At 40.6% G+C, this 116786-nt stretch overlaps 1 long non-coding RNA gene across 1 annotated transcript; it reads left to right on the top strand.

Moving 5' to 3' along the window:
- The first annotated feature begins 24776 nt into the window (after positions 1-24776).
- On the top strand, positions 24777-94002 carry LOC145503884 (uncharacterized). Its single transcript, XR_014051867.1, has 3 exons — positions 24777-24880; positions 89837-89965; positions 92541-94002. It is a non-coding gene; the product is annotated as an uncharacterized LOC145503884 (long non-coding RNA).
- Positions 94003-116786: the final 22784 nt, after the last annotated feature.

Here is a 116786-nt window from a genome sequence, read left to right on the forward strand (position 1 = left end):
GTTTGGGACTGTGGGAGATGGAACATTCTAGAACCAAAATTTTCTGAAGTCTGATATGGCAAATGCAGAGCCCAATTAGGAAACAAAAGACCCAGCCCCTTCCCTGAAGCTTGTAGCAGCTTCTCTTGGGCAAATCATCTATTCTCTGGGTCTCAGCTTCACTAATTATAAGATAGAGATGTTAATTTCTACTTTTCCTATCTCGTTTATGAAGATTATGATAATGGACATGAAAGTACTTCGAAAAGTCCAAATCTGATGCTAATGTAGAGAATTATTGTTATAACTTTTCTAAGTGATAAAATTATTATGTGTGTAATTTTAAGGTTGAAAAGATTTTTTTGAAGAGTAGAAGAATTGCAGTATGTAGTACTTCCTCCTCTTTATATAGTATCTTGTAATTTTGAAAGTCTACGGTCTATACTCACTTACTGGATTCAGCTAGTAATTCATCAAGACAGGCAACTCTTTGGCAGATGGAGAAAATCCAAGTTAACTGCACCAGGTCTCTGAGCTCTTGAATATGGAGCCAGCACTAGAACCCATGTGATTCCACAGCTGATCCAAACAGCCACCATGCTGATGTTGCTGCCATTCTTCACAGCTGTGTGTGTGTAAATAATGTTTTCTAATTAATAAAAGCATTTTTAAAAAGTAGAGTTTTTGCTCCATGCTTTCATCTTCAATTCTTTCTCTTATGGATATAGTGTGTCCTTTTTTGGACAATTGGTGGCATTTAGTCAATAATAGGTAATATACTAGTCGCCATGCTGTATGTTGAGGAGACCTGGCAAAGTGGTCATTGCTTTGGTCTTCAGGAAACTTCTGGTCCAGAGAGGAAGACAGACACATTGACATGCAAGTACCTCATGTGACAAATGTTATGACTGAGGTAAGACAAGTTCTGTGGGAGCACCCATGAGATCAGAGGAGGCCTCCAGAAAGAAGTGATGTCTTGGGTGAGACCTGAGGAACTGGGAGTTAGGCAGGTCAATGAGGAAGAGGCTCAGGCAGAGGCAATGGCTGTTTCAAAAGCCTACAAGAAAAAGCAACATTTTGGGGAAGATCAAGTATTTCAGAAAGCCTGAAACACAGAGTATGTGGAATTAAGGAGTGGTGAGGAACAAGAGGTGGGGAGCTACTGTAGAGGGTGAAGCTGAGACAGGGGTTTTGATTTTAGGATCTTGATCAGTTTCATCAGGAGAGTGACAGATTATTCTGAAAGTGTGTAGAGAATGGTAAAGACAAGATTTGGTGAGCAAACAAGACCAGCCCTCCAGGGAAGAAAGGGTGATGACTTCGAGACCAGGGTCTAGGCTGCCTGCAGAGTACTTCAGGGAGCAGAGTTGGTGTTCAAGGATGTGGAAGATTCTGGTCCTATACCTAGAGGATCAAGGACGGTTTGTCCTAACATGGACAACTGTAAAGTGGATATGCATGAAATGCAGGCAGGCAGGTGGGTGAGTGGGGTTAGGCTGTGGATCTCAGGGTGACTGGCTCTGGACTGGACTTAAGAGGGTGTTTTGGTCTTTGGGGATGGGCACTGAGGAGGACAAGGCACAGCCCTGGCCCCAGGGTTTCTTTAAATAGAAACCAGACCAGGAGGGGAAGAAGAGGGACCAAGGCAGGAACCTAACTGTAAGAACTGGAGCCTCAGGGGAGGCCTGGACTCAGCTGGGTCATCAGAGCGAGTGTTCAGAGTCAGAGCATTTGAAGATCCTCATCAGTCATGAGCTCATGGTGGAGGGGTGTGGTCTGGGCATAGGAAGACAGCAGGCACAAATGAACAGAACTGGGACACAAGAATGGAGGTGGACAGAGGTGACCACACTCAGGGTGATCAGGTCTGGAACACATTAGGAATTCTAGATGCTCACCTCTCCCACATCTACATTCAAAATGCAACAATATTAAGCATTATAATGGGACTTCCCAGGTGGCACTAGTGGTAAAGAATCCACCTGCCCATGCAGGAGACATAAGAGACACAGGGTCGATCCCTGGATTAGGAAGATCCTCTGGAGGAGGGCTTGGCAACCCACTCCAGTATTCTTGCCCGGAGAATCCCATGAACAGATCAGCCTGGTGGGCTACAGTCCATGGAGTCACAGAGAGTCAGACACGATTGAAGCGACTTAGCAAGCACACACACGAGGCTATTTGACTATCTCTGGACCCACTCTTTCCATTTTAGACAATCAGGAAAAAAATAGAAGACATATGGAGAAACGCAGTGGCTCTGCTAGGGTCTTTTAGGGAAAAAGGAATGTCTGATTCAGTGGAAGTCTCAGGATAATTTTGTCAGGCTTAGCTGAGGGCTGGCTTCTGTTACATATGTAGTGACTTCTACCTCAGATTGTCTTTATCCAGTTTTCATAACATTCCTCAAATTTCAGACATTCTTATAACTCTCCAAAGTATAACAGTGATTGATTCCTATTTTTCTTTTTGTTGAACTAAAAACATGAGTGACTTTGTACCATGGTAGGAAAGATTCATTCATTGTTGAAAGAGGATGCATTTTGAATCTCGTTGGGCTCCAGGGATTAAATCACGTGTTTTCAACATACAGATACTTTGATGTTTCTAATGACTTGCAAACATCCCCAGTCCAGAAATAATTGTTTAATCTTTCCCAAAGGTCTAGATAGCACTTCTATTGAAACTTTTTATTGAAGTACAGCATGTGTCCAGAAATGAGCACCAGTGCTAAGCACATAGCTTGATAAATTTTCATGAAGTGAACATATTTGTATTCAGATCAACAAAAAAAATGAGGACTTCTCTGGTGGTCCAGGGGTTAAGACTCTGCACCTCCAATGTAGGAGGCACAGTTTCGATCCCTGGAACTAAGATCCCACCTGCCGTGTGGTATGGCCAGAAAAAAAAAGGAAACAAAATAAGCGGCTCACCAGAATTCCCTTGGAACCCCTTCCAGTCACTCCCTGCCCCCTCCCTCCCATCACCACCATGATGGTAGCAGCTTTGCCAGGTTTTTGAACTTCACGTGAGTGGAGGCACACAGTATGTACTCTTTGGGTGTCTGGACTCTTGTTCAGCAATGTATTTGCTAAGATAAAGATGTAGACCTGACAGCAGGAGGTGGAGAAAAAACAGGCAAAGATATTCTGTTCTGAAGGCTGGTAGACCAGGGAGCCAGGGACCCAGGGAGCCAGGGACCCAGTGTCCTCCAGGGCAGAAAGAAAGACTAAAAGGAGAACTCCTAGATTTGCGTCTAGGTGAAGTTCCATGTGCTTTTCTTCCTGAACTAGATTTCCCACCCCACTGCCTCCCTGAGTGCCATTTTGATTATATTTGGAGGTCCACCAGACAGGACTTTTTAAAAAAATTATTAATTAATTTTACATTTTGTTGTGTTGGATCTTTGTTGCTTCCCAAGGGCTTTCTCTAGTTATAGTGAGCAGGACAGGACTTTTATTTATTTATTTTATATTTGGTTGCGCTGGGTTTTTGTTGCTGCCTGTGGGCTATCTCTAGTTGCAGTGAGAGGGGGCTACTCTTCCTTGCCGTGCACAAGCTTCACAGTGCAGTGGCTTCTCTTGTAGCAGAGCACGGGCTCAGATGTTGTGGTGATCAGGCTTAGTTGCTTCCTGGCATGTGGAATCTTCCCAGACCAGGGATCGAACCCACGCCCCCTGCATTGGCAGGCAGAGTCTTGTCCATTGTACCACCAAGGAAGTCCCCTGACAGGACTTCTTGAAGGAATGGTTGCAGATGTGGAGAGAAACAGAAGGTTGATCCTTTAGGTCTTCACTTGCAAACTGGGTTGCTGCTATGTCTTGAGATGCAAGAAAATGGAGAGAAACAAGCATGGAGGCAATATGAATCAGCTGTTTGGTTTTGGATAAGTTTTGAGATGCTTCTTAAAACAAAACCCAAATGAATCTGGAGCTCTGGGGAGCAGTCAGAGCTTGTGTAACAGATTGAGGAATCATTCGTGTGTAGATGATTTAACTCTTGGGGGGGGTGGCACACAGTAAGATACTGAAGATGAAGTGAAGAGCTACATGGGGGCTCAGATAAAATCCCTTTCTTGTTCTTCCCCACCCACCTCCTCAGCCTGCACTTGCCTTGTGCTGTGCAGCCACTCAGCTCTTGGCCCCAATCCTCCTCTTTTCTCCTGCATCTACAGTCCCCCTTCTTCCCACTCCTTCCCTTGTTTGGTATCCCCAAAAGCCCAAATAATTGGAGAAGGGGCCATTACCCTAGGAAAGGGGGAAGGTGGAGAGTAGAAAGGAGAGAGGCAGGGCTGGCTGTTGGAAAGAAAGACTTAGTAACATACCAATTAGCACTAGCACTAGGACACATCCTCGTAATTTTTGGACTATCAAATTTTTGTTTTGGTTCTTCATATACATGAGTTGTTCCTGGGGTTTTCTGGAAAACAAGAAATTTCTGTGTTCCAAGAGAGTTTCACTATAGTGTAACCCAAATGGTTTAAAAAAGTCTATTTATTGGACAAATTTCCTCCTCACCAAAAGGAATAAATTGCTTATCTATATATTTATTCCAATAATTAACAATTGAGCTGTGGTAGGGCAAATGTTTACTGTGTGTGTGTGTGTGTGTGTGTTTAACTCAAAGAGTCAGAAGTAGACTCCTACATTGTGTGAGCAATGGTATTTAGGAGCAGAAAAAGAGTCATTTCAGATTAAACTCCCTCTTCATTGTTCAAGAGTTGGCAGCCTGGCTGGTGAGTACTTGTTTTTCAACCAGGGCTAACATGCTGGAATGAGGCCCTGGCAATTCTTCGTGACTAAACTGAAGGACAAACATGTGCCTTCCCCCTCAGATATTTTTGGCAATTAATCCACTTATATCCACCCTAACAGATGTAGCTCTTGGGGGGAAAAAAACAACTCTTTCTTCATGCCTAGATTCCTCCTCTTCTCTTAGTTAAACCATAAAGAAAATAAAGGATGAAAGGAAATATGTATCATTGCCTTAAGAAGAAACAGAAATGCAAACGAAGTGGCACAGTCTTCAGATTGACAGGCTCCCTGGGAGCCGCATCTTGGCCGGCTTCCAGTTTACTGGTCTGCTTCCTCCCACACCCCCTCCTCTCTTCTTTTTCAATCTCTTTGTGTTGCCCTGACTTGAGTCCCTGGGCTCTTTCCCATCTCTGCCTGGTTGATTGTTTCTCATTCTCTTGTAAAACTGGGATTTTCACATTTCCTCTGTACAGTACTGCAAAACAAGATCACATTAAAAAAGAAGAAGAAATTACATATTCTACTAGCAAAATAGCTGATTGGCAAGTTGAAGAGAGCCTAAACAAGTTGATTCCTGAAAAATAAGACATGGATAATATGGTTGCCTTTCTTTTAGGAAAATGCACACATGTGGTTTTTAACCTTTGGGACTCTTTGGAGACACAAAGACATAGGATAGGTTTAAAGAGGATAAATTACCGGTGGGGACCAAGTGCTACTCCCTAGAATGACTGATCTAATGTGCTTCTAGAAAAGTCGAATTCCCTAAAATATGTCTCCTATTTGTTCTGCTGCAGTCACTGTTTCTACTTGAGAACAATATTAGTAATGTCTTATATTTTATTGTTGTTGTGGATCCTACTGTTGTAAATATATTATTCAGCTACATCTGCCTGTGTGTGCTAAGACCCTGAGCTGTGCCCAATTCTTTGCAACCCTTTGGATTGTAGCCCACCAAGCTCCTCTGTCCATGGCAAGAACACTGGAGTGGGTTGCCATGCCCTCCTCCAGGGAATCTTTCCAACCCTGGGATTGAGTTTAGGCCCCTTATGTCTCCTGCATGTGGGTCCTTTTCCACCAGTGCCACCTGGGAAGCCCACATCTGCCTGGCTCATTGCTGTTTATGAAGTATCTGGCTTCTGTGCCAGGCACTGAGCTACAAGGAGGTGTGCACTCTCTCTCCTGGTTCTCACAACAACTCTGTGAGGGAGCATTATTATGCCCATTTAATTGATGAGGCCACTGAGCTTCAGAGGAAAGTTGTATAAGTCAGATCTCTTACTTGTGGTGGGACTAGGAGTTCTGACTCCTTATTCAGACCCTCCTCTCATTCCAACCTAGTCAGGAGTTGACTGTTTTAGAGGTGTTAACAGCATTTGCTAAAACACAGATATATGATTGCCAGGAGAGCCCTCACTTTATCCTGAGAATTTAAGACATTTTATGGTGGGATTTTTCTGGCATGATTTTCTACAATCATTACATATATCACTTTTCCAAGTGGAAAAGTGAAGAAATCTGATATATGTGATATTATAATCCTGTATAGGGGCAGGAGTGAGGCAGGTGCTCTGGAAAGCTTCTCTCCAGGGTATTTGCATTTTAAGAAGGGATCTCCTTCTTACCAGGATTTTTCAGACTAGAACCAGCAGGTGGGGTTGTATTTCTTCTGGTAGCAGCGCCACTAAAATTGTGTATTCCACCTGTGTGTGAAGCTGAAGCTAGTCAGGAGACCTAAGTTTGAACCACTGGCCTACCTCTGTCAGTGAGGCTTTGGGGATGTCAGTTAATCTCATAGCTCTTCTGGGGCTAGACACAGTGTGCTTGTCTTATGAGACTGCTGGGAAGGTAACAGGAACTATTATAAGAAAAGAGGGGGAAATCTATAGAGCTAAACTTTGCAAGGGTGAGTGTACAAATTGGGTGCTTTTTATAATGCTCACCATATCTTATTTAGCACTATTATCTGATGCACATTCTGGCTGGTGAGATTTACGGAGAAATGTAGCTAGGCATGGCTGGAGATGGAAAATAGGATGGAGAGGCTAGTGTACAGTGGCCCTTAACTGGATAATTTTGTAGTATATTTGGTGACTTCTTAGGACAACATTGGACTTCCCAGGTGTTGGTAGTGGTAAAGAACACACTTGCAAATGCAGGAGACCCAGGTTTGATCTGGGTCTGGAAGATCCCCTGGAGAAAGAGGGAATTCTCCAGCATTCTTGCCTGGAGAAGGGGGAATTCCATGGACAGAAGAGCCTGGTGGGCTATAGTCCATAGGGTCGAAAAGAGTCAGACATGATTGAGTGACTAACACTTAATACACTTAAGACAACATTAACCCAACATTAAGAGCCTCTGTACAAATGTCTGTCTCATGGGTTCCAAGTGGATTTACAGGAGCTGGGAAAGGGACTGGGCAGGTGGGCAGGGAGTGGGGCCGATGGTTGGATGGGAAATGGTCTCACAAAGGTCCAGGAAGGCTTTTCTGGTCTTCTTCCTTGAGAACATGAGCACCATACTAGGTGGTCCACAGGCTGCCTGTAAAAACTTGGGCATCAATGGGACAAAGAGCCCTTTTGAGGAGTCAGTAACACCCTGTGTTAGTATGCTATTGTGCTCTAACAAATTACAGCCAATTTAGTAGCTTAAAACAACACACATTTATTCTCTTACAATTCTGGCAGGCGGAAGTCCTAATATGGTTTCACTGGGCTAAAGTCAAGGTGAAGGAACTGGAGGCTGGCTCTTTCTGGAGACTGATTCCTTCCTTGGCTTCCTTCCTTCCTTCTGGTTCCTTCCTTGGCTTGTGGCTTCTTCTCCATCTTTGGAGTGCATCCCTCCAATCTGTGCTCCTGTCATTACATCAGCTTCTCCTTTGACTCTGACTCTGACTCTCCTGTTTCCTCCTTATAAAGATAATTGTGATGACATTGCCCATTCAGATAATCCAGGGCAATCTCCCCTTCTCAAGGTTCTTAATTAAATCCTCTCTGTAAAGTTGTTTTTGTCATTCAAGGAAACAGTCAGAGGTTCTGGGGAATAGGACTTGGACATACTGGGAATTACGTTTCACTCTTCAGCCTACCATATACTTACCATTTAATCGCTACCAGAGAAAGAGCCGATTGTGCGTTAAGAAGAGAATGGAGTATCCGAGACATTTATACTAAGTTGGCTTGAGATCAATTCACTGCATTTCAATTTCCTAATGACCATTTTGTCTAACTTTTGAATTTTACTAATATTTTAAAAGTTGACGCTTCTAATGATTTGCTTGTCATCTGTCTACTTTTCAGTGCTTAGTATTCTTTGTCAATTCTTCAAACGGTATGTCAGCCTTAATTTTGAGCTTCCAGCAACTAAAACTTAATTATAGTACATTAAGACAAATTAGATTAAAATGGTAAAGGCTTAAGATAAAGGGATGAAGTGTTAACTGGGGATTTTTAGGAAGAAACAGTTGAGCTTGTATTTAAAGATTCAAATATAAAAGCACATGAGAAAAAAATTAGGAGCAGTCCAAATTATCCCATAAGAAATGATGACATTTTATATTTTTAACAAGAACCAATTGAGATAAAATAAACCAAGGCAGCAGAAGGAAAGTGAGGATGTCCAGAAGATTGTGTCATAACGGTTCCTGTGACCAGTGCCTCAACTTTGATATTCACTGACGGTAAATACAAAATTATTGTGAAAGTATTTTTTTCAATGGCTTCAAAAAATTCTAAAATGCTAAAAAGATTGATAAATCAAGAAATATACTGGAAGCGATAGAAATAATCATATCATACAGTAACTTTACATTATTGTTAGAAAAGTTGGATTGGCAAAGTACTTGAGAAATTGGTAGAACAATCACATACTTAAATACTTAAATATTGGTAAAACCAAAACAGCGTGAAATAACTAAAAAATGTTGGGAGAAGGCAAGCACTGATATGCTGGTTATGGAATGATTTCTGAATTTTTAATGGTTTAAGAACATTAAAGGATTCCTTTAACTGCTTCTAGGAAGATAAAGTGAAATGTTGTTAGTGAAAACTGCAGAAATCCTCCCAAACTACTATACTAAGATGGTTTAATTGGAGGCAAATTACTATAAGTTTATAAATAATTAAGAGAAACAAGTTTGAGACTTCCCTGGTGGTCCAGTGGTTAAGACCTTCCCTTCTAATGCAGAGGGCGGCTGGTTTGATCCCTGATCAGGGAAATAAGATCCCACATGTGGGGAGGCCAAAAATAAATAAATAAATAAATTTTAAAAAGAGAAGCAAGTTTTTAGTAAAATGGTAAATTTGGTGAACCGTTGATTTGACAAATTGATTTTTGGCAAACTAACCTTTTGTGTTATTATTTTTTTTATTTATTTTGGTTGTACTGGGTCTTTGTCGGCTGCACATGAACTTTCTCTAGTGGTGGCTAGCAGGGGCTACTCTCTACTTGTGGTACATGAGCTTCTCATTGTGTAGCTTCTCTTGTTGCTGAGCACGGGCAGTGGGCAAGCAGGTTTCAGTTGCAACACGCGGGCTCTATAGTTCTGGCGCATAGATTTGGTTGCCCTGTGGTATGTGGAGTCTTAGTAGACCAGGGATCAAACCTGTGCCCCCTGCATTGGCAGGTAGATTCTTAACCACTGGACCACCAAGGGAGTCCAAACTGAGCTTTTGGTTCTTTAAGCTTCAGTAAGCTGCCCTGCAAAAAGTATCTTGGAGAGGGAGCTGTCTAGTGGGTGTGCCAGGTTGCTCAGTGGAACTGTGGGTAAGGCCAGGACCACTCCGTTTCCACCACACTCCCTGGGTCCTGCTGCTGGTGAGTGTGAGTGGTCTAGGAGCTTTCTCACTGTGAAGGTTTGGTCCTGTCCTACCAGGAAACCTCTCACTTCATGGAACCCAGTCCCTCCCAGCCATGCTTCTAGAACATTCCTAACATTTCATTGCACTTGTGGTTTACACGTTTGTACCTTCAACTAAACCTTAAAGATCTTGGACAATGGTGATACCTTTTCCAACATTTTCTCTCCAGCCCTGAACCTGTTGTCTGGCATATTACTCTTAAAAGTGATATTGAATGCATGGATAGATGTGGGAAAGATTCTTTCTTTTAATAAATGTGTTATTTCTCAGATGCCTTTCTGCTGGACTCCCTGTCCCTGTGATTTCCTCTCTTGTGGTGAGTGTCACCCCTGAGTCCTTGTCCACCTCCTCCTCATGAAAGCAGGGCAGCTTTCTCCTCATCTGTGCATCCCCAGCCCAGCAGTAGTGGGCCCTTAGTACATACTAATCTAATTATTTAATGATCTGAAGTGAGCCCCCAAGTTTAGAAGGAAATTCTCTGTGTGTGGTATTTCCAGCATGACATTCCAGACTCCTATGTAATGTCAAGATCTACAACTGAGTTCATTCGATTCATCTTAGCTTATTTTTTCACTAGTTTTTGGTTGAAAAGTGAAAGTGTTGGTCGTTCAGTGGTGTCTGAGTCTTTGCGACCCCATGGACTGCAGCCCTCGCCAGGCTCCTCTGTCCATGAGTGCATTGCCATTCCCTTCTCCAGAGGAACCTTCTCAATCCAGGGACTGAGTCTCCTGAATTTCAGATTCTTTACCGTCTGAACCACCAGGGAAGCCCCTTTTGGCTGAGAAGCGAGCAATTTATTCAACAGCTACTTCAGAACGTACTTTGTGCTGTAATTCTAATCAATAGGCTACAGTTGTGGACAAAGGAGATGAACTATTTCATAAGTGTTATATATCAGTAATTCCTTTTCTGTTTTCGTTCTAAGAGTAACATTATTGGAAACAATTTTTCCTACATTTTTCACTCCTACCATCTTTGTAATTTGAGTAAGATTTCCCAGACTAGCTTTCATATTTATCACTGAAGTAAACACATTTTTAATTGCTTGGATCATCCATGACTATCTGGAAATAATTCATCATTGCTTCGCATGTTTTCTCATTTCCCTTTTCACAGAAACAAATTATTCATAATAAAAGTGTTGGTCTCATTCTTCCCTTTTGCATTTTTCATTTAATACTTGAAAACCCTGTATCTGTTTTTGTAGTGATGAAAGGGGCATGATTTTGTCATGAAAGAGTCTAAAAAAAGCTGATGATGTAAAACCCGAGTTGCACTTGGATGAATCAAGATGATGACTTCAGGTTTCTATAAATATTTTCTGAATATTTTCCCAAAGGTCTTTTCTATAAATCCTTCGTGTTCCTGTAGAGGGTTATAAATAGTTTGATTACGGCACTTCATGCACAGCTGTTTTTATTGACTTGTTTTCCTTCTTCACGAGACTGCAAGGATCTTACCTATCTGTGCATCCCTAGTGCCCAGTATTCTGAAAGTGCTCAGTGTCACGGTAGTGCAGGAATGATTTCGTGGTTGCATTTTCATCTCTTTTTAAAATAATGATACTAACAGCTATTGTGTACTGGCTGCGTTCTATGAACCAGACATTAAGCTAGCCTCACTTCATGCATTATTTCACTGAATCCTCACTGCAGCTCTATCTAAAGTGCAGATCTTATTATCCCCCATCCCATTCTACCAGAAAGGAAACTATCAGAGTTAGAGAGGTTAATTAGCTTTCCCAAGATTACATAACAATAAGGACAGAGTGTGGCATGTACCCACGTCTGATGAGCCAAGAAGCTCATATTTCGCCCTTCCACTATACCTCTACGGTGTGTTAGTTAACCATAACTTGAAACTTTTTAAAAAGACTGCCTCTAGTACTACTCTTTGTACATAAGACACAGCTGGCTGCATATATCATGGGTATAATATGTGGCAAGCGGCCTCAAAACAAAAGCCAGTCCAAAGGGAGGAAACATGTATAGGAAACCTGAGACAGAGGAAAGTGAGAGGCAAAATAAAGAGTCTGTCTATTTGGTACTAGATGGGGCATGAAAGTGGAATTTTTATCTAATCATTGTGATGTTTCTGGGTATTCATCCCTAAAAGCCTAATGATAATATTCTGATGATAAATGAGAATTCTCATCTTTTTTTCTGGGTGAATGCTGTTCCAATGGTTCAACTAAATCAAGGACAGGAAGACAGAAAGAAAGAAGACAAGTTAAGCAACCATTCACACTAGGGTGTTTCAACCTTAGCATTAATGACATTTTGGAGAGTGTCAAGAGTGGTGTCTCTCCCAAATTCATATGTTGAGGTCCTAACCCTTAGGATGTGATCTTGTGTGGTGATAGGGTCTTTACAGAGGTTCAGTTCAGTCACTCAGTCGTGTCAGACTCTTTACTACCCCATGGACTGCAGCACACCAGGCTTCCCCGTCCATCACCAATTCCTGGAGCTTACTCAAACTCATGTCCATTGAGGCAGTAATGCAGAGGTAATCAAGTTAAGTGAGGTCATTAGGGTGCCTTAATCCAAAAGGACTGGTGACTTCAAAAACTGAGAAATCTGAACACGGAGATACATATAAAGGGAAGATGATTGAAAAAACTGAAAGCTTGCCATCTGCAAGCCAAGGACAGATGCTTCCTTCAGCCTCAGATGGAAGGAATGTTGCCTTATTTTCAGACTTCAAGCCTCCAGAACTAGAGATGATAACTTTCTTCTGTTTAAGGCCCTAATCTATGGTTTTCTTTTTTAAAATGTAAATTGAATTTTTTATATTGAAATATAGTTGATTTGTAATATTATGTGAGTTTCAAGTGTACAATGAAGTGAGTCAGTTATACATATACATGTGTCCATTCTTTTTCATATTCTTTTCCCATACAGGTTATTACAGAACATTGAGTAGAGTTCCTTGTGCTATACTGTAGGTCCTTGTTGATGATCTATTTAGAGTTAATCCCAAACTACTACTTTATCTCTCCCTCCACCTTTCCCTTTCATAATCCTAATATACGGAATCTTAAAGAAAAATGATACAAATGAACTTATTTACAAAACAGAAACAGACTCACAGATTTGGGAAAAAAAATCTTTGGTACTTTGTTACTGCAGAGCTAGCAAACCAATACAGGTCTGATAAACCTTCATTGTGAGTGGTTGACCTGTGAGACTCGAGTTTGACCCCTGGGTCAGGAAAATCCCCTGGAAGAAGGAATGGCAACCCACTCCAGTATTCTTGCCTGGAAAAATACTATGGACAGGGAAGCCTGATGGGCTGCAGTCACAAAGAGATAGACATGATTGAGCTACTGAGCATGGCACAGCCTGTGTATTGCAGGATGTTTAGCAACACCCCTGGCCTCTACCCTCTAGATGCCACTAGCACCTCTTTCTATCAGTTGTGATAACCCACAATGTCTCCCACCATGGCCAAATATCCCCTTGGGGCAACCAGACTAGACCCTCTGTGGCCTTGAGGCGGTTGTTGGTCTCATGTCATGGGTACATCCACTGCCGATTTCCAAGCTCTCTGTAGGCTCTGGTGATTTCCCAAGCAGAGGAACATTCTTCATGTGGAAAATTTCCCTTCTTCTGAACAGGGACTGCTCACAAAGTATGCTATATAATGGGGAAGAAATTCTAATCAGTTGGAGATCTAGAAAAGATTCTTTAAATCCCTCAGTCATCCTCAGGGAAAATATGGGATTTTCTGTTTCTTAAATGTGGATAGTGCCTCATCTGAAGACAAGGAATTTGTCAACGTCCACCTTTCGTAAAAGTGCAAGCCTTGCCATTCTACAGGAGCAATCACAGAAGGAAAAGGATGCTTCCGTGCTATTAAAAGGACAAACATGTTTGTGCCTCAGTATGAAAGCTGTAGGAGAGGGGGTCTAAGGAGATAGTGGAGAGCGATGTAAGGATTTTAATAAACTAACACAAAGGCTCTGATTACATCACTATTTATCCACATGTGAGTAGTTAGTTGTAATGAGTTGAGGAGAACAGAAACAGCAGCAGGCACATTAGTGATGTGGCTAAATCCTTTTTACAGCCTTTCCTGCCAGAGGGATTCTAAAAGGGCACCCTCAGAGCTGCTGTAATTGTATTTTTCTCACCCCATCATCTCTTCCTAATGGCAATGCTGCCAGCGATATTCAGGTGATAAATTTGTTCCAACAGGTCAATGCATCATTTTAACAACAGAAAACTCTTTCTCTTTTGCTGATAGTTTAAGCATGTTGACAAAGTCTTGATTATAAATCTTTCAGAGATCCTTTCAAGTAGGGCCACCTACAAACTTAATTAACTGCAAGATTTAGCTGACAGTACTAGTTAATAATTGATCGTGCATTATTTGGTGTTTCCTTTTTTAAATTTTAAATGTCTTTGTTTCTTTCTCTGTTTGTGCACAGATGTGCATACACTGTATTTCTCTTTGTGTCATTGTTTTATTATGACTTAAAACTGGAAGTAAATATTAATATCAATACTTCTTTACCTCTGAAGCAGATACACCCATCCTTGTCTGCCCACCACATAGGATTGTGAGAATCAGACAGGGTAAAAGATAGGGAAATGGTTTATAAGCCATCAAGTGCTTCAGCATGAAAGATACGATTGTCATTACTCTGTCCCAGTGAATAGAGAGGTCAAAGGCCTAAGAAGGTTTAGAGCTGGGGGGATTAGTAACCAAGTTTTCTAGGAGTCAGTGAGCTCTGGAAGGAACCCTAGAGACATCTCTCTTTGGCCCACCAGGATTAGAGTTAGCTTCTTTAAGTAGGATTTTATAGCTCTATATTTCTGAGAGTTGTTTTCCAAAAATTTGTAATTTATAGCAAAAGAACTGTTAAACATTGACATAATCTGATATTTGTTATTTTACTTCACTTGATGGTGTGAAACAAAACATGGGAATTCTTATATAGGTGTTTTGTAGGCAGGACACTTGCTTTTTAGGGGGTCTTGAAAAGTGATAGACATTTTCCAGGCAGAGGAAGGGAGAAAGAGCTTCACAGGGAAACCAGACCAGCAAACCACAGACAAGGAGGAAACCTACAACGAGGCTGTAGAATGTGTTAGAATGGGCACTTTGGTTGCTTAACATAAAGTATAATGGAAAGTTCTGGAGACTAGGTTATACAACCATGTGAATATATATACTTAACACTACTGAACTGTACTCTTAGAAATGGTGAAGAGTAAATTTTCTATTATGTATACTTTACTGCAATTAAACATTTGTATTATGTATACTTTACCACAATTAAAATTAAACATTTAAAAAAAAGAGAGAGAAGTTAAGACACCAGTGCATAGTGGCCACAGTTAAAAATATTTGCACTCCACTTCTGACTCAAAGTCCGTAAAGCTCTGCTGCACTGTAAGGAAGTGAAAAAGAAACAATCAAAAACCCAACAAGAGCAAAAGGGGAGTGCAGAGATCCTGCCCCCTCCTTTTTCTCTTCATTTTCAAAATAGTGAAATTCAGCATCTGGAGACTTCTAGAATAAAATTCCTTTTTAAGGGGTGGGATTATAGGATATTTTCCCTCATCTCTGTGTTATTCTATATTTTATTGCATTTTGCAGTGATTGTGGATTACCTTTATAAGTAGACGGGAAACTGCTGATTCAGTATTAAAGGAGCCACAATACACAAACCTTTGAGATGCTTCACAATGATCCATGAGGGCGAAGTAACCCAGTTGTTTCCAGTGTACCACCAGCCAGCCCCAGGAAGGATCTGGCCCTGACACATGGCTGCTCTAGATGTAGGAAAAAACAAAGACCAGAGAAAGCAAATGCACTTTCCCCAAGCTTCAAGCCAGTCATCATCAGGCCAGGGCCAGAAAACAGATCTTAACCACCTTCACTACAAGACCGTTTGCCCAACTTCACTGTTTCTCTAAATGGGAGGTGCTTGGTGTACGATTGAGGCCATGTTCATATGCAGCTCTGGTGGGCTACAGTCCATGGGGTCACAAAAGAGCTGGACACGATTTAGCAACTAAACCACCACCAACTGCCTCATTTATACCAGGGTTCCTCAGCCTCGGCTGGATATTTGAGGCCAGATAATTCTTTGTGGAATGGAGCTGTCCTGTGTATTGCAGGATACTTAGCAGCATCCCTGGTCTCTCTCCACTATTTGCCAGTAGCACCCCAGCACCCCATCTCACCCATGTGACACCCAGCAATATCTCCAGACACTGCCAAACGTCCCCTGGGGAGCACAGTCATACCGGTGGAGAACCACCGACCTGCTCTTGGTGAAAATTCATATAATCAGTGGACTTTTCCTCTGGATCTTTGTCTGACCTGTTCATAGTTCACCAGACTCTAGGGGGTTTATGTTAAGAAAAAAAAAAAATCCTACTGGGGGTGGGGGCAGGCTGGATTGGGAATTTGGGATTAGCAGATACAAACTATTATATATAGAATGGATAAACAACAAGGTTCTATATAGCACAGGGAACTATAGTCAATATACTGTGAAAAGCCATAACAGAAAAGATATAAAAAAGAATATATACGTATAACTGAATCACTGTACCGTGCAGCAGAAATTAATACAACATTGTAAATCAACTATAATTCAATTAAAAAAAAAATCCTGCTAAAAATTTTTGGCCCGTTTCTTGACCCTTGTGCAATTCAACCTTACTCTTTCTTTATGAAAATTTAATTAACAATCAAGTTGAGAAGAAAAAAAGGGAATCGTATTTTAGCCAAATTGAGGATTATAACTTGGGAGAGCGAAATCTCTGAGAATTGTTCTGCTTGTTAGAAGTCCAGGGCACAGTCACGTACATTTTTGAGACAAAGGATCATACACCAGTATGAGATCCTGACATTTTACATAAAGTTCACGAAGAATACATAGTTCAGGTAAGCACGGACAAAGCCAGCAACAAGTCACCATGACCTCCTACAGAACTGGGTGGTGGTTTCATTGCTGTCTCTCTGATTCTTGGACCCCATAGACTGTAGCCCGCCAGGCTCCTCTTTCCGTGGGATTTTCCAGACAAGAATACTGGAGTGGGTTGCCATTTCCTTCTCCAGGGGATCTTCCTGACCCAGGGATTGAACCTGTTGTCTTCTGCACTGCAGGTGGATTCTTCATCACTGAAATAACTCTATTCTTTTAAGAAGTTATGTCTGGTTAATGTGTAATGCAAATGTACACTGCACATTAGGGAGGAAGGGAGGAGCCCCAAACAGACACACAGAGAGACACACAAAAATTATGTTTAATTTTTATGAGAATTTTCTTGTCCTGCCTTAAAATATAAATTTTATTTAGTCACTGCTAAGCAGACTCCTGGGTGGTTAGAGTGAGTGGCTGTAGTGGTGGTTTTGTTCTGTTTTACTGGTACCCACCTCCCAAGTCTCATCCTTAGCCAAGCTTCCCTGAGACTCACTGCTTTCCCAGTGCGGTGCCAGATTCCTTCCTGCCAAGGCAGCAGGCCTGCCTCTTTCTCCCTCCCAGCTCAGAGCAGTCCTGCATCTGAATGCCCTGATGTCAGGGGTGGAGAGGGCCCCCCTGGTGTGAGTGAGCTGTGGAGCAGAGCTTGCGCTGCACTTGCATCAGGAAGCCTGGGTTTGACTCCTGCACTCTGTCCCCTCCTCTGGTGTCTTGTAAGATGTTGTGAGAACAAGATGAGAAGTTGTGTAAGTGCTTAGTGCTATAGCAGGTCAAGTCACCCTTGTCGTCACTGTCACTGTGATTTTGAAGAAGCCACTTAACCTTTCAGGGCCTCAACATCCTCATCTGAAAAAGGAAGGGGTGGGGTTAGGTTAACTTCTGAGGTGGAACTTCTAAGGTGAGAACTTCTAAGGTAGGGTTCAGTTAACTTCAGGGTCAGCTTTCAAAGACTATTTGTTTTTTACAACTGTGTGTGTGTGTGTGCATGCGCATGCACGTGCTAAATCATGTCTGACTCTTTGCAACCCCATGAACTGTAGCCCACCAGGCTCCTCTGTCCATGGAATTTTCCGGGCAAGAATACTGGAGTGGGTTGCCATTTCTAACTCCAGGGGATCGTCCCCACCCAAGGATTGAACACATATCTCTTGAATCTTCTGCATTGGCAGCTCAATTCTTTACCATTGTGCCACCCAGGAAACTGCAAAATGGATTAGTTACAATTCCTTACAAGATTATGGTGAAAATGACATATTTTGGGAAATCTTTGCAAACTATAAATCAGATTAAACTCGTGGTGGGTTTGGCCAGTTGGTTGGAAGAATGGTGGGCAGGTGGGACAGACATGAAGCTACGGAGACTGCTGTGTCTGAGGGCTTTCACCACACTAGGACTGCTCAGGCCATCTGTGAGTGAGACCTCTGTTTCCCATTTCTCTGTAGGGACATGCAGAAGGCAGCAGCTGCCCGGAACCCTCTCTGGCAGTGGGGAATCAAGATCAACTACCAGAATGAGAGGAACTGATGAAGCTTGTCATTCCTCCAAAAACATACTAGTTTTCCCTTCTCAGAGGGCTCAAGGGGCCAAAGTGGAGGTGATAACTAGTGTAGGTTATAGATAAGTTGCCCTCAAAACTCTAAGAGGCCAAATTCTCAGCATGAGAATTAAAAGGTCTGAGACAAGCAGAGATAAATTCTAATGGCTCTCTGATGAATTCTTAAGAGAGTGCTGTTCTGATTGGTCAACTTCTGGCTATAATGCCCATCAACCAGGTGGCATGCAACAAACTCTTTACCTTCAAAGAAAGTAGTGGCAATGAGATTACTTTAACAGTATTACTAGCGATGATGATGACAATGGTAGACTCTTACAGCTATTGTTCTAAGGGCTTTACATATATTACAGTTTAAATCCTAACAACAATATTTAATATTTAGGTATTATCACTCTCAGTTCCTAGTACACAGTGCCAAAGCCCAAAGAGGTTATAGAAAGTGCCTCAATTTTCTGGGAAAGACCAGCAGAGCTTATCTTGAAGTCTTAAGTGGGAGTCGGACAAGAAATGGTGCTGCTGTCTCCCAAATGACAGACTTTGTACAGGAGCTGTCATCTGGGTTCCCTTCCCTGTTGGTGACCATAAGTTTGTTTTCTATGTCTGTGATTCTATTTCTGTTTTGTAAATAAGCTCATTTGTACCACTTTTTTTTTTTTTTAGATTCTCCATATTTGTCTTTCTCTGACTTATTTTACTCAGTATGACAATCTCTAGATCCATTTGTGTCATTGCAAATGGTATTATTTCATTCTTTATGACTGAGTAATATTCCATAGTAATATTCCATTCCCTTCTCCAGGGCATCTTCCTAACCCAGGGATTGAACCCTGGTCTCCTGAATTACAGGCAGATTCTTTACCATCTGAGCCACTAGAGAAGATACCAATATTCTATTGTATATATGTACCACATCTTTATCCATTTATCTATTGATGGACATTTAGGTTGCTTTCATGTCCTGGCTGTTGTAAATAGTGCTGCAATGAACATTGGGGTGCATATATCTCTTTGAATTATTGCTTTCTCTGGATATATGCCCAGGAGTGGGATTGCAGGATCATATGGTAGCTCTGTTTTTAGTTTCTTAAGAAACTTCCATACTGTTCTCCACAAGGTTGTACCAATTTACATTCACACCAACAGTGTAGGAGGGTTCCCTTTTCTAAACACCCTCTCTAGCATTTATTGTTTGTAGATTTTTTTTGATGATGGCTATTTTGACTGATGTGAGGTGATAGATACCTCATTGTAGTTTTGACTTGCATTTATCTAATAATTAGTGTTGTTGAGCATCTTTTAATGTGCTTTATGGCCATCTGTATGTCTTCTTTGGAGAAATGTCTCTTTAAATTTTCTATGTATTTTTTGATTGGGTTGTTTGTTTTTTGATATTGAGCTGCATGAGTTGTTGGTATGTTTTGGAGATTAATCCCTTGTCAGTTGTTTTGTTTGCAAATATTTTTCCCATTCTGCGAGTTGTCTTTTCATTTTATTTATGATTTCCTTTCCTGTGCAAAAGCTTTTTAAGTTTAATTAGGTCCCATTTGCTATTTTTGCTTTTATTTTCACTCATTACCCTATTTTATTTTCATTACTCTAGTTGGATCAAAAAAGATCTTGTTATGGTTTATGTCAATGAGTGTTCTGCTTATGTTTTCCTCTAAGAGTTTTATAGTATTTGGCCTTACATTAATATATTTGTCCATCTTGAGTTTGTTTTTGTGTATGATGTTAGGAAGTGTTCTGATTGCACTCTTTTACACAGAGCTGTTCAATTTTCCCAGCAACACTTATTTTTGCCATTGTATATTCTTGCCTCTTTTGTCATAGATTAGGTGACCGTAAGTGCTTGGATTTATCTCTGGATTTTCTATCCTAAACAGCCTCTATTTCTTACCGGCTTTGTCATCTGAAGCCAAATTCTTCCCTTCTCTCCACTGTGGTTTCTCATCCATAAGAGGGAAAAAATTATTTCTTCACAGGGTGATGATAAAATGTCATCGAAACAATAGACCTAAAAGTTCTTTGTAAAGAGTAAATTCTCATAAAAAGACAAGGTATTCTTAGTTCTTGGGGGAAAAACTGTTTACTTTTCTATCACCAAATAAATACTAGTTCACATCATGATCATTCACACCCATGATAATAAGGGAAAAAAAGATGTAATCTCTTCATGCAGAGACAGCAGTTAACACTTTAATATAGATCCTTTGAGACCTTTCATTGCTTCCTTGGTAGCTCAGCTGGTAAAGAATCCGCCTGCAATGCCAGAGACCCTGGTTTGATTCCTGGGTTGGAAAGATCCACTGGAGAAGGGAACGGCTACCCACTCCAGTATTCTGGCCTGGAGAATTCCATGGACTGTATAGTTCATGGGGTTGCAAAGAGTCGACAGACTGTGCGATTTTCACTTTCACTTTTCATTAAAATGAAAGGTACTCACTCCTGTTATAATTTTGTAAAAATAGGTGCTAATGAGGTAGAGAAAGGGAGAAGTTTGAGGGCCGCAGGTTGACCATGTGGGAGAGGGCATTGGGGGGAGGCCCAGTGGACACATCCTTTCAGGAGCTCCACTCTGGCAGTGAATTGAATAGTCAGATGAACCACTTAGTCAATTAAAGTGGGGTAACAGTGAACATGGAAAACACTGATTTTATTAAAGTAGGACTTTTTTAAAAAAAGAAGAAAACATAAACTATAACTTAATTTAACAATATTTTGAAGGGATGAGCCTTCTTCAAGTACGTAACAGCTGATGGGAGTTCTATGTGGAATTTTTAAAAAGTAGAAGTTGACACAAGGTCACTGGTTTCCAGTCCCAACATCTTTAAAGAAGGGAGAGAACACAGAAAGAGTTGGGAAGCAACCTGAGTTCAGAATTCTTCTAGATTAAACACAATTTCCCCAATTTTTTACATTTGTCTTGCACATGCCAACTCTCAGCTTTTGCTTTTGTTTTGTTTTTTAAGCTACTTTCCTGTTACTGTTTATTAGAAGCATTCAGTTTAGATTTTGCACAATAGCAATTCTTTTCCTCACTCATATTTCTTTGTTTTACATAGTTATAAAAACAAGCACAACTGGCCAAACTAGTTTGTGGACAAACACATCTACCTCTTGGTGAACCTGAACCATGGGGGCAGAAAAGGCCTTCCTTGAGTCCTGCCTCCTGGACATAAGCATTTGCTCTGCCATTACACAGAATGTTTAACTGGGAGTAATCAATCAGTTAATCCAGCTATGAAGGTTTCTAATACACTGTAAATACAGAAAAACAATTGTGTCCAGGAGAATGCTTTTGCTACAAGTAACAGAAATCCAGACTCAAGCTGTTTTTGTTTTTGTTTAATAAGGAGATTCATTATCTCAAATAACAGGAAAGTTAGAAATAAGATGGGTTTCAAGGCTGGTGGATTCAGAGATTTCGTGGTGTCAAGGGGGCCCCACATTATCTCCGCCTCCCTGGACTGCTATTCACAGGATTGGCTTCAACTTGCAACTCTGTCCAGGAGCTGGGGCTTCAAGTGTCCTGCTGCTGCTGCTGCTAAGTCGCTTCAGTTGTGTCCGACTCTGTCCGACCCCATAGACGGCAGCCCACCAGGCTCCCCCATCCCTGGGATTTTCCAGGCAAGAGTACTGGAGTGGGTCACCATTTCCTTCTCCAATGCATGAAAGTAAAAAGTGAAAGTGAAGTCACTCAGTTGTGTCTGACTCTTAGCGACCCCATGGACTGCAGCCTACCAGGCTCCTCCGTCCATGGGATTTTCCAGGCAAGAGTACTGGAGTGGGTTGCCATTGCCTTCTTCGTCAAGTGTCCTGTCTCTTGCTAAATGGGAGTGAGAAAGAATGGGCATCCATCCAGGAATCAGGTCCTTCCCCTCCATCTTATTGGCCCAACTTGGGCCCCATGCCCATCCTGAGACTTCTTAATAACCACCATCAGCGGACTGGCCTGTGCTGGTTGGCCTGAATGTCAGCATCCACTGCTGGAGCAGCTGGTGTGTTCAGTTTCCCATTCCTGTGAATTCTAGCAGCTGGGTGAGCACCCGAACAAAACTGGATTCTAGGAGGGAAGAGAAAAGTGAAATAGATGCTGGGAGAGGTGTAGTCGCTCCTACAGGAGGCTTAGCTACTTCACAGTGTGGCCTCGGGCTGGCTCTGTTTCCTGAGATGCCACAAATGTACATCCCTGAGGCATCTTTGCCCCTGGTCAAAAGTCCTCCCATGGTATCGTCCACAGTTAGTGATTCTGAGCAGCTAAAAGTGACAAGATGAAAGCACAGAAACTGGTCTCACTGGAACTCATGACCGAACACCTGGATGGCTCTCCCATGCTGGCCACCTGCCCACATGCCCCTTGGTGGTTCACCGTCCCCTCAATAGGAAACTGTTCGAGGCTTCTCACCCCTTGAACACCAACACCTGCTTCCTCCTCTCCTCATATCCTGCTGACACCATTTTCTCAGACTTCACTGTGCAAACAGCAGCTGCCAGACTGCTCCTTGGTCAACTGTACAATCTGCCTCTGCCCAGGGCGCTGCCTGCCCTGTGGTCACAGTAGGTGACCCAGCCCCTCTGCCTCGAGCTGTGTCCCAGTTCCCTTCCCATCCCCCCATTGCAGGCCACTAGCCCCTCTCTCCAGCTCCAGGGGCCCACAAATGTGCCGCAAGCTCATCTGTTAAAAATAAAACAGAAAACCTCTTCCCCGACCTTCTTCCTGCTCATGCCTAGCTCTTTTTTCCCCACAAAGAAAACTCTATTTTAAAATGTGGTCTAGAGCCCCTATCTGGGCCCCGTCAGTCCTCATCCCCTCAGCTCACCAAACTTGAACTTTTCACGCCCTTGTCAGGCCCCAGAAGCAGCTGTAATCCAAGTGATCAAAGGCCTTGGCTTTTGCCAGATCCAGGCGCCTGCTGCTTCTGTCTGACTTGACCCCTCAGCACTTTCTCCTGCCACATTCCTCTCTCGGCTTCCAGAGCACGCTCTCTCCGGGGTGGGTTTTCTGGGTGGATTTCCATGGGCTTCCCTGCTGGCTCAGCCAGTAAAGAATCTACCTGGTACCTGGGTGGGGAAGATCTCCTGGAGAAAGGAATGGCTACCCACTCCAGTATTCTTGCCTGGAGAATCCCATGGACAGAAGAGCCTGTCCATGGGAGACATGACAGAGCCAGTGTTCTCCTCCCTTCCTCCCTCTCCCTCTTCCCTGCCTTCCCGTCTGTCCTCCTTCCACACTCTTGGGCCCCCAAGTATCTGTTCACCCGCCGTTTAAATGGTGATCGGGAGGCCCGGATCTCCCTCTGGCCCTGTGGTGCCCACTGGCTGCTTGCCTGCTCCTACTGTGATGTCTCATAGCATCTTCAATATGCCCCAATCAGAACGTTTGATTGCTCCCCACCCTCTGTCCCACAAACCTGTTTCTCCTCGGATCCTCAACCCCTAGGTTGACCATCTACACAGCTGCTCCAGTCTTAACTTGGGTGTCATTCTTGGTTCCTCTTGCCCCACGCCGCTCCTTTCACAAACTCCATCAGAAAGTCCTGTCATCTCTTCCCCAAGACAGCATCAGTCCTTCTGCTTTTCTCCATCTCTAGTGGCAGTCATCTCACAGAACCACAGTGATCATCCGACCCTGATTCTCTTCTTGCCTACTGTACAGGGGCCAGAGCAAGCTTCTAAAAATATTAAATCAGGTCATCTCGCTCCCCTGTATAAAACCCTTCAGTGGCTTCCTGTTGTGGGCAGAATAAAGTCTAGAAACCTTATTATGGCCAAAGTAGCCTTAACCGATCTCATCCTGACCTCTCTCTGCCTTATCTCTTCTGGTGAAACTCGGCTCTAACCACCCAGGCCTTTTCTTGTGGTGAAAACACAGACTTGCTCCCACCCAGGGCCCTTCAACTTGCTTTGCTGTCTGACTTTTGCAAGCTTGATGCCACTCAAGTCTCTGCTTAAAGGTCGCCTTCACAGAGGCTTTCCCTGACCAGACAGCAGAAGTTAGTCCCTGTCGCCCATCACTCTCCACCCTTAACCCATTCTATTTCTGTTCTAGAATGTATCACTATTGAAATTATCTTTTCACTTGTTTGTTTTCTCTTTCTCATTCATACTAGACTGTCACCATCAGAAAGCAGAACATTTTATCTTGTTTACTGTGGTGGCTGCTGCACCTAAAACAATAGTAGGAGCAAAAATGAAGTTGCTCAGTCATCTCTGATTCTTTGTAACCCCATGGACTGTAGCCTACCAGGCTCCTCCGTCCATGGGATTTTCCAGGCAAGAGTACTGGAGTAGGTTGCCATTTCCTTCTCCATGGGATCTTCCCAACTCAGGGATCAAACACAGGTCTCCCACATTGTAGGCAGATACTTTACTGTCTGAGCCACCAGGGAAGCCCAGGAAAGTAGGAGCAAATAGTAATAATAATTTAATGAATGAATAACTCTGCTTGTCTGAATTAAAACTTACTTTACAAAAGGAATAACCACCTTGGAATGATCAATAGAGGTTATGGGACAAATAACCCATTCTTTTTTCAGTTACAACTTAATTTATTTAGCATATATTTTTTGCCAGATTGTGTGCTAAGCACTGGAGGAAACCAGATGAAGAAAAACTAAAACCTGATTTCAAGAGTTCAGAGGTTAGGGAGTGGTGGCAGATTAAATTTAGAAAGTTGCAGTTTGACAAATACATTGAGAGAGGGAAGCAAAAGATGGTTTTGGAACTCAATGGGGAGCGTCTAACCCAGAAAGCTGAGATCAAGGAAAGCTTCCAGGGAGAAGTGATTCCTCAGGTGAGTCTTAAGGATAAGAGTCAGCCAGGTGAAAAAGTGGTGGAAGGTGGGACTGAACAATCTAGCAAAGGGGACAAGAGAAGCACAGGAGCCTTGGGAAGGCGTGAGGGAAGGGCAACGAGCTTAGAAGAAATGGAGATTGAGTTCAAGGAGGGGCGGAGGAGGGCCTGCAAAGATACCAGACTGGACAGATGAGGGTCCATTCATAAAAGGTCTTGCCACAACAGCCACAATGGTGGATATTTATGGAGAGCTTGCTCTGGTGCCAGGCATTGAGTGAAGCATATCACACCATGTTATTGAATCCCCATGACAACCCCATGAGATAGATGCTGTCACTTTCCTCATTTGACCGATGGGGAATGATAAGTCACCTTTCTGGACACACACACACACAGAGAGCAGAGTCTGCACGGAAGCCCATGGACGCATACTACAAATGCTTTCAAATGCAAGCCCTGGATTTCCTGTGAAATCTCTTGATTTCTCTCTGGTTCTTAGTTTCCTCATCAGTAGAATGGAGCTGATGGCAGTGTCCCTACCACGTGGAGTCTGTGAGGATTCAATGAGATAATTCATGTACTGAATTAAAACTTACTCACTGCTTAATAAATATGAGCTACTACTATTATTTTTTATTTTCTTTTTGGAAAGACTACTATTTAAACCTGGAGATTTTTCCCTGGGAGCAGAAACAGGACTTGACAATTCATGAACATTGAGGCTCTCTTCTTTCTTTAGGATTGGTGATTAGTTTACTCTTCTGTTACATGCTATGAATATCTAACTTTGGTCTTTTCTTTTTTTTTTCCTAATATCTTTTTAGATCCAGATTGACAGGTGAAAATATAAAATTTGTATTTGTAAGAAAGAATTGATGGTTAAAATTTTTTTTCTCATAAAGTAATGCATGCACAAGTTGAAAAAATTCTAACAATAGGGTAAAACATAAAATGTAAAATCCTACCTCTTTGCCTACACCCTCATATATAATGTAATTATAGCTAAACATAATTATAGCTATTATTTCTCTTTTCTCAGAAATTTGTATGTATATATGTACATGTATGAAAGTATATGTATAAAAATTTAGTCCTTGGAATTTTCACTTTTAATAATATTGTATTCTACCTTATTTTTTCACTTAAAATAATTTAGTTTTGATGTTCTTTATTGTACCAATTCAGATAAATGTATTGATCTTTTTTTTTTTTTAACAATTTTATTGATTTATTTAGGCTGTGTGGTGTCATCATTGCTGCGGGGGCTTTTCTCTAGTTGCAGAGTATGGGGGTAGTCTCTCGTTGTTGTATGTGGGCTTCTCATTGCAGTGACTTCTCTTGTGGAGCATGGGCTCTAGGCTGAGTGGGCTTCAGTAGTTGCAGTTCCTGGGCTCTAGAGCACAGGTTCAGTAGTTGTGGTGCGCAGGTTTAGTTGCTCCGTGGCATGTGGGATCTTGTCAGACCAGGGATCAAATCTGTGTCTCCTCCGTTGGCAGGAGATTCTTTACCGCTGAGCCAACAAAGGGAGCCCAGATAATTGTATTGATTCTACTGAACAGCCATGTAGTGTTCCATTTTATAGGGCCACTGTAGCATATTAAATCTTTTCCTGATGGGCATTTAAATTTCATCTAGTTTTCTTACTATTACAAGCAATATTATTAGGCTGTCTCTGTACTGTATATATTTGTGTGTGCAAGTGTTTTTGTGGGAAAAATTCCTAGAAGGGAAATTGCTAAGTTAAAGAAAATGCACTTTTAAAATTGTAATATTTACTGCCAAATTGCTTTCTAAAGAATTTATAGCAATTTACATTCCATTAGCAACATGTGAGAGTTCATGTTTCCCATACCCTTGAGTATGAGCAGTTTTATTTTTGCAAGTAAATACGTAAAAATGTATCTTGTTTCAACGTACATTTCCTTGATTATTTAAAAAGCTGGAAAAATGTTTTTATATGTTTGTTATCTATTTGTTTTATTTTGCTGCACACTGTCTGCTTTTTGACTATTTTTCCAGTGAATCGTTCGGTTTTTTTTCTTGCTAATTCTTAGATCTCTTTGTTATAGAAAGAAATTAACCCCCTTCCTTAGTTTCAGAAATTGAAAATTTTTTTTCTATCTTGTGGTTTATCACTTGATTTTGTGTATGGTATTCTTTGTCTTGCAAATTTGTGTAAATTTGTTGATCTTATCTTATATGACTATTGACCTTCCCCAGTTCAAAATTAGGAAAAAATTTTTTGAAAAAAAAATTACCAGTGATTTTTCTAGTATTGTTATTGTTTGTCTTACTTGATAATTATTGATCTACAGAGATATTATTTGGGTGTAAGAAGTAGAGTACTTCAGCACTTTTTTCCTAATGGCTTGTTTGTCACAACATTTCTGAATTATTCATATTCTCCCATTGACCTAAAATACCAATATATTTATTTTCTAAATTCTCAAAAGTATATGGGTCTCTCTGTGGGATCTCTCTTCTCCACTAACACCTTTGTTATTTCCTGTACTTTCTCTGTAATGTCCTTCTGTTTTCCCATAATTCGTCTATGTATAAAATGTCTTAATGTTGGGTAAAATTTGTTCTCTTTCATTTTTCTGTTTATGGTTGTACTGGCTATTCTCACTCTTTTATTATTCCACATTAGCTTTGTATCATTTTGTCAGATTATCCAAAAAAATCCTACTAGTAGTTGAATTAGAATTACAGTTGCTTCAGGGAAAGTAAGCTATGTTGTTTCATTTACCCCATTTTTTTATGTTCCTGTATTAATCAGGATAAGATAGACCATGTTGCAAGAATAGTTAAATCTCTAAATCTCAGTGGATTAATTCTACAAAATTTTGTTTCTCACTCATACAAATTTCAGTGCAGATCAGCTGCTCTCCAGAATAGGTCCTCCCTGTAGTACTGTCCAAGCTATTTTGATCTTACAGCTTTGCTCTCTCAAGAGGGGCCTCCATGGACTATGGAAGAGACATTTAATGTCAACAGTTATCCATGTTCTCATTCAAATTTCCAGCCCCCTTGTAGTCAGGTGGGGCCATATGATTCTGGCCAATGGGAAAAGCTGAATTTTCTCTGTGATCTCTTCCCTTGTTGGCCATGGCCAAAGGTCATGAGCTGAGGTGACAGAGTGCAAACAGACACCTTCTCAATAACAGTCACCTCATGGGAGGCAGCCGCCCTGGAGATTCATCTGGCTCAAGTCAGAGCCGGGGTGCATATGAAATAACTTTTATTGTATTAAGGTCACTGAGACTCTTAGGGTAAACTGCTACTACAATAAAACAGTTAAGATGGCACTAGTGATAAAGAACCCAACTGCCAATGCAAGAGACAAGAGACACTGGTTCGATCCCTGGATCGGGAAGATCCCCCAGAGGAGGGCATGGCAAGCTACACCAGTATTCTTGTCTGGAAAATCTCATGGACAGAGGAATCTGGTGGGCTACAGTCCATGGGGTCCAAAGAGTAGGACACGGCTGTGACTGAGCAACACCACCACCACAATAAAACAAACAACTCTATCCTGACCAATATAAAAATTAGTACCAAAAGTGATATGCTGCTGAAAAAAAAAAAATAAAACCCTTAAAATATCGGTTTAGCAATCTGTAGTAACAGCGAGGAATCTGATGTCAGAGGCTGCGGAGAAGGCAAAACATCTGGTAAAGGTGTTATTTGTGATTACCTTGAAGGCAGGTTGTTTCACTATTGAGCTTATAGTTCAGGGAGGAGATGATGGAAAACAGAACCCTAGTTCCATATGTGGTTGCTACTGGTTGTGTTTGGCTAAGTATTGAAAGAGAGAGAGAGACAGAAGAGTTGGAGAGGATTGGTGACAAAAAATCAAAGGCATAAAGCTCATATCATAAGTCCCTCAAAGAGAATATTGAATGTTTCCCTGCTCCTAGAAATGTCTGAAAGCAGAGGGACTGGACCTACTGTATGTTTGAGAGAGTTATGAAGTTGTGACAAAGAAGAATGAACCTGGTCTAAAAGGCCAGAGGCACCAACCTCCATCCTGGGCAGGAAGTGGCTATTTACAACTGTGGGGAGAGGCAACACCCACAATACCCATTTCTGGTGTGACCGAGAATGTAATAGAACAGGAAAAGACTTCTCAGAGGAAGTCCCATTGCCAAGAAGCTCTGGGACTGCCCCACACCCTGGAAATGAGCTCCTGAAGTCAAGTCTGTACCGATGGCCTTGTCACCTGTTAGAGATGCTTAAACCAGCGTAAGGCAGTTGTCTTAAATTTCACTAATCAGATTCAGTTGGATGTTTGAGGCTGGTACTGACATGTTCCTGTTAATCTGAGATGTTTTCTTGTTCTGAAGTAATGAGAACTAAGGGTATTATGGAAGTGGCCACCTCTCATGCATCAAGTTGCTGAGAATTCTGTAGAGAAAGCTGATCTTTTTTTTAAAAAAAAAAAAAGAAAGAAAATGCTTCTTGTGCAGTAGTAGTGATAAGAAGCCATACGTATAGGGGAGAAGGGAAAGAGAGAGAGAAATAAGCTTCTGTCTGAGTCCCTTGGAGCTTTCTAGTCCTCTTGGCTACCTGTGGTTCACATCCCTTTGAGGACCAACTGCATTCCTGTGAATTCCAGAGGACACTAGTTATCTCTTTTTCTTGTCTAAGCTTGATTGAATTGGTTTCTATTTCTTAAAATCAACAGAACCTTGACTGAGGAAGTTCCCATACCTTATCATAGCAAAACATCTCCAGGAAGGGACCTCCCCTTCCTTCCTGCTGTATAGGTAGTTTATGGTTGTGGTCACAGCCACGGCAATGAGATTTCTCATCATGGTCAGATTTCAAAGCCATGATGAGGGAAGAAGAGTAGCTGGAAAATTGGCTCATGCTTCCATGCCCGACTACACTGGCCAATTTTAGAATCACTTTTTAGTAGCAACACTGAAGAATAGTAATATTAAAATGAAATAGAATGATTCCAATTTTTCTTGGAAGAAGCTACTTTTTATTTCTGTTGTCCGTTTATTCTCCTGCTCTCTGGAAAGGTTGTTTGCTTTCTTGGTTCCATCTGCTTTCTTCTCACACCTGCAACATCCCCTCTCCTTTCATACTCTCAGTTGATGACCTCATTTCCTTTTCCATCGAGAAAAAAAGAAATAACCAGAAGACAACTGTCTTATCTGTCCAACACCAAATCTACCAAATAGCCAACAACTATACCCATTCTCTCTGCACTCCCTGCCTCCCTCCAGTGCTGTCCTACAGAGATTTCTGCAGTGACAGAGATAACCTGACTCTTTGTTCAATGCAGTAGCCACAATTCACATGTGGTTATTAAGCACTTGAAATGCAGCAAGAGCACCTAGGAACTGATTTGTACATTTTACTGAATTTTAATTAATTGAAGTTTAAATAGCCACATGTGGCTAGTGACTGCTGTATAGGACAGTGCAGGTATGGAGAAATCCTTTGAAGGGTTTTTCTATGAAAGGAACAAAGAAATGGGGTGGATAGCCATAGAGGGATGGGGGTCAAAGCAGCATTTTTTAAAAAGGTGGATAAATGATATTTCAGCCTGGCTGGTGGAAATGATCTGGTTGCTGTTGTTGTTCAGTTGCTCTGTCATGTTCCACTCTGCCACTCCATGGACTGCAGCACACCAGGCTTCCCTGTCCTTCACCATCTCCCAGAGCTTGCTCAAACTCATGTCCATTGAATCAATGATGCCATCCAACCATTTCATCCTCTGTCACCCCCTTCTCCTCCTGCCCTCAGTCTTTCTCAGCATCGGGGTCTTTTCCAATGAGTCGGCTCTTCGTATCGAGTAGCCAAAGTATTGTAGCTTCAACTTCAACTTCAGTCCTTCCGATGAATATTCAGGGTTGATTTCTTTTAGGATTGACTGGTTGGATCTCCTTGAAGTCCAAGGGATTCTCAAAAAATGATGAAGCAGGAGAAAGATGGGTCAGTGAAAAAAGCTGGTCTTAGTTAAAAGCAGGCCATTGTGTGCAGTGTCTCATATGGCAGCCACCAGCTACGCATGGCTGTTTAAATGCACATTAATTAGAACTTAATAAAATGATAAAATTTGTTCTCAGTCACACTAGTCACATTTCAAGTAGCTTCCATATTGGATGTACTTTCCATCATTGAAGAAAACTCTATTAGACAGGGCTACTTTATACTTTGTCTTCACTTCATGCTATCATTCTCTTTTTCTAATTAAAGATTATTAAAATCAAATATGAGCTTCCCCCATAGCTCAGTTGGTAAAGAATCTGCCTGCAATGCAGGAGACCCAGGTTTGATTCCCATGTCAAGAAGATCCCCTGGAGAAGGAAATGGCAACCCACTCCAGTATTCTTGACTGGAGAAGCCCATGGACAGAGGAGCTTGGCAGGCTAGAGTCCATGGGATCACAAGAGTCAGACGACTTAGTGACTAAACCACCACCACCAAAATCAAATATATATATGTGTGTGCATAGTTTTAGACAGCCCAAAAGCTCTGAAACCAGCTTCTCATTCCTTTCCACATTTTCTACTCTCCAAGCAATCATGTTCAGTTCTTTCCATGTTTTAAGGAATATTTGTATCTGCAATTCTAAATTTTCTAATATGGTTTCTTTTTTTTCCAAGTTTTGGGCACGATCATGATTTGTTTATGGAATATGTGGATTTAGTGTTTCTCAATACTACTGGGTGGGCTTCCCTGATAGCTCAGTTGGTAAAGAATCCCAGGAGTCCCTGGTTTGATTCCTAGGTCGGGAAGATCTGCTGGAGAAGGAATAGGCTACTCACTCCAGTATTCTTGGGCTTCCCTTGTGACTCAGCTGGTAAAGAATCCACCTGCAATGTGGGAGTCCTGGGATCGATCCCTGGGTTGGGAAGATCCCCTGGAGAAGGGAAAGGCTACCCACTCCAGTATTCTGGCCTGGAGAATTCTATGGACTGTATTGTCCATGGGGTCCCAAAGAGTCAGACATGACTGAGCGACTTTCACTTTTGCTTTCACTTCAATACTACTAGGTGGTGCTAGTGGTAAGGAATCTGCCTGCCAATGCAGGAGATGCAGACTTGGGTTTGATCCCTGGGTTGGGAAGGTCCCTTGGAGGAGGACACGGCACCCCACTCCAGTGTTCTTGCTTGGAAAATTCCATGGGCAAAGGAGCCTGGTGGGCTACAGTCCATGGGGTCACAAAGAGTCAGACACAACTGAGTGACTGAGCACAGTATTCCTCCCCCATCACACTGTACACATATGTACACTTCCTGTTTCCTTGTCTCCCAATAGAGTCAAATACTTTTATGGTTATATAAATATTCAGCATTTTCATTATTAAGAAATACCACTGTTCACCAGTGGTCCATATGATATGTCACGATTATTTTTTCTTTCAGATCTTTTTGTTTTTCCTAGAGTTAATACACTTAAAAATTGGCTTAGTTGTATCAGAATTTATCATCAGTTTGGTGCCAGTCTCTTCCCTAGAAGTGTATGTGTTCTTTCCATATGGTCAGATACATCAGTTTCCTCTTCTTGGAGCCCTTTCTCCCTGCGTCTTCTGACCTGCTCCATCTGTTCAGGTCACTCTCTGAGCCTGCTGCTCAGTTTGCATCCTGGGATCTCCCATTACCATCCTGGAGGTACCCTTCTCCTCTTTCTGCACTTGGCTCCGCCGTTTCCTGGGTATGCTGTCTCCTATCTTCCCATGCTCCCTCCTCTTGCTATTGCTCTAACAGTAACCACGAAAAGGAAATGTTTGAGGATTTGCGTGTCTGAAAATGTCCTTAGCCCATCTTCCCACTTAAAAGCTTTACTGTATATGGAACTCTGAGTCAGAAATAATTTTCTCTCAAATTATGAAAATGTTTCATTAACTTCCAGTCTCCACTGTTGTTGAAAAGTCCAAAGTTATTCTTACTCTTGTTCTTTGTATATAACCTGTTTGTCTATCTCTTTGTGACTGACATGCAATTTCTTCATGAAATTCCTTATTATGGGTCTGTTTTTCATCCATTATGCTTGACTTTTAGTGGGCCTTTTTAATGTAGAAATTCGTGTGGCTCAGCTTTTGGCAGTCTTCTTGAACTGTTTGATTTCTTCACTTCTGTTTGTTCTGTTCCATCTTTCTGGAGCTCTTATAATTCAGATATTAGACCTCTTGGACTTATCCTCTGATTTTTCTTTCTGTTTTCCTTCTCTTAGTTTTTTGCTCTGCTTTTCTCAATTTATCTTCCAACCCTTGTATAGAGCTTTCATATTTTTAATTTCCAAGAACTCTTTTGTTTTTTATTGTTTTCTTCTTCTTCTTTTTTTTTGCAGCAACCTGTTTTTGTCTTGTAGATCCAATATCACTTCTTATCTGTGATGGTTTGTTTTCAAGTTTTTTGTTGTTGTTGCTGTAGAATCTGAACCTCCAAGTAACTTCTGTTTGATGATTTATTTCTATCTTTCATGTTAATAGTTTCCTTCAAATGTTTCGTAGGCCTTGGCTATCTACTCATATTTAAGAGTAGGATACTAAAAGGATGGCTGGAATCTTGGTGTGTGTACAGGACTGGGTAATGGGAGGGACTTACTTACTGAGGTCATTAAGGTAAGTTTAGATCTTATCTCTTGGCCTAATCAGAGTCCCCTGAAAACATCATCCTGTCTCAAGTCTGGCTTTCAGCATTTGGGAGGGAAATGTTGGTGACAGAGGAAGAAGCAGTAGGTATCTTACCATTCACTATGTTGATGTTCATGTAAGCCCAGTATCTCTCTCCAGGGTCTTTTCTCTCACTATAAATCCAGTATATATCTAGTTTATCCTCCTACAGGGGTTGGGAAGGTCTGTTTCCCAGCTGTGGGAGATGGTGGGGGAATTAGCTGTGGAACTCCTTTTCAAACAGCTCTCAGACCCACATTTAGTCTTCACACCCAGTTGAACCTGTAAGAGAAATTTCTGAGCCTTTTAGGTGTTCTATCATGGCATTCAGAGTTAGCTAGGCATTCAGATTTCACAGATCTGAGTCACCCTATTTACATCTATATCCATGTTTTCCAGCTTCTAAATTGTATTTGGGGACAGTACATGATTTAAAATTTCCCTTATTGTCATTTAGTGAGATTTTTGTAGGTAAACGCACGTATTAAGTCAGCTATCTGTAACCAGAAGACTCCTTATTCCATGCCCTGAAGAGAATTCACCAACCCCCATAACCTAAACTAGCCATTCCTCTTACCTTCCTTTCTTCTGTCAACGGCTCCACCATCTACAGTGTTGCCCAAACCAGAAACCTGAGAATCGTGGTCTGTTTGTTCTTCTCTCTGACTCTCCACATCCCATCAATCAAAAAATCCTTTTCCTTTGACTGACACCATATTACCCACAGATTTTCCTTTCTTTCCTGAATTATTGCCTGACTACTTGCCCCACCACCAATCTTTCCTCCCACCAATTCATGCTCCACTCACCACCAGTGAAATCTTCCTACAATCATATTTAATATTCGTCAGTGGCTCCTCTTTGCTGTAGGATAACACTCAAACTTTTGGGCATGGCGTACAAAGCCATTTAAAATTAAATTCCTATCAAATTCCTAAAATTTACATCTTGCCATTTCTCTTTCATCTCCACCTTGCTCTGATGCCACCATTCACACTAGCAACATCACACTTGCACAATGATATGCAAAACATAAGTTGAATAAATATTTCTGAGTCACATTCTCAAAGAAGTATGTTTTTTGTGGTTATGCAGGGTCCTCATGTTTCTAGATAAAGGGAGGGTCCTTGGAGTCAGCGTATCTGACGATGACCTCACTTCGGCTAAGACCTCCTCTGAAAGGGGTAGAGCTGTGCCTTTGAAGGAACCTGTACAGACACGGAAAGGAAAACCTATTTGTTTTCAGGTTCATTGTTTTCAGAGAAGAGCTAAACCTTCATTTTTTAGTCATAGGGTCCTCCTGGCACTGAGAACTTCCTCAGGTCACTGGGCCTGCCACTGCGAAGCTGACAGTGTTTCCATAAAGAGATGTCATATCTATTTTTCACATTGGTGTAAAGAGGTTTTCAAAAAGAATAGGGAATCTAGTTATTCTTTATAAACCTCAATGGAATAATTAGCACCCATGAGTAGAAGCTACCTTCATGCCTGCTAATTCCTTGGGCTCAATGAAAGGGACATATTTCTGGAACTACAGGTTCTCCAACAAATGAATGGATTAACTGGAAAGGTAATGACTTACCCATCATTGAGAGTAGTCAAACATAGCATAAATATCCACTCTATGGTTACTAGACATTTCAAAGGAATCATATATTGGATGAGGTATTAAATCAAAGGAGCACAGATGTCCCTTCCCTACTTTGATATTCTTATTTGTCTCTGAGTCAAAGGATAATTACACAATCTTCCATTTCGCTTTGGCTGTGTAGACCTAGACTTTGGATAACAGATGGGAAAACAGACTTTGAAACTAAACGCCCAGGAATTGTAGTGCCTATTTTTATCAGGTGGTTTTGTATAATCCAAAGATTAAAAAAAAAAATGCTCTGAAGAAAGTTGTTTGTAGAATAAATTTCATCACAGTCAGTATTGTCATGATGAAATATTTTCATAACCAGTACAGTGTCAAACAACAGATGATGAGCAGCTATTATGAACATTTTTCAATACATTAACTAATTTAGATCTTTTCTTGAAGTTTATTGGAGTTTGAGAAGAACAATTTTTGTCCCCCTTACATTCTGTTGGTTTGATTCTATGAAATGAGCAGCTGGGTGTATCCAGATTTTTAAAGCTCTGGGTTTCAAAATAAAGATCATAGAGTAGCTTTAAATTAGCTTAAGGATTCAAACTCTGAAAAAGTGTATATAGTATTGGTCAAGGTCCATTTAGGAAAAGAAAAATCATTTAGGTATTTCAAAAAGAGGGAACTTAATACAAAAATTGGTTATGAGGATATTGGAAAGGCTGAAGGAGCAAGAAAGAAGAATTAGGTTACTGAAAGATTAGAAACTGCAGGAAACAAATTTCTCTCTGAAACAGTGCCACTGTGACTTGGGAGTCAGGAGCAGAAACTCCAGGGCTGGCCTGCTGGGCCCTGTGACACTGCTGCCAGCTGGGGTCACCACCCCATCACTGTGCTGGTGACACGGCTGCTGTACCTGCTGCCACTTACATCCCAAACTGACACCCAATAAGGGAAAGTCACTTCTCCCTTCTTACCTGCCAGTTCTCCCCAGTAGCCCCCATTGCTTGAATCCAATGGGAAGCCACGGGACAAGAAGGCCTGGAAAGCATGGTTGGCAGAACCACAATCTTTACAATCCAGACCAGTGCTCAGTGGAGAGCACATAAGCAAATGACCAGAGACTGGTCAACATGGCCCTAGTTTTCAAAGAGGAGAGAAAAGTGATTTCTGTAAAGAGCGAACCAATCAGACTGACACCAACCTCTAGCAAGATTCTAGAATGGGTGACTGAGTGGTTGTTTATGAGTCCTTACATAGAGAGGAGATAAGCAGTACAAGCCAGCGGGAGACTACTAATGCATTGTGTTCAATACCTCTGAAAACCAGGTAATTGCAGCGGCCCAATTTTAGCTACTCAGAAACTAGCAAATGTGGGATTCATTAGAAATAAATGCCTGAGAAACTTGTCCGAAATCAGAGAGAGCAAATATTTTAGGTTTGCATAGAGCCAGTCACCTGTTCCATCAAAGTCCTTGTATATACTACATTGCACAGATGGAGAAGACTTTATTGACCTGAAAGGACCACACAGATCTCTTTTATCTCTGAAAAGGCCACTGGGATTCAGAATCACTGAGCGCCTTGGCTGAAGTCACACAGCTGGTTAATTGCAAAAGTGGATCTGCAGTTCAGATCTCTGAACTTGCAGTTCATGCTTTACTGGCACCACACCCCACAAAGGACTGACTGTATTACACAGCCTTGTATCATCTTCACAAGGATGGCTATTGTCTTTCCTGTCTGGATGGAAGATTTGCAAGGAATCACCCAAACGATCATTCTCTGGATGCTGTGCTTCCAATGGCAAGCATCTGTGAGCACTGCAGGAGCGAGGCAAGGGGCTGAGGAATGTCCTTGACATCAGGCTTATGCCTGGGCACCCTTGAAACTGCTGGTTTCCCTTGTCTCCATATCCTCTTTGTAGTTAAAGTTAGAAACTGTGTTTTGAAACTATTGTTTACAGGAAAGGTATAGCTTCCTAAATTTATTGAAGTTTACCTGAATCACTGCTTTTAAGAATCTTGTTTACCTCTAGGAAAATCTGATTAAATCACAAAGAAATTTGAAAAGAAAAATGAATATGTCCACTGTCTTAGTTCATTTGAGATGCTAAATCAAAATACCACCGACTGGGAGGCTTATAAACAATAGTAATTTATTTCTCGCAGTTCTGGAGGCCGGAAGTCCGAGATTAGGTGCCAGCACAGCCTCTTCTGGGTAGCTGACACCTTCCTGACATGGGGGAGGAGGCCACAGAGCCCCATGGGGTCTCTTGTAAGTACATTAACTCCGTTCAAGAGAGGTCAACCCTCATCACCTAAGCACCTTCCAAAGGTCCCACCTCCCAAATACCAACACATAGGACATTAGGATTTCAACATATGAATTTGGGAAGTGAGGGGAGACAAACATTCAGACAACAGTACCCATTTAACTCCCAGGTAAAGAGTCTGCCTGCAATGCAGGAAACCCAGGTTCAAATCCTGGGTCCAGAGGATCTCCTGGAGAAGGGAATGGCAACCCACTCCAGCATTCTTGCCCCAAGAATTCCATGGACAGAGGAACCTGGTAGGCTACAGTCCATGGAGTCACAAAGAGTCAGACACGACTCAGTGACTAACACTTTCACTTTCAACTCCCATTCACTAAATTACCACTTGGAAATCTACTGTGTGTCTGGCTCTGATTGTGCATTTTAAATGCATTATTTAAAATCCTTACTATAATCCTATGTACGTATGTAGTAGGGATTATTTCAATATTAAGGATAGGAAACTGAGGTTCAGAGGGTTGTCACACACTAGTAGGAGGAAAATCTGAGACTTGAACCCAGTCCCTATGACCCCAAAGGACATGCTCTTCCCACTCTGATATGTACTCTTTGTTTATTCAACACTCCTGCCACTGTGTGTCAATTTTTTTTTTCTGGAAAAATCACAGAATTGTACCTCAAGTACTTGTAAAGACATTGGTTAAAGAAATAAAAATCCATTTTTATTTATTTACTTATTTTTTTAAAATTTTTTGTTTGCACTGGGTTTTCACTGCTGGGCATGGGCTTTCTATAATTGCAGCTAGTGGAAGCTACTCTTTTGTTGTAGTACACAGTCTTCTCATTGCTGTGGCTTCTGTTGCAGAGCAAGGCTCTAGGCACAGAGGCTTCAGTAGTTGTGGCTCATGAGCCTAGTTGCTTTGTGGTATTTAGAATCCTCCTAGATCACAGATCGAATCCATGTCCCCTACATTGGCAAGCAGGCCTGGGAAGTTTTAGAAATCTATTTTTTTTGTCTCTCTCTCTTTTTTTTTTAATTAATTTATTCATTTTAGTTGGAGGCTAATTACTTTACAATATTGTAGTGGTTTTTGCCATACATTGATATGAATCAGCCATGGGTTTACATGTGTTCCCCATCTTGAAACGCCCTCCCACCTCCCTCCCCATCCCATCCCTCTGGGTCATCCCATTGCCCCAGCCCTGAGCACTTGTCTCATGCATCGAACCTGGACTGGCGTTCTGTTTCACAAATGATAATATACATGTTTCAATGCTATTCTCTCAGATCATCCCACCCTTACCTTCTCCCTCAGAGTCCAAAAGACTGTTCTACGCATTTGTGTCTCTTTTTCTGTCTCGCATATAGGGTTATCATTACCATCTTTCAAATTCCATACATATGCATTAGTATACTGTATTGGTGTTTTTCTTTCTGGCTTACTTCACTCTGTATAATGGGCTCCAGTTTCATCCACCTCATTAGAACCGATTTGAATGTATTCCTTTTAATGGCTGAGTAATATTCCATTGTGTACATGTACCACAGCTTCCTTATCCATTCGTCTGCTGATGGATGTCTAGGCTGCTTCCATGTCCTGGCTATTATAAACAGTGCTGCGATGAACATTGGGGTACACATGTCTCTTTCCATTGTGGTTTCCTCAGTGTGTATGCCCAGCAGTGGGATTGCTGGGTCATATCGCAGTTCTATTTCCAGTTTTTTGAGGAATCTCCACACTGTTCTCCATAGTGGCTGTACTAGTTTGCATTCCCACCAAGAGTGTAAGAGGGTTCCCTTTTCTCCATACCCTCTCCAGCATTTATTGCTTGTAGACTTTTGGATAGCAGCCATTCTGACTGGTGTGAGGTGGTACCTCATTGTGGTTTTGATTTGCATTTCTCTAATAATTAGTGATGTTGAGCATCTTTTCATGTGTTTGTTAGAGGAAAATATAGGCAAAACACTCTCCGACATAAATCACAGCAGGATCCTCTATGACCCACTTCCCAGAATATTGGAAATAAAAGCAAAAATAAACAAATGGGACCTAATTAAACTTAAAACCTTTTGCACAACAAAGGAAACTATAAGCAAGGTGAAAAGACAGCCTTCAGAATGGGAGAAAATAGCAGCAAATGCAGCAACAGACAAAGAATTAATCTCAAAAATATACAAGCAACTCCTGCAGCTCAATTCCAGAAGAAAAAAAAAAACGACCCAATCAAAAAATGGGCCAAAGAACTAAACAGACATTTCTCCATAGAAATTCATTTTAAAACACAGACCAACGCCATGTTCCAATAAAAGAAATGCCATGTTCACTTATAGATCTGTTACATGAACTACTACTTCTAAAATAACCATGTGGTTCCCAGAGAGAGGTTGTTCCTCTAACCATTGATGATGTCCTGGGACTTCCTTAGCTTTAATAAAATTAGGTCTGGCTCTTTAAATGAAGCAAGAATAATGCAGAACTGAAGTCAGCCTCTGGCCCAGAGTAGGATGTTGCCCGTGGCTGGTGAATGTGTCACTGTGATGACACTAAGTATTTGAAGAACTAGTGAACAGCCTAAGGTTAAGGGGAAACCAATTGTAAGGCTAATAAATGGTTACTGTACTAGGAAACTATCTTATTGAAGACAAATGATTTCTTTGGGTAGATATTTTAAGGATGGAGATTATATATATTTTTCTTGCTGCATTTTTTCTTTGCTTATTCTCCAAAGTATCCCAACTAACTGCCTGCAGCAGAGGTGGACAACCTTTTGGTAAAGGACTAACTAAAGAGTAACAGTGTTTGATGTTGCAGTTCTCATGGTCTCTGTTGCAGCCATTGGAGCCTGAGGGCAGCCTTAGACAATAGGTAAGAGAATGTGTTTGGCTGTGTTCCAATAAAGCTTTATTTGTTCACCCCTGGGCTACAGTGTCAAAAGCACCAAATAATAAATATTGCTTCTACTTATATGCCCCCAAAACTTTCAAATCAAAGAAGCCAAGTTACATTTATTAATTTTTTACAGCACTTCGAATGTTGCATCATTCACAGCCAACACTGAATGTGACATTTCTTTAATGTGAATGTTTACCAGACTTGTTACAAATGATTTGGATGAAATCTTTGGTGTTTGCTTATCTGCTGTATTTCTTAGTGGCTCTGCATTCAAATAGAGAAGGATCTGGATGTGGATGATGGGAAGGGCCCAGGATGAGTCTCCAAGCATCCAGAATCACACACCAAGTGGCAGTGCTAGGGTGGTATTTGATGAATAGGTGATGAGTATCTTTCTCAACCTGCTATTTCTGGGACTCTAAAATAGTTCAGACTAGTAGCAGGGTAATTTCACTTGAATAAGTTACTGGAGTTTTCCATGGTCTAAGTACATGCAAAATCTTCTAAAGTATGGGGCTTTCCTGGTGGCTCAGGTGGTAAAGAATCTGCCTGAAATGCAGGAGACCCGAGTTTGATCCCTGGGTTAGGAAGATCCCCTGGAGAAGGAAATGGCAATCCACTCCAGTATTCTTGTCTGGGAAATCCCAAAGAGTCGGACATGACTGAGTGACTAACACTTTCACACTTCTAAAGCATTACTTATGATTAAGCAATTGGTCATGAGTGAGTGATGAGTGATAGTTGTTCAGTCGAGTCCGACTCTTTGCGACCCCATGAACTGTAGCCTGCCAGGCTCCTCTGTCCATGGAATTCTCCAGGCAAGAATACTGGAGTGGGTTGCCATTTCCTTCCCCAGGGCATCTTCCCGACCCAGGGATTGAACCTGGTCTCCTGCATTGCAGGCAGATTCTTTACCATCTGAGTCACCAGGGAAGCCAATTTGACATGCAGATTCCTGATTTTGTTTGTTTGGGTTTTTGTGTGTTTGATCACTAAATGAAGTATCATTTTTTAGATAGCCAATAATAGCATATTCAATACAGTTTATGAAGTTAATAAATTAACTCAGTTGCAGCTCTTTTCCCTAGAGATTTTTTTCAGGGTTATGTTTCTTATAAAAGAAGACACTCAGTTACATATTTTTCTTAGTTATGATGATAATATGCTAATATGAAAAATTAATCTCTAATGATATAGTGTGTGTGTGCGTGTGTGCTCAGTTGTGTTCGACTCTTTGAGACCCCATGGATTGTAGCCTGCCAGGCTCCTCTGTCCATGGAATTTTCCAGGCAAGAATAGTGGAATGGGTTGCCATTTCCTACTCCAGTGATATAGTGATATAGTACCTCTATGATAATATGAAAATCCAATAATGTATCATTCCTTACAAACTCAGTTATCAATCACATTGGATGTCATAGCACATTAGATTCTGGAGCTCAACTTCTTTTTAGGGAAGAGATAGCATTAACAATTTAAAAATTATTTTAAAGGAAGTCCTTGGTGATCCAGTGGTTAGAACTGCACTTCCACTGCAGGGTGCCTGTTTTCAATACCTGGTTGGAGAATTAAGATCTCACATGCCTTTCAGTGCAGCCATAAAAAAAAATAAAGAAGGAAACATCAAACTGCGAATCAACATTAGATTAGTTGCTCAATTGGTTAAATGCAATAACAGGAGAGAACTACCCAGAACAATGGGGGGCTCACAATAAACATTAGTTTCTAAGAGCTTATTTCTATTATATAAATATCAGCCATACTGTATATTGTGAGGTTAATTGTTAGAAACTGTGCCTGAACTGCCATCAGAGTTAGGAATTCTGTTTTCTACATGGAGGAACATAATCTATTTAGAAAGGAAAACAGAGGCAAATATGAATAAAATTTACTTACAGTCAACCAAGGCCTTCAAAGATTGAGGTTTTTAAAAAAATTTTTTATTTGATTTGTTTATTTTTGGCTACACTGGGTCTTTGTTGCTGCATGTGGGTTTTCTCTAGTTGCAGGGAGCAGGGACTACTCTTTAGTCGTGGTGTGTGAGCTTCTTATTGAGGTGACTCTTCGTATTGCAGAGCACAGGCTCTAGTTGTGCAGGCTCAATAGTTGTGAAAGTGAAAGTATTAGTCATTCAGTTGTGTCCGATTCTTTGTGACCTCATGGACTGTAGCCCACAGGCTTCTCTGTCCATGGAATTCTCCAGGCAAGAAGACTGGAGAGCGTTGCCATTTCCTTCCCCAAGGCATCTTCCTGACCCAGGGATTGAACCCAGGTCTCCCGTGATGCAGGCAGACTCTACCTACTGAGCCACCAGGGAAGACCTCAATAGCTGTAGTGCATGGGTTTACTACATGTACTTGTCCAGAGGCATGTGGGTCTTCCTGAACAAAGGATCAAACCTGTGCATGCTGCATTGGCAGACAGATTCTTTTTTTTTTAGTTCTACCAGTTTATTGCTACCAACCCATTTCCCTCCACCCTCATGCACGCGTGCTCAGTCATATAACCCCATGGACTGCAGCCCACCAGGCTCCTCTGTCCATGGACTTTTCCATGCAAGAATACTGGAGTGGGTTGCCATTTCCTTCTCTGGCAGGCAGATTCTTAACCACTGGATCATCAGGGAAGTCCCAAAGGTTGTTTTAAGCTAAAAACAAACCCCTTATTCTGTATATCGACATGCCCATTGCTTTACAGAATAATCAGAAATACACACATTTGACAACATCCCTTTGAGCAAAACTAAAAAATAGTACTAGCAGTTGTAATCTGAGTGGTGAAGGTGATGGTGAGCAATGAGATTCAATAACAAATGGATAATAATGGATCCTATCAATGACATGTTTGTTGGGAGATTTTAATGAATGCTACAATTGCACTCATCTCACACGCTAGTAAAGTAATGCTCAAAATTCTCCAAGACAGGCTTCAGCAATACATGAACCCGTGAACTTCCAAATGTTCAAGCTGGTTTTAGAAAAGGCAGAAGAACCAGAGATCAAATTGCCAACATCCATCGGATCATCGAAAAAGCAAGAGAGTTCCAGAAAAACATCTCTTTCTGCTTTATTGACTATGCCAAAGCTTTTGACTGTGTAGATCACAATTTCAGTTCAGTTCAGTTGATCAGTCGTGTCCGACTCTTTGTGATCCCATGAACTGCAGCACGCCAGGCCTCCCTGTCCATCACCAACTCCCGGAGTCCACTCAAACCCATGTCCATTGAGCCGGTGATGCCATCCAACCATCTCATCCTCTGTCGTCCCTTCTTCTCCTGCCCTCAATCTTTCCCAGCATCAGGGTGTTTTCCAATGAGTCAATTCTTCGCATCAGGTGGTCAAAGTATTGGAGTTTCAGCTTCAACATCAGTCCTTCCAATGAACACCCAGGACTGATCTCCTTTAGGATGGACTGGTTAGATCTCCTTGCAGGCCAAGAGACTCGAAAGAATCTTCTCCAACACCACAGTTCAAAAGCATCAATTCTTCAGCGCTCAGCTTCCTTTACAGTCCAACTCTCACATCCATACATGACCACTGGAAAAGCCATAGCCTGGACTAGACTGATCTTTGTTGGCAAAGTAATGTCTCTGTTTTTTAATATGCTGTCTAGGTTGGTCATAACTTTCCTTCCAAGGAGTAAGCATCTTTTAATTTCATGGCTTCAATCACCACCTGCAGTGATTTTGGAGCCCAGAAAAATAAAGTCAGCCACTGTTTCCACTGTTTCCCCATCTATCTGCCATGAAGTGATGGGACCAGATGCCATGATCTTAGTTTTCTGAATGTTGAGATTTAAGCCAACTTTTTCACTCTCCTCTTTCACTTTCATCAAGAGGCTCTTTAGTTCTTCTTCACTTTCTGTCATAAGGGTGGTGTCATCTGCATATCTGAGGTTGTTGATATTTCTCCTGGCAATCTTGATTCCAGCTTGTGCTTCCTCCAGCCCAGCATTTCTCATGATGTACTCTGCATAGAAGTTAAATAAGCAGGGTGACAATATACAGCCTTGACGTACTCCTTTTCCTATTTGGAACCAGTCTGTAGTTCTATGTCCAGTTCTAACTGTTGCTTCCTGACCTGCATACAGGTTTCTCAAGAGGCAGGTCAGGTGGTCTTGTATTCCCATCTCTTTCAGAATTTTCCAGTTTATTGTGATCCACACAGTCAAAGGCTTTGGCATAGTCAATAAAGCAGAAAGAGATGTTTTTCTAGAATTCTCTTGCTTTTTCGATGATCCAATGGATGTTGGCAATTTGATCTCTGGTTCCTCTGCCTTTTCCAAAACCAGCTTGAACATCTGGAATTTCACGGTTCACATATTGCTGAAGCCTGACTTGGAGAATTTTGAGCATTACTTTACTAGCATGTGAGATGAGTGCAATTGTGCAGTGGTTTGAGCATTCTTTGGATCACAATAAACTGTGAAAAATTCTGAGAGAGATGGGAATACCACATCCACCTGATCTGCCTCTTGAGAAACCTGTATGCAGGTCAGGAAGCAACATGCTCATGCTCCCCTGGGACAAAGGGAGAACATTTCCTGCAGTTTTACTAACTCTACCCACAGGCCCCTCACCTACCCTGCTGGCTGGTGGCGATGGGGAAGGTAGAGGTGTGGTCAGCAGGGAAAGAAGTCACAGTATGGGAATGTAGTAAAAAAGAAAACAGAGTTGGAAGACAAGTTGTTCTCCCTTTATCCTATAAAATTCCACTCTGGAAACTTGATATGATCCCCAAATAGATTATTGCTCACATTCTCTGGTATTCTCTGGATGAGATTTGCCTTTGTGGTTGTCATCAGTGGAGCACAGTTATTACTTTTGAGAGAGTCCTTGGAAATCTCACAGGCTACATGACCGATGAGCCAATATCATACATAAATGATACAAACAGCATGAAATACATGCAGAGATGAGGAGATCTGTATGGTGTCAATACAAACTTGTTCCAGAGAGTGATGACACTGTGAGTAATAATACCATGCTACATTATTTTGTTGTTGTTCACTTGCTAAGTCGTGTCCTACTCTTTGAGATCCCATAGACTGCAACACGCCAGGCTTCCCTGTCCTTCACTATCTCCCGGCGTTTGCTCAAACTCATGTCCATTTAGTTGGTGATACCATCCAATCATCTCATCCTCTGTCATCCCCTTCTCCTCCTGCCTTCAGCCTTTCCCAGCATCAGGGTCTTTTCCAATGAGTTCCCTCTTTGCATCAAGTGGCCAAAGTATTGGAGTTTCAGCTTCAGCATCAGTCCTTCCAATGAATATTCAGAGTTGATTTCCTTAAGGATTGACTGATTTGATCTCCTTTTTGTCCAAGGATTCTCAAGAGTCTTCTCCAGCACCACAATTCAAAAAAATCAATTATTCAGCAGTCAGCCTTCTTTATGGTCCAACTCTCACATCCATACATGACTACTGGAAAAGCCATAGCTTTGACTATATGGACCATTGTTGGCAATGTGATGTCTCTGCCTTTTTTTTTTTTTTTCCTGTTTTTTATATACTGTCAAGGTCTGTCATAGCTTTTCTTCCAAGTAGCAAGTGTCTTTCAATTTCCTGGCTGCAATCACCATCCACAGTGATTTTGGAATCCAAGAAAATAAAATCTGCCACTGTTTCTATTTTTTCCCCATCTATTTGTGATGAAGTGATGGGACTGGATACCATGATCTTCGTTTTTTGAATGTTGAGTTTTAAGCCAGCTTTTTCCACCCTCTTCTTTCACTATCATCAAGAGGCTCTTCAGTTCCTCTTCACTTTCTGCCATTAGAGTGGTATCATCTGCATATCTGAGCTTGTTGATATTTCTCCTGGCAATCTTGATTCCAGCTTGTGAGTCATCCAACTCAACATTTCAAATGATGTACTCTGCATTTAAGTTTTTTTGGGTGGGAGGAAAATATGAAATTATCCAAGAATAGCACGATTGATGATAAAGAACATGAAGAGAAGATCTCTGGATCTAGACAGAAAAAGAAGGTCCTTGGACATTTGCCACAACTGGATGATAAATACATATCAAAGTATCTCTTCTACCTCTTTCTATCCATTATTCTGAATCTTCATCAATGAATCACTATACTTTCCAGGGACCCACATGTTTTGTAAAACATATTTTAATCACAGTATTTAGTTAGACAGAGCCTTTCAAAAAATAAAGAAGACTGGGACCCCATATACCCCATATAGGGGCAGCTCTGCTTGGCTGTGACCTTTTCTTTCAAAGTTTGTATAAATTGACTCACTACAGAGTACCACGTTCTGTATCAAACGCCTTGAGGTCATACCACAAAACCCGTGTGATGTAGCCACTGCCCTGGAGAACCACACTCTTGGTTACACAAAATTCCGACATGTGAAACACATCAGGAAAAATGTAACAGTAGACATTGAATGGTGCTTAATTAGACACATCTGAAAATAAAGGGCAGAAATGGTTATGGCTCAGGGTTTTGGAAAGGGCGAGTTCAGTTTGAGCTGGTGTCCCCAGAACCGCTTGGTAGCTCTTAATGCAGGCACTGAAGTTCCAGCTGGATTTGGACTGGCTCAGAAGTATACAGACAGTGGGCTGGGTCGGGGACAGTGGGAATCCTTGAGTAGGGAGACCTGAGGACACTCTGAACTGAAGAAGGCACAGCCTCTGTTTTCTTGGAACTAGGCTCTCCCTGAAGAGCGTTTGACTGCCGTGGAATGGGCATGGTGAGCCATTAGGGAACCTTGCCCTGCCTTGCCAACAGGTGATGTTGATGGAATACCCTCTGGGGTAGAAGTCTCTCATTGGAAATAATCTTGGTGGTTTCTTCAACACCAATTTCTTGACATAGACCTAGCCCAACAATCACACTCTTTCCTGTCTCTCTTGCCATCCTGTTCCCATCCTCTCGCTACCCTGCCAGCCCCGGTATGGTTTCTGAATTTGCTATTTGCCCTGGTGTCCAAGCACAAATGTTGGTCTTCTCCTTGTATTCCTAACCCAGAGTCAACTCAGTGTTACGTGTCGGCAGGAGCCTTGGACTTGATGTCAGAAGACCTAGGGCTGAGGCTGGCTCTGTGACCTTGGGAGGGTCACTGCATGCCTCGGAACTTCTGTTTCTTTATTTAAAATGGAGATAACGATGCTTCACTACTTACATTATGGGGTGTTTTGAGGAGAAAAAATAAAGCACTTTAGCTTAAAAGAGTAATGTGCTGTGCTTAGTCACGTCAGACTCTTTGCGACCCCATGGATGGTAGCCCACCAGGCTCCTCTGTCCATGGAATTCTCCAGGCAAGAATACTAGAGTGGGTAGCCTATCCCTTCTCCAGGGGATCTTCCCAACTCAGGAATTTAACTGGAGTCTCTTGCATTGCAGGCAGATTCTTTACCAGCTGAGCTACCAGGGAAGCCCTAAAAGAGTATTATCTAATACTTAAATAAAACTTATTTTGTGTTGGGCAATTGTCTAAGTGTTTTAGATATATTGACTATTTTAATTCTCACAACAATCCTATGAAGAAGCTGTTAATATGGCCATTTATGGTGGGGAAATTTAGGCACAGAGAGATTAAGTAATTTCCCAAAGAGTAACACATTTATTAAATGTAAGACCTGGGGTTTTAACCTAGCACCCTGATACCAGAATCCGTCCTTTGAACAGCCACATTATATTGTTTATCTAATTGTTGCTGTAAGAGCTAAGACTTACATAAGGCTTAATGTATTCCAGTGTGTGGGCTCAGTCACTCAGTCGTGTCCAACTCTTTGTGACCCCAGGGACTTTAGCCCGCCATGCCAGAGATGATTCCAAATGTCCGGTTAGCTCACTTAAATCTTACAGAAGTGCTTGGAGGGATGTGGAGGCAGGTATCGTTGTCATCTGTATTTAAATGATTTGTAAAAACTTCCACAAATGGAAAAGTGGAATAAGTAGATGTAGCTTTCCCTGTCCCTCTCACTAAGTGCAATTGAAAGCCCTGTACATTATGTAAAACAAACACAGGAAGGCTCAGAGGGGTGGAGAGAAGGCAAACTGACAAGGGACTCAGAATCCAAGGAACCGTATGATCATGAGTTTCCTGTATTTTCCTTTTTGCCTCATGTATCCCAGACTTGGAGCTGAAGAATCTGGCAACTTGGAAATGCCAGTGAGCATGGACAAAAGAAGCCCCAGCAGATGCCTGCTCTCTCCAGCCAAAAGAGCAGTCTAGCAAGACAGAAACCTCTTAGATGGTAACTGCTCTTCTCCAGCCAACCACTACAGCAGATCTGTGGCCCCATTTCCATCCCTGCCAGTGGGGAGACTAGATCCCAGCCCTTGTGAGGCTTATACCAGGAGCCCCATTCTCTCTGCCAGGATGGTGTCAGGAAAGGCAGAATAGAGAGCCAGGATATTCATCCGTAGCCCTGGGAGATAATGAGGCCTCCTCCCGTGTTGTCAGTGGAGATCAGCAGACAGCCATCGGTCACGAATGGGGTACCCTCCCCCCATCCCTACCCCCGGGAAAATGTCAAAGGAGGTCTAATGGGGTGTCAGGATTTCCCCCACTGCCTGGCAGTAGTGAGGTCCTCTTATGTCTCCAACAACATGTCAATGAGGCTGAGAGAGGGGAAGTCATGAAGACCTCCAAGCACTGGCCTAGCGCAGAGTCAAACTCCCACCCACACCCAGCAGTAAAGAGGAGTCCCACCTCAGGGGTCCATGAAGGCCAAGACGAAACCTGTGCTTCTACCCCCACCTGACAGTGAAGAGGTGGTCCCTGCTTCCCCACTGCCCCCTGCCCCGACAAAGTGATGTCACAGGAAGCCAGAGACAAGGAAGGCTTAAATAAGATCAGAGTCTCTTAACAGAGGCTTCCCTGGTCACTCAGTGGTAAAGAACCCCCTGCCAATGCAGGAGACGTGGGTTCCATCCCTGGATTGGGAAGATCCCCTGGAGAAGGAAATGGCAACTCACTCCAGTATTCTTACTTGAAGAATTCCATGGACAGAGGAGCCTGGTGGGTTATGGTCCATAGGGATGCAAAAGATTTGGACATGACATAGAGACGAAACAACGACAGCAACAGTTCCTCACAGAATGCCCCATTTGTCCTGGATCCAATTTTAAAAATCGCTCATCACACCAAGGACAAGGAAGAACTCAAACTAAATGAAAAAAGACAAATCGATAGATACCAACACCAAGATGACAGAGATGTCGAATTATCTGACAAAGATTTAAAGCAGTCGTCATAAAGAAGCTTCTGTGGCTTATTTCACCTAACAAAATGCCCTCCAGGGAGGCCTTTCTCAGGAAGGAGAGTAAAAATAAGAAAATTAGGTCCATGTGTGCTCATTTTTTCTTATTTTTCCTTCTAATATCCTAAAGAACTCTTTCTTAGACAACTTTCTGAAATACTGCATCCTAAGTGTTCCCTAACGAAATGATCAGAATTTCTCTAAACCTACTAACTCTTTTAACAACTTAGAATGTGTGTTATAGAGACAGTGGTTGAAAGATATTTCACCGTTTCTCATATACTGGCTTTTATTTTATCAACAACTCATTTCACACAGTTTCCCTTGCTTATTTCCCCAAATCTCTTTTTCTGACCTTTTTAGATCAAAAAGCAGAATTTAACTATAACATTGTACCCCTGAGATTTCTGATCGTAGTGTCAACAAATTTTCATCCTTTTGTTGTTGTTGTTACCTCTGTTTATATAGATGAATTGGTATGTTTTACCTTTAAGAATCTTTGTTATCACTAACAAGCTCCTATTTTTCTTTCTGGTTTTGTATCTTTTTTCCACATCTTTCTCAAACTATAATCTTGCTTTGTGTTCTCTTTTCTTCTTTATTTCCACCATGACATTTTACCAATACTTTGTCCCCACGCTGGAAACCTAATATTATTTATTATTATTTTTCTTTCTTGCCCTTGTGAATTGAAAAAGATAGATTTCAACACTGCAGTAAACTTCTTTCTTTTTATAAATTACCTTAGAACTAGAGGTTTCACATCAAGTGCTTTACACAACAGATATCTCAAAATCAATTTTCTTTTTTCACTAAAATGAAGGATGACAGAGTGATTATACAAAATCTTTTTTCCTATCCTCATGTACTTAGAGCGAAGATCCTTCTGAAAAGGAATGAAATTCAGAAATATCTGGGACTAACATGGGGTCTCTACAGAGTCATGTATCATGGAGTCAGCTGGTCCAGAGACTCTTGTAATAGATGATTTCAGTTCCCCAATCGGTGCCCGTCATCAGCACTAAAGCGTGTTGGGCAGTGCTTGTCCCAACATAAGTGCTCTTGTCCTTCATTTTCCTGATTGAAGCAGCCTCAGCCATAAGGTGTCTTGGGTAACCACCATATCTCAGGCTGGGAGGGCTCTGAGATATTTATTCGTGAGAGCTGAGTTTATTCCCCCAAATCCAAGTCAGATCAGCCTAAGTATAAACAACTCATTGATCTAGGGAGCTTCTGGAACCCAAGGGAAGGATTAGTGTTCCTCCAGGATCTTGGCTTCTTATTCACCCATGGCTGGGACAGTGAGAAAGATAAGATTAGCTAAAAAAAGATGGAGCAATTCTTTTAAAATACTAGCATACTCTCTGAGGATATTTATTTGTTTAGTATAGTCTGGCAATACTTTTCAATAAAGCTTAACATTTGCTCTGGAGGAAAATGTTGCTCCTTCATAATTCAGTCTGATCCAGATGGGGACACTTTATTCCCCCTGGCAATAGAGTCTGTGGAAGCTGCTATGAAATTATGAGAATTGTGGTATTGGGGGGTGGGATACTTGAAAGGACAGTGGGTTGATGGGTGGGAACCCAACACGATCCCAATTCACTCTGTGACACTGAGCAAGTCCAGCTTCTGGACATTTTTTTGTTTTAATTTGTAAATGGAATTAATCAGTAGTTTTCAGATTTTTACAGTATGAAAACTCTTTTTAATTTCAAAAAGTTATGGATAGCATATATAAAGGTGTCAATTTTGTTGCCCAGTGGGGGGAAGAAAAAAACCTATAAGCGGATATTTGTTTTAAGACTTGCAGCAACTCCAGTCTCTGTAAGTTCAAATGCCGCAGACTGGAACCAGTGGTCTGGTTGACTTTGCGATCCCTTCTGGCTCTGATAGTCTAGGATTCAAGTCAGAAGAATCTGGACTCCTTAGAAAACATTCATTTATTCAAGGAGAAAGCTGACATTAAATATTACCAGACTCAAGAGCAGCATTAGAAATTTTGAGAGAGATGAATTAAGGCAGATTTCAGGGTCAAAAAGTCTGAGCTGAGAGAGAAGCTGAAAGGAGGGACCAGTACTAAAAGCAGTGGCAGGCACTGAGAGACAGAATGGGAAGCCTGTTACATAATGTGGTTCTATTTTGTACCCATCTAAGCTTACTAAAAAACACTGTTGTGGTTGGACCAGCCCTGTGGTTTTATGATTGCAACACGCCCTTCAGAAGCAATTATCAGGAAACTTTGAAAGAATAAAGGTTTATTACTTACAAGGCCTGGAATTTGCATAGCACACACCTGGACTCTTACAATGAGGTCCTAGGTAGGAAGAGAAAGCTTTTGGGCCTGGGCTTCTGCTTTTATTGGGGTCCAGGGTGGGGGCCTAGGGTTTTGTAGTTCACTTGTTGAAATCAACCAAGATCTGTAAAACAAAGGAACTGCCTTGGAGGGGGAGGCCTGGGTTTAGTCCCTGGGTTGGGAAGAGCCCCTGGAGAAGGGAATGGATACCCATTCCAGTATTCTTGCCTGGAAAATCTCATGGACAGTGGAGCCTGGTGGGCTGCCATCCAGAGAAGTCACAAAGAGTTGGACATGACTGAGTGACTAACACTTTCACTTTCAGGAACAGGGTCAGATATCATGATGGCTAACCAAAGCAGGGGAGAAGGCAGTCTTGACTCTCTGACAAGGTGGACCAACTCTTCTGATCTTAAGCAAATATATTCTGTAATAATATTTAAATATAAAATAATATAATTAATTATATGTGATAGCATTTGTTCTATTAAATAGTGTTTGCATATAAAGGCATCAGGACAGTGGGTAGTATAAAGTAGGCTACTTTCCCTTCTTCTCCTTACCTTAATCGAAATAACAGTTGATGCGTTACTTTTAGCCTTCTAGTTGTTGTTCAGTCACTGTCATGTCCAACTCTTTGCGACCGCATGGACTACAGCATGCCAAACTTCCCTGTCCTTTGTCATCTCCCAGAGTTTGCTCAGATTCAAGGTTAGTACCAACTGAGCTGACATCAAGAAGTTACTGGCAATGTTTGGGGATAATTTCTACAATGTATGTACAAAAGATATGCTCACAGAGAAATACATCTTTGTAGCTTGTCTCTTTTTTATGTTTTCAGTATTTTGTATGCTTCAAATAAAAAGAGATTGATTCTCAAAGACATTCTGCATTACAGCACTCTTCCTGAAATTTTAAGGACATCTGAACTTGACCGTTTTTATTTCCCAGAGTTAAACATAGATTGGGTATTATGTTGAGGATATCAAGTCACATTTCTACCCAAATATTCATCTAGCTGATGAGAAACAAGACAAGCAAATAGGGACAATCGTCAAGAATTTTTTTTTAATATTCTGTATTGCAGTTCATAATTCACTGCTTTTTAAAAAAATATTTGTTTATTTATTTTTACATTTTTGGCTGTGCTGGGTCTTTGTTGTTGCGTGTGGGCTTTCTCTAGTTGCTGCAAGCAGGGGCTATCCTTTGCTGAAATACACAAGCTTCTCATTTGTTCTATCTCTGCTCTCCCCAATTTCCCTGTATTTCTCACTTGACAGTTGCACAATACTACACCCCCAGGGACCTATTGGCCTCCACATATCTATATCTTCGATTATGTGTGTTAGTCGCTCAGTCGTGTCCAACTTTTTGCTATCCCAAGGACTGTAGCCCACCAGGCTACTCTGTTCATGGAATTCTCCAGACAAGAGTCTGGAGTGGGTTGCCATTCCCCTCCCCAGGGGATCTTCCCCACCCAGGGACTGAACCTGGGTGTCCCACATTGCAGGCGAATCCTTTGCTATCTGAGCCATCAGCTTGTTCCTGACTTCCATTACCATTTCATTATTCCACACATTTTTAGGTGTTCCTGTGTCCTTATAGCCTGCAGATGTCCTTATAGCTTCCTTGTATCATTTGGATTTTGATGAATAGCAAATTACCACAAAATTTAGTTACTCAAAATAACTGTTTTTTAGCTCATGACTCTGCAGTTTGGCAATTTGGACTGGGTTCATAAAGGTAGCTCTGATCAGGTTGGCTGGGGGTTGGCTGGTTGGGGGACCTCAGTTGAGATGACTCTTCTTTACTTCAAGTGGTTTCTCATTTTCTAGCAGGTTCTTTTGGGCATGATTACCTAGTGACTGCATGGTTCCAATAACAAAATATAGGAAGCTGCAAGGCATCTCCCCTCATTCAATTTTATTGAGAATAATTGACACATGTCACTGCATAAGTTTAAGTTGTACAGCATGATGGATTGATTTATACATGTTGTAAAATGATTATAACAATACATTTGGTTAACATCTCTCATCTTCTATAGGTACAATAAAAATATTTGATAAAAATCTTCTATAGGTACAATTCTTTACAGCAGTGTTAACCACTATACAGCCATCATGCTGTTCATTACATTCCTAGCACTTATTTAAACTATAACTAGAAGTTTGTAACTTTTGACCAGTTTACTCCAACTCCCCTCCACTTCCTACCTCTGGTGTCTTATCTGATGTCTTTTTCTGAGTTTGACTTTTTATTATTATTATTAGATTCTACACATATATACAGTATTTGTCTTTCTTTGTCTGACTTATTTCACTCAACATAATGCTGTCAGGGTCCATCCATGTTGTTGCAAATGGTAGCATTTCCTTGTTATTTTATGGCTGAGTAATACTTCATGTATATATATATCTTCAATACATCCTTACTTTACCCATTCATCCATTGATAGACACTTAGGGTTTAGGGTGTTTCCATGTCTTGGCTATTGTAACTAGTACTGCTATAATGCTGCTATGAACTTGGTGGTGCACATATCTTTTTGAGTTAAGGTTGTGGATGTAGTCCCAGAAGAGAAATTGCCAGATCTCTTAACTTTATTTTTAAATTTTTAAGAAAACTCCATACTGTTTTCCAAGGTGTCTGTACCAATCTATAATCCCATCAGTAGTGTACAAGAATTCCCTTTTCTCACATTCACACCAGCATTTTTCCTCTCTCATTTTGTGGATCATGACCATTCTAACAGGTGTGATGTGATGTCTCACTGTGGTTTTAATCGCTTTTCCCTAATAACTGGTAATATTGAGCATTTTTTCATGTACCTGTTGGCCTTTAGTATTTCTTCCTTGGCAACATGTCTACTCAGGTTCTTTGCCAATTTTTAAACTGGACCGTTTGTCTTTTTGCTACTGAGTTGCATAAATTTTTTATAATTTTGGATATTAACCCCTTATTGGATATGTGATTTGCAAATTTTTTCCCCATTCTGGAGGTTATATTTTTGTTTTGTGACTGGCTTCTTTTGCTGTGCAGAGGCTTTTTAGGTTGATGTGGTTCTATTTGTTTATTTTCTATTTTGTAACTGGTACTTTAAGTGTGATTTCAAAAATATCACATCAAGGAATTTTTTTCCCTGCATTTTCTTTTAGAAGTTTCATGGTTTCAGATCTTACATTTAAATCTTTATTTCATTCTGAGTTTTAATTTTTTTGAGTGGTGTAAGGAGTCAAGTTTCATTTTCTTATATGTGAATATCCAGTTTTCCCAACACCATTTATTGAAGAGACTGTCTTTTCTCTATTGAGTATTCTTTAAAATGAAGTCGCTCAGTCATGTCTGACTCTTTGTGACCACATGGGCTGTAGCCTACCAGGTTCCTCTGTCTATGGGATTTTTCAGGCAAGAATACTGGAGTGGGTTGTCATTTCCTTCTCCAGGAGATCTTCTCAACCCAGCGATAGAATCTGCATTGTAGGCAGGTTGCAATGCAGATGCAATGTCTCCTGCATTGTAGGCAGATGCTTTACCGTCTGGGCCACCAGGGAAGTCTACTCCTTTGTCAAATATTAGTTGACTGTATATACTTGGTTTTATTTCTAGTCTCTCAGTTCTGTTTCATTGGTCTATTTGTCTATTTTGATGCTGATAATATACTTTTTAAATTACTATAGACTTATAGTATAGCTTGAAATCAGGAAGTGTGATACTTCCTGATTTGTTCTTCTTTCTCAGGATTTCTTTGGCTATTCAGGGTCTTTAGTGTTTCCACGTAAATTTTAGGAGTGTTTTTTCTATTTCTGTAAAAAATACCTTTGGAATTCTTGATAGAGATTATGTTGCATCTATAGATTATTTTTGGTACTATTGACATTTTAATTATATTAATTATTCCAATTCATGAACATGGGATACCTTTCCTTTTATTTGTGTATTCTTTGATTTCTTTCATGAATGTCTTACAGCTTACAGAGTAGAGAGCTCCAAGTCCTCTTGGAACCTAGGTTTGGAACTCAAACGTTACTGCTCCAAAATGTTCTATTACAGTAAATTTCAAGGTCATCCCAGATTCAAGAGAACCCTATCTCTTGGCAGGAGGAACTACATAGTATTATAGTCACTTTTATAGCACACTGTATTTCAGTGGGAAAAAAAAATGGGAGTAAAGGAGGAAAGGGATAGACAACTTTTACTTTTCATTTATACCATCTGTTTTGTTTGAATTCTTAGAATCATGTATACATACACATTATTTCCATAATAATACTTAAATATAATTTCAAATATTTATTTTATTGATTAAAGTTACATGCCAGGGTAATAATCCAGACATTTAGAAAGACTCATGATTTTGAGTCACAACAGCTAATTCAGGATATGTCTTCAGATTTCCTCTGATTGTAAGGTCAAGATTTCCTGAAATCCGCAGCATGGAGCTCAGTACATGATACATTATAAATGCTTAATAAATGTTTGTTGAATCCTGAATCTGAATGAGAAGATGGGAGCAAAAAAGATGTACGTATCAGGCAAAAATACCCTTAAAGTAAGTCCTAATAATTTAGTTTATAATCAGCTTTTATCTTGCAACTTAGAATTTAATGGGGAAGAAAAGAGATTTGATTTAACTTCCATACAGTTGCAAGCATGGGCTGCTGGATGAAACAGCAGCGTGCCCATTGCTGAAAGTCGCAGTAGTTGGGAATTATAACCTACGGCAGAATCAAGGGAGCCCTTAAACTCTAGTCCTAAAAGTCACCCGTCTGATTAAAGAAATAATATACCTTTGCAAATGCCAAGGATGCTCTCAACTATTTCAAGAAGGACCTTGGAGAAGCACCCAGAACTGCTATGCTATTAAAAACAACAAAACACCTTTCTTTAGCATCTACAATACATGTTACTAAGCAGCAGAAAATGACCTGTTAATTTTAACAGACCCTGTATTCAGTTTGATTTGGTGCTGTTACTAATTCTTCTGTTTCCACAAATTAAAAATTGATAAATAAAAACAATAAGAACACATTTGAGAAATTCTTAAAGATTCCTTCTTGGCTGATTTTCAATGTAGAATATATTTCCCTAAATCCTACTTATTAAGCAATTGTAAGAGTAGGTTCGTTGGTTATTCATTTAATTACCATTTTGAAACCATCCTTACCCTTCCCAGGAAGGTCAAAGAGTAGCCTGTTAGTTGAATGCCTAATTTAACTGGGAAAAGGAAATTGCTTTCATCATTTTTACTCTGCCTTTTCTAATTGGATCGAATGTCAGCTTTCCACGCAGTGTTCCCTGACACACACTCATGTTTCTAGTGCAAACAGATAAGGTCCATCTGCATCTGTCTCCATGTACCCTGGGATTGCATACGCTTTGGATACATATTTATTTTGTGGATTTCATTTCCATGTTAATTAAAATGTAGGTTCCTGGAATTTCCATTCTGAGTATGATAATCTTCTTACAGTCAGCAGGATGGAAACAGCTGCATGCTGTTTACTTTGTGAAAGACGGTGTTCCTTGCTCAGATGATCACTAGATATCTACTTTCTAAATCAAAGATTGTGCCTCCATTTCTTCTTACAGATTTATCAGAATATGTCACTTTATTGAGAACTTTTAAACTCAATTATATTAGGTCATTGTGGTTTTTTGGAAGGCATAATGAACTAAAATTATTGGGAAATCAAATTTACTAATATGCATCTCATTCCTTGTTCTTCTACTCTAAACTCTGCCATTTCTTGAAATAGATTTTTTAAGATTAATTATTTTTCTAATTACCAAGGTTATATATGTCAAGTGAAGAAAATCTGGAAAATAGACAGTCTCACTACTATTAAAATTTGATGGCTTTCTTTTTGCATAAATACAGCAGATTTTTGTAAGATATTATTACTGTGTAGATAACTATGATATTGGTCCCAAAATGCTTTTTTTTTTTTACTATCCATTCTTCTAACTGAATCAAGAATTTGTTAGATAATAAAATAAAGCAAATTATTCAATCCAATATTAAACATGTATTAAAGATTTATTATGTGCCATCCACTTTCCTCTCTCTGGGATTGGTGGGAAGGGCACAAAAATAAATAAGACATATCTTTGCTTTGAAAAAGCTTATAAACTAGAGGGATAAAAACACAGTTAAAAGTAATTATTATATAAGGTAGACTGTGATAATATTAACGTTACCAAGAACTAATTATGTACTTTTATTCCTCATACATCTCTATGATGGGGGTGCTCTTATTTATCCCATTTTATAGAAGAGGACACTCAAGCTGAGAGATATGAAATATTGTGCCCAAATCACATAGCTAGTAAATGGTAGAACTGGGATTTGAATTCAGCAATATGGTTTCAGCCAGGTTCTCCATCACTGTAGGAGAACACTTTAATTATAACATTTCTTTGATTTATACAAATATATAAAACACTCTCAGAGTTTTCTTGATATAAACTATAGTATTCCACAGGGTCTCTCCAGTGTTCCTCATTCTAACCTTCTTAAATGGAAAGACCAACAGTGGAAATTTTATTTTTGAGCTTGTAGGTCTATGAAAGCAGTTTTGTCATGACAGCAATGGAAAGGATAAGAAAATCAAATAGTTTGATACTTGGCCATACTCATGTTCTGGGATTATTTTCTCTGAGATTACAAAGTGAGTGCAGCTCATGAGATAACTCCTTGACAAAATCCAAAAAGTAGCAGGTGCTTTTCAATGAGGGATTAAATTTGGCTGTATATAAGAGAAAATCCAGATAACCGTGGCTTTTAAAATATAAATGCTTATTTATTTATTTTTGTTGCATAATAAGACTAAGGTAGGCCTCCTGGAGTGGTCTGATGGCTCTATGATATTTTCAGGGTCCTTGTTTCTGCTATCCTTTCTCCTAGTCATCATGTGCTTGTAGTGACAGGTGAGCTGCTGGAGCTCCAGCCATCACATTCAGGTTCCAGGCAGATAGAAGAGGAAGGGCAAAGGAGAATAAAGGGTTTATGACAAGTGAGTCACTTCCCTCTAAAGATCTTTTCCGGAGGCTTAATTTTAAATATGGATGTTTATTTGTATGAATGAATATTCTACTTTTAAGAAGGTTAAAGTGGGGTACTGAGGACAGACCTTGTGAAGTACCTGAATCTGTAGTAGAACTCTTTATTTTTCAAAAGAATGAGTATATTCATACTACTGTTCCTAAAACTAAGAACTATGGAAATTTTGGAAAAGAATGATGCTAAATCGTGTGAATTCTATTTATAAGGGACATAGTTCCAAATGTTCCATGAGGCCAAGATAGATATTTCCTTGTAAAGGAAATCTGAAGTTGTCACAACAGACCTTTTTTTGTTTTTTGAATGGTTATAATAATAAAACATGATGTCTCCTGTATAAAAGAGCCTTGGCTAATGCCAGCCATGAAGCATGTAAGAATTAAAGACACATAAATTTATGCTGAAGTCTCTGATTTTAAAAATAAGCCTATTATTTAGCTTTGTTGTAGTCAGTCATTCAGTCATATCTGACTCTTTGCAAACCCATGGACTGCAGCACACCAGGCTTCCTTGTCCTTCACTGACTCCCAGAGTTTGCTCAAATTCATGCCCATTGAGTTGTTGATGCCATCCAATCATCTCATCCTCTGTCGCCCCCTTTGCCTCATGCCTTCAATCCTTCCCAGCATCAGGGTCTTTTCCAATGAGTTAGCTCTATGCATCAGGTGGCCAAAGTATTGGAGCTTCAGATTCAGCATCAGTCCTTCGAATGAATATTCAGGGTTGATTTAGCCCAAATAATATACTATGAAAGTCTAAAATGCTTTGGAGATGTCCATTGATTTAGGGGCTTTGGGCAACCTGTGAGTAATGATTCCATAACTTGCCGATCTGTATTTAACCTGAATATCCAGTAATAAATGGCAAAGCCACCAAGTACTTGCTACAACCTCATCCTCCCCACACACTTTTCCCCAACACACATACAAAGTTGATCAAACTCAGGCAAGGTCTGTGTTATCACTAATGTATACCTCTGATTTTCTCTCCTTTGACCAACATCACAGAACATTTCTCTTTCAGGACTCATAAAACTTTAGTCCTTCTCTCTTGCTATAATCAGATTCCTAACCCATGACGCCAACTAGAGTTTTGTGGGATGGTTACTTATTTATTTGTATTAGTTCAGTTCAGTTCAGCTGCTCAGTTGTGTCCGACTCTTTGTGACCCCCTGGACTGCAGCACACCAGGCTTTGCTGTCCATCATCAACTCCTGGAGCTTGCTCAAACTGATGTCCACTGACTCAGTGATGTCATCCAACCATCTCATCCTCTGTGTTCCCCTTCACCACCTGCCTTCAATCTTTCCCAGCATCTGGGTCTTTTCCAATGAGTCAGTTCTTTGCATCAGGTGGCCAAAGTATTGGAGCTTCAACTTCAGCATCAGTCCTTCCAATGAATATTCAGGACTGATTTCCTTTAGGATTGACTGGTTTGATCTCCTCTAGTCCAAGAGACTCTCAAGAGTCTTCTCCAACACCACAGTTCAAAAGCATCAATTCTTTGGCACTCATCCTTCTTTATGGTCCAACATTCACATCCATACATGACTACTGGAAAAACAATAGCCTTGATTAGAAGGACCTTTGTTGGCAAAGTAATGTCTCTGTTTTTTAATATGCTGTCGAGATTGGTCATAGCTTTTCTTCCAAGGAGCAAGCGTTATTTAATTTCTTGGGTGCAGTCACCATCTCCAGTGATTTTGAAGCCCAAGAAAATAAAGATTGTTATTATTTCCATTGTTTCCCCATCTGTTTGCCATGAAGTGATGGGACTGGATGCCATGATCTTAGTTTTTTGAATGTTGAGTTTTAAGCTAGCTTTTTCACTCTCCTCCTTTCACTTTCATCAAGAGGCTCTTTAATTCCTCTTTGCTTTCTGCCATAAGGGTACTGTCATCTGCATATCTGAGGTTATTGATATTTCTCCTGGCAATCTTGATTCCAGCTTGTGCTTCATCTAGCCCAGCATTTTTCATTCTGTACTCTGCGTGTAAGTTAAATAAGCAGGGTGACAATATACAGCCTTGATGTATTCCTTTCCCAATTTGGAACCAGTCCATTGTTCCATGTCCAGTTCTAACTCTTGCCTCTTGACCTGCATACAGGTTTCACAGGAGGCAGGTAAGATGGTCTGGTATTCCCATATCTTTAAGAATTTCCCACAGTTTGTTGAGATACACACAGTCAAAGGCTTTAGCATAGTTAATGAAGCAAATGTAGCTGTTTTTCTGGAATTCTCTTACTTTTTATATGATCCAACAAATGTAGGCAATTTGATATCTGGTTCCTCTGCCTTTTCTAAATCCAGCTTGAGTATCTGGAAGTTCTCGGTTCATGTTCTGTTGAAGCTTAGCTTGGAGAATTTTGAGTGTGTGAGATGAGTGCAACTGTGTGATAATTTGAACATTCTTTGGCATTGCCTTTCTTTGGGATTGGAATGAAAACTGACCTTTTCCAGTCCTGTGGCCACTGCTGAGTTTTCCCAATTTGCTGGCATATTGAGTGCAGCACTTTCACAGCATCGTCTTTCAGGATTTGAAATAGCTCAACTGGAATTCCATCACCTCCACTAGCTTTGTTCATAGTGATGCTTCCTGAGGCCCACTTGACTTCGCACTCCAAGATGTCTGATTCTAGGTGAGTGATCACACCATCGTGATTATCTGGGTCGTGAAGATCATTTTTGTATAGTTCTTCTGTGTATTCTGGCCATCTCTTCCTAGTATCTCTGCTTCTGTTAGGTTCATGCTGTTTCTGTCCTTTATTGAGCCCATCTTTGCATGAAATATTCCCTTGGTATCTCTAATTTTCTTGAAGAGACCTCTAGTCTTTCCCATTCTATTATTTTCCTCTATTTCTTTGCACTGACCACTTAGGAAGGCTTTCTGATCTCTCCTTGGTATTCTTTGGAACTCAGCATTCAAATGGGTATATCTTTCCTTTTCTCCTTTGCCTTTCACTTCTCTTCTTTTCTCAGCTATTTGTAAGCCCTTCTCAGACAACCATTTTGCCTTTTTGTATTTCTTTTTCTTGGGCATGGTTTTGATCACCACTTCCTGTACAATGTTACGAACCTCTGACCATACTTCTTCTGGCATTCTGTCTATCACATCTAATCCCTTGAATCTATTTGTCAGTTTCACTGTATAATCATAAGGGATTTGATTTTGGTCATACCTGAATGGTCTAGTGGTTTTCCCTACTTTCTTCAATTTAAGTCTGAATTTGGCAATAAAGAGTTCATGATCTGAGCCACAGTCAGCTCCCGGTCTTGTTTTTGCTGACTGTATAGAGCTTCTCCATCTTTGGCTGCAAAGAGTATAATCAGTCTGATTTCGGTATTGACCACTTGGTGATGTTCATGTGTAGAGTTGTCTCCTGTGTTGTTGGAAGAGGGTGTTTGCTGTGACCAGTTGCATTCTCTTGGCAAAACTCTGTTAGCCTTTGCCCTTCTTCATTTTGTACTCTAAGTCCAAACTTGCCTGTTACTCCAGGTATCTCTTGACTTCCTACTTATGCATTCCAGTCCCCTATGACGAAAAGGACATCTTTTTTTAGTATTAGTTCTAGTAGGTCTTATAGGTCTTCATAGAACAGTTCAAATTCAGTTTATTTGGCATTAGTGGTTGGGGTATAGGCTCGTATTACTGTGATATTGAGTAGTTTGCCTTGGAAATGAACAGAGATCATTCTGTCATTTTTGAGATTGCACCTTTGCACCCAAGTAATGCATTTCGGACTCTTTTTTTTCGGTAACCAATAGAATAAGGCAAAGGTGATGGAATGGGATTACCTTACATAATCCTGCTCCCATTTCTCTCACTTGTTGGCTTTGAGGGTCACATTGGGAAGGCCCAGGCGGCAAAAAATTGAGGGCAGCCACTGGCTTGGTCAACATCCGTGAAGAGACTGAAATCCTCTATCCAACAGCCCGTGAGGATTGAACCTTGCCAATAACCACGTGAGCATAGGTCCTTCTCTAGCCTAACCTCAGCCGAGTACAGTGGTGGAGGACCCCAAATTGAAGAACCCAGCCTAGTCATGCCCTCATCCTGACCCAAAGACATGATGAGACAATGTGCGTTCCTAAAGGCTGCTAAGTTTGTGGTAATATTGTTATATGGCGATAGATAACTAGTATAAAACACATGATAATAATGGCCAGAAAAGAAGAGCAGACAGTGAAATTTTTGCTTTGTCAAACTTCATATTTATAGTCACATCAATAAAATAAATAATAGTAATAAAAAGTAAAATAAAGAGGATAAGATGGTGGGATGGCATCACCAATTCAATGGATATGGACTTGGGCACTCTGGAAGATGGTGAGGGACAGGGTAGCCTGGTGTGCTGCAGTCCACGGGGTCATGAAGAGTCAGACACAACTTGGTGACTGAACAGCAACAAAAAACTAAAGATAACTAAAAGGTAAAACAGGAAAATGGACTAAAAATTCAGAAATATATTAATATTTATGAAAAAGAGGAGATATTGTCCTGTGACAGAAATGAATAAATTTGTGGTTTCTGTTTTTAAGCCTTAATATCTGCAAATTTGTCAATGACTTCCTCAAAATAGGTCTCTTTTGCATATTCATGTTCAACAGAGTATAGGTAGATTTGTTAACTTATTATTTCCCATGATTGATCCTTACATAGGAATTTGTTTATACCACACAAGGATTGGGATGACAAGCAGCACCCAAAGCAAGCTCAGTGACTCTGAACTATATTACAAATTTACTTGCAAACAATATGTATCATCCTGTCTACTTGTGTCAGGCTGACTGCATAGCTCAGATTTCTCTGAAATAACTTCCAAGTAGAATACCATGCCCAAGCACTTTCAGGTAGAACAGCATGTTTCTGGAAACAACCTAAATATCCATCAATAGAAGAATGGATAAAGAAGTGTGGTACATAACATACAGTGGAATACTACTCAGCCATAAAAAATGAAGTAATGCCATTTGCAGCAACATGGATGGACCTAGAGATTATCATACTAAATTAAGTCAGAAAGAGAAAGATGAACACCATATGATACCACTTATATGTGGAATCTAAAATATAACACAAAGGAGCTTACCTACAAAACAGGAACAGACTCATAGACATGGAGAACAGATTTGTAGTTGCCAAGGGGGAGACACGATGAGGGGACGATGGATTAGGATTTGGGGATTACCAGATGCAAACTAGTATATATAGCTTGCATGAACAACAAGGTCCTACTGTATAGCACAGGGAACTGTATTCAATATCCTGTGATAAACCATAATGAAAAAGAATATATATATGTGTGTGTGTGTGTATATAAATATATATATATGTGTGTGTGTGTGTGTGTGTGTGTGTGTATATATATGTTTGAGGAGGACATGGCAACCCACTCCAATATTCTTGCCTGGAGAATGCCCATGCACAGAGGAGCCTGGTGGGCTACAGTCCATGAGGTTGCAAAGAGTTAGACACGACTGAGTGACTAAGCACAGCACAGTACAGCATGTTCAGTTCAGTTCAGTTCAGTCGCTCAGTCGTGTCCGACTCTTTGTGACCCCAGTAATCACAGCATGTCAGGCCTTCCTGTCCATCACCAACTCCCGGAGTCTACCCAAACCCATTCCCATCGAGTCGGTGAGCATGTATGTATAACTGAATCACTTTGCTGTATAGCTGAAATTAACCCAACATTGTAAATCAACTATATCTTAATTTAAAAAATAGTAAAACACCATGTTTGTTAAAGAACAAATGATTAAAATGTGCTAATTTCAAGTGTGAAAAGTAATCGTGGCAATTGTCTAGAATTTAGACTAAGGAAAGGTTTGTTTTTGTTTTTTTTTTGGAAGAGGATTCCATCATTGATGTTTAGAATTCCTGGTGCACAGTGATAATAAAAAGCAGACTGAGTTTGAGTCAGTTTTATTATTGACGGTCTGTGCCTGGGGCGTACTTCGTCCCAACCTCAGGGCATGGGGTAAAGGGTAATGAGGGCTCTATTATGTGTGGGGTTTCCAGGAAAAGGCTCTCTGATGACATCATATTTGGGCAGTGCTCTAGGGAAGTGAGAGAATGAGCTGTGCTACTATCTAGAGGAGGATTCTAGCAACCACAACAGTTCTGAGGCCAGGGTGCAGCTGATATGTTCCAGGATCAGCAAGAAACCAGAGGACTGAAGCAGGAGTGAAGTGGGTGTAAGAGCTGAAGAAGTTAGAGAAGCAGCCAGTCAGGGGGCGGGGAAGGAAGGCACGACTGCCTGAAGGATGTAGTACTTGTTTCCATCACAATCCTTTACCTTGGGTAGAGGGCACTTGGGTCTGGATTTCCAAATGGAAAACCCCAGTTGAACCAAATTTTTCCACTTAATAGAACTGTTTCCCAGTGTAGAAAATGAGGATAATAAAACCTATCTTGATAGGGCTATTGGGCTCATTAAATGAATTAAGATGATGGTTGTGCAAGTGTAAATCTCTGTGATAAAAACCACTCTTTGATGGTTAAATGCTGAAGATCCAGGGAGGAGGAGGCATTCCAAGCTGAGTCCCTGGACCCTGTCATCGTCTTCCTTAACTGACCCCATCCATTGATTTCCAGCACCCTCTCCACACCTCCCCTCTTCAAGCAGGAGGCCTTGGTGAACACAGCCAGGCAGGCACGATTCTCATCAGCATGACAGGAGGAGTATAACCACCCACTGTGATAACGTTTAAACCAAGCTAAACAGTATATGATAACCCTCATTTGCAAATCTGATGAGCAAAATTACAGGGTTCAGCTCTAATAGTGGGGGGAAATGAAGCTCGAGATCATTATTTCCACATCTAAGATTAGCAGCTGGAAAATACAGTACATCTGTAAAATGACAGTGTCAAAGATACCCTAGTTTTGCATGACAACAGCCTCCACACAGAAGAATTGCTTCAGAGAGTAGAAATGGAGACATAGTTCTCCCAGAGGTCTTGTCAGATGGACATTTCTGAGTGCCTGCCACATACCAGACCAGGCTATCATGACATCATTTCCTGAAACGACTGATAAAGGTCTTTGAAAAATAGCTGCTTACCCAAAGGAAAACATGAGCTGTCTTTCCATTCTTTTTCTCTTTCATGGGTCAGAAGAAAGTGTTCTTTGCTTGGAGAAATACTCCTTTATATAAATCAAGTAGGGAAGATGCAGATGGAAGGATTAAATGCAGGAGTAAGAGGCTGTCCTAGGAGAAATTGAACATCTCCCTTACATTTCCACAGGGTATTTATTTCTGCATCACAGTCAGTAATTTACTGCGGTTCTTGGCCCCCAATAGACCTGGGTTTAAAACCTTGTATTCCATTGACTTATGGAACCTGGAGCAACTACTTAACATTTCTAAGTTTCTGTTTTCTTAGTCAGTAAGAGGAGATAATAAGCGTAGTAGGTAGGTCTGTGATGAGGATTAAATGAGAATAATATCTGTAAAGCACAGTACAATGTTCAATAAATTCTTGCTATATCAGTGCTGGAGGGAAATTATATAAAAGTCTTATCAGAGAAAAAAAGCATAAGAATGGGGGGAAATAATCAACTTAAAAAATCACTGTAGTTTCCTACAGTTTGCTTAACATCCATCCACTGTAACATTTAATATATGTGAATTGTTTTTTTAAGTCCATATTCTACTTGCTGCTGGTATTAGAAATACAGTTTTCTCACACATTTGCTTATTTAGTTTTAAAAATTTCTTTCTTTTGGCTGCACTGTGCAGCATGCACAATATTAGCTCCCCAACCAGGGATCGAACCCATGCCCCCTGCAGTGGAAGTGTGGAGTCCTAACCACTGGACCATGAAGGATTCCCTGTTGTTTTTTAAAAAGGAGATTTTTCAATATACATTATTTCAGAATACACTTGGTTTAAATGTCAATGTGTGAAGATTCAGCATAATGTGAATTTAAATTTAATGATAGAATTAATATTTTTAAAGAAAACACTTAAAAACTACCAGTAGAAATACTTATTTTCAGTACAGTACATCTTCTTTATCTGGAGCCATGAGTAAATGAAATATTCATGACACATAAGTAAAATTTCCTAATTACTAAAACCAAGTCCTTAAACATCAAACCTTTGAAAATATTTCCTAAATGTATTTTATGTAATTATATCTATTATTTATTAAATGTAAGTATACACATGCATAAAAATAATATTTTAGGTGGCCATATTGAACAATTTTTCTTATTCTTGGTATTTTCTTATTGGCTTTGCTTCATTGATCTGAACATCATTACTGCACAATGCTGAAACATGAATTGCCCTCAGGAGCTCATAAAATAGAAACTCACCAATCTAAATGGCTTTGCACTGAAGAATTCTTCAAAAATTACAATTAGAGTTCCTTTTTAATATTTTAGGGGAAGGAAAATTTTCCCTCGACCCCTGGCTGGGTCTGAAAATTAAACTGACAAAAACAGATTGACAGGAGAAAAGCACACGAATTAATTTAATATGAGTTTTAAGGGACATATGTCCTTTCGTAAGAAAATGAAGACCTGGAAAAAAGGTTAAGCCTGAGCGTTTTTATAGCAGGTTTAATGAAGAGTAGAAAGTGAGGGGGAAAGCATGATAGAACAAAAGGTTTAAGCCAGGCTAGTAAACTGGGGGGAAATCATCAAGGCCTGTTTGTTTGGATTTCCTCTCCGTTTGGAGATGAAGGCACTTCTGTGTACTGGGTGTCGGGAGGGTATCTCTCTCAAGAGGGTCCTACAACCTGCATCGGGGAGAAGAGGGAAAATCAGTGTGACCTCCCTATACCTGTTGTTTATTTAGATTCCCTTAGCTTAAAATATTCAACTTGCCAAGGTGCCATGTATTGGGAGAACATGTTCTTAACCCCACTAGCATCCTTATCTTCTGGCCAAAAGGGGAGAAAAATAGACATTTTTAAAAAACAAAAGGGAAAATGAGTCACACAGCAGCCCTCTCTGTGTTACTCAAGGACAGTCACATCTCCATTCCAGTTTCTATGATCCAGAATTAGAGGATGGTATGTGACTTCCAGGTCACCCTCAGTTCTCATTTCTGAGCTTCCTCCTACACAGCTATTTAGAGAGGACTTCTTCTATGCTGAGGACTCATTCACAGGGAATGCAGCTGGACCTGAGAGAGGATTTTGACTTTCTTTCCAAGGATTCTGACTTTTCTTTGCCTATTAGAATTCTGCCGAGGTAAAAAATTTGAACTAATAATCATAGACCAGCAAATCATTGTTTCCATGGCCACACACCACTACCACCATCAATAAAGTGTCTCTGACTTTTAAATGACAGCAACATAGCAGGTTCTCTATACATCTTAGTTGAATTGAGTTAGAGAGTGATCTTTCTTTTTAATAAAAAGAGAACATACATAACAGCATGTCCACTTATATAGAACTTATTATGTATTAAGCATTATTGAGTGCCTTACAGATATTAATTAAAGTGACCCACACAATCTGTGAAGTAGACAGATGATGTCACTCCTATTTTACAGATGTTTATTTATGATTATCTTATACTGAAAGATTTTATACTTTGATCAAGATCACACAAGTTATTTTTTGTTTATTTTATTTTTTTCTCTTCCTTCTTCTTTTTTTTTTTTATTAAACTTTTTATTTTGTATTGGAGTAGAGCCAATTAACCCATGCTGTGATAGTTTCAGGTGAACAACAAAGGGACTCAGCCATACATATATATGCATCCTTTCTTCCCCAAACTCCCCTTCCATCTGGGCTATCACATAACATCAAGTAGAGTTCCCTTTGTTATACAGTTGGTCCTGTTGGTTATCCATTTTAAATATAAAAAGATTACATAAATTATTCACTGTAGAGAAGAAATTTAAATTAGGTAGCATTCATGTTTTTACCACTCATCTACCACCAATTCCAATTTTACATATTAAAACTAATATATTTGTATATAAAATATCTGGAAAGTTGTCTATGCCAAATGCACAGAGTAATTCTATTAGAGTGGTGAATTTCCAATATTTTTGCTTACTTATTTTTTGATTAAGTGAATTTTCTAATTTTATACTTTTTCAATTAAAGTATTTTTATTGTAGTTCTGGGTAAGGTGAAATAAGCATACTGCAACATGTGTCGCTATTAAATGTAACTACAGAACCTGGACCTGGACAGAATGCATGGTACAGCTAGTTCACGATTCTGTAACATAAATAGTGGTAGGAGGATCAGGAATGAAGACCAGGATTTAAAAGTGCCACTGAATACACAGTTCGCTGTTTTAACCCTGGTTTCTCCTTGGACTCGAGTAAGGCTGAACTTGGAAGAGCACAAATAGAGAGAGCTCTAGAAACCTTCTTGCAAGAAGGGTTCTCATGCTCAGAAAGAGCAGAGGAACTCCTGGGGTTTCTTCTTCATTTTCTTGCTCCCCAGCCCCCTAGTAATCCTGCAGCAGTGACAGGGACAGGAACCTAAACTCTGAGGAAGAGAGAACTTTCTCTCCAAGGGAGAGAGGTTTCTCTCCAAAATCCCTGTTGTTTTCTTCATTCTTTCTCTCTTTCCACCAACCCGCATCTTCCATCTGTGCCAAATTCAGTACAATCATGGCAAGTGCATGGGAGAACAGAGTAACTAAAGTCCCAGGTTTCTGGCCTAAGGGCTGAAACAGAGGAGTTCGAGGAAATTAAAAGTACCAGGGAGATTGCAAAGAGAGGAGTTTGGAAACAAAAGCCCGTAAAAGTTCTTTACGAAATCCTGGGCTTACCTCTGAACATGGATCCAATCCTGAACACCATCAAAGGCTTTGAGAACTGAACTAAAAGAGAGGCTCTCTCCAGATTCCAGATCACCTGCTACATGATGCATCCACAGGACACACCTGAACAGCATGGCAAAAGCTTTGAAAGTAAAATCGATCATGAAACCACAACCAAAAGAATCTTCAGTCTTTTAAAAGTTGAACTATTTGGGTCTGTTGTCCAAAATAAAAATATCAACATGATCTATAGGATTTAGAAAAGACCTAGAGTCTAATAACACAACATTCAAAACATCCAGTATACAATCCAAAATTACTGAGCATGTGAAGAACCAGGAAAATCTCAATTAATGTGGGAAAAAATGATGAGTAGACATCAAAGCCAAGAAGGCCCAGATGTTGAAATTGTCTGACAAAGAGTTTAAAACATATTTTAAAATGTTCCAAGCAATGAAGGCAAATATCCCTGAAATGAATGAAAATAGAAGGAATCAAGATTGCTGGGAGAAATATCAATAACCTCAGATATGCAGATGACACCACCCTTATGGCAGAAAGTGAAGAAGAACTAAAGAGCCTCTTGATGAAAGTGAAAGTGGAGAGTGAAAAAGTTGGCTTAAAGTTCAACGTTCAGAAAACTAACATCATGGCATCCGGTCCCATCACTTCATGGCAGATAGATGGGGAAACAGTGGCAACAGTGGCTGACTTTATTTTTCTGGGCTCCAAAATCACTGCAGATGGTGATTACAGCCATGAAATTAAAAGACGCTTACTCCTTGAAAGGAAAGTTATGACCAACCTAGACAGCATATTAAAAAGCAGAGACATTACTTTGCCAACAAAGATCGGTCTAGTCAAGGCTATGGTTTTTCCAGTAGTCACGTATGGATGTGAGAGTTGGACTATAAAGAAAGCTGAGCGCCACAGAATTGATGCTTTTGAACTGTGGTGTTGGAGAAGACTCTTGAGAGTCCCTTGGACTGCAGTGAGATCCAACCAGTCCATCCTAAAGGAGATCAGTCCTGGGTGTTCATTGGAAGGACTGATGTTGAAGCTGAAGCTCCAATACTTTGGCCACCTGATGCGAAGAGCTGACTCATTGGAAAAGACCCAGATGCTGGGAAAGATTGAGGGCAGGAGGAGAAGGGGACGACAGAACATGAGATGGCTGGATGGCATAATCAACTCGATGGACATGGGTTTGGGTGGACTCAGGGAGTTGGTGATGGACAGGGAGGCCTGGCGTGCTGTGGTTCATGGGGCTGCAAGGAGTCGGACACAACTGAGCGACTGAACTGAACTGAACTGAGGTAAAAATTGCCCTCTGGAGATTTTATTGTAATCAAACCAAAGTCATAGTTTTAACTCAGTATGGAACTTGCTTAACTCCTGAGGTTTGGTTTTCTCATTAGTACAGTGAGGGGTGCGCTAGAAAGTCTCTTCTGGTTGTGGGTGGGGCCCCAGTGCAGGAAGAACACAGGAGATCAGCTAGCAAGCTCCTTAGTCTGTTCTTAGCTTCAATCCAAACCCTTTCTGATTGAAAAAGTGTCAACAATTGGCCTTAATTACCTAAAAGCTTTTTATATAAGTTCCTTAAAAGATTATTTATAGTAAAACCATTTAATATAATTAAGATAATTCCATGTGCACGTAAAAAAAACTTATTTTCAATTCCAGTGATGGCTCAAAATGTCTGTCCTACTTTTTTAGGTTTCCACTTGCTTAAAATAGTATTTAAAATAAAAATTTGAACCAAAGGGCCAATAGGAATTGGGAAAAACAAGCATGGATAGGAAATTAAGAATGTGTAAAAGTCCTGATGCTGGGAAAGATTGAGGGCAGGAGGAGAAGGGGACGACAGAGGATGAGATGGTTGGAAGGCATCACCGAATCAATGGACATGGGTTTCAGTGGACTCCGGGAGTTGGTGATGGACAGGGAGGCCTAGCATGTTGGGGTTCATGGGGTTGCAAAGAGTCAGACATGACTGAGCAACTGAACTGAACTGAAAAGTCCTGTAATTCAATCCTAATTTGTATCAGCATTATGGAGAAAACATAAAGTTATGCAAGCAGCCTTTAGCAAAAGTGCAGATAATAACCTCAACCCTTTTTTTCTAGAATTGGAAAAAATGACTTTAAGCTCGAATTTTTATTATGAATGCTCATGTATTTTAAATTTTTTAAAGGTCTTACTTTGGGAAAGATATGGGGGTTTCCTAAAATATATAAAATAGTAGCCTATCTTTGTGTTTTATTATACATGATAAGTTTTAAATTTGTATGTAGTAAAATGTAGAATTCCCTACTCTGTGATTCCTTTTAATCTTTGCCTATAAAGTAGTTCCTCATTCATTTCTCATTCATTTAATTAGTCTCTTTCATTTATTTAACAAATACTGAACATTTAATATGTTCTAGGTATACATCAGAAAATAAAATAGACAATATTTCCTACCCTCTTGGATCTTACTTGTAGAGGAAGTAGACAACAAACATAATTAATAAGTATATTATATGACGTGTTAGAAGGTAATAAGTGCCATGAGGGGAAAAAAAGTAGAGCAGAGCTATGGAGATCAATAGTGAGAGGAGGTAGGGGATTGTAATTATAAACAAGGGAGGATCAGAGTAGAACTCATTTAAAAAGGTGATATTTGAACAAGATACTTAAAGGAAGTGAGTGAATAAGGCATGCAGGCATTTGGGAGAAGAATTTTCTAGGTGAAGGGAATAGCATGAACAAAGTTTCTGAGGTCAGAGGTTGCCTGGATTGTTGAAGGAACAGCATGGAGTCCACCACAGCTGGAGCAGAGGGACAAGGTGGGAGATCGGAGGGGTAAGGGGACTCTTGTGAGACTCTAAGAAGTCTGACATTCACTGTGAATAAAATGGGAGCCACTGAAAAGCTCACAATCTAACTTGGGTTTTGACAGGGTCACTCTAGCCATTCTGAAAATGACTGTAGGGAGACAAGAATAGAAGCAGAGTGACCTGTTAAAGGACTATTACAATAATCCTGGCAAGATGTGAGGGTGACCCAGATCATAGTGTAACGGTGGAAGTAGTAACAAGTGGTCAAGTTTTGGATATACGGTGAAGGTAGGATTCCAATGGAAGAATGGATTTCTTATCAGCTGAGATGAAGAAGACTATGGGTGGAGAAGAGATGGATAAGATTAATTCAGTTTTTGACATCTTAAATTAGATGCCCATTTGATATTACAGTAAGTCCCTTTTGTACATACAAACCTTCAAGTTGAGAACTTTCAAAAATGTGAACATGCATTCCATCAGTGCCAGGCATGAATGAAATTGCAGCTTGCCCTCCGTGAGCTTCCCTGGTGGCCAGCTGGTAAAGAATCTGCCTGCAATGTGGGAGACCTGGGTTCGCCCCCTGGGTTGGGAAGATCCCCTGGAGAAGGGTACGGCTACCCATTCCAGTATTCTGGCCTGGAGAATTCCATGGGCTGTATAGCATGGGGTCGCAAAGAGTCAGATATGACTCAGCGATTTTCAGTATTCACTCTGTCTTCTACTGCTGTTGATCTTTCAGCTCTACCATCTCCCACCTCCTCTCCCTCCTCTAGTCAGTAACTCTTCTTGCCTGTTCACTTGACACCAACCCATATATGTCAGCTGTTGTACTGTACTACTGTACTTATTAAAGTCCTGTACTATAAGGTTAAAAATGTTTTATTTTTTCTGCTTTTTAATGTATTATTTGTGTAAAAGTATTAATAAACCTATTAAGGTACAGTACTATGTGTTAGTTAGGTACCTCTGCTACCTTTGTTTGACTTACAAATAAACTGGACTCACGAATATACTCCAGAAACTGAACTCATTTGTATGTAGGGGACTTACTGTAAATGACAATCTTGAATACTGTACTGGACTGAATAGCATCCCCTCAAAATACTGTACTGGACTGAATAGCATCCCCTCAGAACTTCAGAATATGACCTTATTTGGAAATAGGATCTTTGCAAATATAATTATTTAAATTACATTCATCATACCGATTAAGATCAGTTCTAATTCTGTGACAGATGTCCTTATATGAAGGTGAGGTCAACACACAGGGACACACAAGGGAGAGTACAATGTGAGGACAGAGACAGAGACTGGAGCGACGTGTCTATAAATTATTAATAAGATATGCCCAAGATTGCCTGCAAGTGTCAGATGCTTTGAGAGAGACACAGAGCACCTTCTCTCTCAACACCTCCAGCAGCCAACCCTGCTGATACCTTGATTTCAGAGTTCTGGCCTTCCAAACTGTGAGAGAATAAATTTGAGTTTTATGCCACCCAGTTTGTGGTAATTTGTTAGGGTAGCACTAAGTGAGCAAGTGAAAACATGAGTGAAGTTTAGGGAAAAGATCTGGACTAGAGATATAAATTTGTGTACTGAAATCATATAGATAATTTTAGAGCCTTGAAATTTAATTTCAAGTAAATGATGTAATTAGGCTGGGGAAGAGATCCAAATTCTGAGCCATAGGGCCTTCAACATTCAGAGTTTGAGACGATGAAGAGGAACCAGGTAAGGAAAGTGACCAATGCAGTAGAAGGAAAAAGCATGAGTGTGGTATCCTCAAGTTAAATAGAATCTACTTCGGGACTTCCCTGGTGGTCCATTGGTTAAGAATTTGAGTTGCAATGCAGAGGACATGGGTTCAATTCCTGGTTGGGGAACTAAGATCCCAAATGCCTCGGGGCATCTAAGCCAGCGTGCCACAACTACTGAGCTTGTGACCCACTAGAGAGTCTGTGCACTACAACAAAGACTCCACGTGCTGCAAATAAGACCGGGTGCAGCCAAATAAATAAACAAAAGGAGTCTATTTAGATGGAGTACCATCAGCTAAAACAAGCAAGATGAAAAATTGGAAATTAGCGTTGAATTGATTAATACAGTGGTCATTTGGCAAATTTCATAAAGAGAGTTTTGTTGGAGTGCTGGCAGATAAAGCCTGATTTGGAATGGATTTAGGGGAGAATGTGGGAAAGAAACTGTAAACAATGATTGTGAACAAGACAAGTAGCAAAACAAAGTAATTTTGCTTTAAAAACAGAGCAGTCAGGGAATGGGTTAAGACTCTGCCCTTCCACTGCAACAGTGTGGTTTCAATCCCAGGTCAGGGAAGTAGGATCTGATATGCCTCCTTGGACAGCCAAAAACAAACAAACAAAACAAGAAAACAACAAAAAAGAGGAGTCAAAATAGAGTTTATGGGAAAATGTCAATAAGTGGCGTCATGAGAAGGCTATTTGAAAGCTGGAAAAATAACAGCATGTAAATTTATATGAAGAAGACAGTGATGCAGAAGAGAGATGAAAACCCATCCATATAAGAGATGCAGGGAATGCGTGATGTCCTTGGATAGGGGAGAAGGGATGAGATCTGGGACAAAACGATCCAAAGTGGTAACAAGGAACCACTTCTGGCTTCTGAACACTTGAAATGTGGCAAGTCCTAATTGAGATGTGCTGTCAGGTACAAAATACATATCAGATTTCACAGACTTAGTATGAGCAAATGAATGCAAAATATCTTGTTAAAAACTTTTGTGTTGATTACACATTCAAATGATATTTGGGATATACTGAGTTAAATGAAAAGTGCTATTAAGATTATTTTCACATATTCTTTTTACCTTTTTTATATGGGTACTAGAAAAATTTAAATTCCACATGTGACTCACATTACATTTCTTTAAAATTTTTTTCTTTTTCTTTTTTGGCTGCATTATGTACATGTAGGATCTTAGCTCCCTGACCAAGAACCAAATCTGTGCCCCCTGCTTTGGAAGCATGGAGTCTTAAACCACTGGACCACCAGGAAAGTCCCTCACATTACATTTCTATTGAATGAGCTGCCCTGTGGCCCAAGTGAAGGAATTGCCCCCGAGAGAAGCAGGACAATTTGTCTCAAATAATAGGAGGGAAAGCAGAGTATAGGGGGAAAACTGTTGGCTGGTGAGTAGAGCGGATGGTGGGAAACTGAAATAGCTTCGGTTTTCCCAGTGAATGAAGGAACAAGAGTGTCCATAAATTGAGTTCTATTAATTTGTATTGATGTCATTTTGGTATAGAATATAAAACAAGAATCTAAATAAATTTTTTCCCTCAATAATGACCATTTGTTCCACACCACTTATTGAGTAAGGTTTCTTCCCCATTGATGTGTGATGCCCTGCTTTTCATAATATAAATGCGATTTGTTTGTGAGATGTCTGTTTCATAAATCTGAATAGGCTCATACCCATCCCATATTGATTTAATTATTGTAACTGTTGACAGGATTTAGAACATGACACTTCAAATATGCCACTTTGGCGTATTGATTATTTTGAGTTGAAGGCATTTGCGAAACACAGATATATAAGGGGTTCTGTGCTCTCCTATTTTCTACCTAAAAGCAGATCACAAAATTTCCCAAGAGAAAGGTGCCCTCACTGTACCAGGAAGAGAAGATCACTCATAGACTGGAAAGCCAACACCAAAATGGATCTGTATAAACCTACTGAAATAACCCTGATATTCCATTCATTTTCCCCATATATTTCCTAGTCACTTTCCCACAGCTTATTGTCCCCTGGCCCAAACCTCTTTGTTTTGTCCTGCTAAGTCACTTCAGTCGTGTCCGACTCTGTGTGACCCCACAGACGGCAGCCCACCAGGCTCCCCCGTCCCTGGGATTCTCCAGGCAAGAACACTGGAGTGGGTTGCCATTTCCTTCTCCAATGCATGAAAGTGAAAAGTGAAAGTGAAGTCGCTCAGTCGTGTCCGACCCTTAGCAAACCCATGGACTGCAGCCTACCAGGCTCCTCTGTCCATAGGATTTTCCAGGCAAGAGTACTGGAGTGGGTTGCCATTTCCTTCCCCACAAATTTCTTGTTTCTTTGTTTAAAAGTATACAAGTCCTCAGTTCTATTTCTTTTTCTTCGTGAGACTCCCAGGTACATGCAAAAACAGTGAATACAGTTTGTATGTTTTTTTCTGTCTGTGCCAGTTTAATTCTCAGGTGCAGGCACAGATCCTGAAAGGATAGACGAAAGTTCTTCCTCCCCTATACTCTATAATATGCTCTGTATGTTAGGGTTGTCGCTATCCCCCCTTCTTTTTCACAAAAGTATATTCTTCAGTATACTTGCTTGTTGCATAATTCCAAATGAAATTTTAAGATGTTTTTCCAAGTTCCAAAAATTGTAGAGATTTTGCCTCAGTTCAGTTCAGTTCAGTCACTCAGTTGGTTTTGTCAGTTTTGTCATGGTGGAGCGTTCTGACAAAATGTGGTCCAATGGAGAAGGGAATGGCAAATCATTTCAGTATTCTTGCCTTGAGAACCCCATAAAGAGTATGAAAAGAAATTTTGACTGAAATTACTCTAGTTTAGAAAAAGTGACATCTCTGCAATATCCTGTTTTGCCATTCAGTATCTTGGTATACCTTTCATTTTCTTCAAATCCATTTTCTCTCTCTGCAGTTTTATAGTTTTCCTCATATAGGTGCTACACATTTCTTTATATTTCTTGGGATTTTGCTGTGGTGCTTGTTATGACTTTTACAAATGTATCCTTTTTTCCCCATTATGGTTTCTATTTGGTAAGTTCTGATGGACTGGAAAGTGCTGAACTTTTGTATCTGAAGCTTGTATTTACTCTCTACCACTTGTCAATGACCTATCATGCTCCATGAGGAATCTGAGATTAATTAAAGTATTATTTTAATAGTTTTTTGGTTGATTTTCTGAGATTTTCTCCATATGCAAATAAGTGATCAGCATAAAATGATAACCATGTCTCTATCTCTTCAATAGTCATATCTTTTACTTCCTTCCTTTGTCTTATTTCAGGGCAAACTGAACATCATTTAAACCTCTTTTAATCACTGGGGCAGATCATTATGGAGATAGCAGTACTGATAAATTATATTAGGCTGTTCTACTCCGAGTTGAAACTGCTGCCACTACTGTAATTCAGGTATTACATCTGTTGTAGTCCCCTTGCTTATTCTGTAGCTTCTAACCTGATAAATAATAAATTGTTAAAATGATAGGCTTAATTTTAGACTACTTTCCCATCTGGGTGGGTGGAGTGTTTCACTGGAAAGTGGTGTCCCTGGCAGCTGTTTTATGTGCACACTTTTCTGCTCACTCTAAACACTTGAAGTTATCAAAAACCTGCCCTCTGAACAAGGGAATGTTCTTGTCTGACTGTGTTTCATTAAAAAATCACCAGCATGTGAGTTAGGAGACATGGATTCCCGTTTATTAACTTGCAATAATTTGTCACTTCATCCTCTGGGTCTCTCATCTATCAGATGGCTATGAGTAGGATACAGTATTAATATTGTCCATTTGTACAAATAGTATGTCACAGGTTTCTAAACTTTTTTCACACACATTATTCATTTTTTCCTTCTAATAAGCTGTAAGTGATCAGGTCAGGGACTATCATTCCCATTTTACAGATGGGAAGACTGAAGCACAGGAGACTGGGTTATACAGACTCACAGGGGACTGGGTTGTACAGGAGACTGTGTTGTACAGGTTTCTGGATGTTGAGCCTGACCTAGAACCTGTTTTCTAGTTCACTGTGTTCTTTGGATGAAAATCTTTACAATCCAATCCATCAGAGCCTATTTCTTTAGTATGTCTAGTTAGCTGGTAAACCTACCATTAGTAGATTTGTCAGACTTGCATGGGGATATGCAGGACATGGTTCCCCTGATCTCCAGCACCCTAGATTTAGGTACTCCTAATCTCAATATGGATCCTTTCCAAAGCACAAACTAGTTCCTTATTCTCTGGGCCTGGGGTTTGGTTTTACTGGGAGAGTGTGTGTGAGGAATTTAGGGCCAATTGAAAAATGGGAGGGCACAGTCCTCAAGACAGTCCTCACTTCCGACACCAACTTCAAGTTCAAGGGGCTCCCCAAACCACCCTCTGGTTTGGAGTTCTCTAGAAAGATGCAAGAATTCACTGAAAAGTGGTAGATTCACAGTTATGATTTATAACTGGGAAGGGATACATATATTAAGATTAGCCACAGGAAGATACACAGAGAACAGAGTCTAGGAGGTTTGAAATGCAGAGCTTGTGTGGTCTTCTTTTCTCTCTGGGGAGCCAGAGGCATAATAATATCAACATGTGATGATATGCACAGAGTATTGCCAACCAGGGAGGTTGAGGTGTCTGGTTTTTACTGAGGTCCATTACATAGATGGTAGCTCAAATGGTAGTTCAAATGTTAGCTCAATCAGTAAAGAATCTGCTTGCAAGGCAGGAGACCAGGGTTCGATCCCTGGGTTGGGAAGTTCCTCTGGAGAAGGGAATGGCAGTCCACTCCAGTATTCTTGCCTGGAGAATTCCACGGACAGAGAAGCCTGGTGGGCTACAGTCCATGGGGTCACAAAGAGTCGGACACGACTGAGCGACTAACACAGTCCACAGTCCACATTACACAGATGTGATTGATCAATTGCTCACGTGGTCAGTGTCCAGGTTCCTGATCCTGGGAGATCCAAAGCCTCTGCTCTGAGTCCTGCAGTTGGTCGTTCTGGTGTGGCCCGCCCCATCCTAAATCACTTTATCGGATGATCTACTGCCCCCAGAAGAAGAAAGACGTCGGAGATCACCTCCCAGCAGTTGAGGAGAAAGGTCAGACCTCTTGCAATGGAGGTTAATTCTTCACTACGCAGCGCAGCTGACAGCTCTTTGCTTCCTGTATAGTGAAGAAGAGAGCTCAAGAGCTTCGGCTCAGGGGATCAGATATTTTTGAAAGAGAGTTTCCTTTGGCTGTGCCTGAAATGCTCTTCTCTTCAGTTCTCCAAGGAAAATGAGCTCACCCCTCATTGAAAAAGCCCTTAACCAATCAGTAGCACAAACAGCATACCCCAGGAGGCCTCGGTTCTCTAATCTTCAACCTGAGTCACACCGAGGAAATTGCCCTTAATGTGTCATCCAAATTTTATGTAGACCCAAAGGTTTCATTTAAATGTAAAACAAAGATAACAGAGTGCACCTGAGTGAAATGTGCCTCTCTTCCAATCATGCTGCTCTTTCCCTAGCACTCAAAATTCGAACCCCACTGAGAAGTTACCCTACATCACCTTCCCAGCCACCAAAACTCCCACCAGAGAAAGCCAACTCTTCTTGAAACATTTCTCTGGCACATATCAAATACTGTCAGTCAGTGACAAAGAACCAACTTGCTAACAGGCCCTAGACTAGCACTGCGGAGAACACAGGGGTGAATCAGTGAGGCATCCTGCCCTCTGGCATCTGGCAGTCTAAAAAGGCAGGGAAACACACAAACACAACTTGAGGGTGGAGGGAAAGGTGTTGCCATATAGATTTACAGGGAAGGGAAATAACTTCTCCCTCAGAGCCTGGGACTCGGGCCCATGTCTTGTCCTTCTAAGGCAGAGAAGTCTTTCTCTGTGACCTAGTCCTGGAACATCTATTTTTCTTTGCAACTGAAACCAAGCCCCGGACTTCACAGGACCTGATACCGAGCAAGGCCTTGTGGGGCTCCTGGGCACAAAGCCTTTCTGCGTCCCTCATTTCCTTGATTATAGAAAACGGTCTTCATTCAGCTTCCGTGACCTTCCCTGAGTTTTAACTGGTAGATTCAAGCAGTTGTTAATTAAGGAAGGGAGGGAAGGAGAGACCAGGGAGAAACAAACAGTCAAGAGCAGTCCTGGGGTAAGATCCTGATTCTCCATCAATGCATACATATATAACAATACCTTTGAGTTATTTTGCAAACACTGAAACCCCCTCTAGGTGGGAGAAATTAATAATTAATGATGGTAGGCTGCCCACAAGCATATAGACCCCAGACCAGTTGGACCTGAAGGTTGAAAATTCTCACTCTTACCTACCTCACCACCAGCCCATCAGAAGAATGTCCACCATCTGATCATTCCCTCTTTGAACAATTACTATAAAACTTCTCACTATCTTTGTGGCTGAGTCCAAGCTTGCTCGGCTAGCCACATGACAGGCCAATAAAATCAAAGAGGGGGTATTGAGGCAAGGAATACAAGTTTATTTGCAAAGCTGGCTGACTGAAGATGGCAGACTAATGTCTCAAAATAACCATCTTATCAGGGTCTGGATGCTAGTTTCTTTTATAGAACAAAGAGCGAGAGAAGAGGTGAGAAAGTAAAGTAAAAAGGCCATGTATCTTGCAAAATAGGAGGGGTATGTTAATTTCTTCTTTTCTGCAGCCATTCACAGGTGGGCTGGGTCAGACTGTCTCTAACAAAGGCACTTTAACAGTCAGGTAGAGGTGCAGGGTTCTCCAAGGCAGGCCATTATGTGTGATTAAAATAACAAAAGCAACAAAAAGCAAAGATTAAAGTTAAAGAAACAGATTCACCATGGAAGCAGAATTGGCTTTTCCCAGCAATATCTTCTCCAAACTGGGGCACACAGTTTTGAGGGCACTAGCTTGCTTTGGCTGGCAAAGTATATCCTTTGCTACCTCACCAAAAACTCTGTCTCTGAGATTCAATTTGACACCAGTGTAAAGAGAAGTTGAGTTTTCGACATCAGGCCCCACTGAGGTGTTTTTCAACAAAAGCACCTCAGTGTCCCCTGTTTCTTGTTTGTAGATAAAGGTTGTAGCTTCCTTGGTTTTTCCTGAGTTTCAAAGAGCCGACTTAACCAGTTACCAGTTAGGGAGTAAGAGAAAGCAGAAACAAGGGAAAAGCAGTCAAGAAACAATAGTTCAGTGATAAAGAGGGTCCTAGTTCCTCCTCAAGGGAGGAATAGCAATTTGACACATATCTGAATTGTTCTTCAGGAATAAAGGCCCCCACACTCGGATGAGAGGATGGTGACCTCCTGCTAAGCACAAGTACAGAGACCTCAAACTGGTTGAAATCAGAAGGTTGATGATTAAATAAGAGTCCCAAACCATCACCCTGTTACTTCATCACCAACAACTAATCAGAAAAAAGTCATGCTCCCTGCATCCCTCACTCCAAATGTTCTTTTTAAAAGACCTTCCTTGAAAATCATCTGGGAGGTTGAGGCTTTGAGCAAGAGCTGCTTGTTTTCCTTGCTTGGCATCTGCAATAAATGCTGTGCTTTCCTTCACTACAAACTGGTGTTGGTAAACTGGATTTTCTGTGCAGCATATGAGTGGACCCAGGTTTGGTTTTATATCAAAATCAGGCTTCTTTTTGGAAATTCCAGCCAAAAATTCCAAGACACACCAATTCTATTCTCTGTAATATGTTTCCACTGGGGGTGGGAGTGATTTAGGTTTTCTTAGTCACGCGTTTCTTCTGCATCTTCAGGGTGTCAACGGTGTCTGCGGTGGAGGGCTTAGCGCACAAATGCAATAGGACTAGGGTTGAAAGTGATGCTGAAAGCCTAGCTTCTCTGTATGCTTGTGCCAAATCAAATCTTGGAGACAGAGTTTTGGGAGAAGTAGGAAAGGATAGCTTTATTACTTTGCCAGATAAAGGGGGACACAGCAGGCTCATGTCCTCAAAACCATGTGTCCCAACTTAGAGAAGATAGTGAGAAGTTTCATATAACTGTTTAAAGAGAGCATGATCAGCTTGTGGACATTCTTCTGATGGGTTGGTGGTGAGGTAAGTAGGAGTCAGCATCTTCAATCTTCAGGTCCATCTGCTCTGGAGTCTACATGCTTGTGGGTAGCATATCGGTTCAGTTCAGTTCAGTTCAGTTGCTCAGTCGTGTCTGACTCTTTGCAACTGTATGGACTGCAGCATGCCAGGCTTCCCTGTTCATCACCAACTCCCGGAGCCTACTCAAACTCATGTTCATTGAGTCGGTGATGCCATCTAACCATCTCATCCTCTGTTGTCCCCTACTCTTCCTGCCTTCAATCTTTCCCAGGATCAGGGTCTTTTCCAATTAGTCAGTTTTTCATATCATTTGGCCAAAGTACTGGACTTTCAGCTTCAACATCAGTTCTTCCAATGAATGTTCAGGATTGATTTCCTTTAGGATGGACTGGTTTGATCTCCTTGCTGTCCAAGGGACTCTCAAGCGTCTTCTCCAACACCACAGTTGAAAAGCATCAATTCTTCAGCGCTCAACTTTATGGTTCAACTCTCACATCCATACATGACTACTGGAAAAAATCATAGCTTTGACTAGACGGACCTTTGTTGGCAAAGTAATGTCTCTGCTTTTTAACATGCTGTCTAGGTTGGTCATAGCTTTTCTTCCAAGGAGCAAATGACTTTTAATTTCATGGCTGCAGTCAGCATCTGCAGTAATTTTGGAGGCCCCAAAAATAAAGTCTCTCATTATTTCCATTGTTTCCCCATCTATTTGCCATGAAGTGATGGGACCAGATGCCATGATCTTAGTTTTCTGAATGTTGAGCTTTAAGCCAACTTTCTGACTCTCCTCTTTCACTTTCATCAAGAGGCTCTTTAGTTCTTCTTCACTTTCTGCCATAAGGGTGGTGTCATCTGCATATCTGAGATTATTGATATTTCTCCCGGAAATCTTGATTCCAGCTTGTGCTTCATCCAGCTCAGCATTTCTCATGATGTACTCTGCATACACGTTAAGTAAGCAGGGTGACAATATACAGCCTCGACGTACTCCTTTTCCTATTTGGAACCAGTCTGTTGTTCCATATCCAGTTCTAACTGTTGCTTCCTGACCTGCATACAGGTTTCTCAAGAGGCAGGTCAGGTGGTCTTGTATTCCCATCTCTTTCAGAATTTTCCACAGTTTGTTGTGATCCACACAGTCAAAGGCTTTGGCATAGTCAATGAAGCAGAAATAGATGTTTTTCTGGTACTCTCGCTTTTTCGATGATCCATTGGATGTTGGCAATTTGTTATTACTGCTTTATTTTTATTAACAGTTGCCTCATTGTCTTTTCCCTTCCCTTTATTTTCAGTTCCAAGACATGGCTGACAATGTGCTTCCTTCCCAGGGCTTATATTCAGCTTTCAAGGATGAGCTGCCTACTTGCTCAACCCTGTAGATGAACTCGTCCTATGATCTAAAAACTAGGTTCCTCTCTTGGTGGGTGAGGAGCCAAGAGACACAACCAAGCTAAAGCACAGGAGAAAGAAGGATTTATAACTACTTGCAGCAAGTAAGGAAAACACTGAGAATCTTTCCCAAAGCAGTGTCTCCCAGATAGCAGAACTAGGGAAGTGTTAAGCTAAGGGAGCATCCATATTCATGAAAGGGCCTGAGCAGAATTGGGGCCAAGGTCAGTAGAGTCCAGCTTTAGTTGACTGAAGTCAGAAGGGTCAAAAAGGACTTCCCAGGTGGTGCAGTGGCAAAGAATCTGCCAGCCAATGCCAAAGACACAATGAATCTGGGTTCTATCCCTGGGTTAGTAAGATCCCCTGGAGGAGGAAATGGCAAGTTACTTCAGTATTCTTGCCTGAAGGATCCCATGGACAGAGGAGCCTGGGCCATTTCCTCCTCCAGGAGGTCTTCCTGACCCAGGGATCGAACCCGCATCTCTTTTGTCTCGTGCAATGGCAGGCAGGTTCTTTACCACTAGCACCATCTGGGAAGCCAAAGTTAAGTTTGTTACTGTTACTTTGAGCAGGGAGAGAACATCTGTAGGGGTCCTGGGCCTCAGTCTGAGGAGATGGAGAGAGGGAGTTCTGGGGCTTGTGCTTGCTGATGTCGGGAGGGGAGCGATCCAGGGAGCTGGGCTTGCTGTCAGGTAGCTGGGGAATTCTCTGATGGTTATTTCAGTAGGGCAGACTAAAGGCAGCCTAAAGGTGAAAATGACAAAGAAGCACCGTCCCTAATTTTAGCTGGGGACAAGGATGTTTGTATTTTGTCTGTGTTCATACTTGATTGCTGAAGGATCTTGTCCATATCTTGATCCATCACGATCACAGAGTAGCCTTGTCTGATGCTACCATTTGGTGTGGTTTTTTGCCTTCAGTGGGAGAACAATAAATCCTAGCTGTCATTGTGGCCAGCTGAGAGCAACTCCAATTCCACTCCCCAACGTCAGGGACTGCTTTCTCCCTTCTCAGCCTGGAGGGGCTTTGTATTGTCTTCTGCCCAAGTTCATCCCTCCCCATCCTCAGAGCTGGAGAAACAGGAAGTGAACAAAATGGAAGGTGGTGCTCACAGTCAGGAAGCAGCGGTGCCCTTGCCCGGCCCTGACTGGAGATGCTTCCTTACCTGTCCCTCCTGACTCTCCTAAGCTGCCTCACTTCCATCTTGCTCCAGCAGTCCTCTGCCCTTCCTTCTTTTCTCAACCTAAATCCTACCTAGACTTCCCAGGTGGCACAGTGGTAAAGAATTTGCTTGCCAATGCAGGTTCAATTCCTGGGTTGGAAAGATTCCCTGGAGGAGGAAATGGAAACTCACTCCAATATTCTTTCCTGGAAAATCCCATGGCCAGTGGAGCCTGGTGGGCTACTGTCCATAGGGTCACAAAGAGTTGGACCCAACTGAATAAACACACAAATCCTATCCAGACCAGATAGAGACACACAGAGACCAGTGATGGGGTTCAGGATGCCAACATCAAAATATGGCTTCTTCTTATATTGACTATTTTAAGCTGAAAATGTTTGAGAAAATGGCCCAAACAGGAATGTTACTCTGAGCTCCTTCCCACCTCACCCTGCTTCCTTGAGACAGGCATAAACTCGCATGTGAGACATCCCCTCCCTGTAACTGGAGGAGAGGAACACGTTTGTCTCCAAAACAAGACAAAAGGATGCCAAGGAGAATCCTAACAAACAGGTCTTGCTGAGTTTCCCCAGTAACTACACTTACCTTGCACTTCTTGCCTTATCCTATCTCCCATGACTATCCACTCTTCTCAAAGCCAGCACTGAAATACTCAAGTCTAGCTCTTTCCTCAGGTCTTCAATTCCTTACAAAGACTTCTGTGTCCCATAAAACTTTTACTAAATACTTTTGTATACTTTTTCTCCTGTTAATCTGTCTTTGTTAGTTTAATTTTCAGACCCAGTCAAGGACCCTAAGAGGGCCCAGGAGAACTTTTCCTTCCCTGTACCAGAGACAGCTTTTCCCTCTCTGACTGCTGCTGAAGGCTTAGCTTCTCTGTAACTCCACTGCCGTATGGAGTCTCAGAGACAGAGTTTTGGGTGAAGAAGATAGAGTTTATTACTTTGCCAGGCAAAGGGGACCACAGTGGACTAGTGACCTCAAAACCATGTATTCCAACTTGGGGAAGATAGTGAGAGGTACAATAACAATTGTTCAAAGAGGGAGTGATCCGCTTGTGGACATTCTTCTGATGGGTTGGTGGTGAGGTAAGCAGGAGTCAGCATCATCAACCTTCAGGTCTAACTGATCTGGGTTCTATATGCTTTGGGGCTGCCTACCACTCATCCTTAACTTCCCTCACCTGGAGGGAATTTCAGTATCTGCAAAATAGCTCAGAGGTATTGCTCTGAATATTCACTGATGGGGAAATAGGACCTTGCTCCAGCGCTGTTCTTGACTGTTTCTCCCTGATCTTGCATCCCCTCCCTTCCCTAACTAACAACTGTTTGAATCTGCCCATTGGAATTCAGAAAAGGTCTGGAAGTTGAATGAAGGCAAACAATCAAAGAAATGAGGGACACAGAAAGGCTTTGTGCCCAGGAGCCCCACAGGGCCCTGCTCGGTATAACTGTGGATGCTGCATGTTCATTATGGTCATCACTCCATAGTATAGCCCCTAATCATTTGGTAACTGCTTTACAAGGATAAGTTTGGTTTTTCCAGTTGCACTGTAGGTCTTAGTCTGACTGGTTCTTTTTCATCTTTCATGTCTCAACTTAAATGTGACCCTGAGGAAGGACTTCCTAGCCCACCTTAAGTAAAACATACCCACCCCTAGGCATTCTTTAGTGTATGCATTCAGTTCAGTTCAGTTCAGTTGCTCAGTCATGTCTGACTCTTTGAGACCCCATGGACTGCAGCATGCCAGGCCTCTCTGTCCATCACCAACTCCCGGAGCTTCCTCAAACTCATGTCCATCGAGTCAGTGATGCCATCCAAACATCTTATCCTCTGTCATCCCCTTCTCTTCCTGCCTTCAATCTTTCCCAGCATCAACGTCTTTTCCAATGAGTCAGTTCTTTGCATCAGGTGGCCAAAGTATTGGAGCTTCAGCTTCAGCATCAATCCTTCCAGTGAAAATTCAGGATTGATTTCATTTAAGATTGACTCGTTTGATCTCCTTGCAGTCCAAGGGACTCTTGAGTCTTCCCCAACACCACAGTTCAAAAATATCCATTCTTTGGCACTCAGATTTCTTTAGGATCCAACACTCACATCCATACATGACTACTGGAAAAACCATAGCTTTGACCTGACAGACCTTTGTCAGCAAAGTAGTGTCTCTGCTTTTTAATATGCTAACTGGGTTGGTCATAGCTTTTCTTCCAAGGAGCAAGCACCTTTTCATTTCATGGCTGCAGTCACCATCTGCAGTGATTCTGAAGGCCAAGAAAATTAAGTCTCTCACTGTTTCCACTGTTTCCCCATCTATTTGCCATGAAGTGATGGGACCAGATGCTATGATTTTAGTTTTTTGAATGTTGAGTTTTAAGCCAGATTTTTCACTCTCTTGTTTCACTTTCATCAAGAGGTTCTTCAGTTCCTCTTTGCTTTCTGCCATAAGGGTGGTGTCATAAATGTTTGCATGCTCAGTCGCTAAGTTGGGTCTGACTGCGGCCCCAAGGACTGTAGCCTGTCAGGCTCCTCTATCCATGGAATTCTGTAGACAAGAATACTGGAGTGGGTTGCCATTTCCTTCCCCATGTGACATTTTCTTCATTCATTGATCACTATCTGAAATGATTTTTACTTATTTATTTTCACCAGCCACCTGAATGTTAGTTGCTTATAAAAGCAACTATTTTGTCTGTCTTGTTCATCCCTATATCTCCAAGATCTATCTTTAAATATAGGATTTTCTTTTCTAATTTTACCAAATTTGTGAAGTTTTAAATTATAAACTGGAAAAATTCTATACAGGGTTAAATTCCTGATTCTACTGTTTTCTGCAGAACTTAACCTGATGAGGCTGAAATGAAAATAACAACAATTATGGGGAGAGGAAGGACTGTCAAATAAAATTTTCATTGGCTTATTTAGGTCTTCCCTTTCCTATTACTGTCTAGTGTGACTTTTTATAGTTGTTTGTGGTCAGGAAGTTCCATTTTCATCAGCTGACCCTGACCTCTGTATTGATTCAATTCAGCTGCTATTTATTAGGCAAATGTGTACAGAGTTCACAGCACCAAACCAGGCAGGGGCCAAACCATGGACAGAGTGTCTCTGTTCCTGAGATAAGGGGTCTTATCATTCATGGGACTCTTTATACTTTCAACAAATGATTCTTTTGGCCTTTAAATTATCTGCTTAATTGTTTAGCTTTTGTTGGCATTCAGTATCTGTGAGTGGGGAAATGGTTGCAGATAGTTTTGAGATGTGAAAAATCTCACCTACCTATATCAGTTTAAATGGTTCTAGATTGCAAAGTACTAAATATGGCTGTTCATTCACAAAAAGCAATAAAATAGAATTCTCTATACACAGAGAAATGGGTCTGGAATGTACCCAGAATGCTGTCTGGGAAAGAGGCAAAACTTGAAAAGGAGAGTGAAGGCTTTACCCGTGAAGTGTGATTTTTTTCATAGTCAGAATAATTTTGTATGTTATTTATATAATTAAAATAATTTTTAAAAATAAGTGTGTGAGAGGAAAATTCCTGTTAAATGTCCTATTTTCAGATTCTATACCAAGGCTGAAAGTGAGAGAAGATTTCAGCTCTTAATGAGATAGTACACAGTTTCATGAAATTCACAACCAGCAGAAAGGAGAGAAGTGATTCTTTTGTAAGAAGCTGTGTTCCCAGCAGATGTTTTATTGATGACTCATGGTCCGCATCTCATTCCCCAAGCATTTTCAGTTCCCTACTGAGACTTTCCATCTCTTCCTGATGCTACTTTCCCCTACACAAAGCTTGTACCACTGCCAGTTTGTGACCTTTACTACTGCTGCTGACTGGACATTGATGGGAGGTCAGTTTTCATTTTTGTCAGTCATCCTGCCAGCCAAGCCCCTAGGATAGGCTAAGTCACTTCAGTCATGTCCGACTCCTTGTGACCGTATGGATTGTATAGCCCACAAGTCTCCTTTGTCCATGGGATTCTCCAGGCAAGAATACTAAAGCGGGTTGCCATTTCCTCCTCCAGGGATCTTTCACAACCCAGGGATTGAATCCACGTCTCTTATATCTCCTACATTGGCAGGTGGGTTTTTTTTTTTTTTCAACCACTATCCAAGCCCCTATTCCCTCCTACAGACATTAGGTGTACCCTCAGCTCTTCTGGTGACTAGACCAGGCTGAAACCTTAACTCAAGGGTGGTCAAAACATATAGCCTAGTTCACTGTCCATGATACTTTGGCATGAAAAGTCTTTCCAAACAAGAATCAGTTAGCTTCAGCCATCTAACTTCCAGGAATTAGAATTAAGAAACAGTGAGAGAAGGGGCAGCTTGCAGTGAGAGCTGTTGAGCTTATGTAAAAGAAGGAGGCTCTGAAGTAAAGCAGAGGCTGTGAGGAGCCATGAGCAGGCTGACCTTGAGAGGAAGCAGAACCGATAGGCACATGGATGCTTTAAGAAAACAACAAAATTCTGTAAAGCAATTATCCTTCAATAAAAAAATAAATAAAAAAAAAAAGAAAATATTGTGAGTAAATGTGGGAAAGGCAATCAACAGTGAAAGAGAATCAGAGTTGCCTAGAGGAGCAAACCTGCAGAGTAAGTGTGGCATGTTCTGGAAGACACAAAAACTCCATCACCTGACCTCCCAGAAGGCTCTTGGCATGTCCATGAGTTTCTCATTGCAGTCTCCTCCAGCCTGGCTCTGACACTATTCAAACCTTCCTGAAACCCAGGTGTTCTGCTTTTCTGGGGTTCTCTGAGACTTGACCATGAGGCTGAGATCACTCTTTCCTCATTTTTATGGGATTAAATATAGCACATTCTCATGACTTGAGGTGATCTGAGTCTTTGGAGAAGGAAATGGAAACCCACTCCAGTATTCTTGCCTGGGAAATCCCATGGACAGAGGAGCCTGGGCAAGCTACAGTACATGGGGTCACAAAGAGTCAGACACCTTTTAGCGACTGAGCATGCACGCGTGAGTCTTAATTCTTCAAATCTAGAGAACCTAACAAATGGTCTCTTTGCCCTGCAGGTGTCCCCTCAGCACAGAAGGTGGAATAGGTACAGCTGAGCATCGTGGAAAAGGCATGGTCTTCCAAACACATTGGTCTGAGCTGCAGGCCAGCATCTGTCACCTGTGCGCTGTGGAGGCTTTGGGCAGGTTACTTACGTACTTTTAATATTTGTCCTACCTAGAAATGCCTGTGGCTCAGGATTGCTGTCAGGCCCAAGAATGGTTTATGTCAGGAGCTGGCATGGTGCCCCACACAGCACTTGGGTACAAGTTCATGCCCTTCCTTCTCTCTAAATGCTTCTCGTCTTGCACAATGAAGCCCCACCCACCCATTGCCCTTCAGGGCAACAGCTATAGTTAAAATTGTCTGCTTCCTGTCTCCCTGGGTTCTGCTGTTTAACTCTTTTGTGCTCACACACTTAAAGAGTGAAAGTCAGTCTAGTTCAAGCCATAACCATAAATCTGAGGTCAGAGTTTGGGCCCATTTCATATGATAGCTACCGAGAGTTCATTAGAAGAATACGGTTGAAAGCCCACTATAATGTAATCAGTTTCACAGGGCATTGGAGACAGGGAGTTACCTTTTTTATACCTACCCTCAGTCAAACTGCCATCAATAATTTCTGCACAAGATATGCCAAGATTGGAGGACCACAGCACTGTATGTGATGAACTATGGCACAGAGCGATTAAATCACAGTTTATTCCAAATTTCACTTATTTAGGATTTACAAATGTATGATGAGTTTTGAACAGTGTGATTAAATATTGTAAAGATGGTGTTTAACTCTCTTGTGTGTGTTGGGGTGGGGGTTGGAGGGAGTCAGCCATGTTTGGCTCTTTGTGACTCCATGGTCTGCAGCCAGCCAGGCTCCTCTGTCCAGGGGATTTTCCTGGCAAGAATACTAGAGTGGGTTGCCATTTCCTTCTCCAGGGGATCTTTCAGACTCAAGAATCGAACCCACATCTCCCAAGGCTCCTGCATTGCAGGCAGATTCTTTACCACTGAGCCACCCAGATCTTAACTAGGACTAGTTAAGATTTAATCTAAAAGTGTCTCCTGTATGGGGCCGTACTGTCCTGCTCCTAGACAGGGTTAAGGATTTATGGGCGAGTGACTCAATAGCTGCTCTGGCTCTCCAGAAATCAGCAAACATCTATAAATCTTGCTGAGCTCCACCAGAGTGTTACTATGTAGAAAAATATACGGTGGTATTGTGTTTTTGGTGGAGCCAGATTACCCTAAAATCATAACATTCAAGACACATCTAAACATATATTCTTCCTGAGAAACTAATCTGCCTGTTTTCCCTGCTTGAACCTGTTTTTCCTGCAAATCTTCAGAGTGTAATTTTTTTAAGGGACCTGTATAAATCTCTCTGGAGCTGTTCATTCTAAATTCTTTATTTTGTAGTAATCTCAAAGAAGTGGCTTTCTGTGCCCTGCTGACCTCCTTCTCTCAGAACAAAACAAAAGAAAACATAGACCAGAAAACTGAGCATCCTCAGTAATATAACTAGGCAATGTGAAATATGCACATTCCACAAGTTCCATCAATTATTTCTTAGGCATAAAAGACCAGTGCAAGTATTCTACCAACTTAAAGATCTGCCTTAAAAAATACAAACCACAGCATCGATAATTCTCTAAGGACAATGAAATGAGGAAATCTTTTATGAAAAACCAACGGGAGTACTTGGTAGATCGTTTGTCGTCCTTCCTATCACGCACAAATTTTCCCCTCAAATACATGCTGAGTCAGGGTAAATCCCAGTTTGAAAAGACAATAACACACCTTCTGCAGGAAGTTCAGTATGACTCTCAGTTAAGTGATGTAAAGTTAGACAAGGTAGAGATAAATCTAGAACTGAAAACAAAATTTGCATCCTCTAGGAATCTTGTCATCTGTCATGTAATATACACGTATGTTCTGTGCCTTTGTCTAGGTAGTTAAGCAGAACTTGTATAAATCAGTAAAAATGTTGTTAATTTAATAAATAACATGATGGACTGACTTTTCAAATGGAAACCCTTTCTGTGAGAAGTTCTGTATCAAGGACAATCCAAAATAGCTTGCTTAGGTTGCAACACAAATGCCAATACTCAAGGGGAGAATATGCCTCAAGAAAAGGTCAAGTTAAACTCGAAGAGTAAGACATGGCATATAATTACCATCTCCCCAAGTGACATCTAGCTGTCATGGAACTACCATCAGACAAGATAACAGATGGAAAGGAACACCTGAAAGGGGAAGAATCAAAATTAATAAAATTGTTCAATAAATAGAATGATGAGAATGCTGTCTTTGGCAGTGTCCATGAATCCAGTGTCACACCACGAATCCAGGGTCATTATAATGTTATGTTATATAAAATCTAGTTATTTCTCATGATTAAATGACTTGGGATGGGGACCAAGACATACCATTTTCTCAATCATTTATAAGACATTTTTCTTCCATCACTGTCATCAATCAACACTGAAGAAATAACTGTGTGTTTCATAAGAGGAGGAGCCAGGAGAGCTACCTTCTAGCACAGTAAGGCTCTTTCCCTACTGCTTCAGCTCAAAGTGTTTTTTATTTTCTTTGAGAAAAGACCCATTCTGTTCTCGTTGGCAATCTGTCCTGTTCTGTCCTAGGTTTGGTGTGCTTCATGGGACTCTCATGCCTAAAGTGATCCCAGACCTTACACATATTTTCTACTTTTCTCAATTCCTCCAGGACAGTGCTGAGCAGGTCCCAGACATTGATGGAAGTGAAATCAATCAACCATCCCATCACTCAGGCTCTCCTTTCATGATTAAGGATGTTTTCCTTCCAGAATCCTGACTCTTCTGTGTCTCAGGAAATGGTAACACCATCTTGCCCATCAAGAATCATTACAATGGACATGACGGATTTTTTTCTTCCGACAAATCACCCTGAGTTTTTCTCTGAAGTCCCTCTGTTTTCTTAGAATTCTTTTGTGTTCCTTCAAGTAGCCTTAAATAACTGAGTGGTATGTATGCCTGTTTGTTGCGCTGTCTCTCTGGCACTCATCTTGTTTCTTCTTGGAGCTCCTTTTGAGCTCAACAGTCTCTATACAGAAAGAGTCATTGTGTGTGGATAGACACCCTGCCCAGCATGATGAAGAGCTCTTAGAAAAGACACCCTTTATTTTTACTCAGAGATTAACCTGATTAACTGCAATGCCATCATTTTTTAAAAATAGCACCTCAAGGAGACAAACAGAATGAGCTAAGTACCGCTTTATGGAGTTTTAGATTTGCAAAACGTTCATAATACTGATTATAATCTCCAGAAAACTAAAGTTCTGAAAGCAGTTGTTGTCCTCCAAATTGCTTTACTTCCCCTCCATTGGATCACATAAAACTTGCCTATTCCTCCTGAGGGTCCTTGGCAAGACCCTCTTGTTCATTCTTCTCTGACTATGTGTGGTTATTAATTAATTAGTTCTATTATGTATTAATTTGTTCACTCAATACCTCCTCCCAAACTCTGCTGCTCATTCCAAAAAGGATTAAAGGTAGACGGTCATCATTCTTGTGGGAAAACAAGAGGACTGCTCTGTTCCTCGGCGTTTTTTCACAAAACCCTTTGTCCTCAAGCTGGCCTTCTGCCCCTTATCTCTCTCACCCAAGAAGCAAGGCCTGGTCTTTGGAGAAGGGCCCTACTTTTCTCTTCTAAGACAGTTTTGAAGTATCTGGTTGGAACAGCAGCCAGAATATGCCTTCCTCTCTGTCTAGTCCTTCACCTGGAAGAGAAATGGTTTGTATCTCCTTTGAGTTTAAAATCCCATATACAAAATATCTAATTTTACAAAAATTTGAAGATGGACTTCTCTGGAGGTCCAGTGATTAGGACTTCACCTTCCAATGCAGGGGGTGTGGGTTTGGGTCGGAGAGCTTAAGGAGCAGCGGAAAGATCAAAACACAAAACATAAACAATATTGTAACAAATTCTATAAAGTCTTCAAACACAGTTCACATAAAAAAAAAAAAAAGCTTTGGGAAGAAACTAAAAAGAAGAAATTCCAAGCAGCTTCTCTTGCTTAGAAGCAGATTAATTGTCCATGCATTTAAAATGAATCCAGATCATGACAAGAAGTATCACGAACTGGGCCCATGAGAGCTTGTTTCAGAAATGGAAACTGATAACTAAAAATGTATCCATACATTTTCAACTTGTGTTTGTTCATTTCATGTGTGATACTTCTAGAATGTCTGCCAGTACAGAAATAGGTGATTTTTTTTTCAGCCCTTTCAATTGCCATAGTGAATTTTAAATTCCTCCCATCTGTGATCCAGCCATACCATACAACTATTTCTCATGTCCTTCTGTCTGCTTTAGGAAAATGCCTCTAGTTTTCCTGGTGATGTTTTTCCTTTAGGAAGAATTCAGAGAGAAAATAACTTAGTTGATAAACGTGATCAAAATGGACCTAGTCTTTGCCATATGGTGGGAATTATGGAGAGATTCTTTATCATCCTATTATACTCAGCTGTTGTTTACTTTTTGTGAATTGAATGTTGACAGTTATAGTTTGAGGGTTTTTTTAAAAACAGCATATGCTGAACAAGATAAAATATTTAGAACAACTTACTCTGGACTTAGCAATTATACTACATTCTTCCAGCTCATGTATGACTAAATTAGAACATTTAGTAATGTTTGGAGACAACACCCACACTTCGTAAGCACTAAGAGAAAAAAATATAATTTATTTAATTGGTTTTCATTTGAAAGGGAAATAATCCCATTTCAAGCATCTCAGTGTTAGAAAAGACACTGTGTATTCCCCATGAAAATACACAGATGCTCATACATTTGGGAAATTAACATATATCTTCCACAAGGAAACATATGAAGGCTATTTCATTACATTACAACCATTCCTTTCACCCACGTTTTTGCAGAATCACTGCCAGTCACCTCGTCTTCCCCTCGTATACTCTTTACAGAAGTCCTGAACTTCAGACCAGAGATGAGGCTTTTGAACTATCATTGGTTTCCAGTGTCACCATTGACAGACATCACTGATTGAATAGGCACTTAAGAAAAGCCTCCTCAATTGTGCCAGACCTGTGCTGGGCACTAGGAGTCTGAGATGAACTCAGTGTGATCCCTTCTTCAAAGACCTCCTGAGTCAAGGAAGAAAATACACAATTATAATGCTGTAGTGGAGAGAGGGTACAGAGGGACACCTCAATCAGTCAGAATGGGAAATGATGGCAGTAGAAGAGCTAAGAAATATTACCAACAGCAGGCAATGTTTAAGTGAGTAAGGTGCAGAGAGAAGCTTCATGCAATGATACCCCTGACTCAAAGGCTCAGGGGCAGGAGAAAGCACCCTGAGTCAGTGATAACTATTAGTTCATTGGTGAGCTGAGGGAAGGACCTGGCTGAAGCGACTTAGCAGCAGCAGAGCTGAGGGAAGAGGGGAATCAGACTGAACAGTTAGGTGCAGAGCAGATGGTGTTGGGCTTTGCATTTGAACTTTACCCTGAAGGCAGTGGGGAACACATGAAGAATTGTGAAATTTCTCTGGTGTTCCATCTGGGAGGTTGGTGAACAGAGGGCAGTCTATGCTGTATGAACCTGAACTAGCACTGTGGCAAAGGAGTGTAGACTTGGGTGAGTGCTCAGGGTGGATCCAATGTGTTTGACGTGTGGGAAATCTTGTTTGCAGGAGAGCTTAGGTAGAAACACTGGAGGGGAAAAAATAATTGCTGTGTCTCTGTTGACTTAAAAATGCACAACATGAGAGATGTGAGTTAAGTTTTATCTGGGGCAAAATGAAGACTGTAGTCTGGGAGACAGCACCTCAGACAGCTCTGAGAAACTGCTCCAAAGAGGCAGGGGGGACGGACAGTATATATGTGATTTTGGTAAATGGGGAATACATGCAATCCAGCACATATTTTTTTGTAGAAATTTCTGCTCATCTTGTGAAGCTTCTGCTTGTCACAAGAAATAGTCATCACCATGAAGGATTTTAGTGCTTTTTTAGATATGAGAAGATATAAGAATTGAGCTCATAAAATCAGCTTCTGAGAATATCTAATTATCTGAAAACCTGTTCTGCCAGTGTTTTTCTGAGCACAGAGTGCTTCATTTCTACTTTCCACTCCGAACTCCTTCAGGGGGTGTTGAAGGTCAGCAGCTGCAGCAGCACATGATTTAATCTTTGTAGAGGTAGATGGTAAGCACCCATTGGCAAGTACCAATTTGTAGTTGACAGGGCCCCCTCATGGTCATAAATGTGACCACACTTCGGGAGGTATTTTACAAACATTTTATCCCATAGAGCTGGGAAGGCTCATTTTTGGGTTTGGCAAAGGTTTTACTGAGAAACCACTTAATGTCTGTTACTGGACTAGGCTTTTATAGTCAAAGATATTTGGACACCTGTCTTTTAATATGGTCTAGGAAAAAATTCCCTTTTGCTTTATCTTTTTATATTTAAAGTTATATTATTACATTCATTGATTGCATACAGAACTGTATATTTGATTAACTGTTTTAAACTGGCTAGTCATCATTATTTTCTTTGGAGGTTTAGTTACACATTTGGCAATGAAAGAAACAACATTCATGAAAAATAGGCAAAGTACAAATAATATAGCTAGCAGTGTTATTAAAGTTATAAGTAAGAATTAAGCCAAAAACTTTCATTAGGTGTAACCCAGTATATTCTTAGGTTATTTGAGTTAATCCAGTTGGAAATTATATACTGGCACTGTTTATAAAGCTTCTAGCCCAATTTTTTAGTGTACTAGGCTGGTTATTCTCAGTATAATTTAATTGTTCCTAAGATAAAAGAAGCCTTAAATTTTAAATGAACATAGCCTGGTGTTAACTACATAAATCTATTCTATAATTGTGCAATCCAGCACATATTTTTTTTTAAACCTCTATGTAATTGTGAGAGGTTTTATCTTTTTGACAGAATTTTTGCTTGTTGCTTTTTTTTTTTTTAATTTATTTTAGTTGGGGGCTAATTACTTTACAATATTGTAATAGTTTTTGCCATACATTGACATGAATCAGCCATGGGTTTACATGTGTTTCCCTTCCTGGACCCCTTGTTGCTTTTATTGAGCTTGAGTTACTTAGAAGAAAATTCATATTATGGCCAGAGTCAGAGCAGGTATTAATTGGCCAGGTGAGAGAATTCCACCTAGTAATATTAAGAGTCACCTGAACAGGACTGAGCTTTTTTGTAAAATAATTTTTTAAGGGTGATCTAATTAGAGCCTTGGAGTGGAGAAATCCACCAAGGTAATCTAGAGGTACTAGATGCAAGTAATTGGCCACAAACCAATAATTGCGTTGGTTTTTAAAACTAACACAGGATCATGTCCATGATAGAAAAACACCTGATTCATATGCAAAGGTCTAAGAAGTTAACAAAACATTATAAGTGATCATACAAATCAGGTTCAGCATTTTGAGTAAGGTGCTTACTTTTGATGTCTTTTTTTTTTTCCTCCATTCTGGTGCAGGTGTAGCTTTCTTTTTTGAGCATTATTTTAAGGTAAGTTTGAGATCAGCAGTTCTCTTTATAGACCAGTCTGGTGTGGTGGCCGATAGAAGTGAGAATTAATTCAAGAGTCAATTTCCCTTCAGTTTTACTATGCATGAGCTAGTTAAGAGTACCTGATAAAAAGTTTTTTATCCAGGTTGGAGACAGCCCATTTGGGTATATATAAATAATTCCCATTTGGGTATATATAATTCGCATATCAATAACCTCAGATATGCGGATGACACCACCCTTATGGCAGAAAGTGAAGAAGAACTAAAGAGCCTCTTGATGAAGGTGAAAGAGGAGAGTGAAAAAGTTGGCTTAAAGCTCAACGTTCAGAAAACTAAGATCATGGCATCTGGTCCCATCACTTCATGGGAAATAGATGGGGAAACAGTGGAAACAGTGTCAGACTTTATTTTTTTGGGCTCCAAAATCACTGCTGATGGTGATTGCAGCCATGAAATTAAAAGACGCTTACTCCTTGGAAGGAAGGTTATGGCGAACCTAGATAGCATATTTAAAAGCAGAGACATTACTTTGCCAACAAAAGTACGTCTAGTCAAGGCTATGGTTTTTCCAGTGGTCATGTATGGATGTGAGAGTTGGACGGTGAAGAAGGCTGAGCACCGAAGAATTGATGCTTTTGAACTGTGGTGTTGGAGAAGACTCTTGAGAGTCCCTTGGACTGCAAGGAGATCCAATCAATCCATCCTAAAAGAGATCAATCCTGGGTGTTCATTGGAAGGTCTGATGTTGAAGCTGAAACTCCAATACTTTGGGCACCTCATGCGAAGGGTTGACTCATTGGAAAAGACTCTAATGCTGGGTAGGCTTGGGGGCGGGAGGAGAAGGGAACGACAGAGGATGAGATGGTTGGATGGCATCACCGACTCGATGGACATGGGTTTGGGTAGACTCTGGGAGTTGGTGATGCACAGAGAGGCCTGGCGTGCTGCAATTCATGGGGTCGCAAAGAGTCGGACACGACTGAGTGACTGAACTGAACTGAATTCCCTGTTTGCAGGTCATGGGCATCTGATTTTTATACAAAGATTACTGACACAAGCTTTAGAAACAAAAGAGTGTTTTTTCCCCCAAATAATTTAATCAACTTTACATTAATATAGCATTATAGCAAGGAACTATCTGGGAAGTGAATTAGTAAATACTGACCTTCATTAACAAAACTGGAATTTAACATTTATTGAAACAATCTTTTTTTAAATTACCCTTATTTTACCAAATATATTCAACAAATTAAGACTAATTTGTTGCAAAATAAGTTTGGCTTACAAATTTAACATTTATTGAAACATAACTTTTTAAAAATAACACATTTACCAAATATATTTAAGACTAATTTGTTGCAAAATAAGTTTGGTTTAAAATTTTAGCATTTATTGACACCTAACTTTTTAAAAATAAAACATTTACCAAATATATTTAATTAATACTAATTTGTTGCAAAATAAGTTTGGTTGAAGAAAAAAACTTGACCTGATAATCTATATAAATATAATTGATCATATAGGGTTTCACCATATTAAAATTTTTAATAAGGAGTTTTAAACTGAAGCTTAAAAAACGACAAACAAAAAACCTCCTAGAGCTAGGGAGCATACACCAAGGGCTTATTACATGTTTTACCTACAGATCTAGGTGAATTCCTCCCTTTACAAGGTCCTCAAAAATACCTTGAGGTTTTTGTACCTGTTAGTGAGGTAGCTTTCCTAATTTATCTGAGAAAGTTGCTGGAAACCTAAGAGTTTACAATCTTTGGAGAGAGCAGATAGAGAAAAAATATTAATGTCCTAATTTTGCTTACAAAAGTATGATTACCAAATTACTATAAGTCGTAATTAATTTGAGGGGAAGGTTTTCCTTACATCTGGAAAACACAGATTCAACCCAGTAATTTTTAAGACAGAAACCATAAAAATTATAACCATTTTTACCAGTGTACTCAATCCTTTTGTTAACTAACTTTTTGTTAACAGTTTATGACCATCAGGTTTCTCATTAGGATTTTTAAATTTCTTACTCAGTTCAGCATTATGGTCTGAAAGTTAGAAACTTATATTTATTTAAAAGGTTTTTTTTTGTTAATCTTTTTGAAGAGGAAGCGTTTTTTTGCAAAGGCATCAGAATAAAACCATAACTGTATATCAACAAAAGACTTAAGTCACATTTAAATTTGATTACAATACAATTGACAAAGTAATTTGGTTACTGCTGTGATATACAACACTTGCAGATAATAACTAGAATTATGACATTTTACCAGGATATGTCAGCATTTTAGGAACTCCATATAAATTTTAGAATATTTATATTAATAACATTTACCATACAATATAACCTGAGAAGATGTATTACTCATTTGACAATACTTCCCATGTAATTTAACATGGTAAATGAACCTAATTAGTTTAATATCTCTCTTTGGGATGTTTCAGGAGCACTTTGAAGCATCCCAAAGTTATCTAGATGTCAAAAAGACTTTATTAGAATTTGATTTAGGAAATTTTGTCAAAGAATATTAAAAGGATTTAGAACAGTTAGTCAGCTAAGATCATAGGTTACTGTAAAACAATAGTTATTTACTTAGTCAAAGTAACAATAAGAGATTTTAAAGGTATATACAGAGCAAATAGCTTAAAAGTAAAAAATTTAAAATCTTATATTAAAGGCAGTTGAACATTTTAAGAAAACTTGTACCATGCAAAATTTTTTTTTTCGGGGTCCACTTTCCACAAACCTTTTTGTAACTATCACTTAATTTGCCCATCCAAAAACAGTCATCTGTAACTCAGATCTATTTCCTTCTTTTAAAATAAAATATAATTCCACTCGTCACACCTTCTCTACTGAAAACACAAATCCTACTTTATTTAAGCAACCCATGAACTGACCTTTATATTAGCATTTTGTAGATTGGTGAGCATAAATACCAGTGATAGTTTTAAAAAAAAAAATGCTTTCTTACAGAGAACATCTTAGGATGGCACCAAACATATTTATTAACAGTCAAAATATCTTCAGTTTTTCTGTAAGAGGAAGCTAGTGTATAGTAATTAATGTTTTGTATCTTATTTTATTTGGGAGTGACCTAGATGTTCAATAAACTTCCTTTACTTAATTTAGCACAGCCCTAGAAATTTAATGTGGCAAAATTTAGAGAGACTAAATAGATAGAAATTTTTAAAGCATAATTATTTTTTAGTAGAGGTTATTTAAAGGTTCTATTTTATTTACATTTTATTTCCTTAAAAGTTTCTTTACATTGAGTTTCCTTCCTTGCTAACAAAATTGCAACATAATAAGATTTTATTTAACTATGCTAAACCTAGACACAATGAAAGTATTATAATGGATTAGTATATTGATGACTTTAAAACATGCTTATATCAGATTGACAAACCTTAACATTAATACCAGGTACTAATTTAATATTGGATATTTTTCAGTTTACATGAAACTGAAACTTATTTAGCTTAATTTTCTTTCTTTTTTTGGTAAAGATTTTTTATTTTTTCTTAATATATATTTATTTTATTGACGTACAGTTGACTTGCAATGTTTCAGGTGTATAGCAAGGGGATTTACTTATGTGTGTGTGTTAGTCGCTTTAGTCGTGTCCAACTCTTTGCGACTCCACGAACTGTAGCCCACCAGGCTCCGCTGTCCATGGAATTCTCCAGGCCAGAATACTGGAGTGGATTGCCATGCCCTTCTCCAGGGGATCTTCCTGACTCAGGGATTGAACCCAAGTCTCCCACATTGCAGGCAGATTCTTTACCATTTGAGCTACCCGGGAAGCCCCAATTCAGTTATACATATACACATATATTATTTTTGAAATTATTTTCCATTATAGGTTATTATAAGATATTGACTATAGTTCCCTAAGCTATAAAGTAAACCTCTGTTGCTTGTTGCATATCTATTTTTTTTAGTTAGAAATCTAGCATTCTATTTATACTTAGTCAAACAACTGGGATCAAAATGTCATAAATTTTTCAGCTAGGTAAAAATTCATAGGTTTTTCTAAAATATATATTATATACATACTTTATATACATATGTATACAAAAGCTTTTTTACTATTCTTGATAAAGGCTTGAGAAAGAATATAAAAAAAAGAAGAGATGGAGAAATTGAAAAACATAAACTAAATAAAATGGTAGCACTGAATATGAAACAGGAAAAGTGAAACAAGCTAAATAAAAGTAAAAGAGCATCATATAGTCCAGTTGTTTTTAAACATGGTTGCTCATTAGAAACACATCTAGAGCTCTGGAGAAAAAGAAGCAATACCTGGGCATTTGTATTTTTCAAAAAATTCTGATATGCATATGGGTTTTAAAAAGTGATTATAGGTTTTTCTATTAGATCCCAGTTTTGGTGATATAGAGATCTATTATTTTTCTGCTGACCAATCATGATACAATGGTCTTAAGTGATTAATAGTTACATAATCACAATAGTAAAAAATGCTTATTGGTTTTCACAATCAATAGCCAGACAAAAAATAAAAAATAAATATGATTACATATCATATCCCATTATGATTACATAATGGGATAATGATTAACCTAACAATATAAAATAATTGCATACAATTTGGGGAGTCAAGCAGAGTGACGTGGTAAATGGAATTGCATAAATGCACATGTATCCGTCTCCCCAGCCAGTCTATTTCTTTTGGTTGGTGCCTTTGGTAATTATCAGTGTGTATCCTATTACAGTTTTCTTAATTGTTTTGGGTTTATTTTCTGTAGGTTTTATCCGTCTCTTGTGTTTCCTGTCTAGAGAAGTTCCTTTAACATTTGTTGTACAGCTGGTTTGGTGATGCTGAATTTTCTTAACTTTTGCTTATCTGGAAAACTTCTGATTTCTCCATCAAATCTGAATGAGAGTCTTGCTGGGTAGAGTATTCCTGGTTGTAGTTTCTTCCCTTTCATGACTTTAAATATATCATGCCATTCCCTTCTGCCTTGTAGAGTTTCTGCTGAGACATCAGCTGATAGCCTGGTGGGAGTTCCCTTATATGTTATTTGTCATTTTTTTCCTTGTTGTTTTTAATATTTTACCTCTGTCTTTATTTTTTTGTCAGTTTGATTACCATGTGTCTTGGTGTGTTCCTCCCTGAGTTTTTCAGCTTGAAGTGAAGGGAAAGTCACTCAGTCATGTCCGGCTGTGACCCCATGGACTATACAGTCCAGGGAATTCTCCAGGCCAAACACTGGAGTGGGCAGCCTTTCCCTTCTCCAAGGGATCTTCCAACCCAGGGATCGAATCCAAGTCTCTCACATTGTAGGCAGATTCTTTACCAGCTAAGCCACAAGGGAAGCCAAATTTTTCTTGTATTTACAATTTTCTTATATTTTTTTCCAGCTAAATTTTCTTACATTTAAAATTGTTTGATTTGTAAATGCTTACTTTTTTTTAGGCCAATAAATTTGAGCTCATTTACAAATTAACTTCAGGAATACTATCCAAATGTTAGGGGAAGCACACTAACTAAAACCGCCCACCTTGGCCAGGCACCATAATAACCATTTGCATGAGTTATTTTATCACAGGAGTTCCTAGTAAAGAACATGGAACTGATAAGCCACCACCAACCAGAAGAGTTCAGGAAAGGTCAAAAGGAGACACCACGTGTCCAACTACCTCCCAGAATCCTTCTTGCTGGCATCCATCTTGGCTAAGCAATACATGTGCCACCAGGAAGGACTCTTGAGTCACAATGATTGGCCAAAGAAAATCCAGAAACAAATTCCATTATCATCAAACCCGAGACTGTGAGCCATGAAGCAGAGTTGTTCTCCTGGGTTCCCTTACACTACTGCTCTCCACCAGGGCACCCTTTCCAATAAAATCTCTTTCTTTGTCAGCTCTTTTGTCTCTTCAGACAATTAATTTCTGAGTGTGAGATGAGAGTCCACTTCTGGGCCCTGGAAGGTGTCCCCATTCCTGCAACACAAAGACAAAGAAAGATACATACTGAGACATACATATATTCAGACAGACACAACAAAAGATCTGGCTTTATTTTTTTAAACTTAGTTTTGAATTAGATATCTTAATCTAAAACTCACTAACTTATAAGAAAGATTTTAAAATGCTCTCCCTGTTTTGTTTTGTTTTTTCAGTTTTAGGAATTAGAGATGGTCTGGGTGGCACGACTGAGCGACTTCACTTTCACTTTTCCCTTTCATGCAGTGGAGAAGGAAATGGCAACCCACTCCAGTATTCTTGCCTGGAGAATCCCAGGGATGGCGGAGCCTGGTGGGCTGCCGTCTATGGGGTTGCACCAAGTCGGACACGACAGAAGCGACTTAGCAGCAGCAGCTGGGTGGCACAGTGGTAAAGAATCTGCATGCCAATGCAGGAGACGCAAGAGATGTGGGTTCAATCCCTCCCCTGGAGAAGGAAATGACAACTGACTCCGGTATTCTTCCCTGGAAAATTCCATGGACAGAGGAGCTCTGGTGGACTGCAGTCCATGGGGTCGCAAAAAGTGGGACATGACTGAGAACACATGCACAACTCATAGACAAGATAAGTGATCAGGTTCTCCTCATTTGGACTTATCCCTTTAGGCATATGTGTGTGGGTGTGTGCCCATGCTCAATGGTGTTGGACTCTTCGAGCTATTACAGACTGAAGCCCACCAGGCTCCTCTGTCCATGGGACTTCCCAGGCAAGAATACTGGAGTGGGTTGCCATTTCCTCCTCCAGGGGATCTTCCCGCCCCAGGTATCAAACCCACATCTCCTGCATTGGCAGTTGGATTCTTTTATCACTTCAGCCACTTGGGAAGCCCATACTCCTTTAGTACATATATATATATATATATTTTTTTTTTTTTTTCCCAAGCTAACTTTCTCTACCAGTTGGAATTAAACTGGTTGGGGGTTGGTTAACCTTTGACTGGCATTGTGCAATTAAAGGTACATAACTTTTATAGATACCCCCTTTTCTTTCTTTTAATGGTTCTGAAAAGTTGGTCAGCCAGTGTAACAAGCATTAGTGTGTAACACAGACCAACCTAGATTGGTTTTTTTGACTAGAGTAGCCAAATCTTCATCTAAGCCTTCTAAGAGGCAGACTAGTGGAGGTGATGGAATTCCAGTTGAGCTATTTCAAATCCTAAAACATGATGCTGTGAAAGTGCTGCACTCAATATGTCAGCAAAATTGGAAAACTCAGCAGTGGCCACAGGACTGGAACAGGTCAGTTTTCATTCCAATCCCTAAGAAAGGCAATGCCAAAGAATGCTCAAACTACCACACAATTGCACTCATCTCACACACTAGTAAAGAGCTAATGCTCAAAATTCTCCAAGCAGGGTTTCAACAATACGTGAACCATGAACTTCCAGATGTTCAAGCTGGTTTTAAAAAAGGCAGAGGAACCAGAGATCAAATTGCCAACATCTGCTGGATCATTGAAAAAGCAAGAGAGTTCCATAAAAACATCTACTTCTGCTTTCTTGACTATGCCAAAGCCTTTGACTGTGTGGATCACAACAAACTGTGGAAAATTCTTCAAGAGATGGGAATACAAGACTGCCTCTTGAGAAACCTGTATGCAGGTCAGGAAGCAACAGTTAGAACTGGACATGGAACAACAGACTGGTTCCAAATAGGAAAAGGAGCACATCAAGGCTATACACTGTCACCCTGCTTATTTAACTTATATGCAGAGTACATCATGTGAAATGCTGGGTTGGATGAAGCACAAGCTGGAATCAAGACTGCTGGGAGAAATATCAATAACCTCAGATATGCAGATGACACCATCCTTACGGCAAAAAGCAAAGAACTAAAGAGCGTCTTGATGAAAGTGAAAGAGGAGAGTGAAAAAGTTGGCTTAAAACTCAACATTCAAAAAACTAAGATCATGGTATCCAGTCCCATCACTTCATGGGAAATAGATGGGGAAAAAGTGGAAACAGCGGCAGACTTTATTTTTGGGGGGCTCTAAAATCATTGCAGATGGTGCCTGCAGCCATGAAATTAAAAGACGCCTACTTCTTGGAAGAAAAGTTATGACCAACCTAGATAGCATATTAAAAAGCAGACACATTACTTTGCCAACAAAGATCCGTCTAGTCAAGGCTATGGTTTTTCCAGTAGTCACGTATGGATGTGAGAGTTGGACTATAAAGAAATCTGAGTGCCAAAGAATTGATGCTTTTGAACTGTGGTGTTGGAGAAGACTCTTGAGAGTCCCTTGGACTGCAAGGAGATCCAAATAGTCCATCCTAAAGGAGATCAGTCCCGAGTGTTCATTGGAAGGACTGATGTTGAAGCTGAAACTCCAATACTTTGGCCACTTAATGCAAAGAGCTGACTCATTGGAAAAGACCCTGATGCTGGGAAAGATTGAAGGTGGTAGGAGAAGGGGACGACTGAGGATGAGATGATTGGATGGCATCACCGACTCAATGGACATGAGTTTGAGTGAACTCTGGGAGTTGGTGATGGACAGGGAGGCCTGGCGTGCTGCAGTCCGTGAGGTCGCAAAGAGTCAGACACAACTAAGTGACTGAACTGAACTGAACTGAAGAGGCAGACTTAAGCAAAGGATCATTTTGGTGGTTAGAAAATGACTTAGGTGTCAAGTCAGAATATTCCTTCAAAGTTTTTGTTTTGTTTTAATCTTCCTTTCCTGGGGACAGGGGAGCAGCAGGAGGTAGAAGAGTTGGAAGAGATAAAAAAGAGAGAGACAGCATCTGGCCAAGCCATTCAGATTGAAGAAAATATGTAGAGGGAGAGACAGAATCAGTGACAGACTTAGCAGCCTTTTTTTGTTCTACAGTTTTAAGAGAAGCTTCTAGATACCAATCAAAGTAAGCATTCCATTCAGTCTGTTTGACCTTATGGCCAGCTTTCTTTAACTGTGTGCCTGTAAATATTAATTTTGGAATATCAAAAGAACTCCAATTTGGTCATTTTTGGTTGGGATCTCTTTTAGTATAATTTCCCCACGTAAGTAAGTACTTGCAAGCATAAGCTTTGTACATACATAACCCTGGCTGAGGTTTTAGTTAAGAGGCTGGCTTTTCTGATGTCCCTTGTAAAAGCATCAGATCAGCCTCTTAAGTAACCATTCAGCACCGACAAGTCAGTCTCCTGCTGCTGCTGCTGCTAAGTCACTTCAGTCGTGTCTGACTCTATGCGACCCCATAGATGGCAGCCCACCAGGCTCCGCCATCCCTGGGATTCTCCAGGCAAGAATACTGGAGTGGGTTGCTATTTCCTTCTCCAGTGCATGAATGGGAAAACTGAAAGTGAAGTTGCTCAGTCGTGTCCGACTCTTAGTGACCCCATGGACTGTAGTCTACCAGGCTCCTCCGTCCATGGGATTTTCCAGGCAAGAGTACTGGAGTGGGGTGTCATTTACAGCTAAGCAGACCCTGGTATCTTTCAACCAGCCCCCACCAGTATATTTTAATGGAGTGGGTATTCCTTGGCCAAGTCCCACCCAGTATCTTTCCCCTGGATGGGGGGTGGGGGTGGTATTCTCCTAAAATCTTTCAACCAGCACCCGCTCAAAGTATCTTTCACTTCCAACTGGTCATGTATTCCTCAGTATCTTTCAACAGGGCCCCCTGTAGTATCTGTCAGCTGAGAGAGGGCAGGTTATTTGCTCCACTACCAAATAAAACTCAGGATCATCAACCAATATGGGAGATCTGAGAACCAGGAGATACTTACCCAATTTGTCTGGACTGTCCAAGGAGGCAGATGGGAAGATGGTGCCAAGGTTCTAGTTCCTCAGAGAGTTCAGGTGAAGGGAAGTCCATTCTGGGTCCCTTCATCAGTTGCGGTAACTGTTGACTTAAAAGAAATTGCAACATGAGAATTTCGAGTTAAGCTTTATTTGGGGCAAAACGAGGACTACCGCCTGGGGGAGCAGTTTCTCAGAACTATCTGAGATGCTGTCTCCTGGACTGCAGTCCTCATTTTGCTCCAGATAAAACTTAACTTGCAACTCTCACATTGTGCTTTTTTTTAAAGTTGACATTCCCTTTCCCTGCTGCTATGGCTGGGCTCCAGGACTACAATGGAAGGATATATTTTGCTCTAATGACAGTTGATTATCCAGCACTTACTGTGACCAGACCTGGTGCTAAGCACTTTTCATCGAAGGGGATCAGAAAATGCCAGTTTGGTATAAGGATTACTTTGAGCTAAAAGCAACTGAGATGCAGCAGATGTGGAAAGACTTCTCTATTCTCCCTTGTCTGCCTGAAAGCAGGGTACCAATTTCCTTTTATGAAGGTGTTCTCCCCCACCAAGAGGGAAGAGTGACTCTAATCTCTGGAGATGGAGAGTAACATGGAGATGAGTCTGCATAGACAGATCTTATTAAAACACCCCTTATCTTCCATTAGTTCCCCCATATATCTCCTAGTCACTTCCCCACAGTTTATCATCCCCTGAAGCTCAAATCTCCTTTCCTTTGTTAAGATGGTGTATAAGACCCCAAGTCTAAACAATTCTTTGAGTTTTACGTCTCTTCTGTGAACTCTTGTAAATATTAATAAAAAATTATCTTTTCTCCTTTTAATCTACTTTTCATTAGTTTAATATTGCACAGCCCCAGGCAGTAAACCTAAGAGAGTAAAGGTAAAGGTTTTCCTCTCTGACAAGATACATCATCATGTCTTTGAATCCTCATCCCTCTCAGTAAAGAAGTTCTATTATCCCAGCATGAAAAGTGAAAGTGAAAAGTGTTAGTAGCCTCTGACTCTTTGTGACCCCATGGACTGTAGTCTGCCAGACTCTGTCCATGGAATTCTCCAGGCAAGAATACAGAAGTGGGTTGCTAGTCCCTTCTCCAGGGGATATTCCTGACCTAGGGATCGAACCCAGGTCTCCTGCATTGCAAGCAGACTCCTTACCATCTGACTATCTGAGCCACCAAGGAAGCCCCAGCACACTGATACAGAAACTGACCTAAGAAATGTTAAGGAGCTGATCCAAGGTCAAGTAGCCAATAGATAGCAGGTTCAGAATTAAAAGATTCAGGCCTATATGACTATATAACCTGTTCATCTAACAATTATGCTATAATCCTAGCATGATGGAAAGACAGTCTAACAGTACCAGTAGACACAGATTAGGGTGCCAGGAACCCTGTAACCTAATTCTGTCCTGCCACTATCAACAATAAAGTTAATCATGTAAATATTTGTGCTGTTTTCTGTTCTGTTATTGTTTAGTCACTCAGTAGCGTCCAACTCTTTGTGACCCCATGGACTGTAGCATGCCAGGCTTCCCTGTCCTTCACCATCTCCCGGAGCTTGCTCAAACTCATGTCCATTGAGTCAGTGATGCCATCCAACCATCTCATCCTCTGTCATCCCTTTCTCCTCCCGCCTTCAATCTTTCCTAGTATCAGGGTCTTTTCCAATGAGTCAGTTCTTCACATCAGGTGGACAAAGTATTGGAGTTTCAGCTTCAGCATTAGTCCTTCCAATGAATGTTCAGGATTGATTTCCTTTAGGATGGACTGTTTTAATCTCCTTGTAGTCCAAGGGACTCTCAAGAGTCTTCTCCAACACCACAGCTCAACAGCACCAATTCTTTGGCACTCAGCCCTCTTTATGGTCCAACTCTCACATCCGTACATGACTAAATTGCATGAGATAAAGTATGGCTTTGGATTATGGGCTGAATTTTGCTTCCTCCAAAATTCTTACGCTGAAGTCTTAACTCCGAATACCTTAGAATGTGATTTTATTTGGAGATAAGATCTTTAAAAAGGTAATTAAATTGAAAGAAAGTAATTGGGTGAGTTCTAATCTAATCTGACTGGCATCCCTTTAAGAAGATGAAACAAGGACACAGATTTACATAGAAGAAAGACCGTGTGAAGACAACCATCTATACACCCAGTGGAAAGGCCTTAGAAGAAATTACCCCTGTGATACCTTGATCTCAGGCTTCTAGGCTCCAGAATTATAGGAAAGGAAGTTTCTATTGTTTAAACCAGTCCATCTGTAGTACTTTGTTATGGCAGCCTTAGTAAATGAGCACAATCATATAATCTATCTGCCTTATCAACACACACTTTTAAAATTCCTGTTATGTCCTAGGCACTATTCTAATTTCTTTTTTCTATCTTGAAATAACAATGATTACTACCTTCCAGTAGTGAGCCCACAAGCCAAACCACAGTTATTTAAATTCTGTGGTTACAAGAAAATGAAACAGGAGTCCTTTCAGTTCTGTTAAATGCAAAACAAACACCTATGCACACCAGGTGTGGACTGCAAGGGCTGCATTTGACATGAACCAAGGTGGTCAACTGCTTTAATTTGAAAGAGGAAAAGTAAGCAGATCTCCTGCTGATGGCCTTATTTTGAGCAGGTGAATACTCTCTTCTTAGTGGGTAACTCAGCTGCCTCAGACTTAACTAAACTGCAATGACCAACTTACTATTTGCGTGCATGCTAAGTCATTTCAGTTGTGTGTGACTCTTTGCGACCCTATGGACTGCAGCCCGCCAGGCGGCTCTGTTCATGGGATTCTCTAGGCAAGAACTCTGGAGTGGATTCCCATGCCCTCCTCTAGGGGATCTTCCTGACCCAGAGATCAAATCCACATCTCTTACATCTGCTGCAATGGCAGATGGGTTTTTTACCACTAGGGCCACCTGGGAAGCCCCCAACTTACTATTTACCCAATCTCAAAGCACAAAGTCATTGAGGAAGGCCCCATGGAGAGCCATCTCTGATAGAGAAGATGAGAAGAAGGTCAACTGAACTCCTCAGCTTATGTGGAGAAGGCTCAGGAGAATGTTGTGGGGGAGCAGAGGGGTGAGCTGAGATGGGGAGAAAAGATGGAGAGAGACACATGAGCTATGGCAGGACAGAAATGTAAAGAAATGGTAGAGACATTTAGAAAGGTTTTTTGGTGTGTGATGTGACAGACTAGAGATCTCTTCAAGAAAATTAGAGATACTAAGGGAATATTTCATGCAAAGATGGGCACAATAAAGAACGGAAATGGTATGGACCTAAGAGAAGCAGAAGATACTAAGAAGAGGTGGCAAGAATACACAGAAGAGCTGTACAAAAAAGATCTTCATGACCCAGATAACCATGATGGTGTGATCACTCACCTAGAGCCAGACATCCTGGGATGTGAAGTCAAGTGGGCCTTAGGAAGCATCACTACGAGCAAAGCTAGTGGAGGTGATGGAATTCCAGCTCAGCTATTTCAAATCCTAAAAGATGATGCTGTGAAAGTGCTGCACTCAATATGCCAGCAAATCTGGAAAACTCAGCAGTGGCCACAGGACTGGAAAAGGTCAGTTTTCATTCCAATCCCTAAGAAAGGCAATGCCAAAGAATGCTCAAACTACCACACAATCGCACTCATCTTACACTAGTGAGCTAGTAAAGTAATGCTCAAAATTTTCCAAGCCAGGCTTCAGCAATATGTGAACCATGAACTTTCAGATGTTCAAGCTGGTTTTAGAAAAGGCAGAGGAACCAGAGATCAAATTGCCAACATCTGCTGGCAAGAGAGATGAAAGCAAGAAAGAAAGCAAGAGAGTTCCAGAAAAACATCTATTTCTGCTTTATTGACTATGCCAAAGCCTTTGACTGTGTGGATCACAACAAACTGTGAAAAATTCTTCAAGAGATGGGCATACAAGACTACCTGACCTGCCTCTTGAGAAACCTGTATGCAGGTCAGGAAGCAACAGTTAGAAATGGACATGGAACAACAGACTAGTTCCAAACAGGAAAAGGAGTACATCAAGGCTGTATATTGTCACCCTGCTTATTTAACTTCTATGCAGAGTACATCATGAGAAACGCTGGGCTGGATGAAGCACAAGCTGGAATCAAGATTGCCAGGAGAAATATCAATAACCTCAGACGTGCAGATGACACCATCCTTATGGCAGAAAGCGAAGAAGAACTAAAGAGCCTCTTGATGAAAGTGAAAGAGGAGAGTGAAAAAGTTGGCTTAAAACTCAACATTCAGAAAACTAAGATCATGGCATCTGGTCCCATCACTCATGGCAAATAGATGGGGAAACAGTAAGAGACTTTATTTTTTGGGCTCCAAAATCACTGCAGATGGTGACTGCAGCCATGAAATTAAAAGACGCTTGCTCCTTGGGAAAAAAAGCTATGACCAACCTAGACAGCATATTAAAAAGCAGAGACATTACTTTACCAACAAATATCTGTCTAGTCAGGGCTATGGTTTTTCCAGTAGTCATGTATGGATGTGAGAGTTGGACTATAAAGAAAGCTGAGCGCTGAAGAATTGATGCTTTTGAACTGTGATATTGGAGAAGATTCTTGAGAGTCCCTTGGACTGCAAGGAGATCCAAATAGTCCATCCTAAAGGAAATCAGTCCTGAATATTCATTGGAAGGACTGATGCCTAAACTGAAACTCCACTTCTCTGACCACCTGATGTGAAGAGCTGACTCACTGGAAAAGAACCTGATGCTGGGAAAGATTGAAGGCGAGAGAAGAAGCGGACGACCAAGGATGAGATGGTTGGATGGCATCACCGACTCAATGGACATGAGTTTGAGTGGACTCTGGGAGCTGGTAATGGACTGGGAGGCCTGGCGTGCTGCCACCCATGGGGTTGCAAAGAGTCAGACACGACTGAGTGACTGAACTGAACTGAACTGTGACATACAGATTCCTCTTTAATCTGTGTACAAAAACATTAATAAAGCTCTTCCTTGTTGAAGGCTGCACCGGCTATCAGCCTGTTGACTCTGGACCCATTCCCTGCCTGTGCTCTCTCTGACTGTCTTGAGCTGACTCCCAGGCTCTCTTGACCACCAACTCTATGTTGGGTTTGCCAGTGAGAGGCACTGGTGAAGACTGGAGTTTGGGAAGAAAGGAGAAGTTAAGGTATTTCTCACCTTTTTCTCTGTATTGGGAGGCATGCCTGGCAGCAGCTGCAACTCCTGTATATTAATAACTCCAGCTCTTGCCCTAATAGAGCCCTGATGATACTAGGGTTTACTGAGTGGTCCCAGCTCCTGGGCTCAGGTAACACTACCTTTTCTATTTGTTCGTCTAGCCCAAAGAGTGGGTAGTGGCTTCCCAGTTCCTAATTTGGGAGCTGCCTCATCTACCTAGGTTATTCTTTCAACTCCTCTAACAATTTTATAACTAATTCCCTCTGTTTAATGTCCTCTGTTTCATAACCCTGGTGTGGATTTTGTTTTCTTGGCAGACCCTGATTGATACAGAGGAGAGACATCTTTTCTCTTGGTTTCTATAAACACAGAATGAGCATTTCTGTAAACACAGGCTTTGTCTCTCATAGCCCCTTTACTTATTCCATTCCTGGGACTCTGGAGTGAATAATCTGATCATAATTTTGGAATAGTCACTGGGCCCGTCGGATCAGCTCTCCTTCTTCCTTTTCAGAGTGAGCCTTCCAAGAGAGCACAATGTCTCTGTATTGAAAATCTTGCCCATGCAGGCCTGCTCTGGTCCAGCAAGTGTCTGCCTATGGGCAAGTCTGTCTAGTTTCAGCCCATTTGGCCGCCTGGCCTGAAGCCTTGTCTTCTAGCCTGGTCTCTAGAAGTAACAAAAGTGACTCCATTTGCCTTAACTTTGTTTTATTTCCTCAACTTGCTCAGCATGGGAAAGAGGAGTACTGTTTATTGAAGCTTCTTCTGAGACCCTAACATTATTCATCAATTGTTTTGGAAATGAGTTTATAGAGGTTTTTTTTTTTAAAAAAAGATGCTACAAGACCAGGGCAAGACCTAGAGGCATGGGCACCTGGGCTTAGATGATTGGCCAAAGTTCCTCTCCTCAGCAATTTTTCTGAAACTCTCCAGTGGGACTCACATGTATTCCTGAATCAGCCCTACTTCTTGCTCACTTCCTGACTTTGCAGTCCCTCATCTGACAGGTCTGTAGCAATGCCATTGAGATAGAATATTGTTCCTAATGCCATGTTGATATGTCTGTCCATGAAGTTGGAATCCCACTATATGTTGTTGTTACAAGCAGAGTCCTGCTGTATTTGGGTGTCAGTAAAGCTGACATCTAGTGTAGGCTTCTCCTGATTTCTAGAGTCACCAGTACACTGAACTCCCAATACTAGAGTCCTGCTTCTCTTATGATCTGTTCTCCTGTAGTGGTCCCTGTTGTTCTCCCTATAACTTAGCTGCTTTGGAACCACCAGCACATTTTGAATACATACACACATGCACATACACCCTTAATCCCATAGGGCATACTTTGTTCAAGTCTTTTGCCTCATAGGCTTCTCAGCTCCCATGTATATCAAGGATGCAAATACATGAACCAGGGATTATAATCTCCAAAATTCACTCTCCAGAACTATCTGAGTCAGCCATAACCTTGTGTTTGTGTATGTTTTAAAAGTTGAGCCCCAGGAAAAATGTCCTGCCTTCTGGATACCCCTTGGGCCCTTTGTCCATTCCCCATTTTATCTGATAAATTTACATGAGTATAGTGGGAAAAATTTGAGCTCTTGGGATAAAGTCAGAAAAGAATATCTCACAAAATATCCCACAAAAAGACCATATTTCTTCACAGTTCTATTTAAGTCCCATGGTGGGGCCAGCCTTCCAGGTCAATAGATAGCTAAACTGAGGAACAGATTAGTTAAGGAATGCTTGTGCACCACTGGTGGGAATGTAAATTGGTATAACCACTATGGATAACAGTATAGAGAATCCTCAAACAATTAAAAATAGAGCTACCATATGATTCAGCAATTCCCTCCTGGATATTTATCTGAAGAAATGAAAACACTAATTTGAAAAGATATATGCACCCCTAAGTTCATTGCAGCTTTATTTACAAGAGCCAAGACATAAGTGTAACCTGAGTGCCAATCAATAGATAAATATATACAATGGAATATTATTGAGCTATAAAAAAGAATTAAGTACTGCCATTTGCAGCAATGTGGACAGATTTAGGGAGTATTATGTCAAGTGTAATAAGTCAGACTGAGAAAGACAAATACTGTCTGATTTCACTTATACCTGCAATCTGAAAACAAAACAAATGAAAAAACATAAAACAGAAATAGAGTTTTTGATACAGAGAACAAACTGGTGGTCTCCTGAGGGGAGGGAGGCTGGGAGAAGAAAAAAATATGTGAGGGAGATTAAGAAGTACAATTTCCCAGTTGCAAAGTGGATGAATTACCAGTATGAAATGCAGTGTGGAGAATATAGTAATATCTGGGTAATATCTTTGTATAGTGACATATCATAACTAGACTTAACTGTAGTGATCATGTTGAAATATAGAGTAGTATCAAATCACTATATAGTGTAACAAGAACTAACACAGAGTTGTAGGTCATTTATACCTCAAAACAAAAACAAACAAACCCATATAAAAGGAGATCAGATTTGTGGTCATCAGAGGTAGTGGGTAGGAGGTAGAGGGAAGAGGAATTGAATGCAAGCAGTCAAAAGATATAAACTTCCATTAAAAGACAAATAAATACTAGGGATGTAATGTACAATGTGATAGATGTAATTAACACTGCTGTGTATTATATATGAAGGTACTGAGAGAGTCAATTCTTAGGTAGATTGATAAGAAATCCAGGGTCCGTGAGGAGGAGAAACGGGTCTGGGGCTCTCAAGGAGGAGAAAAGTACAAACCTTTTTTTTTTCTCTAAGCCCTGAACTGATGATTACACAACAAAACAACTCATCTTGCTGAAGGATATGTTTTTCCTTAAACTCTGTACCAATTATTATATAACAGCATGTATCCTGCTTGAGGACATGGTTCTCCTTCTTAAGACCCTTCCGACTAACCCTGTCATCTTAAAATGTATATTATGGGAGTGGATCTGGTAAGACACTTTACAACCTTAAGACAGTCTTCTGATTTACTGTAATAACCAATTGAAAAAGTATATAGCCCCCTTGCTAACACTAGTGAGGGGGGCACTCTCCATCCCCCTTCTGATGTCTATGTCAGAAGCTTTCTCTGTCCCTTTTTCACTTTAATAAAACTCGGCTACACAAAAGCTCTTGAGTGATCAAGCCTGGTCCCTGGTCCCGAAGCTAAATCTTCTTCTTTGGAGATCACAAATCCAACATGCAAGCTATCAGTACTAAGTAAATCCTAAGAGTTCTCATCAAAAAGAAATTTTTTTTTCTATTTCTTTAATTTTATGTCTGTATGAGATAATGGATGTTCACTAACTTATTGTGAGAATCATTTCATGATATTTGTAAGTTAAATCATTATGCAGTATACCTTATACTTATATACTGCTCTATGTCAATTTCATCTCAATAAAACTGGAAGAAAAATATGCACAAAATGCCAAAAAAGAAAAAAGAAAATCCTCCCAAAACAAAACCTTAACCACAAAATAACTATCACACTAAAAAGAAAAAGAAGATTTTACTAACATAAGATATCTAGTTAATGTTTAAATTTCTCCAGATTTAATTTTTATCAGCATTTGATCAAATTAGGATCCAAATATGATGCATTACATTGCAATTAGTTTGTATGAATCTTTTAATGCATAGTTTCCATGTCTGTTTTTCTCTTTCTTTCTCAACTAACATGTGAAGGAAATTAAGTCTTGTATGCTCAGTTCCCCACAGTCTGGATTTTGCTGATTGTGACCCCATTGTGTCATATAATATATTCCTTAGGTCTTCTGTTTTCAAAATGATTTGATTCAAGAATCCTGAAGAGACTTGATTCTTCTAGCAAAGAACACTTCTTAAGAGGTAATAAGCTGTACTTCTATTAGGAAGAGCCTGTACATCCCTTTTTGAGAAGTTTCATCCTTTGATGATCATGGCTTAGATTATTTCCTTGAGGGTGTCAAAATGATAATATTCTATCACTCATTCAGCTTCCCAGGTGCCACAGTGGCAAAGAATCTGTCTGACAATGCAGGACACACAAGAGATGTGGGTTCAATCCCTGGGTCTGGAAGATCTCCAAGAGTTAGAAATGGCAACCCACTCCAGTATCCTTGCTTGGAAAATCCCATGGACAGAGGAGCCTGGTGGGCTACAGTCCATGGCATTGTAAGAGTTGGACATGACTGAGTATAGCACAGATCACTCATTCATTTGTTAGTTGAAGTTCTCCTAAAATGAGACATTTCCCCTCATGTGTTGTTATCCTGAAGTACAGTTTATACATACAAAGGCAGGATAAATGCTTGATTCTTCATTTGCCCTTAAAAAAAAATAGAAGCCTGGTTCTCTAGCGCTGTCCAGAGGTTACCAGGGAGGGTGTCTGTTGTGGTTGTTTTATTTGATAGGTTGTTTCTGAGCATAGACTCTGAAGCCCAATTCTCTGGGATCAAGATCCCAATTTAGTCGTGTGACTCTAAGCTAGGCATGTACCCTCACTTTTCTCATTTATATATTGGAAACTTAAA

Source organism: Giraffa tippelskirchi, chromosome 4 (assembly GCF_054371585.1).
Source record: "Giraffa tippelskirchi isolate mGirTip1 chromosome 4, T2T-mGirTip1v1.2.pri, whole genome shotgun sequence".
Taxonomy (NCBI): Eukaryota; Metazoa; Chordata; class Mammalia; order Artiodactyla; family Giraffidae; genus Giraffa; species Giraffa tippelskirchi.